The sequence below is a fragment of the Toxorhynchites rutilus genome, chromosome 1 (assembly GCF_029784135.1).
Source record: "Toxorhynchites rutilus septentrionalis strain SRP chromosome 1, ASM2978413v1, whole genome shotgun sequence".
In the NCBI taxonomy this organism is placed as follows: domain Eukaryota; kingdom Metazoa; phylum Arthropoda; class Insecta; order Diptera; family Culicidae; genus Toxorhynchites; species Toxorhynchites rutilus.
This window is the reverse complement of record NC_073744.1, coordinates 113,596,468-113,720,528: the sequence shown is the minus strand read 5'-3', so window position 1 is coordinate 113,720,528 and position 124,061 is coordinate 113,596,468. Positions and strand designations below refer to the sequence as shown.

General features: G+C 39.8%; 2 protein-coding genes across 7 annotated transcripts; both read left to right on the top strand.

The window, feature by feature from the left end:
* The first annotated feature begins 620 nt into the window (after nucleotides 1-620).
* On the top strand, nucleotides 621-2,351 carry LOC129761346 (uncharacterized). Its single transcript, XM_055759063.1, has one exon. It carries the CDS (start codon nucleotides 621-623, stop codon nucleotides 2,349-2,351), a length of 1,731 nt encoding a protein of 576 aa, XP_055615038.1.
* A 53,408-nt stretch (nucleotides 2,352-55,759) lies between these two features.
* LOC129773821 (protein singed) lies at nucleotides 55,760-121,219 on the top strand. 6 transcript variants are annotated; one of them, XM_055777481.1, is made up of 8 exons: nucleotides 55,760-56,354; nucleotides 84,312-84,597; nucleotides 108,412-108,453; nucleotides 109,115-109,371; nucleotides 109,446-109,609; nucleotides 114,735-115,086; nucleotides 119,341-119,716; nucleotides 119,783-121,219. In XM_055777481.1, exons 2-8 carry the CDS (start codon nucleotides 84,396-84,398, stop codon nucleotides 119,986-119,988), a joined length of 1,599 nt encoding a protein of 532 aa, XP_055633456.1. In that variant the 5' UTR covers nucleotides 55,760-56,354; nucleotides 84,312-84,395; the 3' UTR covers nucleotides 119,989-121,219. The 6 variants fall into 6 exon arrangements, with proteins under 6 accessions (XP_055633456.1, XP_055633451.1, XP_055633469.1 ...); XM_055777476.1 differs by having other exon boundaries at nucleotides 55,762-56,358; XM_055777493.1 differs by having other exon boundaries at nucleotides 55,763-56,358; nucleotides 119,362-119,716.
* Nucleotides 121,220-124,061: the final 2,842 nt, after the last annotated feature.

Genomic DNA, 124,061 nt, shown 5'->3' with positions numbered 1-124,061 from the left:
GCAATCGAATATTTCGACTCTTGAGTTGAGTTGCTTAAATCACCCCTAAACTCACACTATCGATCCTTGAAACGTAGCTCAAGTGGTTAAACAATCAATAAAAGAAAGGGCATTAGTGTGTTCCATTTATTCGTATTTTTTTCATTTGAATGTAAACATGAACGGTTCAAGATGATTGGATTAGAAGTTATTTTGTTTTTTATTTCAGGTCATCGCAAAAAAAACAAATTAAATTGGATTTTTTTTAATCATCGAAAAAGTAACAATTAGTTTGCCTTCAGGAACGGATTCTGAAGTGCCTGGCCAGCTACCCACTCAGCATTCGCCTTATTATCATCTAATCGTGTGATATCACCGCACATTACAAACACGTATCGCATCCATCAAGCGCACGAATGTTGATGCTATTTGCATAATATCTCATAAACAATATATGTATGTACTTTCATATTTTCACCCAGACAGTAGAACCAGATGGGAAAGATAGGACACTCTCAGCTCAGACCTCCAGCGGTGATTTGAAGTAATTTAGTCGAATTCTAGTCTCGCCGTTACCGCAGTACTGGCTGAATGCGTGCTTCAGCTCACATTCTGTCGCTACAGCTAAATTGACTTAAAGTATGAAGCAGCAAGTGGGGGCGATTATTTTTGGCTTAATAGTAGTGAATGTCTTTTCGTGGGAGTGTACCAAACCAGGACGGTTTCCTGATCCCGAGGATTCCGAAGGTTGCGATAATTACGTGACGTGCATTCCCAACTCTGGAGGTTCCTTCGAGCTGCGAACAGACCAGTGCAATCCCGGAAGTCTGTTTAGTGCTAAATATCAACGCTGTATTGTTGGTGATTCGTGTGATGAATTGGAAGATTTTTATTCGATCGAATATGACTGCAGCGAATGTGGAAAATTTGTGAATGTGCATTCACACGACTGTCGGCAGTTTGTGAACTGTTTGAAGACGAAAGATCCGGGAGTTTTTGTTGCGATCAAACAAAGCTGTCCAAAAGCGCAAGTTTTTTCGTCGAAAAGTTTGTCGTGCGTGAATGAAAGTGAATACCAATGTCCTCCGGTAGCTCTCAAATTTTTATCAGACTTTGTCTGTCTTGACGTTGGGAAATATCCAGATGAATCTGTGCCGAACTGTAAGGGATATAGGCTATGCTCGAAGCTGAGAAATGGAACGCTTGTTTCGAATAATTATCTCTGCGAAAATAGTTTTGTTTTTTCGGAAGTCGAGAAGAAATGTGTGTCTCATGTCGACTACGACTGTCCAGATGATAGTAACTACAGTTTCGTGTGTCCTGGAATCGGACAGTATCCGGATGCAGTATCCAAGACGTGCGAAACGTTTCATAATTGCGTTGAGAATTCCAAAGGCCAACTCGAGTCAACTTTGTCTACCTGCCTCGAGGGAGATATTTTCTCAGCAATTGCGTCAAAATGCGTTAGTAAATTGGAGTATGTATGTCCCCGCGCATTAACCGAACTGAAATTGCTCGATCAGTACGCTGAGGATGGACCCATCAATGTTCGACCACTGTCAAGTGATTTGGAAATTTCCTTGTGTGTTGAATCGGGCAGGTTTTCGAATGATGAGGATGAGCGCTGTGAAACTTACAATTTATGCTCCCGCGATGCGCAAGACAACTGGTTCAAGGTGATCGTGCGATGTCCTTCTGGAACCCTATTCTCATCCGAGAAGAAACGTTGCGTAGATAATGAAGCATTCGTTTGTTCAACGATGACGACCGAATTGCTGCTTCCATCGACCTCTGATTTGCCAACAGTAGAACTTAACACATACGAATGTGTCGAAGGTGGTGCGATCGCCAATGCTGACGATAATACCTGTAAGACATACTACTTATGCTCACTGAATTCGGAGAATATTCTAACCCAAGCATTATTCATTTGCCCCCACGAGTCACTATTTTCTACACTTTTGAATAAATGCGTCAAAGACGACGGCACATTTCAATGCCATGGAACCACGCAATTAGCCGCACTAGACAACAGTGACGTGTCGGGAGATGGAATTGACACAACAGTTATAATTCAATCAACAGTGGTCGATTCAGGCCAAATTGAAGTGCCTTCTCTTACCAAATCAGACACTCCTTCAGACAGCCAAGTAACAATCCTCACAACGACGATTCCGGCATCGTCATATACGTACCCTTGCACCGCCACCGGCCGATTCGCCGACATCAATTCAGAGGACTGCGGATCATACTTCCTCTGTAAGGAAGACAAATCTGGTTCCATTGTTTCCGTGCATCTGAATTGCCCCAGCGGAATGGTATTTTCCAGAAACAACAATAAATGTATTATATCAGACAAGTATTTATGTTGAAGTGTTTTTGGTAAAGTGAAGAGAGAGAAAGACGATACGAATAAAAGTGTTGAAAACCAATTTGAAGATCTTTTCATTTTTGTCACACCAAGCATCTGCAAATTAATATTTAGTCTAAGGGAATAAAACTCACCATAGCATGGCAGCGGTGAAAGTGAGTGGTTTTCATTTCGAACACTTGATCGCTGATTTGGAAAATTGTGTGTGTGGAAATAATGAGGGAAAAGGCACAGTCCACAAAGCATACATACTTTTTATTTGCTTCTATTTTAATGTTACAGTTGATGTCCTCATAAATCATGTCGCTTTTTAATTGGCGAATGGTACTTTTATGTTTGACTAAGAAGTTTCCATAAATCTGTCAGGAGGTTAACGCTCAAATAGTTTTATGCTGAGTAAAGTGCGCTACACATACAACGTCACCGTCGCCGTCCCGTCAACTATTCTCTGGAACTTATTTTGCCGACGTCAATGTTGCCGGTTATTGTGTATGTGAATGCTACCATATGATTTTAATGAGCGAATATTTGACATTTCATTCCTTCACGTTGACTTCACGATGACTGGACGGTGTATGTGTAGCGCACTTAAAGCTTTAAACAATTAAGTATAATGTTATATTCAAATAAATGCCGAAATTTGTCAAAAAATGTTTTTTTGGTTCTTTTCAAGTCATTAACCACTTAGGTTGTCTGATCAAAAATCCACTTACTAACAACGATATCTTGTATTTTCGCAAGCACTCAGATTGCAGTGGAACGCTCTGGGTGTAAACACATTGGCCATTTTAGCAAAGAATTAGACTACTTTATGAAAAGGGCCAACATTTTTTCCATCATTTATTACATTTATTTTAGCTCAAAAAAATTAATACTTATATAATTCAAAGGGTGCAGTGTAGGAAATTGTTTGATTTTTCATAAAAAAATCCAAATTTTTTATTTTGAAAAATCACGCTGAAAAAATTTTTTTTTAAAACCTCAAATTCATTTTTCTCGAAAACTTCAGCTCCTGAGCTGTCTTTTACTGTAAAAACTACAGCAAGAAACCGAAATAAACTCTAGCAAACCTCGCTAGTTGCGAGTATGTACTGCATAGAGTAACCTCCAAACATAAGGATTGTGATGGCGATCGATTCGGATATTTTTTTACATTGACAAAATATTATTACCACTTCGTCGGCCCAAGCTACGTGAACTACGCATGTAAATTTCTATTCAGTTTCATCGTTTTTGTTTTTCTTAAAAGGGGTTGAAGACAGCAATGAGCTGTTACTGTCAGAAGATCAGATAATTTTAGGCGTCACGCCTAAGTAGTTGAAACGACCTCTCCAGCGTTTAATGCTCTTATACGAAGTGAGTTCGGTCTTCTTTGTGCAGTCTTGTTCTTGCCCAAATACTTTTTTGATTCAGCATCATGCAGCATCACTCCATCTAGCCTAACAGATGTTGAGTCGCCAAATTTGTGTTTCGCCGGTCATAATAATTTCGATTTGTGGTAAAGTAAGAGTGCCCCCTCTCAGATCACATTGGCTACCTTTCCTCGAAGACAGTTCTAATTTTTTTTAATCTTGCGAGCGAGAGGCGAGAGCTGTCATCAGTGAAAAGATTTTTCTTGCAGTTAACACGTTGACCCATAGAACTATAGAACAATTTAACATGAATTACGATAAGTTTCTAAATCGTAGGTCATCTTTATCTCTCAATCAGTTCAAATTACCCATTACCACCCCGTTACGACCAACCTGCCCCTTGTGTGTATCTTGTTCTACGCAGAAGATACTGTTCGTTTAAGTTCTTCAAATCACTCATACTGCTTGTAAGCTGCATCTACTATTTGTCCGATCACTACTCATAAGTTACTGATAGGGTTTTGATTGAACACAACAATAAAGTTGTAATAGCCAGTCTAATGAATGAAGATAGTTATTGTATTCTACACTATATACTTCGATCTAACCGACTTCTTACATATCTCTGGAATCTCAGGAAAAATGAGTGGTTCTATAGTTGTGAAACGCAGTGTATAAGTATATAAGCTCATGAACATTCGCTTTAGAACAAAAATACCTTCCACAACGAAAAGATGGCCTAATACGTTTGAAAATTCTATAGAGTCGCTATAAAACCGTGGCACTCAACGTGTTAAAATAAATTGATTTGTTTGTTTTTTTTATTATTCAAAATCTGAGCAATCCAATTACATACAATTAGCAACTATCCTCCCTCTCCGTCTAAAACTGTCCACATAGTATATAGATAGGCTTTTGATACTTTGAAATTATTGTAACAACTCGTTACTAACAAGTTTAAATTCGTTTCTCTAAAGGTGTTGATTTTACCCCAAAAGAGTGTCAATCTCATCAATCTCTCATTTATTTCATTTATAAACTTAAATTTCTGTATTTTAACCAAATTCAAATTCTACCCAAAATATGATCAACAGATACTGTAAATTGGTTCATGAATAGCTGAAGAGAGGTTCTGTAACGATTTGAAGTCGAAGAAACATGGAAGGTCTTGGAAATTTGTGGAAATACTTAGGGTGTCGGTTTGACCATGATTTCCCGTATTATGTTTAAAACTATCGTTAAAAAGTTATCTGGTAATCGAACATACTGTGGCAAAGGTGACTCTTTATGATAGCCACTTTATTTAAATATATTAGGATAAGAAAGTTTCCGAAATCCCTCTACACTGCGATGAAATGAAAGTAAATGGTAAATAAATACTTTCTACTGTATCAAATGCGGTGCACCGCGCGGCCATATATTTTTTTGGCAACACAATTCTCCTACCTACTACATACTACTACGATTAATGCAAAAAAAAAACCAAGGCGATCAGAGCGGAACAACCTGGCCTGGGTATCGTGTTTTATTGAAGATTTTCTCCATTTATTTACCGTGCCAGCCACTTTACCGTAGGTATATCTAAATATTTATAAAGCCTTTATTGGAGATGAGGAAAAACGGAAGAACTGGCCGTTCGCCAGCAGCGACGCTCGGTAACACAATTGGATCCAATTGTGAAGCAACGATGCGCAAGTGGGCAACGCTTATTTTACCTACTCTCCTAGCTCAGCTGAGCAACGCGTCAATGGTTGAGCCGCTTTATTTTTGTGATATTGGCGAAACGCTGCCACTATCAAACGATAGAGTAATTGCTTGATGCAGTGGTTGACTTGCACGTGTATGCCTGGAATTATCATTAATTAATCGAAAATCTGGGATTATTACTATACAATTGTATTTTTCAAATAATACTTTCGGATTTCATAGAAAATAGTTATTATTATCTAGTGTAGTAGCAAGTTGGTTTTTTCTTCGATCTAAGACTTCATGACGTTTGAATTACAGCAAGGTGAATCAAGACTATAGAGCAATTCTATGCCAAATCAGCCGAAAAACAGAAAATTTTGATACAACCCACTTCGATTTTTTCAGAACTTGATACTTATGATGGAAACTACCTAAAATCACAATTTTCATTATGGTATCACCTATCTAAATTACGACTTATATTTTAAAAATCATTGGTCTATCTCTCCCTTGGTCTCGCAACTCAAAATCCAGATGTCTGATTAAAAAATGATGTAAAGATGCGATTCAACATGAAACACTATATATATAATAATATAACGTTTTATCCTAAGACATGTCTTCTTATCTGACATCCCTGTTCATATCGATAGAAAGTGACAGTAGTCTCTCCAGTCTTTCACATAAAACCTCAATGACACAATGACACTTGTATACTGAAATAGGATATTTTGCTTGACTCGACAGTGACTGGGGCCGAGAGGAGCCGAGACCAATTGTTCATCTCGTCATATAGAATATCGCCCATAATCTGCATATAAGCGTTCGATGTTTGCATTTTGCTACATTCTGCAATCTGAACGTAAGGCTAACTGGTTGATTAGATTTCAGTTTTTTTCATCATTTGCGTCTCACGAGTAGCTGAAAAACACATTTATGATAGAAAGTAATTGTTACTATTGATGAACTGTGAAATATATCGATGATGTAAAACAGAAACCTTAAATCAATTTGGAATAAAAGGAGAAGTTATCGTTGTACTTGTCTGTATATTTGGAATATTAAACTGAATCCTTACCAGGAATTTGTCTACCTTGGCTCGTTGATAACAACCAACAACAACAACAACAACTGTGTAGTCACATACGGGCACGAAGCATGGACTATGATCGAAGAGGGCGTGCAAGCACTAGTTTTCGAATGCAGGGTACTCAGAATAACGTAAGGCGGTGTACAAGAAAACGGAGTTTGGAGAAAGTGGATGAACCACGAACTGACATAACCAGAGCTGCAATTTGTCATTGTCACTGCATATATTTGGGCTACTATGACGACCATTGCAACATTACCACCAAACGACGTGCAACAAAATATAAACCGACAAAACAAATTCCTCACTCTTCGATACTAAATAGTTTGTCAGAGTGTGTTGACGACCAATGCATGTTGTAAGTCAGTGCCATATGATCGTCAAGACGGGAAATACTATGCCACTTGATGTAATGAAAGTTTACACGTTTACCAGGGTACATTTGTTTACGTTGGGCTACCTGAATACCATTCTTACACGTTATCGCGTGTTCGACATAGTATTTACTTCAGTAAATACCGGGAACAACAACCGGAACGAAAATCGAACCTTTGCTCGATGAGAATAAAATACAGTCTCCGACAATCATCAATTCGATGCTGACAATTTTACCGCCTACTTGGTCGGTCAAAACGTAAAGACGAAGCTCAGTAACAAGCAAATTGTTGCATCGTACTCCGTCAGTCACCATTTGACCAACATTTTTGTCAGTAGGATGCGACTAATGTGGCTCGTCAGTTGTCAGTGACATTGATGAAAAAATGCAGCTCTGGACATAACTCTACGGCGAACTCAGCTTGAGCTTGGGTAACATGTACACTTCGCAGTTGCTCTCCGTTTTTATTTATTTTGGCTTAACGTCCTTACAACATGGCTTAAGCCAAAATTCTTCTCCAACTAACCCGATTCGTGGCTACATCTCTCCATCTCTCCATCTCACCATGTCCTGTTCTATTTGGTCTAACCACCTTACTCGCTGCGTTCCTCGTCGTCTCGTATCAGCCGGGTTCCCGATGAACTCCATTTTGGCAGAATAGTTGTCCAACATTCTTGCAACATGTCCTGCCCATCGTATCCTTCCAGCTTCGATCACTTTCTGAATACTGGGTTTGCCGGTTAGTTGCGTGAGCTCGTGGTTCATTCTTCGCCTCCATACACCGTCCTCCAAATACTCGCAGGTCATCTTCATGTACTGTCCATTTTTTGTACAGGAATCATTTCGCACGATTCATAAGGCTATTTTTACGGATTGATATGTTTTAAAGGTTTATAAAATCCACCTTCTATGGTGTCAATGCTCCACTCATTTGAGCTAACTTTTAATCAATCACCAGATGATTATTTGGAACGTATTCAAACCTTTTCTAGATTATAGCACTTACAAATATTGTGAACATCATGTTTGCACACCATTTGTATTTTTATATCTTAATCATGTAATTAATGCGTCTCGATGATCTCAATTCAAATCTACCATGGTTTGTTCGATGCGCTGATATTTGTTTGTTCACATGATCATTACGGCAACCGCTTGGCGCGCTGCATTTAGCATTAACAAAAAACATTTGAAATCCTCGTTTTCTTGTACTCTACCTTTGGGTAATTTTTCGGTTTTCAAGAAACTCAAATTTTAACGTCTGCGGCACTAATAAATGAAGCCCGATAGAGCTAATATTTTGCATTGGGTATTTTACCGCGTAAATCAACATTCCGCACGAAGTTCCATATAAAAAATCGGAATGACCATCATTGGCACCCTAAACCATACGTTTTGCCTCATGTACTCATGTAGTCCTAGAGTGTCGATTTCTGACGAAAAAAAATTTTTTTTTCGTGATGACAGTAGATCTCGACGCAATTTTAAGAAATTTAGCATCGATTTTTTTTTAGAAAACGCCATTTTCATGTACGATTTTCAAAAAAACTCAAACTTTGACCGCAATGCGCCACTCTCCCTTGAGTTCGATTGAACTAAAATTTTGCATTGGGTGTTTTTTCGAGGTGGTTTTTGGATTGTATTATATATTGAAGCAAACTAATTTTTTTGTAGAAGTTTTTTAATTATTGAAAGGACACCAAATTTAATTGTTATATCGTATTCGCATTAACTAGTATAGCCATAAGTTCTATCAGTGATATCGCGACTGCTCTCAGCAGTGAAATTTGAAGAAGAGTGCAACGATGAAGTTCGGTCTGTACGAGAAGCGTGTGGCAACTGACGCAATATTTAAGTGCGAGAAGACGGCAAAACAGATCTACGAGCTACGCAAACCGTCTTCCATCAATGAACGATTCGTGTTCCGTACACTACAACAGTACAAAGAAGCAGCTGATGTGGAAGATATAGCCAGAGAGGGGCGTCCGAGGTCAGTATGGCTGCTCAATGTTATCTATGTTGTCCATGAACGCGTTCGACTGAGTTCGTGAGTCATTTATTGACGCCCAGGTTGAAGCAAATATAATTGAGCAATGCTAAAAACTCCTAGAACGGTTCAAAAACGTGACTGTAACAAACCTACCAGACTTGATCTCCGCAAATGATTGGCCATTTTGCAATGAGGTAGCCCAGGTCTCAATTCACCGGATTGTTCACTTTGGGCTAAGTTGGGGGAGCGTGCCTATGTACGTTCTCATTGGAATGATGAATCGCTGAAGAATTTGATTGATCGGGAAGCGTGCAGTGATTGATGATTGGCCCTAGCGTTTTTGCATCTGCGTGAAGAAGAGATAAAGGGTGTGTCACATTAAATTGCATCACGGAAAAAACGCTGTAGAAATTTAATTTTTAGGAATTATATCTTCAGCTTATTATAATAATCTTATAATAAGATAAGAGTGTATAGATCACGTTGGCCATGCTTCACTGTCAATTTATCGTAAATTTGGAAAAATGTCGTCGAACGAAAAAGAGCGTCGTGAATTAATCCTGTGCACTCATTTCGAGAATCCGGAGCTGTCACATCGGGACATCGGTAAGATGCTGGGAATCGTCCAATCCACGGTCAGCAGAGTACTAAAACGATACTTCGAGAACCTAACCATCGACCGGAAGGTGAAGAACGACAAAAATGGATGCTCCGTCAGTGATAAAGATCACAAGCGCGTAGTTAAGCAGTTTAGACGTGATCCGAGAAGTTCGGTCCGGGATGTCGCCAATAAGCTGAATTTGTCAAGTTCATTCATCCAGCGGACCAAGCAGCGGGAGGGCCTGCGTACATACAAGGTTCAGAAGGCTCCTAACCGCGACGAAAGGCAAAACATGGTGGGGAAGACGCGAGCCCGGAAGCTGTACACCGAAATGCTGACGAAGCCGCATTGCCTGGTAATGGACGACGAAACCTACGTCGAAGCGGACTTTCGTCAGCTGCCGGGCCTGTTGTTCTTCTCCGCAGAGGACAAATTCAGCGTTCCGGAGGAGATTCGCAAGCAGAAACTATCCAAGTTTGCCAAAAAGTACATGGTGTGGCAAGCGATCTGCTCATGCGGAAAGCGGAGCGCCCCCTTCGTGATGACCGGCACAGTAAACGGGCAGGTTTACCTTAAGAAGTGCCTACAGAAGCGCTTACTACCACTATTGAAGCAGCACGAGGGCCCGACCATCTTCTGGCCGGATCACGCTTCGTGCCACTATTCAAAGGACGTGTTGGAGTGCTACGAAGCCAACGGGGTCACCTTCGTGCCAAAGGAAATGAACCCGCCCAACGCGCCGGAGCTTCGCCTAATAGAGAAATATGGGGCGATTATGAAGCAGGCCCTCCGGAAGAACCCAAAAGTTGTCAAATCGGAGGCGGACTTCAAGAGAAAATGGATTTCTGTTCAAAAAAAAAACTACAACCTGACGTTGTACAGAACCTTATGGACGGGGTAAAGAGGAAGGTGCGAGCATACGGGCTTGGGCTCGAAGTATGAATAAAAAGAAAATGCCAAAAGATGTTTAATAGTTTTTATTTTACTGTCTAAAATTTTCAAAAGGATCGGTCTACTGGGCGAATTTCTACAGCGTTTTTTCCGTAATGCAATTTGATGTGACATATCCTTTAGTCGAATAGTTTTGCCGAAAATGTTTATGCTGGATACTTTTACACCTTCAATAAAAGTTTTAGGTTTTTATCCCATTTTTTTCTCGAGTTATGCATTTTATGGTATAGAATTGAATACTTTCTCATTTGAAAATTAGAAAGTGAGTCAAAGAGAGTTCAAGTTAAACAGGAATATTTTACATTTCATTATTAACAATGCTGGGAAAAAATTGGATTCCATGTCTAAAGTTTGTGGTAGCCAGACGTGATTGTTGCGACTCCGGATATTCGATTGGTCTCGTTGGCTACAAAACCGGACAAGTGTTTTTTTTTCTCCTTCTTTCGTTTGACATTTTTTTCTCACGTCGCGCGTGGTTGTCACCGAGGAACATTAGACAGTGTACAAACCGGGAAATCATTTCAGCAGAGCTGGAAAAGTGATTGGTTTCTGCTGTATCATCGCCATTGTGGGCATTATATCGCGCGTGTACACACCAATACCAGTGTGATTGCGCATACCGTGGATAGTGTGGTGAAGTGCCGTTGGCCGACTCATAATCGCAGCTATTCTTTGCGCGTGATCATCCGATTGAGGAGGAGCCGCCATCCTCGTCGCACTTACAACTCATTCGCATACAGTGCGATTCAACGACCACCGGCGACTGTGTATGGTAGTGTACGACACACATTCAATTTTGCCGAGCGCGATCAACCGATTGCGAAGCAAGCATCGGTTGCCAGTTTATCTGCACTGGTGTACAATTGGGTGAATAAAAATTAATATATTTAATTCTTTTTTTCTATTTTATTTTTTTTTATTATTATTTTTAAATACATTAGATTATAAGTACAAATTGTAGAATGTCAGAAGGGGGGTCTCCAAATATGGAGATCTCTGACGATGACTCCCCAATGTTAGTAAAAAATAACAAAAAAGGAACAGCGAAAACACTTAAACGCGTTACTTTAACAGGAGATGCTTCGTCCGGGGACGAGTCAGCTAACACCACCAAGCCCCCCTCTAAAAAGTCTGCCACTCACTCCTCTCCATCCCCTAGCACTTCCGCCCTTCCTTCGATACCACCTCCCCTCCCTGTTGTCACCGATCCCACCCAATCCACGTCATCTCCTTCTCATGTTATCACCGATCCCCCTCAATCTACGTCATCTCCTTCTCATGTTCCCACCGATCCCACTCAATCCACGTCATCTCCTTCTCATGTTATCACCTCTCCACGTGTCAAGGTCTATCCGGAAGATGCACTTGGAACTGCTCCATGGGTTGTTTTCCTCAGGCCTAAGCCAAACGGAAAAGCGTTTAATGTTATTCAGATCATGAAAGATCTGACAAGATACTCCTCCGTGAAAGAAATTTCAAAAGTTAGACCGACCAAACTGCGTGTTGTCGTGGATAATTGGAAAGAAGCAAACGATATTGTCGTCGACCAGAGATTTACCTTAGAGTATCGTGTCTACGTGCCTTCCCATGACGTAGAAATCTCGGAAGTGATAACCGAAACGGGTCTGACGAGCGAATCAATTATAAAAGGAGATGGTAGATTTAAAAAACTACCTTTGATGAAAATCAAAATCTTAGAATGCCGACAACTCGGCAAAGTCTCCCAGGAAGGGGAAAACTCTAAATTTACGCCGTCCGACTCGTTTCGAGTAACTTTTGCTGGTTCCGCTCTCCCTGACTACGTTATGGTGGACAAATTGAGGCTGCCAGTGCGACTCTTCGTGCCAAAGCCCATGACTTGTCAAAAATGCAAGTCAGTTGGTCACACTTCAGCTTATTGTGCCAACAAGGAGCGCTGTGCCACTTGCGAAGAGCAACATGTGGGTAAATCTTGCAGTGCGACTGAGCAAAAGTGTCCATATTGCAGAGGAATTCCACATGTGCTCTCGACTTGTGAAACTTACAAGAGTCACTGGGAGAAACAGAAACGCTCTTTAAAGGAACGCTCGAAGCGTACTTTTGCGGAAATTTTAAAGGGCGCTTCTCCACCGGCCGAACAACAACAAGAACAACCAATCTCCACACACAATGTCTTCTCCACGTTGCCAGTTGACGAAGTAGAAGCGGACACAGCTGACGAGGGCACACCGTTCATTTTCCAAGGGAATCCCCGGCGCAAAAATGTGTCCACATCCCAAACTTCAACGACAAGTTCCATCGGTGATACCCCCTGTTAGCATGCCTAAAATATCGAGTGCAGGACAAGCAAAATCAGGTTCCTCCTGGCTTCCGTGAGAATAGTTCACCTTCGAACGACCCAGCACTCGAGGGGACATCAAAAACCCCAACTGTCCCTGTTTCGCCGTCAAGCTCAACTTCCCAATCGGGATTTATAAAGTTGTCTGACTTTTTGGATCAAATCTTCACGTGTTTTAATGTTTCCGACTGCATCAGTACCCTTGTCATCTCAATGCTTCCAGTATTAAAGACAATTTTACAGCAATTGATGCAAACATGGCCCCTCCTTGCAATGATTATCTCTCTTGATGTCTAATTTAAATAGAGAGGTCGGAGATATCACTGTTTTACAGTGGAATTGTCGTAGTCTTATCCCTAAATTGGATACATTCAAATTTTTAATTCATAAGTTCAATTGTGATGTTTTTGCTCTGTCCGAAACTTGGCTTTCTTCGCGAGATGATCTCTCTTTCCACGATTTTAATATTATACGCTTGGACCGTGATGACAGATACGGAGGGGTGCAATAAGTGCCATTCATTTTTTCGAATTGACCTTCCACCTATTGGAGGGATCGAAGCTGTTGCTTGTCATGCAAACATTAAAGGCAAAGACCTCTGTATTGTCAGCTTGTATTGGCCTCCGAGAGCTGCGGTTAACCGCAAACAACTTGATGACATGTGCTCACTCCTTCCTGAGCCACGATTGATCTTGGGAGACTTCAACTCTCACGGAACTGCCTGGGGGGAACAGTACGACGACAATCGTTCATTGTTGATATATGACCTTTGTAACAGCTTCAATATGACCGTTTTGAACAGTGGGGAAACAACACGTGTACCTCTAAACCTCCTGCTAACCCAAGTGCTCTTGACCTCTCGCTTTGCTCGAATTCACTATCGTTAGATTGCAAGTGGAATGTAATTCAGGAACCCAACGGTAGTGATCATTTGCCAATCAAAATTTCCATCACCACTGGGTCGAGTTCTTCTGAATCTATAAACATGGCATATGACCTCACAAGACACATTGACTGGAAAAAATATGCGGACGCGATTACTCTAGCCATCAATTCCAGAGATGGTTTACCTCCATTGGAGGAGTATAACTTCCTTTCTCGTTTGATATATGACAGCGCGGTTCGCGCTCAAACGAAACCCATCCCAGGTTCCACTATTCGTCGAAGGCCTCCCAATCCATGGTGGGATAGCCAATGTTCCAAGCTTTATCAGGATAAATCAAATGCATTTAAAGCCTTTCGGAAACGTGGAACCCCTGAAAATTTTCAAACGTATTTAGCCCTTGAGTTCAAAAATTTGATCAAAGGGAAAAAACGTGCTTATTGGCGAAATTTCGTGAGAGGTTTGTCACGAGAAACGTCAATGAAAAAATTATGGAAAGTGGCTCGAAACATGAGAAATCGCTCTTCAACGAATGAAAGCGAGGAATATTCACATCGATGGATTTTGAATTTTGCACGGAAGGTTTGTCCCGATTCCGTTCCCGTACAAAAAATTGTTCGAGATATTTCACAAGATAGGTGCGATCTTGATTCCGAGTTTTCGATGGTAGAATTCTCTCTTGCTCTCCTTTCATGTAACAACTCTGCTCCGGGATCGGATAGAATTAAGTTCAACTTGCTGAAAACCTCCCTGATGTGGCGAAACATCGCTTGTTGAATTTATTCAATCGGTTCCTGGAGCATAATATTGTTCCAGATGTTTGGAGACAAGTACGAGTTATAGCTATTCAAAAATCCGGAAAACCCGCGTCCGACTTCAATTCGTACCGCACAATAGCAATGCTGTCTTGTATACGGAAATTGTTGGAGAAAATGATCTTGTTTCGCCTTGATCGATGGGTTGAAACGAATGGCCTACTCTCAGATACACAATATGGGTTTCGCAGGGGCAAGGGGACGAATGATTGTCTTGCGTTGCTTTCTTCAGAAGTTGAAATGGCTTACGCCGAAAAAATAAATGGCTTCAGTATTCTTGGACATAAAGGGGGCCTTTGATTCTGTTTCAATAGAGGTTTTGTCAGACAAATTACACTCTCGGGGTCTGCCGCCTCTATTGAATAATATGTTATATAACTTGCTTTGTGAGAAACATTTGAACTTTTCTCACGGAGATTCGGCAGTAAGTCGGTTCTCTTACCGACCCCAGGGCTCATGGGGCCTCCCCCAGGGCTCATGTTTAAGCCCTCTTTTGTACAACTTCTATGTAAGCGACATCGACAATTGCCTTACACAAAATTGCAGCCTAAGACAACTTGCAGATGACGGAGTGGTGTCTGTCGTAGGATCTAACGAATCCGACCTGCAAGGACCCTTACAAGATACTTTGAACAATTTTTCAACCTGGGCCATTGGGCTTGGGATCGAATTCTCCACGGAGAAAACAGAGATGGTGGTTTTTTCTAGGAAGCATAGACCAGCAAAACCAAAGCTTCAACTTATGGGTAAACCGATCACTCATGCTATGTCATTCAAGTATCTTGGGGTCTGGTTCGACTCCAAATGTACTTGGGGGGCCCATATTAGGTATCTGAGTAAAAAATGCCAACAAAGAATAAACTTTCTCCGTACAATTACCGGCACCTGGTGGGGAGCCCATCCCGAAGATCTTATAATGTTGTATCGAACAACTATTCTCTCAGTGATGGAGTATGGCAGTTTCTGTTTTCAATCAGCTGCCAAAACACACCTCATTAAACTCGAGCGAATTCAGTATCTTTGTCTCCGTATCGCGTTGGGATGTATGCCCTCAACGCATACCATGAGTCTCGAGGTTTTGGCAGCCCTACTCCCACTAAAAGATCGCTTCAATTTATTATCTCTTCGGTTCTTCATCCGGTGTAAGGTTATAAAAACATTGGTGATCGGAAATTTTGAGCAGCTGATCGAGCTAAATTTTCACTCCGGATTCATGAGTTCATATCATGAATTCATCTCCATGCAGGTTGATCCTTCTTCGTATATTCCCAACCGTGTTTGTTTCCCTGACTACATCAATTCCTCTGTGCATTTTGATCTGTCCATGAAGCAAGATATCCATGGATATTCAGATTACCAACGATCGAGGATCGCTCCAACGATCTTCGATGAAAAGTATGGGGGCATCAATTGTGATAATATGTACTTTACTGATGGGTCCACTATAAACGAGTCCACAGGATTTGGAGTGTTCAACGAATTTTTTAGCACCTCACACAGTCTTCAGAATCCATGCTCAGTGTATATTGCTGAATTGGCAGCAATTCATTGGGCGCTGGACAGCGTCGCCTCACGACCTGTTGAACACTATTACATTGTAACGGATAGTCTTAGCTCTGTCGAAGCTATCCGTTCAGTGAGGCCGGAAAAACACTCGCCGTACTTCCTTGAGAGAATACGAGAAATTTTGAGTGCTTTATCCAGACGCTGTTATGTCATTACCTTTGTCTGGGTCCCTTCACATTGCTCAATTCCGGGTAATGAGAGGGCTGACTCATTAGCAAAGGTAGGTGCGATTGAGGGTAACATTTATCAGCGTCAAATCGCCTTCAATGAATTTTATTCTTCAGTCCGTAAAAATACCATCGCTAATTGGCCACGCAAATGGAATGAAGATGAATTGGGCCGGTGGTTTCACTCGATTATCCCTAAGGTTAGCCTCAAACCGTGGTTCAAAAGTCTGGACTTGAGTCGGGACTTTATTCGCACCTTCTCCCGACTCATGTCCAATCACTGTTCGTTAGATGCGCTACTCTTTCGTTTCAATCTTGCCAGTAGCAATCTCTGTGTTTGTGGCCAAGGTTACCACGACATCGAGCACGTTGTTTGGTCGTGCGAGGTGTATCTTGTTGCCAGATCGAATTTAGAAAACTCCCTTCGGACCCGAGGTAGACAGCCCAATGTACCGGTGAGAGATGTGTTGGCTCGGTTAGACCTCGATTACATGCCCCTAATATATGTTTTCCTTAAAACTATCGATCTTCGTGTATGATTGTCCGTACACCCTTATCCTCTCCTTTTTTTATCCTTCGCGAGCGACTGTTTCCCTTCTTATGTATATACATAATAGATATAATAATAGATTTAAGAATTGAGTATGATGAGCGTGAGTGTGAATGCGAGTGTGAACATTGTACAATATCCTTATATCCCCTCCTTTTCCAAAAGAAACTATGTCACCCTTCTAATCTCGAGTCGATCGCGAGTAATCGGTTTCCTACTTTATTAACCCTAGATTTAAGGAAACATGTCGATATATACTAATAAAAGTATAGCTAAGAGTTCGGCTCCTTTAAACCTATGTAACTGAGCCTGTGAAAATAAAGGGAAAAAATCATTGCGGCCTGCGAGTATGATGAAGAATCTAATTCGACCCGTACCATCCCTATACCTGGCCACCACTGCCCTAGAGTATACCAATGTGAATTGGGAGAACATTCATTGACAGAATGGATCCCCATCTCAACGAGAATAGAATTTGATGCATTGATATAACTCTCTACTCTTGGCCATGGATCAATTTCAAAAGTCCTGTAAACTAAATTCATGATGGTAAATTCATAACCCATAGAGTGTAGCAGTCTTTTTTTGTAAAATACCAAGTCTATCGCTCGAACCACGCTCGAAGATGCATATGCACGCGATTATGTCTATCACACACGTGTTTACCGGCGATAATCTGTTGTGTGAGGCTGGGTTAAAAAAAAAGAAGAGTTAATTTTTTTCCACAACTGTGTTAATTAGCTAATCGATAAGCTGCGCGCTTTGACTACGCTTTGGTGTACGGTAATTTTTTTTCTCGCGCAAATATAAATGGGCGTTGGATGGAAGTGTCTGTTATGCACAACCGCAGTTTTCGAATTTTTATGTGCTCCTAGCAAACGGTGATTAATTACAATTGAAAGCGACTGGAACAGGTTTTATGGCTGATAACCGTTGTTGGTACTGTGCGTCCCGGACTGCAACCCATTCTGCCTAGACCCTGGGACCTGGATTTTGGAAGATTTGAACCGGGTACCATTTCGTAGCTCAAATAATCCAATTCCAGCCATCATTTTCGCCGATGAATGTGAAGTTTATTTTATTAGGATATTAACGGCTTGAATGCTATGATTTTCAAACGAATATGCAAGGATAGGGTGGCATCGACAGAGAGCTGCACACTATAAAGCATTTCTGATTCAGGCAGAATCAGCGAGCAGAACAATTCGTTAACAATCTCTATATTCCCCGAGGATCACTGTTTGAGATGCAACAGGAAGCAAAATATAGTTGTTCTACTCGTCGTCATATGCCTGTTCAATTTGTAGATAATAAGTGGTCATTTAGGAAAATTTTTTTCAATAGAAATTAATAGATTGAGTCGAAATGAATCGAAAGATGTTCTGTTATTTCATGAAGTACTTTCATACGATTTCACAGTTTTTCTTTCAAAAGCTTGATTTCGAGAGGTAATTCGACACTGATGAATTACAACTGTCACGAAACTTTTTTTTTAAACATTACTGATGCTACCAACTGTTTCACATTCCCATCTTTTTTTCTTCTTCTAATTTTGGCTAGACATAAACGCACTCAACGAGAGCGGTGATAGTGATCAAAAACGAAAATGATAATAAGATTAATAAATTCGTTCCAAATGAACGATTCACTTACAGATTCATTTTTTACCTACATAAAGTGGTAACGCCACAGATCCTCCACGAAATGACTCACACACGCATCTATATAACCATAGGTCTTCGACTTGCTTCATGGGCGATTATAATGGACGGAATAAATAGACTGATGCTTCATTGCTAGAGAGTAACGGCATGATTAACTTATATTCCAGCGTTCGATTATCGTTTTGTCTTTGACGATCGTTTGCTGCACCACCGAGACGCGGAGTAAAATCGGTAAAAATAACACTACAGTTCAGAAAAATTCCATCGAGGTTTTAAGAAAAGTTTAAATTTTAGGGTCAAATAGGCAGTTCTCCTGAATGTGAACTGATAAACACATATAATTTGAGGTTATATGGGTTATCCTTTTTGTTGTGCAGACCGTACAATTAAATGTAGAATATACGTTGTGTCAAATTGGCATTTTGGCTCAGAATAGTTTGCCATTCATCATTGGATGATTTAACCAGGACATCGTCTACAAATTATTACGATGTATTAAGAAAGTCAGAGTGTGATCAGTCTGAGACACCATGGACGCTCTGCGAGAACGATTCGGTGAACAGTTCGTTCCTCATTTCAGACTAGTAAATTGACCTATTCTTCAAACCTCGAAATATTTTTCTTCAAGACTACATAAAGTCCCTAAAATAAAGTTTACATGACTAGGGTTGATGAATTGTAGGCAAAAATTGACAAAATGTCGAAGCTAAGTATATATGTAAAAAATGGTTTCTTTGTATGATTACTTGTTCAACTTGTATTTCTCTTCTTAGGAGCTCAAAAAGGAATAACCAATACCGGAATACCATCAAAAATCAGATTGAAATCAAATTATATTAGGCTGTCAAAAAAGTCCTGCGGTATATCCGCGAGGTGTCGTTGTATGCGCGTAGTTCTAGTTGTATTCATTGTATCGAGTCATACTATAGCTTGTTGGAAAGGTATTTTTGCGGTCCTTGACAGTGTTTTGTTTGGTTAAGTCGTTCGTGAGTTATAGTGTCGCAAATATGGAGAAAAACAAAGAGAAAATCCGACATATTTTACAGTACTACTATTACAAAGGCAAAAATGCATCTCAAGCTGCCAATAAATTTTGTGCAGTTTATGGACCCGATACAGTTTCCATTTCCACCGCACAACGATGGTTTCAACGTTTTCGTTCTGGTGTAGAGGGCGTCGAAGATGCGCCACGCTTCGGAAGGCCTGTCGCCGAAAATTGCGACAAAATCGCTGAATTAAACGAGAAAGACCGGCATAGTAGCAGCCGTAGCATCGGCCAAGAGCTGGGGATAAGTCATCAAACCGTTAACCATTTGAAGAAGCTTGGATTCACAAAGAAGCTCGATGTATGGGTGCCACACACGTTGACGCAAAAAACATCTTTGACCGTATCGACGCATGTGAATCGCTGCTGAATCGCAACAAAATCGACCCGTTTCTGAAGCGGATGGTGACTGGCGATGAAAAGTGGGTCACTTCCGACAACGTGAAGCGCAAACGGTCGTGGTCGAAGCCCGCTGGAGCGGCTCAGACGGTGGCCAAGCCCTCATTAACGGCCAGGAAGGTTCTGCTGTGTGTTTGGTGGGATTGTCAAGGAATAATCTATTATGAGCTGCTTCCCTATGACCAAACGCTCAATTCGGACCTGTACTGCCAACAACTGGACCGCTTGAAGGTAGCACTCATGAAGAAGAGGCCATCTTTGATAAACAGAGACCGCATTGTCTTCCATCAGGACAACGCCAGGCCACACACTTCTTTGGTGACGCGCCAGAAGCTCCGGGAGCTCGGATGGGAGGTTCTTTTGCATCCGCCGTATAGTCCGAACCTTGCACCAAGTGACTACCACCTGTTTTTGTCCATGGCGAACGAGCTAGGTAGTCAGAAGTTAGCCACAAAAGAGGCCTGTGAAAATTGGCTATCCGAGTTTTTTGCCAATAAGGAAGCGAGCTTCTATAACAGGGGTATTATGAAGTTGGCATCTCGTTGGGAACAAGTCATCGAACAAAACGGCGCATATTTGACTTAAAACAGATGATTGTGACTAATTTTATGAACAAATGAAAATTCAAAAAAAATACCGCAGGACTTTTTTGACAGCCTAATATCTTTGGGAATCATGTTTCCTGAAGCTTTGATAGAGTTTCTTGCAAGTCAATATACTGTTTTTCTACCTAATTGGCCAAATATTTTATAAAAAAGTGTATTTCAATGTTTTTTACTAAAATTAAAACAGATCGAAAAGTACAACTTTTTTTGCGATTCGGGTATAATGGACATGTAGTGGGGATAATATAGACAGGTTTGTAATGTATGAAGCGTAGAGGTTTATCGATCGCGAGAGGAATAATTTTATTCGACCAAGGTCTGAACTCATCACGCATGTCCGTTAAATGATGAAAAAATCGAATTAAACCACCTAGAAGTGATATCGTGCTTTTCAGCAGTGTAAACGGGCAGAACCTCAACTATTTTGCTTTTGGTTCCAGTCAGCTTCAAAACAGTCCACATTTGGCGATTTGATTTCCATTTATAGACGCAGGGCATTCCTTAGGAATAGATTAAACAGAATTTCCACAGTTCATCTCACTCCCACTGGGAACTGTCCGTTTTACCCCACCAGTACAATTATAATAATAATTCAAATTTTTCAACTCAAAAATGAATTTACTTTTCCGTACATACCTAATATCGCTTCTTTTTTAACTCACAAACCGAAATATAACTATCAACGAATTGAAATTTGATATAAAACCACTCAAAATGCTTAACGGATTTTCGGTTTTTGTTTCCCTTTTCCACTTTTTATCAGTATTCATTGCCATAGGGTGGCTTAAATATTATAGAATAACATGTAGAAGTTGTTCGCATTAACAGAAATCGGAAATTCAAAATGTATCTATACAAATCAACCACCTGTCCATATTACCCCCACTGTCCGTATTACCCGCGGTTCGGCTACTGTTTCGCGAAATTAATTGGATTTTTGTATACAATAAAGCCTTTTTTTCACTTGATTACAATAAAATTGATTTACATATTCATTTACATATTCATGGTAAAAAACTAAAAATATATTCACTACTTAAATACAAATTTCAATGAAGATTTCTGCATAAATGATCATTTGTTCATCCATTCATAGTAGATTCTTCCCTTTTCTAGCACTTAGCATGAAAACAGCAAACAAAATAGTTAAAACAACTATAAAAACTGAAAAATTTACGATGCTTGTTTTTTACGTAATTTGCTAACAAAAACATTTTATCAATGATTTTGACAGTGGCTTTTTTAAAAATAGGCTGAATCGATACATGTAAATGAGGTTAAAATAGAGCCTGTACCACAAATGTCAGAGTTTTCATTATTCACTTATTTCAAACATTAACCCATATTATGTCGAACGTTCGAAAAATAGCACAGTAGCTTTGATAATTTTTCAAGGCTTTGGAAAGCAACCATATGGTAAGGTTTTAGCATTAAATGATAGCTTAGCCTATAAGCTACTACTTACTATCACTTACATTCAGTTTTATATAACTTTATTGCGCAATAAATTTGGTTTAAAGCAACTTTGTGGGAAAGTACATAACCTAACAAAGAACAAAGCCCTATAAAATTCAAAAATATGTAACCTTTTCTACAGTATTATTTCAATAATAGATAACACATTGTGATTTAGGAACGAAGCTTTAGACTGTACCTCTTACAGGAACAAAAATGAAGGTTTTGGCCAATGTTTTTGTTTGGCGATTTTTCGATTTTTTGTCATTTTCGGAAAACAGAAGAACAGAAAAAAATATCTCTTGAATATTGGGGCGTCTGTAACACCAATGTCAAAATTACACCAATGTATATTGATAAAAAAATAATTTTAACAGCTTTATCGTCAATGGGTTAAAGTTCAGTAAATTTCTGAGGGCACATATCAATGTTTTTAGATTTTCATCAGTGCTCAGAAAAAAATCAATTAGGTTGGAAAATCCTTGTGAACTTTTCAGACATCTTCCAAAGGATAAAAACAAAACATTATGTGAATTTTCTCATGTTCTCAGTCATTATTTGAAAAACAAATGAATAAATCGTACGAAATGAACCCTCAAAAAGGATGCAATGGTCGCCGGAAGCTGTATCCGAACACTAATGTACGTTCATTGAGCGATGCGTTTGATAACCATTTGGGTAATGCACAAACAGAAGTAAAATATTCGGATGCAGAAGATCGGGAAGCCATATCATGCATGCAAAAATCGAAAAACATGAAAAGCTACCGCTGACATTGATTTTATTTCCATCATCACAATTTCACGCGCACTCTCATTCGTAAATTGGAGTCAAAAGAGTATAATTGAATTGCATGCAGCATCTTGGATAACAGGTGAACTGATGAATCGCAATGTTTCGATCTGTGAACGTCGCAATAACATTTGGATACAGTAGTAATAGTGAATCAGTAATACTATTGAAATGGTTTGAGACTCTGTTTTGTAGAAAAGGGCAGCAATCGAGAATGAAATTGTAACAAATTTATCCGATGATGAGTAGACTCAATCACTGAAGTATGAGATTGAAATCAGTTATACTAGTACTTGGCTTTATAGACGAAATAATACAGTCGATTAATATCAATTGTAGACTAGATTGTTTTTCACCCATCACTTTTGCTGAGTTAAGAGATATTTGTTTTTCATTGCAAAAATCGGCTGGTATCGATAATGTCAACGCAAAAGTGATACAAGATTGCTTTCATGTCATTGGACACGATCTACTGGACCTAATTAATGAATCTTTACTAACTGGGCACGTGCCAACGGTTTGGAAGGGATCCCTTGTGATTCCGATCCCCAAAGTTAATGGGACGGATAAAGCCGAAGAGTACCGCCCTATTAACATGTTGCACACATTAGAAAAAATACTAGAACTTGTTGTGAAAGTCCAGCTGATGCATTTTGTAGATAACAACAATTTGCTAATACCGGAACAGTCGGGATATCGAGAGAGACACTCTTGTGAAACCGCTCTGAATCTGGTGTTAGCAAAATGGAAAGAGAATATCGAAGCGAAAGAGACTATATTTGCGGTATTTCTGGATCTTAAACGCGCTTTTGAAACAATTTCTAGGCCCTTATTGTTACAAACATTGGAGCGCAATGGAATTGTAGGAATGTCGTACAAATGGTTCGAAAGCTATTTGTGCGACAGAACTCAAAAGACTCGTTTTAATGATTCTATTTCCGATCCCATCGGCAACTCACTCGGGGTGCCGCAGGGAAGTGTCTTAGGGCCCATTTTGTTTATTTTATATATAAATGATCTGCGACGGGTTTTACGATATTGTGATATTAATTTGTTCGCGGATGATACTGTCCTGTTCATCGCAGCTAAGGATATAAAAGAAACCGAAGATCACATAAACGAAGATTTGCGTTCTCTGGCTCAGTGGCTTAAATTTAAACAATTGAAATTAAATGTTGGCAAAACAAAATACATGCTGATTTCTTCAGTGAACTCCAGTATTGACGTAAATTTTGAAATAGATGGTGAGACATTAGAACGCGTGAATGAAATCAAATACCTAGGAGTTATCATTGATGACAATTTAACCTTCAAGTCTCACATTAATAATGTCATCAAGAAGATTGCCAAGAAATACGGCGTTTTGTGTCGTTTGAAAAAAGAACTGACGGTGAACAGTAAAATTAAATTGTATAAATCATTGATCTCACCGCACATAGACTTTTGCTCGTCGATCCTATTCCTTGCAAACAATACACAATTAACGAGATTGCAGCGTTTACAAAATAAGATTATGCGTTTGATTTTAAGATGTAGTAGATACACTTCCTCTAATTTGATGTTGGACGCGCTACAGTGGCTATCTGTGAAGCAAAGAATTTATTACTTGACAATGGTGTTCGTCTTCAAAATTTTAAACGGTATGCTGCCTCGATACTTGTGTGATCGAATTGAAAGAGGAAGTGATGTTCATAGATACAATACTAGAAACGCGGATGATGCAAGAACACCTAACTTTATATTCAGTAGGTCGCAGAACTCGTTGTTATACAAAGGAATACATTTTTTCAATTCGATGCCCAGAGAAATAAAACGTGCGGCAACAATGGCAGAGTTTAAGAGAATGTGTACTTCCCACGTAAAATCTGTTTTGTAAACAGGTTCTCGTAATTTTTTGTCAAATGATTTATTTATGTTTAATATCAATTGAAATTAGAAAAATATTTACAGGTATCTCAAACTGCCATGTTCGTACTGATGATGATGATGTTTTTTTGTTGTTAAATTTGTATTGTTAAATTTGTTAAAATTGTAGATTATTATTAAAAAAAAAAAAAAAAAAAAAAAAAAAAAAAAAAATTTTTTTTTTGGGTTCTCAAATGGTTCTCAAATGGTTTTGGGTTCTCAAATGGTTTTTTTGGGTTCTCGAATTTGGTTCTCAAATGGGGATCAACATAGGGTAGGAGCCTGCCTGTTGGTCTCAAATGTTCCTATCTCACGCCTCCACGAAGATCATATGACGACATTTTTAGATCGGGCGTGAACTGGAAACACACACCTGGTCTTGGCTCCGAGAACGGGTGTCGAAAGTGGCTAAGTGAGGGGGTGCGAGCGAGTCAGAGCGCTATATCTCTCCCGGGGAAGGCCTCCCGGGTCATGGAGGCCTTGCCAACCCGCTGTCTCCCGGGCAAAGGAGATACACCCAGAAAATGGAGCTACGTTCACGAAGAGTAATTAGAATGCGATCACCCGAGGAGGGTCCCCGAACTGGAGCTGGTCCTGGAACGGGCGTAAGAGCGAGCGGCCAGCGGCTGGAGGGCGATGTGCAAGAGCGGGCCACCAGCCGGGTTCAACCCGAAGAGCTACCGCCACACGGAAACAGCAGCCATCGACATCACCAACGAAACGCTGCGCCTACGAGGCGTGTTGCGACTGTCAGACGACAGTCGTCCACACTTGTGGGTACCACTAGGCGCCGGATCATGTGGACACACGAAATGAATGAATTCGTGATCCGCGCCTATTACATCTGCACTGCTTTGGAGACGGACATGAGCGGTCGCCCTCGAATACTAACAATGTTCGAGGAAGCGTATCCAGAGTTCGTCGGGAGGCTTGATCAGAACGCGATGAACGCGAGGCGTAGAGCGATAGTACGCAACAACATGCTCTCCCAAACGCAAATCGACGAGATCAAGCAGCAGGTGCAGAGAGAAATAAGCTCCAGGAACAACAGAGCAAGCGATGTGTCGAGACGAAGTTCAGTACGGCTGAGCAATTCATTCGCGAGTGGGGCACGCGAATCAGCACCAGTGGAGGCCACAGTACTACAATCCCCTGAGCCGGAAGACCCACAGCCAGATCAACAACTACTACGCGATCTGGTCTTCCACTACGACGAGGCGATCTCACAGTTCCGCGACACAGACCCATTGTCGCGCCCCAGGATCCCGAAGTTGCAGTATTCCCGCAGGCTGACAAGTGCAGTAAAGCTCATGAACGAGCACGTTCTTCCGCTGCACTTGGTTGATGCTGAGAACATGGAGGAGCTGCAACTGAAAGTTTACTGTGCTGCTGTGGCGACCGCCAAAAGTTTAGGATACCGTATTAGGCCAAGAGGCGGACTGCTCCAACATCTCCGTGAAAGGCGTGAGCCTCCATGGCGAAGGAGATTGGAGCAACGGATCCTAAACAAGCGCGCCGCAATTGGAAGACTGATGGCGTACAAAAGAGGCAGCAGATCGGCGAAATTATGTCGCCAAGTTGCTGTGATCGTGCGGCCTACTGAACTTCGCCAGCTGGGAGCTCACCAGCTGACGGAAAAACTCGACACACTGGTACAGCAATTGAGCGTCCTAACTAAACGGCTGAAACGTTACTCTGACTCTGCAAAGCGCCAGGAACAAAATCGGATGTTCAGAGATAACGAAAAAGCGTTCTACGACCACATTAGCGACGAGAAGCCCGACTACCGCGAAGGTTTGCCAGATATTAGCGATGTGACGAACTTCTGGGCTGGTATTTGGGAGACCCCAGTACAACATCGCGACGGGCAAATGTGGTTAAGACGGGAGGAGGAGAGTTGTGGTGAAATTGGAGAGATGCCAGCTATCATCGTCGAAGAGAACGATGTCCGCGAAGCCTCGCGGTACCTGAGGAACTGGGCAGCACCGGGCCCCGATGGTGTTCAGAACTTCTGGCACAAGAAGCTGACCGTCGCACATCAAAAGATAGCTGAGTGCTTCAACAAGGTGCTACGTGACCCACACAACCTCCCTGAATTCGCCACCCGTGGCGTCACATTCCTCCTCCCGAAAGACAGCAACACATTGAACCCATCAAAGTACAGGCCGATAACGTGCCTATCGAGTCTGTACAAGATATTAAGCAGCATCATAACCGCCAAAGTTTCTGCCCACTGCGAACAACACCATATCATCGCAGAAGAGCAGAAAGGATGCAGAAAAAATACGCATGGCTGCAAAGACCAGGCCATCATCGACGCAACCATAGTCGGCCAGGCGGTTTATAATCAGCGGAACCTAAGCATGGCCTATATCGATTACAGGAAGGCTTATGACTCCATACCTCACTCGTTTCTCGTCCGGGTATTGGAGCTCTACAAAATTGATCCCGTCGTCGTTAGGTTCCTGCAGCATGCGATGAGGCAGTGGAGCACGTCTCTGCACCTTAGTGATGGGGAAAATGTGTTGCAGTCTAGAACGCTGCAGATAAAGAGGGGGATATTCCAAGGCGACTCTTTCAGCCCGCTTTGGTTTTGTCTGGCACTGAACCCCCTCAGTAGGACGCTCAATAGAAACGGTCATGGCTATAAAATAAGGTATGGCGACGGCGCCCACGAAGAAGTGACCCATACCTTCTACATGGATGATCTCAAGGTCTACGCTGATTCACGTCAGCGTCTAGGTGTAGCTATCCGGGTTGTCGAAGACATAAGCAGGGACATCTGCATGGAGTTCGGCCTTGACAAGTGCCGCTGTGTCCATCTGCTGAAAGGGCAGCTTACCGAATCCGGAGGTTACGAGGTCTATGACGGCGAGTTCATAAGAGACATGGTTCGTGGCGAATCCTATAAATATCTTGGATTCCGACAGCTCACCGGGATTCGCCACTCCGACATCAAGACGGAGCTGCGCGACAAGTTCTTGAGTCGAGTGAACTGTGTCCTGAGGACTTTCCTCAACGCGGGGAACAAGGTACGCGCGATCAACACATTCGCGGTTCCCCTGCTGACCTTCAGTTTTGGTGTAGTCAAATGGAGCAAAACTGACCTAGAGGACCTTGAGAGGAGGATGAGGAAAGCATTCAAAGAGGCCGGAATGCACCATCCTCAATCGGCACTGGAGAGAGTTTCACTACCACGCAAAGAAGGGGGACTTGGAATCGTCGACATTTCTGCACTGTGTGTTGCCCAGGTACGACAACTGCGCGAGTACTTCGCAGAACGCGCCAACCAAAACGCGCTATACCGGGCTGTCTGCGCCGCCGACAGAGGATACAGCGCTCTGCACTTGGCGCAAGCGGAGTACCAACTCAACTGCAATCTGCAGACAGTGGAGGAGAAGATTGCAGCTTGGAAGCAGAAGGCAGTGCATGGTGCCCACCCCCATCAACTGGACCGGCCACACGTCGACAAGGCCGCATCTAATCTGTGGCTAACGCGTGGTGAACTCTCTTCAGTAGTAGAAGCCGACATGATAGCCATCCAGGACAGGATAATGCCGACGAGAAACTGCAGGCGGTACGTCTGGCATCAAGACGTTGATGACATTTGCCGGATGTGCCATCAACCAGGTGAAAACATAGAGCACATTATGGGAGGCTGTCCCGTTTTGGCCAACGCAGCCTACACCGAGCGCCACAACAACGTGGCCCGTATTGTTCATCGACAACTGGCGCTCCAATGTGCTCTACTGGAAGACAACGTACCAAACTACCGGTACCTGCCTGCACCTGTCCTGGAAAATGACCGTTTCAAGCTGTACTGGGATCGCACTGTTCTGACCGACCTCTCGATCCACCACAACCGCCCAGATATAATGGTTTACGACAAGAGCGACCGCAAAGTCACCATCATCGATGTCGCTATTCCACTGAACCAGAATCTGGAGGAGACCCACGGTCGCAAAATCTGCAAGTACCGACCATTGGCCGTGGAGCTCAAGGAACTGTGGGGGCTAAGGGAGGTCCCAAGAATTGTTCCAGTCGTTCTCTCTGGAACTGGAATTATCCCGAAGACACTTCTGGAAGCGCTAAAGGTGTTGAACATCGAGAAGGAATTGGCCGGCATCCAAAAGTCGGTCATCCTTAGCACCTGCGCGATTGTCCGACAATTCCTCGGTCAGGACTAAAACAGCACGAGCATGCAGATACGTGCATTCCGCAGAGCCTAGTCCCCCTTTGGCATTCAGAAGCCCGGGGGCAGGTGAAAATTCTGGCTAGGTTCGCCTAGTTAAGAAGTGAGATAAGTCTGCCAAAAAAAAAAAAAATTGTTTTGCGCTCTATTGTGTGCAACATGTTAATAGGGCGGTACTCTTCGGCTTTATCCGTCCCATTAACTTTGGGGATCGGAATCACAAGGGATCCCTTCCAAACCGTTGGCACGTGCCCAGTTAGTAAAGATTCATTAATTAGGTCCAGTAGATCGTGTCCAATGACATGAAAGCAATCTTGTATCACTTTTGCGTTGACATTATCGATACCAGCCGATTTTTGCAATGAAAAACAAATATCTCTTAACTCAGCAAAAGTGATGGGTGAAAAACAATCTAGTCTACAATTGATATTAATCGGCTGTATTATTTCGTCTATAAAGCCAAGTACTAGTATAACTGATTTCAATCTCATACTTCAGTGATTGAGTCTACTCATCATCGGATAAATTTGTTACAATTTCATTCTCGATTGCTGCCCTTTTCTACAAAACAGAGTCTCAAACCATTTCAATAGTATTACTGATTCACTATTACTACTGTATCCAAATGTTATTGCGACGTTCACAGATCGAAACATTGCGATTCATCAGTTCACCTGTTATCCAAGATGTATACCTGCCTGCACCTGTCCTGGAAAATGACCGTTTCAAGCTGTACTGGGATCGCACTGTTCTGACCGACCTCTCGATCCACCACAACCGCCCAGATATAATGGTTTACGACAAGAGCGACCGCAAAGTCACCATCATCGATGTCGCTATTCCACTGAACCAGAATCTGGAGGAGACCCACGGTCGCAAAATCTGCAAGTACCGACCATTGGCCGTGGAGCTCAAGGAACTGTGGGGGCTAAGGGAGGTCCCAAGAATTGTTCCAGTCGTTCTCTCTGGAACTGGAATTATCCCGAAGACACTTCTGGAAGCGCTAAAGGTGTTGAACATCGAGAAGGAATTGGCCGGCATCCAAAAGTCGGTCATCCTTAGCACCTGCGCGATTGTCCGACAATTCCTCGGTCAGGACTAAAACAGCACGAGCATGCAGATACGTGCATTCCGCAGAGCCTAGTCCCCCTTTGGCATTCAGAAGCCCGGGGGCAGGTGAAAATTCTGGCTAGGTTCGCCTAGTTAAGAAGTGAGATAAGTCTAAAAAAAAAAAAAAAAAAAAAAACAACTACTACGCGATCTGGTCTTCCATTACGACGAGGCGATCTCACAGTTCCGCGACACAGACCCATTGTCGCGCCCCAGGATCCCGAAGTTGCAGCATTCCCGCAGGCTGACAAGTGCAGTAAAGCTCATGAACGAGCACGTTCTTCCGCTGCACTTGGTCGATGCTGAGAACATGGAGGAGCTGCAACTGAAAGTTTACTGTGCTGCTGTGGCGACCGCCAAAAGTTTAGGATACCGTATTAGGCCAAGAGGCGGACTGCTCCAACATCTCCGTGAAAGGCGTGAGCCTCCATGGCGAAGGAGATTGGAGCAACGGATCCTAAACAAGCGCGCCGCAATTGGAAGACTGATGGCGTACAAAAGAGGAAGCAGATCGGCGAAATTATGTCGCCAAGTTGCTGTGATCGTGCGGCCTACTGAACTTCGCCAGCTGGGAGCTCACCAGCTGACGGAAAAACTCGACACACTGGTACAGCAATTGAGCGTCCTAACTAAACGGCTGAAACGTTACTCTGACTCTGCAAAGCGCCAGGAACAAAATCGGATGTTCAGAGATAACGAAAAAGCGTTCTACGACCACATTAGCGACGAGAAGCCCGACTACCGCGAAGGTTTGCCAGATATTAGCGATGTGACGAACTTCTGGGCTGGTATTTGGGAGACCCCAGTACAACATCGCGACGGGCAAATGTGGTTAAGACGGGAGGAGGAGAGTTGTGGTGAAATTGGAGAGATGCCAGCTATCATCGTCGAAGAGAACGATGTCCGCGAAGCCTCGCGGTACCTGAGGAACTGGGCAGCACCGGGCCCCGATGGTGTTCAGAACTTCTGGCACAAGAAGCTGACCGTCGCACATCAAAAGATAGCTGAGTGCTTCAACAAGGTGCTACGTGACCCACACAACCTCCCTGAATTCGCCACCCGTGGCGTCACATTCCTCCTCCCGAAAGACAGCAACACATTGAACCCATCAAAGTACAGGCCGATAACGTGCCTATCGAGTCTGTACAAGATATTAAGCAGCATCATAACCGCCAAAGTTTCTGCCCACTGCGAACAACACCATATCATCGCAGAAGAGCAGAAAGGATGCAGAAAAAATACGCATGGCTGCAAAGACCAGGCCATCATCGACGCAACCATAGTCGGCCAGGCGGTTTATAATCAGCGGGACCTAAGCATGGCCTATATCGATTACAGGAAGGCTTATGACTCCATACCTCACTCGTTTCTCGTCCGGGTATTGGAGCTCTACAAAATTGATCCCGTCGTCGTTAGGTTCCTGCAGCATGCGATGAGGCAGTGGAGCACGTCTCTGCACCTTAGTGATGGGGAAAATGTGTTGCAGTCTAGAACGCTGCAGATAAAGAGGGGGATATTCCAAGGCGACTCTTTCAGCCCGCTTTGGTTTTGTCTGGCACTGAACCCCCTCAGTAGGACGCTCAATAGAAACGGTCATGGCTATAAAATAAGGTATGGCGACGGCGCCCACGAAGAAGTGACCCATACCTTTTACATGGACGATCTCAAGGTCTACGCTGATTCACGTCAGCGTCTAGGTGTAGCTATCCGGGTTGTCGAAGACATAAGCAGGGACATCTGTATGGAGTTCGGCCTCGACAAGTGTCGCTGTGTCCACCTGCTGAAAGGACAACTTACCGAATCCGGAGGCTACGAGGTCTATGACGGCGAGTTTATAAGAGACATGGTTCGTGGCGAATCCTATAAATATCTTGGATTCCGACAGCTCACCGGGATTCGCCACTCCGACATCAAGACGGAGCTGCGAGACAAGTTCTTGAGTCGAGTGAACTGTGTCCTGAGGACTTTCCTCAACGCGGGGAACAAGGTACGCGCGATCAACACATTCGCGGTTCCCCTGCTGACCTTCAGTTTTGGTGTAGTCAAATGGAGCAAAACTGACCTAGAGGACCTTGAGAGGAGGATGAGGAAAGCATTTAAAGAGGCCGGAATGCACCATCCTCAATCGGCACTGGAGAGAGTTTCACTACCACGCAAAGAAGGGGGACTTGGAATCGTCGACATTTCTGCACTGTGTGTTGCCCAGGTACGACAACTGCGCGAGTACTTCGCAGAACGCGCCAACCAAAACGCGCTATACCGGGCTGTCTGCGCCGCCGACAGAGGATACAGCGCTCTGCACTTGGCGCAAGCGGAGTACCAACTCAACTGCAATCTGCAGACAGTGGAGGAGAAGATTGCAGCTTGGAAGCAGAAGGCAGTGCATGGTGCCCACCCCCATCAACTGGACCGGCCACACGTCGACAAGGCCGCATCTAATCTGTGGCTAACGCGTGGTGAACTCTCTTCAGTAGTAGAAGCCGACATGATAGCCATCCAGGACAGGATAATGCCGACGAGAAACTGCAGGCGGTACGTCTGGCATCAAGACGTTGATGACATTTGCCGGATGTGCCATCAACCAGGTGAAAACATAGAGCACATTATGGGAGGCTGTCCCGTTTTGGCCAACGCAGCCTACACCGAGCGCCACAACAACGTGGCCCGTATTGTTCATCGACAACTGGCGCTCCAATGTGCTCTACTGGAAGACAACGTACCAAACTACCGGTACCTGCCTGCACCTGTCCTGGAAAATGACCGTTTCAAGCTGTACTGGGATCGCACTGTTCTGACCGACCTCTCGATCCACCACAACCGCCCAGATATAATGGTTTACGACAAGAGCGACCGCAAAGTCACCATCATCGATGTCGCTATTCCACTGAACCAGAATCTGGAGGAGACCCACGGTCGCAAAATCTGCAAGTACCGACCATTGGCCGTGGAGCTCAAGGAACTGTGGGGGCTAAGGGAGGTCCCAAGAATTGTTCCAGTCGTTCTCTCTGGAACTGGAATTATCCCGAAGACACTTCTGGAAGCGCTAAAGGTGTTGAACATCGAGAAGGAATTGGCCGGCATCCAAAAATCGGTCATCCTTAGCACCTGCGCGATTGTCCGACAATTCCTCGGTCAGGACTAAAACAGCACGAGCATGCAGATACGTGCATTCCGCAGAGCCTAGTCCCCCTTTGGCATTCAGAAGCCCGGGGGCAGGTGAAAATTCTGGCTAGGTTCGCCTAGTTAAGAAGTGAGATAAGTCTGCCAAAAAAAAAAAAAAAAAAAAAAAAAAAAAAAATTAGCGTTGTCTACGAAAGTTTGAGCCTCGCGCGCGTTTGGTGGGTCTGGACAAATGTTAATAATGAACACTGGCAGAAAACTGACACATAATGAAATTTTTATATAGGGTCTGGAGTGGAAACTGGAATTGGGATAGCTCATTCGGAATTGTCGTAAACTATCTTTCATCAGATGGTTATATCGATTATTTCTGATTGTAGCAGATCTCTTTCATGTTCTAAGTAGAAACTTTTAGATATTGGGTTCAATTCCCAATCAGTCAAGGATCTTCCCGGGTTGGAAATTTTCTTGACATGCCTCAGAAAAAACATTGGGCCTGAAGTTGAGACTATGACTATGGCAATGTCAATATGGATAGGAACATTGTTTGTTTTTTCGCAGTTTGTGCCTATTTTTACTGTTCTATTAATAGATATTTATGCCTGCAACAGATCCAGTTCGCTTCGTTTTTTTTATAATACTGGTCTCTTGATATTTTTAAACTTAATTATTATCTATAAGATAAATCGTCCTGCTCAAACCTTTGTAGGGGTATGAGGTGGGCCATCATCATCATCATCATCATCATAGATGAGTATTACTAAGTTTATCGTTGGGTAGGTATTTAATAGGACTTTAGTAGCATTCAATGCAGAAAAAAGGTGTCAGACTTGATTGAAAATTCAACATGCCAGTATTTATCCTTTTTTTAATATAATTTTGAGGTTTATTCATTTCATCCGAAATATACTCGTGTACTCCTGTACCCGCGCAATTGAATGGAAAAACTGCAGATAATATATTTTCTTCAATTTTATTTAGTTTTGATAGTCATCTATTTTAGCCTCCTCAAAACAGTGTAATTACTGATAATCCAATACAAATCACAAAATTCGAATTTTCTCCTATTATTAACTAAAGGTGAGCAACTGAATATAATTCATGATAGTATAAAGGACTATGGAATAACATAAAAACGTATTATGGGCGTACCCCTGTCTGGAAAGATGAAAAATAAATAATTTTCTTGATTTTTTTTTCGAATGCTAGAAATAATGTGAAGTACATGCTATCTGAACATAGGTACCTTGATGGTGGTATCGGTTCTGAAGCAACGGGGTGTCGCGGAACGAATTCCAATGAATATTTTGAAACTTTAAGACAATATCTAAAGCGTTACATAGTGGTTTTTGAAAATTCAAAAAATTGTCAAAATGACGGACATTTTTTTGTTAAAAATGTGTTATTTTTCAGAAAAAAAATCGCTATTTTGGAAGCTCATAATAAAATCGATTAAATTAGTTATAAAAAAAAAAAAGGATATGTAACGCTTCAGGTAATTCATTTTTACTCGTTGAAAATGGAAATCAGCCAAATCGGTCGAGTAGATCCTGAGATATCGATACAACCAGCTAAAAAAAAGGTGGTATCGAGAAAAACGCGTTTGATGTTTCGTAAAGCAAAGCTACATCCCTTGAGGTAACCCCATAGTTTTTGTTGTAACTTTTGAACGAGATGAAATATCGAAAAATCCTTTTAACACAACATTTCTGAGGGTATAAGCTTCCCAAAAATGCAAAAAGAAAAATTCGATTTTTTCGATTTTTCCAGACCGGGGTCCCCTCCTAATCGATTGAAGTTTCATTGGTGTAACAATCAGAACATGGCATAACTGTATGCTCGAGGCAAACGAAAAAGGGCCACGATTTTATGAAATAAGGTAAAGGTTGATAACTAATTTTGATGCGAACGGATTTGGACGATTAGCATACCAATCGAATCGGAAATTCCCTAAGATTCGTTTGATATGGAAATAATTTAATTTGATTAAAAATTGGAAGCATCCCTATTTTCCCAAACATTTGTTCTGTCCATTTGTGTGCGTTCCTAACCGTGTTATCAATAACGAGCAACTTATGCAGCTACAAGAAACAACAAAGGAGGGGGTAAACGAAAAGACAACATTCGCGACGTAAACTCCACCCTTACACAGTAAGTACACTGTCGGTAGGGTAGCAGTATTACATGTCCTCTGAGGAATATTTTCACTTCCTGTTTAGTGGTCATCGAAACAACATCGTTGCCAGCTAGTGTCGAGTGGGAATGAATTATCTTTCTTTTGCGATGCACGGAAGTTGGCTATAAGTGCGATACCACAAAGAAACTCTAAACAACATGAAGCAGAACACTTAATACTTGCAAATATTGTTATTTTTGTTGATTTGGCTTGCCAAAGATATATTGAGGTGGTTGAGGAAGGTGGAATAACGGTGGGTACTGGTGGAACAAATATTTAATCGCATCTTACAATGAATACTCAGTGCAATGACATGCATTAACATGATGAAACAAATTGCGACATCTAACCACCTTCAGGCGAATGGACTCTGTGTGGCACCATGAGCTATAATAATAACTTTGCCGATATCGCCTATTATGCCTCACAGTAATATCCCACCTTGTATGCATATACTTGATGCACATACACACGCACGGTACCCATATCCAGTCAACGTTGCCAATGTTCCAGATTAAACTGGATTCTTTCAGTTTTTTTTCTCGATCCAGTTATCCAGTTGAACCCTAAAATCTTCCAGTTTTTTGGAATATCGTCCAGTTTTATCCAGTTTTTCATATGCGTGCCCTAGTTTTATTCATTTTATGTAAAATAAATTTACAATGATAAATATTATCTGTCCCTCTCTCTTCCTATCCCTTATGTAATTTTATTTTCTGACATTTATTATTCGCATTCTGACATTGGGCTCGCAGCAAACAATCTTTGTGATTGTGGCGATGGCTACCACGACATCGAGCATGTTGTCTGGTCGTGTATCCGGTTCCATGCTGCTCGCTCTCAGCTCTCTAGAGCACTGAGAGCACAAGGCAGACAATCGGATATCCCCGTCCGGGATATCTTAGGTAGCCGGGATCCTGATATTCTGCTTCATCTATACCTGTTCCTCAGAAACGCCGATGTCAACGTTTAATGATGTTTCCTTCGTTGTGTCCCTGTTTCATATCCCTCCTATCCGATCGATAAACTTTTACTTAGTCGCGGCAATACATACACACACTCTTTACAGATGCACGGGCCGAAGGTTGTGCAGTCCACTGATCATTCAACAAGAGCCAAAGGTTGTACCGCTCATGACAACTCTACACGAGCTGATGATTGCGCCGGCTAGTGACCATTCTATCCTGGATTCCTCGAGTCGAGAAAGACGCACCACGCTAGATATGGGGTACAGACTAGGGGGGCGTTGCTGATTAATGGTCAGCTGCATCCCAATAGGAAGTATCCCGTGTCGGGCACACGTACAGAGCATCGAAGAATGCAACATACCAATTATGAGAACACTTGTAATACTAACCTCGAGCCAACCGCGAGTAATCGGTTACATATTACTAACATAGTTGTAAGCAAACATTGTCGAAATATTGAACTCCCGGCCCCGTTAGGCTGACGCCATATGAGCCTTAATAAAAATATATATATATTGGATAAAAAAAAATATTATTCGACCTTGGATCGATCTCTCTAGTTTGTAATTCGGTTCTTTCCATTTTGTTCAATCCGTCGGTGTTTTGTCGAAAATTCCAAAATGAAGAGCTATCCCGAATGATGGAAACTTATCAAACTACTTTAAAAACAGGGTATCACTCAATTTTTAATTTTATTTAACAGCCTACCCAAGAATCAATGTGCTACACTGTGTTTCAATTTATATAAATATCGGATGTTCCAAACCATTCTGAAGTTCAGACCAATTGATCTACCATTCCATTCGCGACTGGTACAATGTTCATAGAAAGGAAACTTACCCAAAATAGTTCATAGAGTCCGCGTGCTATGCTGGCTCTGAGTTTATATAAACATCAGAAATTATAGATCCTAAAAACATTCTGAAGTTCAGAAGGTCATAGAGTAAATGGTTTCCATTGACTTTAATTGATATGAGTATAAAACCCAAGTACCCTTGCTTCCGTTTACAACAAATGGATATTAATTTCTCATAGTCACTCGAAGGAATTTTAGTTCTACATATAATTGATTTAATTAATGCAAACAAACTCCCCTAAATAGCTAATGCATACTTTGCATAAAATGCATGTGAACCATAATGTATATTTTGCAAGAAAGCATACTATGCATATTTTTTCAAATGTACTTTCTCGAGCTAGAGGAAATATTCAGGGGCCCCTCATCTTGATCTTGAGTATTGAAATAACATTATGAGAAGTTGTTTATGGTATTTTTTTTTGGTATTTTACCTCGTATCTCATGCTTATCCGTACCTTTTTGAGGTATCGAACTATACGCAGTTTTGCTACGCTCTTCTTTCAGCGATTTTATGGATTTTTTTAAGCGATAAATACGAAACTCTTCAAGTTTTGTCCAAATAAAACTATTTCTCAAATATTGTTTCACAGTAATTACAGTTACAGTTTTATGAGCTACATATAAATACTACACAAAGCATAAAAAAATCTATTTCTCAAGCATTGAAATGGGTAACAAAAAATTTAGTTAAATCATAGCCGGTCTTCTTAAGACAAAAAGGTTTCACAGGATCCAGTTTTCTTCCAGTTTTTTTAAGAGCAATCTTCCAGTTTTTCCAAAAATATTATTGGCAACCCTGTATCCAGTTGTACAGCAACAAGCATCGCCCCTTCGGCATACCAACAGTGACAAAGCAGTGACTCGGCTTCGCAGAGCGCGTTGAGTGATTCCTCGGTAATAGAGGTCGCACATTTTGGCGATCCCGCCAAACTGCTGAACTTTCAGCAGAAATTTTGAATATCCTTTTTCTTTACTGACCCACGCCGCAAGAAAGTCGGAATTGTAAACATGATCCGGAAAGTGATAAGAGTGGCCCAAGGTATATATATGTATATACTAAAGGTGTGACCGTGTCAATAAGTGCGCGAGGAGAAACGGTATAAATATACAGAGGACTGTGGAAAAGGATTTGCAAAACGCGGTAAGAATATTTCCATCACCAACCGCCACCGAAGGTCAATTTGTTCTCTTGAGCTAAAACATAAAATAAGATAGAGTATATTACAAACCTAGCTTTAACTGTAAAAGACTTACATTTCAACTTTTCAATGCTCTTATTGCCACCAAAAAAATTCCACACAAAAAAAAAAGAAAATATTGCAAAATATTGCTGATTGAACGGCTAGAACTTCCCAAGGAAGAGGGTAACAAATGACATGCAATGAGGAGTGCATACCACTATGTGTTTGCTGCGCATAAACGTTTTTATTTACGCTATTGGCATCATTGTTTGTGTTTCGGTGACTGCTGCAAATTATAGTTTCCATTGCTGTTTTAGGGGACGTTGTTTCCGTTGCTGTTGGGATTGTGGGAGTTGTGCTGGTGCGTATGTGAAAGAGCCATAACCGGCGGGCTTGTGTCGCATTTCATTGAACTTGCCTTGAGCTTTTGAGGTTTGTTTCAATGAATGTGAACAAAGAATATATTGCGCAACGGCAAGTATATCTTGTGTGTTTGGAAATGATAATTGACTTGATGGGCCGTTGACTGAGTGAATATAGTCCCAGTTATTCCACAAAACCGGAACTGTGATAACTCAATTTGTTCATTTCAGCTTTGTAGTTTTGGTTTTAACTCAAACCATATCCATAAAGCTAGTTATTAAAACGGAATGTAAACGGAAAAAATCTTCGATTTGTGAAGTGGTCGTTTTAAAAATATAAAATATATTGTATAGCATAGGCCCAATAATAAAAATACAAAGTCACAATCATTCGAACTCTCGAGTGCAAGTGAATATCTTCTAGAGACAATATGTATTCAGACCGCTGGGAGTTCTCCAGAGTTTGAAGTGAAAGCCGCTTTGTTGTTGAATTCATTATGTGTGCTTGTGGATTTTCTGATTGGAAAGTTTTGAAAAAAATGATAAGGATAAGAGAATGAAACAAATGGTAATGATAAGAGTGCGGATTGGGACGACACTGCTGTTTAAGAACGGAAGTTAAAACATCTGCGGATCGGGACGACCGTATGAAAAAATGATAATGATAAGAGTGCGGATCTGGACGACCGTGCTATGCAAAAATGGAAGTGGAAATATTTGCGGATCGGGACGACCGTATGAAAAAAAATGATAATAAGAGTGCGGATCGGGACGACCGTGCTGTTTAAAAATGGAAGTTAAAACATTTGCGGATCGGGACGACCGTATGAAAAATGATAAGAATAAGAGTACGGATCGGGACGACCGTACTGTGTAAAAATGGAAGTGAAAATATTTGCGGATCGGGACGACCGTATGAAAAAAAAAGATAATAAGAGTGTGGATCGGGACGACCGTGCTGTGTGAAAATAAAAGTAAAATTTTAAGTGGGATGAGCGCACAGAACAAGTACGGCTCGAGACGACCGTATGGAGAACAGAATTTAATTTGATATTTTGTTAGTTTAACCTCATAAATAAGCTTCTTCTTCTTCTTCAATGGCACTAACGTTCCTAGAGGAACTTCGCCGTCTCAACGTAGTATTACTTGCGTCATTTTTATTAGTACTTAGTTGAGATTTCTATGCCAAATAACACGCCTTGAATGCATTCTGAGTGGCAAGCTCTAGAATACGCGTGATCACAGTGCAAGTCGGAGGAAATTTCTTTGACGAAAAATTCCCCCGACCAGATCGGGAATCGAACCCGAACACCCGGCATGTTAGTTATGACGCTAACCACTCGGCCACGGGAGCACTCATAAATAAGCTTATACATCCCAAAGGTGGTTGAAATATTTTATTAAAACATTATCCACAACATATCATCTCACAGCAGATCTTATATTGGGATATATTTGTTGTTCTCATTCGGCAGCGGGCCGGGATGGTGACTGGATGATGCAGGTGGCTGCATTTTTCTAAATCGACAGCGGATCGAATCGACCATGCATGGTTTTGTTTATAGCGGACTGCGTAAAATTTTGTCGGTAGCGGCTCGGGATGGCCGCGTAGGATTCTGCCGATAGCGACTCGGAATGACTACGCAGGATTCGATTGATAGCGGCTCGGAATGAGTGCGCGCAATTTTGTCGATAGCGGATCGGGATGATTGCACAGAATCTTGTTGACAATGGTTACAGACCAGTCGCGCTTTTGAAAACAGATAGCTAGCCAAATCATTCGCTAAAGATTTGAGCGGCAGCTTTTTCGACGTAGAATTACGTCTTTCAGGAAGGGTGCCAAATCAGAAATCAGGTCACGTTATTAACTATTTTCACTGTGAACGAATTCTCATGATTTACATACCAATCGAATCGGAAATTCTCTAAGATTTGTTTGATATGCTAAACATTACAATTCGTTAATCTCTAAACGGTTTAAATTCATGAAAACTGGAAGAACTTCCTTTTGACGTAGGACTACGTCTTTCATTTCTATACCGGGGTGTAAAATCAAAGTTTCGAAAACGAAAGCGTTACGCCGGACACCGAGATTTTGGGCGTTAATAGCTCTTAAACAACTGAACGAAATTGTATGATACACACTTCATTCGAAAGATAAAATGTCTACGCGTTATATACTTGTTACTTTTTCATCCAAAAACTTGTTTCAATAGCCTTAAATAGCTTTCAAAACAGGCTATTGAAATCACCAATCGGTATATAAGCAAGCGCCGCCCGTAAACCCACTCAGTTATAATTGAACAGCGATTGGAGCATGTTATCGCTGTTGTGGTGAAGCTCTTCGTTTATCATGAAAGCGCGGATGAACGGTGTTACCAAGAGCCTGTTTGTGCACCTTAGGCCAGAAGAGAATCCATCAGGAGGAGAGTGATGCCAGAAACGGTTCCCCGGGAAGAGATCGGAGCAGCCGCCACACACACACATACACGCGCGGAACTCTTCGTTTGGGTGCCATTCAGCATCGAGAAAATTCCGGAAAGATTCGTTGCTGAAAAATAATCTGCCAGTTCCCCTGGGAACTGAAAAATTAATTCATGCGAAAGAGTTTATTTTACTTGCATACTTAAGCGATATTCTGGTGGTGAAACGCATTCATTTTTGGTGAAGATATCGACAAGACAACATCGTAATTGAACGAGGTGAACGTGCTGGACGAGCTGGACGGCGAGAGATCGAGGAATTCGTTACCTAGCCTGATCTGACCTGAAAGACAAGCAGTTTGTTTGGAACTATGAGGGAGGGCAGAAAAGCCTAGCCATCAGAAAGAGAAGAGAATGTGATCAAGAGAGTATCAGCAAAGATATCGTTGCTGAAAAATAATTGCCAGTTCCCCTGGGAATTGAAAAATACATTCATGCGAGAGAGTTTTTTTTTAATGTTTTCTAACATATAACGCAGCGACCAAATCTGAACATTATTCTTCCCCATCAGTAGGATATTTTCGTTTCCAATATTGGATGCGCGCGCAACGAAAAATGTTTCACATCGCGAAAAACATAATTCTCAATCGATTATTGCTCAGTCGCCGAAAGTTTCAAACTCAGAGAGTTCATTCGCCTCTAGTTTGCCTTCCAAATTGCCATCGTAAACCACACCTTCTTTCGATTCAGTCACGGACAAAAAGCATACTTAAGCGATATTCTGGTGGTGAAACGCACCATTCTTTGTGTGGACACCGACTGGACAACATCGTTGCTGGACGAGCTGTGGACGGCGAGGGATCGAGTGCCTTTCTCAAGGCAATGAGGGTGGAGGTGTAATGCAGGAGTTAGAGTAGAGTTCCAAGGGCCTTTCTCAAGGCTAGAGACGAATGAACTGAAAAGTTTAAAGTCTCTATAATACAAAACCATTCTATCCATGAAACGCATTCATTTTTCGTGAGGACATCGACAAGACAACATCGTTACTGAACGAGTTGAACGAGCTGGACGAGCTGGATGGTGAGGGATCAAGGGATTCATTACCTGGCCTGACCTAACCTGAAACGCATTCAGTTTGTTTGGGACTGTGACGGAGCGCAGAAAAGCCGATCCATCAGAAAAAGAGAAGACGACCGAGAGAATACCAGCATCGAAAATTGGTTCCGCTTGAGACATCGGAGCAACCGCCACACACACACACACACACGCGCGCAACTCTTTACGTTTGCTGATTATCGAGAAGAATCCGGAAAGAAGTGATCGTTGCTGCAAAATAATCTGCCAGTTCCCCTTAGAATTGAAAATTACATTCAAGCGAAAGAGTTTATTTTAACGTTTTCTGTCCATATAATACTGCGACCAAATACATTTGGTTTTGTGATTTTTCAATCGAGTGCAATTAACAGGTGGTTATCGAGTTAGCATTACCCACTGGTGATGGACTTCGGGAAGAATCCGGTAAGATACCGCTGCTGCAAAATAATTTGCCAGTTTCCCTTGGCATTGAAAATAACATGCAAGCGAAAGAGTTTATTTTAATGTTTTCTAACCACATAACACAGCGACCAAATACATTTGGTTCTGTGATTTTTCAATCAAGTGTAGTTAGCAGGGAAGCTTCTGAAGATTATTCTTCCCCATCAGTAGGATATTTTCGTATCCAATATTGGATGCATAAAACCTTGTACCTCCAACGTAACGCTCTCGTTTTCGAAGTCCCCCAAATATTCATTTATTCATTCATTCAGAATGGATTCAGATTCAACAACACTAAATCAACTATAGTCCTACGTCACCATTGCGGTTTACCATAGATATAACCCACTCCCTGTTTTTTCCCATACATTTGCTCTGCCGATTTATGTGCTAACCCTACCCGTATTTCGAATGCTTATAACTCGAACATTTCTCAACAGATCGGAAAGATGTTTGCATCGATTGATAGGAAATATTTCTGCGAGTCTATCACAATTAATAAAATATTATTTTTCATGAGACGAACAATTTAATAACTGTAAAATGTCAAGCGTTATCTAAACGCCCTAACTGCCAAATTTTGATTGGCTCGATTTACGGTTTCCCCAACACAGACTTCAAAATCAATGTACCTGTGGAAATCCGCTTTGCAAATATACATACTAGTCGGGGGTATTTTTGTTTCCACCGAGCTGTATTACCCTAACACGGACTTCAAAATCAATGTGCCTGGGGGAATCCGCTTTGCAATTACATGCAAGTCGGGGGTAATTTTTGGTCTCTTGTACTCGCTTGTCGTTGTGCAGACCGGAATATGTTTCCCTAAAACATACTTTTAAAGTGAGGAGCCTGGGAAATTCGTCATTTCAGATACTAGAGGTGAATGAACTTTAGCGGTTCGAGAACTGCGTAAACATAAGATGTGCAATAATTTCAGAGGGAAATGTAAAATACAATGATCTTTTGACACTTTTCCGTTCAAATATTTTGTTAGTCCTAGGCACCATATCAAACGTAAAAGGACGTTCATCAAATTTATTTGTAACGAAGAACATAATCTTTTATAAAAATTTCGATGCATTCTAAAATAATATTCGAAGTGGTAAACAGGTGGATTGATTAGTATAGTTGCGTAGTTCTACATCGAAAATATGCGGTCGTGTCCTAGATGCTACCCCTTACATTTTTTTTACAAACAGCAGGTTAAAACGGCTCACGACGGATCTTATCGGATATTCAATGTGAAAACGATGAAAGGTTAGCCGAATGATCATTTCGTTATTCTACGTTTTACATTGCACTTCTTCTATATTTTTGGGATGAGGGAGGATGTGTGGTACCATGAGCTATAATAATAACTTTGCCGATATCGCCTATTATGCCTCACAGTAATATCCCACCTTGTATGCATATACTTGATGCGCATACACACGCACGGTACCCATATCCAGTCGTACAGCAACAAGCATCGCCCCTTCGGCATATCAACAGTGACGAAGCAGTGATTCGGCTTCGCAGAGCGCGTTGGGTGATTCCTCGGTAATAGAGGTCGCACAGACTCCCAGAGTTTAAAGCCTCTTTAATTTAACACAATTACAATCTGACCACTTCGTGCATTGTTCTCGTAAAGGCAAGAGAAAATCGCTGCTCCTAGAACTGCTTTTACAAAGCCAAGGGTCTAATAAAGAGTGATTTATGAAATTTCTTTGCATTTATGAATAACTAGCTAACCCGGCAAACTTCGTCCCGCCCATTTACTTGATTAATTCTCGAGTAATGCAGAAATTTGTGTTTTATTTGTATGGCAGCCACCCCTCAGAGAGGGGGGAGGGGTATCTAACCACCATAGAAACATTCATTGCACCCTAAAGTTTCCATATGCCTAATTTGGTTTAATTTGCTTGATTAATTCTCGGGTAATGCAAAAATTTGTGTTTCATTTGTACGGCAGCCCCCTCTAAGAGAGGGGGAAGGAGTATCTTAACACCATAGAAACATTTATTGCACCCTAAAACTTTCACATGCCAACTTTGGTTTCGTTTGCTTGGTTAATTTCCGAGTAATGCAGAAATTTGTGTTTCATTTGTATGGCAGCCCCCCCTTAGAGAGGGGGGAGGGGTCTCAAAATATCACGAAAACCTTCCCCGGCCCCAAAAACCCCTACATACCAATTTTCATGTCGATCGGTTCAGTAGTTTCCGAGTCTATAAGAATCAGACAGACAGACAGACATCACTCCATTTTTATATATATAGATAGATAGATAGATAGATATCGGAAATGATAAACAAGCAAATTGAATAAAACGAATGCATAGTCCTACGTCCTAAGCGACCGTGCCGGACACATTCTATTTGCAAAATTTCTGCCTCAAAAACAAATTTTATTATAAAAACTAGACTATCAATAATATAATTAATTAATATAAAATTAATTAGACTATTAATTATAGCTATACATTTTTTGTAAAATTCACGAAAAAATAAACTTTTACTTAAGCTGTCCGTCTTTACTACCCTTCCCCTACTACAGGTGAGCTATATTTTTTGTATCGTACATGAAAATTACTGATACGTGCAGAATCACGGCATTTTGTTCATAAAATCTAACAAATTGATAAATTTTGTTGATTCAAATCCGTTTTTTTTTCTCACAAAAACGAACTCGAGGGAAAAAACTAACTTAAAAGTTATAACTGTTGCCGTGTTTTAATTCGAAAGTTGTACGCAAATTTTGCTCATCAAAAATGTCGAACAAATAGATGCTCGTCTTAGGAATCAATTAACATAAAGTTACATGAAAGGGGCTGTCCACATACCACGTGGACAACTTTAGGGCGGTAGGGGTTACGAAAGTGTCCATGCTTGTCCACGGTGAGTGGGGAGGGGGTTGAGATAATTTCCACGTGGACACGTAAGATGATTTTTTTTCTGTATCTGTAAGTTTCTCGTTTCTAATTGATTCGACCAATTCAGCAGTTGTTTGTACTGTATGAAGAGGCTCTGAGAATGATGGTAGGACATCCATACATACAATCTCTGAAATCTATATTCTGTTCTGCGATCGATTATTTTCCATTGTTAGTGAACGATCATTCATTCCACCAGGATGAAAATATCACTACATACTGTTAGTATTGTAATATAAATAATGCTAGACATTGTTTTCTTAGTTGTGGGTTTCTATCCAGCTTCCGTTTGCCGTTCTTATTGCAAATCGTTTTTAAAATTTTGAATGAAAATATTCTGGGAAAAATGACAGAAACCATTAGCTACTCTCAAAGGCGATCTTTTCTCGAAGAAAGTAATGTTCTGTGTCTGGTAGTATTGGAAAGGAATTCTGTGTTATATGCTTCCATAAAACAATCAGACGATGAATTAAAATTAATAAAGCTCGCAACTGGACGAATCGAGGCCAGGGATCCGTTCAGTATTAATCTATATGAGGGGCGTCGTGTTAGACCAGAGTAACGTATGACCTCGCGTCTTTTTGAAATTCCGGCAAACAATTTTGAATTTTGGCTGGCATGCGCTATTTCACTCACCGGATATAGAACCTTCAGATTATTACTTATTCAGACCACTGCCCAATTCTTTTAAGCGCAAGAACTGCGACTCCTTGGATAGTATAAAAACACAATGTTAGTTTTTTAACGAAAGATTGTGGAACAAACCGGTAGAAAATATATATTTAAGTTTTTCCTTAAAACCGACGCGAGTTTCGGACCAGCCAAAAAAATTGCACAGGAATATCATTGGTACACTACCCAGCCTAGTTTTGTGTTCTCTAGAGGCGGTGTGTATCATTGTTGATAATACGATAGCAAATACCAATTCCAAACTTATTTCAATGGAATGATGAATCTGCGGATCAGCTAAGTGAAGCTAAGGCCTTGAAATTGGCAACTGATTGACGACTTTGAGATTGAGCGACAACTTGGGTGTTGAACGATCCAAAATTACATCACACTACGAAACCTTTTCATAACTTTAACAGCGTGATGACATCATTATCCTGACTTCTCGAGCCAGCAATGTTGTTGGGAAATTGAATTCCTTGCAGAGAATGTGCGTGATGCAGCTTGTTTGAGAGCTACAATGTAGAACGGCTCGACAAACATGTGGGGGAAGCTATCGAATACACTTACTGTAGCATTTTTAGATTATCGATCAGTGTGAGTTAAAAGAAAGTGTGCTTTGCGATCTTGGAATGCTGGTAAAACGACAGCTTCACGCAAGTAAGCTGTAAATTCAAAACGAAATGTCTGAAAAACTTGAGATGCAGGATTGCCAGAAACAGTTATAGCGTTTTTTACACACAAAAGCTAGCCGAAGACAACATAAATGGAATTCAGATGAAACTGAAGAGCGATACAAAACATTTCCCGGGTAATGTTGAAAAAGTGAAAGAATAAAGAACAAATCGCTACTATAGCGTTGAGAACCACTGACATAACCCTAAAAAATGCTGATTGCGGACCCCCTCTCTCCCTAACATAACGCAAGACATACCCATAAAACATTACAAGTAACATAACCTTGACCCGTGACTACTTCATTTTCTGGACTACATAATATCTTTATTCATTGAACATCATCATATCTTGTTCGAAGATATTCAAATTCAACATACAACAAATATCTTAAAGTAATCCTACGTCAACTATTCAGTCATGGTTCGAAAAAAACCCATAAATTTTCTTGTTTTCCAAAAACAAACAGATTCTTAATATTATACCACCGTGGCCCGTGGGGTCAAGAATTGAAGTCTTTTTTTTTTGTTCTTCCAGGTCTGGATACATTCAGCTCGCGCAGTCCGAAGACATCGGTCGCAAATTTGTTCGCGTCTATTATAAAGTGGAGATTATACCGTTATCAGTTCGTGGCTGGTGAAGTTATTTCGCCCTAACGGGGTTCTCTTTATTGCGCGAGTGAGGAGAGCAGCAATCACTACCAGCGTGAGGAAGAAGTCCTCCACGGCGGACGCGGTGCGTGTGCCGCATCATCGCTGTGTGTGCTTTAGCATCGTCATCGATTCCATCATCGTGTTGTGGTGCGATATACCGTTGCATCTGTGCCGAGCGATTGCCACGCGGTTCGATTGAGACACCGCTTCATTTCATTCGCATTGGTGTGCGATTTAGGTATAATATATATTAGGTTTAGAAATACAAAAAAAATAAGAATTATATTATTTTATATCTGCCGTAATGGCAGAAGGTCAAGTTGACATGGAGATTGAAACTACTGTTTCCTCCTCACTAGCTACAACGGGGGCTGGGAAGTCGCTTAAACGCGTTCCCCCCTCAGAAGATGTCTCTTCAGAGAAAGAGGTAATCTACCTTAACAAGCCCCCCTCAAGAAAATTGGCAAACTTTTCCTCTTCGCCCCCTCAATCTCCCGCTCCCGCTTTCGCTCTACTACCGAACTTGCCTCCCAGCCCTACTGATACCGCTCCCGTTCAACAATCGACCTCGTCCTCCCCCTCAGTTGTTTCCTCTCCTCGTGTCAAGGTCTATCCAGACGATGCACTTGGAGCTGGTCCATGGGTTGTTTTTTTCCGGCCTAAACCAAAAGGAAAGGCAATTAATGTCATTCAGGTTTCGAAAGATCTGGCAAGATTATATTCCTCCGTGGTCGAAATCTCTAAGGTTAGACCGAACAAACTGCGTGTTGTCGTGAGTGATCGGAAACACGCGAATGCAATTGTGATCGACGAGAGATTCTCCCTAGAGTATCGCGTCTACGTGCCCTCCCATGACGTAGAAATCTCGGGGGTGGTAACTGAAACTGGTCTGACGTGCGAAATGATAAAAGAAGGAGTTGGTAAATTTAAAAGACTCCCGTTGGTGGGTGTTAAAATTTTGGACAGCCGCCAACTAGGAAAAGTATCCCAAGAAGAGGGAAAAACTAAATTCACGCCGTCAGATTCGTTTCGAGTAACTTTTGCTGGTTCCGCTCTACCTGACTACGTCATGGTGGGCAAATTGAGATTGCCTGTGCGACTCTTCGTGCCAAAGCCCATGACTTGCCAAAAATGCAAGTCAGTTGGTCACACTTCAGATTATTGTGCCAACAAGGAGCGCTGTGCCACTTGCGGAGAGCAACATGAGGGGAAATCCTGCAGTGCGACTGAGCATAAATGTCCATATTGCGGGGGATCCCCACACGAGCTCTCAGTTTGTGAAACTTACAAGAGTCGCTGGGAGAAACAGAAGCGCTCTTTGAAGGAACGCTCGAAACGCACTTTTGCGGATATTTTAAAGGGCGCTTCTCCACTGGCCCAACAACAACAACCAATCAACACACAAAATGTCTTCGCCACGTTGCCCGTTGACGAAATAGAAGCGGACACAGCTAACGGGGGCACACCGTTCATTTTCCAAGGGAATCCCCGGCGCAAAAATGTGACCACTCCCAAAGTTCAAGGACAAGCCCCTCCGGTGATACCCCCTGTTAGCATGCCTAAAAAATCGAGTGCAGCGGACAAGCAAAATCAGGTTCCTCCTGGTTTCCGTGGGAATAATTCACCTTCGAATGGCCCAGCACTCGAGGGGACATCAAAAACCCCAACTGTCCCTGTTTTTCCGTCCAGTTCAACTTCCCAATCGGGATTTATAAAGTTGTCTGACCTTTTGGACCAAATCTTCAAGTGTTTTAATGTTTCCGACTCCATCAGAACCATTGTCATTTCAATGCTTCCAGTATTAAAGACAATTTTGCAACAATTGATGCAAACATGGCCCCTCCTTGCAATGATTATCTCTCTTGATGTCTAATTTAAATAGAGAGGTCGGAGATATCACTGTTTTACAGTGGAATTGTCGTAGTCTTATCCCTAAATTGGATACATTCAAATTTTTAATTCATAAGTTCAATTGTGATGTTTTTGCTCTGTCCGAAACTTGGCTTTCTTCGCGAGATGATCTCTCTTTCCACAATTTTAATATCATACGCTTGGACCGTGATGACAGATACGGAGGGGTGCTATTGGGTATCAATAAGTGCCACTCATTTTTTCGAATTGACCTTCCACCTATTGGAGGGATCGAAGCTGTTGCTTGTCATGCAAACATCAGAGGCAAAGACCTCTGTATTGTCAGCTTGTATTGGCCTCCGAGAGCTGCGGTTAGCCGCAATCAACTTGTTGACATGTGCTCACTCCTTCCTGAGCCACGATTGATCTTGGGAGACTTCAACTCTCACGGAACTGCCTGGGGGGAACAGTACGACGACAATCGTTCATTGTTGATATATGACCTTTGTAACAGCTTCAATATGACCGTTTTGAACACTGGGGAAACAACACGTGTACCTAAACCTCCTGCTAACCCAAGTGCTCTTGACCTCTCGCTTTGCTCGAATTCACTATCGTTAGATTGCAAGTGGAATGTAATCCAGGACCCCAACGGCAGTGACCACTTGCCAATCAAAATTTCCATCACCATTGGTTCGAATTCTTCTGAATCTATAAACATGGCATATGACCTCACAAGACACATTGACTGGAAAAAATATTCGGACGCAATTGCTCTAGCCATCAATTCCAGAGATGGTTTGCCTCCATTGGAGGAGTATAACTTCATTTCTCGTTTGATCTATGACAGCGCGGTTCGCGCTCAAACGAAACCCATCCCAGGCTCCACTTTTCGTCAAAGGCCTCCCAATCCATGGTGGGATAGCCAATGTTCCAAGCTTTATCAGGATAAATCGAACGCATTTAAAGCTTTTCGGAAACGTGGAACCATTGAGAATTTTCAAACGTATTTGGACCTTGAAAATCAATTCAAAAACTTGATCAAAGGGAAAAAACGTGCTTATTGGCGAAATTTCGTGGGAGGTTTGTCACGAGAAACGTCAATGAAAAAATTATGGAAAGTGGCTCGAAACATGAGAAATCGCTCTTCAACGAATGAAAGCGAAGAATATTCACATCGATGGATTTTTAATTTTGCACGGAAGGTTTGTCCCGATTCCGCTCCCGTGCAGAAAATTGTTCGAGATATACCACAAGATAGGTGCGATCTTGATTCTGAGTTTTCGATGGTAGAATTCTCTCTTGCTCTCCTTTCATGTAACAATTCTGCTCCAGGAACGGATAGAATTAAGTTCAACTTGTTAAAAAACCTCCCTGATGTGGCGAAACATCGCTTGTTGAATTTATTCAATCGGTTTCTGGAGCATAATATTGTTCCAGATGATTGGAGACAAGTGCGAATTATAGCTATTCAAAAACCCGGAAAACCCGCGTCCGACTTCAATTCGTACCGCCCAATAGCAATGCTGTCTTGTATACGGAAATTGTTGGAGAAAATGATCTTGTTTCGCCTTGATCATTGGGTTGAAACGAATGGCTTACTCTCAGATACACAATATGGGTTCCGCAGGGGCAAGGGGACGAATGATTGTCTTGCGTTGCTTTCTTCAGAAATTCAAATGGCTTACGCCGAAAAAAAACAAATGGCTTCAGTATTCTTGGACATAAAGGGGGCCTTTGATTCTGTTTCAATAGAGGTTTTGTCAGACAAATTACACTCTCGGGGTCTGCCGCCTCTGTTGAATAATATGTTATATAACTTGCTTTGTGAGAAACAGTTGAATTTTTCTCACGGGGATTCGACAGTAAATCGGGTCTCCTACATGGGCCTCCCCCAGGGCTCATGTTTAAGCCCCCTTTTGTACAACTTCTATGTAAGCGACATCGACAATTGTCTTACACAAAATTGCAGCCTAAGACAACTTGCAGATGACGGAGTGGTGTCTGTCGTAGGATCAAACGAATCCGACCTGCAAGGACCCTTACAAGATACTTTGAACATTTTTTCAACCTGGGCCATTGGGCTAGGGATCGAATTCTCCACGGAGAAAACAGAGATGGTGGTTTTTTCTAGGAAGCATAGACCTGCAAAACCAAAGCTTCAACTTTTGGGTAAACCGATCACTCATGCTATGTCATTCAAGTATCTTGGGGTCTGGTTCGACTCCAAATGTACTTGGGGGGCCCATATTAGGTATCTGAGTAAAAAATGCCAACAAAGAATAAACTTTCTCCGTACAATTACCGGCACCTGGTGGGGAGCCCATCCCGAAGATCTTATAATGTTGTATCGAACAACTATTCTCTCAGTGATGGAGTATGGCAGTTTCTGTTTTCAATCAGCTGCCAAAACACACTTAATTAAACTCGAGCGAATTCAGTATCTTTGTCTCCGTATTGCGTTGGGATGTATGCCCTCAACGCATACCATGAGTCTCGAGGTTTTGGCAGGCGTACTCCCACTAAAAGATCGCTTCAATTTATTATCTCTTCGGTTCCTCATCCGGTGTAAGGTTATGAACCCATTGGTGATCGGAAATTTTGAGCAGCTTATCGAGCTAAATTTTCATTCAGGATTCATGAGCTCATATCATGAATTCATCTCCATGCAGGTTGATCCTTCTTCATATACTCCCAACCGTGTTTGTTTTCCTGACTACATCAATTCCTCTGTACATTTTGATCTGTTCATGAAGGAGAAAATCCATGGAATTCCAGATTATCATCGATCGGGGATCATTCCTACGATCTTCAATGCAAAGTATGGGCGTGTCAATTGTGATAATATGTACTTTACTGATGGTTCCTCTATGAATGAGTCCACAGGATTTGGAGTGTTCAACGAAATTTTTAGCACCTCCCACAGTCTTCAGAATCCTTGCTCTGTGTATATTGCTGAATTGGCAGCAATACATTGGGCGCTGGACAGCGTCGCCTCACGACCTGTTGAACACTATTACATTGTAACGGATAGTCTTAGCTCTGTCGAAGCTATCCGTTCAGTGAGGCCGGAAAAGCACTCGCCGTACTTCCTTGAGAGAATACGAGAAATTTTGAGTGCTTTATCCAGACGCTGTTATGTCATTACCTTTGTCTGGGTCCCTTCACATTGCTCAATTCCGGGTAACGAGAGGGCTGACTCATTGGCAAAGGTAGGTGCAATTGAAGGCGATATTTATCAGCGTCAAATCGCTTTCAATGAATTTTATTCTTTAGTCCGTAAAAATACCATCGCTAACTGGCAACGTAAATGGAACGAAGATGAATTGGGCCGGTGGTTTCACTCGATTATCCCTAAGGTTAGCCTCAAACCATGGTTCAAAAGTCTGGACTTAAGTCGGGACTTTATTCGCACCTTCTCTCGACTCATGTCCAATCACTGTTCGTTAGACGCGCTACTCTTTCGTTTTAATCTTACCGATGGCAATATCTGTGCTTGTGGCCAAGGTTACCACGACATCGAACACGTTGTTTGGTCGTGCGAGGAGTATCTTGTTGCCAGATCGAATTTAGAAAACTCTCTTCGGGCTAGAGGAAGGCAGCCCAATGTGCCGGTGAGAGATGTGTTAGCTGGTTTAGACCTTGATTACATGTCCCAAATATATGTCTTCCTAAAAGCTATCAATCTTCGTGTGTGATTGTCCTTATATCCTTATATTCTCCTTTTCCTTTCCCTTCGCGAGAAATCAAATCCCTTCTTACTAACAATAGAATAAGGTGAAATGTAAATACATGTTAGATATAAGATAGGCTTAAGAATTGAGTATGATGAATGTGAGTGCGAATGTGAGTGTGAACATTGTCAACATATCCTTATATCCCATCCTTTTCCTGAAACAAAATGTCACCCTTCTAAACTCGAGCAAGCCGCGAGTAATCGGTTCTCTACTTCATTAACATTAGAATTAATAAAAAATGTTTATATATACTTGTAACTATACAAATAGGAGTTTGGCTCCTTTAAACTTATGTAACTGAGCCTGTAAAAATAAACGATTTAATAAAAAAAAAAAAAAAAGGTCTGGATACCTCGGGTACTTTTTGAAAATCAGAAGCACTGTCCATCAATGTTTCGATGACGAAACTATTGTTTTTGAACGTTGTTGACAAGGATTGCGGTGCTGGATTTTAACACTCCTATACTCGCGCATAGGTTTCTTTGTAGAACAAAGTTTTTTTCCTATCTCTTGAAAAAAAAATGCAGCGCCTTTTTTCTAAGTTGCGTTAGGGTCACGATGAAAAAAAAAACGGTTTTTATGCTCTAACTTTTATATTTCGTGATTTGTGATTTTCGTGATTTTCGCAGATATGTTATTTCTTGTTTTTGAGTGAATTAAAATTGAAATCATGAGTTTTTGGGTGAAACACCATCAATAACTTTGAACAGGATTAAGATATTGACAAATTCTGCATCGCAAAATATTGGTATTGATAAGCTCTAAAACTCGTACGCATACAGTTTTGATGTAGAATTTGAAATATAAAAGTTAGAATAAAAAAACCGTTTTGTTGATGGTTACCCTAATGCAATTTAGTTAAAAAAAACACTTTGTGGCAGATATTTAATCTCTAGACGAAAACTGTCTTCGACAATATTGTTACATATGATTGAGCGCTCATTTTTATGTTATCAAAAATAGGGTGACCAAAATTGTCGATGAAATGAAAAAAATATAAATTTCTTATCTTTATAGATAGAGATAAACATAGTTCGACAATTTTGTAGCCCCAATTATTTTAAATAACTCTGTAGAAGCTTTTTTCTATCTTTTAATATAGTCGATTTAGCGCTTTTTTCCTAAGTTGCATTAGGGTGACCATGAAAAAGCGTGATGGTTTTTAATCCAAAAACTCATGATTTCAATTTAGATTCACTCAAACACGAAAAATAACATAGTTTTCTAAATCACACATAATGAAATATGCCCTTTCAAATGCCGTCATTAAACTTTGTTTATGTTTGCCCCAGAAAGAATGACAAGCAATTGAAGAGAGTATTTTTTTGGGAAGAAATATCAATAACTTTGAGTGAAGTTGAGATATTGACATGTACTTCACGTTTGTATTAGTAAGTTCTAAAAGTCTTTCGAAGACAGTTTGTATGTAGAATTTGAAATATAAAAGTTAGAGTATAAAAACTGTTTTTTTTTCATAAAGACCCTAACGCAGCTTGGAAAAAGGCGCTATATTGGTTATTTCAAGAGACTCCATGAAATGTAAAAAATATGTTTGTTTCGACCATGCCGTTTTGATATTTTCTGATTTTTACTCCAATGAAACCACAATCGATTAATACGTTTTTATGTTATTTTATAGCTCTTTATACTTCCATTAATTATATTCAGTTGCATACTTTTAATTTATAAGAAAAAAATTTGTCGAATTTTGTTATTTGTGTTGGAGTTTAAAAAAAACTCTGTTTCGAGGAGGCTGAATTAGATGATTTAGATGATTAAACTAAATGCAGACGGAAAAAACATATTTTCCTGAGTTTTTTCCATCAATTGCACCCTCTTCATCAAATGAATACCAATGAAGCCTAAAAATACACAATAGCAATATTACAGAGAAGCTCAACTTTCGGTCTGTCACACCGTGCGCGACTATACGAGCTATGATTTTGCACGCGAGTACAGGAGGGTTAAATAAGCCGTATCAGATTGCTGTTGAGATACGTTGTTAAATTATATTTTTCTAAATGATCTTAATTTCATGTCATGGACACTCAGAACTTCGCTCTAATCGATACTTAGAATCCTTGGGTTTGTTTTACACGATAGGTTTGAATAAATTATGTGAATTTATGACTATAAGAATGTGATCTATTCCAGCGTGACGTGACAGCGTTTTGACATTGTACGATACACTGTATAAAAGGAACGGCACTGAACATTCAGAAAGATTGGCTAGAAAGAATATTTGACAATGGGTGCAGTGGTTATTACATAATGTCGAATCATAGCCACAAATCATTGTTGGCATTTCTGATTACGTCCATTCTGTTGACGTGGACCCGGAAATGGACCTCAAAGAAAATAAACTATTATTCGTTCGATTTTAAAACTCGCACTCATCGGCTTCACTTAGCGTAACCTGCGAAACAAAATAATAAAAATGATAATGGCCAGCGCAACATTAGTTGATTCTTGCAATGTCGTCTTTTCTCCTATTGTACTTTTTCTTACATCTTCGTTCAAGAGATGGTAGTATTGGTTGGCATGTCAGCATTGCACATCTCCATTTTCACTGCCATCATTTTGAGCACAATGCTGAGCAACCGCTGCGCTCGATATTACTCTCGCATTTGGTTTACTTCAAGTAGACACATTGGGTTTCGCTCCCGGAGCACCGTTTGCTCTCCGTGACAACATAAATATTTTCTTTTGCTGTCGCTCTCTCGCTCTCATTTCTCCAGCCGCTCTCGATGATTAACCATGTTAAATATATCTACAATTTTTAAACATCAAACAATCATATTTTTGCCGTAGCGGCGTTACAACATTTACTGTAGAGTGAGACTCCATACCAGCTCTGTCCCTTGGGTTCTGTGTACCGTTTTTCTCTGTATTGTGATTTACCGGGTCCTTTGTCGTCGATGTTAGGTGAACGAACGTAGAATTTAGTGAGTCCATTGTCACCGAACGAATTCCAAAGAAAAGAACAAAATTGTACCCCGTAACTTAAGATAACACGCTCGTGAAAGTTAACAAAATTTTACCAGTGCTAAACACGGATCGAAAATAAAGTTTTTGAAGTGTGAATCTCAATAGTACGGCTGGCTGGCGCTGAAGATTGCTTTCGTCGTCACTTGCAGCAGCAGAAATCGTGCTATTTGAACGGATAAAATTACTGTTGGAGAACGCACCGCGAAGAAACGGAATATTTGCGCGAATAACTGCACAAAGGCGAAAGAGCCCATAGAGGGAAAAAAAGTGATCAACATCATTCCATCCATTCCGTGGCGGAAGAAGACTCGGACAATTTGCTGAGCCTGCAAGAGCATAGTGTAGTAACTCTGAAGTTGCTATAGAAACAGCGAGACGAATTAAGTAGGTAAGCATAGGAAGAAGATGAAAGCAGCACTAGTGAAGTGTGTTGTACTGCATTGAATTTGCACAAGTATGAGAGTTCGATATTGTTACATATTTGGCTCATAAGAGGCGCAATTAGTGGAGAAAATGTGAGCCTATCACCCAGACGACGCCATATCACACGTTTCATGTTTTTTTCTGTATGAAATATTAAGATAAGAGAAAAGATGTGAGATCGACTGAAAAGTGTGAAAAATGTTCACTGGGGCAGAAAGTTCACACCTTCAAGATTGTTCATACCGTATACAAAAAAGATCAATTCATCAGACTGATCAGATACTCTAACAGTAATTCTATAAAATTTTGACTGTAAGAAACACGACAAAAGTATTTAAGTGAATAAAATTATCGGCGAAAAGCATTTGTCTGAAGTAGAAGCTACTTACCAGCAAAAATAAAAATTATCAATCGTATATGATACAATCTAGTCGAAAAGTCTCAAATAGTCAGTTTTTTTAAGATTCCACATCTTTGCCCTTTTTTCTATATCGTATTTGTAAAGCTTCTTCTTGAAGTTGATATCAAAATCATTAACAAAAATGTTTTGTGAAAAGTATTTCGTTCTTTTTATACTAAGCATACTTATTAAAGAAATATCTCCGATAGTGAAAGCACTGGAATAGAATTTAAACTTTTAAAGATGTCATCTTCCAGTTCTCACTAACTTGAATTGTTCTAACGTTACTTCAAAAGAGTTTAGAGACGTTTCTCGGTACCAATGCCCATATGGCGTGGAAGCGTGTCCTCACCAACACTGTGAGCGTGACAGTATGTACCGGGGGCAGCTACAGAACGAACTCCAGCCGCCGTCGCCGCCATAGTCGAGTTCGTCCTGGATGTTGTCACGATTTCCGTGTATAACCAACGTAGTAGGCGCAGACAGCACCAAGCAAAACTTCATTCACTTTTTGTGTTCCGTGAGGTGTGGCCGGGTTTCTGTGTGTTGTCAGAAGTATTGTGCAAAATTTGCATCCTTTTTACACAAATTTCAATTATCAAACGATTATTTGATTCGTCTTGTGCATCGCGAAATAAGTACCGCGGAGTGCATAGCGTGTAACTGAGCTAAGAAAAATAGCACGCAAAAAGGCAAGAAACATATCTTCATCAGAGCGCCCCCTGCAAAGAAAACTCCTATTGGAACGCATATGAAGTTTCTGCATGCGTTTTGTGCTGTTCTCTAAGACGAAGAAGTTGTACTTTTGGAAAGCCGGTTATCACGTGAGTCTTCCATCCAGGCCTCCTGGATTTTTCGTTTACGATCGATAATAATCACCGCCAATCAGTGCGTGCAGTCTGATGAGAAAAGAAGTAAAGCATTGCGAGAGGTGTAAGAGAAACCTGAATCATGCCCGTGTTGCACAAGGCATGGCGAAAATGATGAAGCTACAGTTATTCCGGCTAGTGATGTCAGATGTTTTGAATTTAATCGTTCCTTAACTAGTCGAATGTTTTTCAACTGCTTGTTATTCGATAAGTTAGTTGGCTCAAAATAATCAATTAATCCCCATACTGAGAATAATCACTAGTTACAAAAATATTACTAATTTGCTGGAATTTTCGCAGTTATAATTGTTTTTATTTTTTCAATATTTGAGTTACTAGTGGTGCTGCAGTTGCTGTTTGGATTACCAACGTATTTGTAACATTTCTTCATCGGGCGTAAACTTGAAAAACAGGCTAAGCAACGCGTACCAAATTACCCGAAACAATGTTTACTCATATTAAAATAGAAACACAATGAATTATCTATAATTGGGCATAGATCATGACACGTATGGACGAGTGCTGGAAAAGTAAACATCGGATGGGATAAGTGTTCAGTTGTTGAGGCCTTTGATATTCTGCGTTGCTTCTAATGTAACAAATTCGGGCACAAGTACACAGATTGTCAAAATGAGGAGAAATGCTCAAGATGTAATGAACAACATAAGACATCTGATTTTTAAGTGTGTAAATCGTTTAAAAATCAATAACAAAAATTAAAATTGGACATAAATCATCCTGCATATAGTACACTGTGTAGTATATCGGAGGCTGTTGGAAAAGTAAAAAAACGATATTTTTCCAGTAAATAGCAACCCAAGGAGAGACAATGTAATATGAAGTTAGAAGTAATGTACTTACATATAGTTGAACTTTCTACAAATTACGTTGCAATGCGACATCTTGTAGGAAATTCCCGTCCACGACTAGTTTTTCTTTCTGAAACTCATATTGTCGATGAGAATTCATTTGATCAATATAACATCCCGGGATACAAATTTGCTTTTTGTCTGTCACACTCCAGACAAACTGGAGGAGTTGCTATTTACGCAAAAAATTTCATTAAATTTAACATTCGGTTAAACGAATCAGTGGAAAATAATTGATTCTTGGCAATTTCAGTTGAAAGGGGTATGCAGATGGGAAATTTTGGAATTTTAAATCGCTCCCCCAGTTCTAGTGACCAGCGATTTTCAGAAATTTTGGAAAACCGGTGGAAGAGTTTTTTTTTGATTCTAATAAATTAAATATAATTGCTAATCATTTCAATATCGATTGCCCCACGTGCAGAATTCTAAGCGATTGAAGCAATTATCTGTTTTTTTTCAACTTGAAACAAATTGTATCAGAAGTCACGAGAATTTAAAAAAAACAGTAGAATGATCTCGTTTTCTCCAATTTTAACATAGTTCATTTTTTGGTAGAGGGCAAATTAAAAATAATGGACCATGAGACAATTTTTGTTTTGTGTATCAATACCTTAGTTATTGACAAACAAATCGATTTGGATTATTCGAACAGCTGTAACTCTTTGTTGCTCTTGCGTCTCCAGCGTGAAAGAGATAAACAGTACGTAAAAATCCGTAAAACTCATTCAGAGAACGATTGGAAATGTACAGCTCCGCACGGAACAGGTATTCACATGCCTTAAAAAAAGACTAGAAGTGAATATTTTCAGAGGAAAATCGATCAGCATCAAAATAACAGCAAGGAGTTATGGAAAGTTTTGAAAGGCTTATTTAACACTAAAAATAGTTTACCGTGGTCCATAACTTTCGATGGTTCAGAAGAACATTCAGAACAAATAATAGCAGATAAATTTGACAGTTTTTCTGTGAACAGTGTTCAACGGATTAATCAGAGTATTGAATTGGCCAGTGAGCCTCACGAAATAATACAGGCGATGAATACCAATTGTAGACTTGAATGTTTTCTACCCATCACTTTTGCAGAGTTCAAAGATATTTGGTTTTCTGTACAGAAATCGGCTGGTATCGAACGTTCGTGGATTCAATCGCAGAATTCGCTATTGATTGATCTTCTAATTGGTTTTTTACATTTTCCTTTTATTATAATTTTCCTATTATTTCTTCTCAAATTTGTAATTACAATATAAATTTATTTTGAGACATGGACCATTCATTCAACGAGCACCAGGTGAAACCTGGTTGTTTAAAGTGCTATAATCTAAGGGTTTCCATACTACTTGACCGGAAAACGTTTAATGTAACGTATTCCCATCAGCTGGCATCAGCATCAGTATTTCCAAACTCGCATTTCGAAGCACCAGCAATGATAAGCGAAAGAAATCTTTGGGTTAGTGAAATGAATCACCATTAGATATCTCCAGAGCCGATATCCATCCGGAGCAATACATTATTTGTGTGGATTAGGATTTGGACTTTTGTAGGAAGTATTCGATTAATCGAACGATTACCAGACATCACTAATTCTGTCGTAGATTTCTATTTGATGCTTTTTTTCTCCTAGTCACAGCAACTGGCGACAGATAAAATCAATATTTGTCTCATTTTCGTTTCTAGTTTTTTCCAAGCTCTTATCGTTTCTTATGGTACAAGAAAAGTGGAAAGATATCACTTATTGTGGACATGCTTTGATAAAATGAAGGCAAATCAAAAAACAATCAAACATTCTTTTGATTATGTGTCCCTTCGAGGAAACCTACTTGGAAATGAGTGCTTCCAAAGGTCTATTTCACCGGTATTTATGTAGCACGCACACATTTGGTACACATGTGGCGGAGCCCCAGTTATTTTGGAAACGTATATTTTATAAACACACCCTCCTTTTTGTCATGGTATTCATCTAACGTACACCCTCTATCCATATTTCGTTTTGTTCTGATTCTAGCCCTCGATAGGGAATCGGAGTGCGCAGTATCATCGATCGGACAATACGAGAAAGGGCAAGGTCCTTTCGTTGGGGTGCAGACACTGTTTCGTCATATACATGTGTTTGGCAGCTCACTCCAGAAGAGAGGGTTCGTTGTACACAGCGACTGTGTCGCCCGGCTTTTCTTTCTACTTGCAATGAAGTCTGGTTTAGTTTTATATTGAAATCGTGATACTTCTTAATCTAATTCTTGTTTTCAACTTGTCTTGAGGTTCATGTTGCAACTGTATTTTGACAAGTTTTTCAGCTCTATATCCGGAGTAGCACAACTATTACAATAAGGAAGCATACTAATACTACATACTAGCATACTAATTGAAAAAATCTGTGGAACTTTCCTTAAAAAAATGTCAGAGTTCCAAATTAATTCCATGCGGTGCACACACGTGAAACGCATGGTATGAACCATCAACCGAAGGAACAGGAACGAAAGGAAACAGTCCGATTGCATTACTTTGCGTCTGTTGCTGCTGTATGATTATTATTCAAAAGTTCGCGTCTGGGTTCTACGGGCTCAGAACAACGATAAAGCATCAGAAAACGGCAGACTATCCGTGTAGTCTGGTGTATATTGACATCGGGCCAAGGTTTTTTTTACTGTGAAAAGGAAGTTGAGCGATAGGAAATCCCCGCCCCATACCCAACAACCCATTTTAACACCCTAAGACTACTCGCGATGGATTATTATCGGGGTCGAAAGCAGAACGTAAAATGGTTCGTGCGCTTCCTTAGACCAACTTGGATTAGTCATCATCGGGTGCCCTTTTTATGTTCCTGCTCGTTAAGAAGAGACTGGTGGTGCGGACACCACTCACAGATACATTAAACATATTCAGACAGGGCTGAGTGTGGCAGCTTGTCAACAATTTGGAAAGGCACATGTGAGGCTGCTGGCTGGCTGTTCACTTTTGGCCCTTTCGCCGTGTGTTATTTTTGTTTTTCGTTTGGGCAGAATTTTGTTTTTATTTGTCTTCCCTAAATTTCAACAGTTGTTAAGTTGTTGTCAGTTTGTCCGCAGACCATGTTTGATGATAAATATGTAACAGAAGATTATAAAATTAAAACTAAGTCTTTTAGGAACATATAGAGAGACGAAATTTTTGTCTAACAAAGTTTTTCACCGATTGTCGAAGAGACATGGAGTCTCTGGTGGAATTCGACTCTTTTTATTGGCTACTAGCTGACCCGTCAAACTTCGTTCCGCCCGAAATTTATTTTTTTGTCTTTATTCAAGAGACTTTCAGCCGTAGGCTGGTTGGTCTCTATGGTCCAAAATTTATTTTTCGTTATCACATTCAGGTTTTTTTTATTAAACGGATCATGGTTCATGGATCCAATCGCAGAACTGTTCCTTTTATTATAAAATTCCTAGTACTTCTACCAAAACTTGTCATTATAATATCAGATTATTTTCAGACACAATTCTCGTTCAAGATTTTTCAACCACTTGCAAATAACATGTTTATACGGTACATGGAATAAATGTTTGATACAGAAATTATGATGGAATAAAGACAGCCCTAAATCGGGCAATTCCTTTCTCGAGTTTTACTCCTATCAACACATTCGGGGATCCATTTTTATTTATATAGATAGAAAAAGATATAGGAGTGCGTTTCATCACACTATCAACCCTTCTCTCCTACAGAGAGAGGGGAGGAGTGTCTATCTACCATAGGAACGTTTCGTGCCCCTAGAACCTCCACATGCCGAATTCGGCACCATTTGTTTGATTAGTTTTCGAGTCATGCAGAAATTTGTGTTTCATTTGTATGGCAGCTCCCCCTTAAAGAGGGGGGGTGGAGTGTCTAACCACCGTAAAAACATTTATTGCACCCTAAAACCTCCATATGCCAAATTTGGTTTCATATTCTTGCTTAATTCTCGAGTAATGCAGAAATTTGTGTTTCATTTGTATGGCAGCCTCCCCTAAGAGAGGGGGGGAGGAGTATCTAACCACCATAGAAACATTTATTGCATCCTAAAACCTCCAAATGCCAAATTTTATTTCGTTTGCTTGATTAATTCTCGAGTAATGCAGAAATTTGTAGAGAAGAAAAGTTCTTGAATTTGGGTAGCTTTGGATTGCATATTTTACACTGTAAAGGGTGTGTCACATCAAATTGCATCACGGAAAAAACGCTGTAGAAATTCAATTTTTAAGAATTATATCTTCAGCTTTCGCTTATAATCAGATAAGAGTCAATTTTATCGCTTATAATCAGATGCTTCACTGTCAATTTTTCGTAAATTTGGAAAAATGTCGTCGAACGAAAAAGAGCATCGTGAATTAATCCTGCGCACTCATTCCGAGAATCCGGAGTTGTCACATCGGGACATCGGTAAGATGCTGGGAATCGTCCAATCCACGGTCAGCAGAGTACTAAAACGATACTTCGAGAACCTAACCATCGACCGGAAGGTGAAGAACGGCAAAAATGGATGCTCCGTCAGTGAAAAAGATCACAAGCGCGTAGTTAAACAGTTTAGATGTGATCCGAGAAGTTCGGTCCGGGATGTCGCCAATAAGCTGAATTTGTCAAGTTCATTCGTCCAGCGGACCAAGCAGCGGGAGGGCCTGCGTACATACAAGGTTAAGAAGGCTCCTAACCGCGACGAAAGGCAAAACATGGTGGGGAAGACGCGAGCCCAGAAGCTGTACACCGAAATGCTGACGAAGCCGCATTGCCTGGTAATGGACGACGAAACCTACGTCAAAGCGGACTTTCGTCAGCTGCCGGGCCTATTGTTCTTCTCCGCAGAGGACAAATTCAGCGTTCCGGAGGAGATTCGCAAGCAGAAACTATCCAAGTTTGCCAAAAAGTACATGGTGTGGCAAGCGATCTGCTCTTGCGGAAAGCGGAGCGCCCCCTTCGTGATGACCGGCACGGTAGACGGGCAGGTTTACCTTAAGGAGTGCCTACAGAAGCGCTTACTACCACTATTGAAGCAGCACGAGGGCCCGACCATCTTCTGGCCGGATCTCGCTTCGTGCCACTATTCAAAGGACGTGTTGGAGTGGTACGAAGCCAACGGGGTCACCTTCGTGCCAAAGGAAATAAACGCGCCGGAGTTTCGCCCAATAGAGAAATATTGGGCGATTATGAAGCAGGCCCTCCGGAAGAACCCAAAAGTTGTCAAATCGGAGGCGGACTTCAAGAGAAAATGGATTTCTGTTCAAAAAAAACTACAACCTGACGTTGTACAGAACCTTATGGACGGGGTAAAGAGGAAGGTGCGAGCATACGGGCTTGGGCTCGAAGTATGAATAAAAAGAAAATGCCAAAAGTTGTTTAGTAGTTTTTATTTTACTATCTAAACTTTTCAAAAGGATCGGCCTACTGGGCGAATTTCTACAGCGTTTTTTCCGTGATGCAATTTGATGTGACACACCCTTTATATCAAAGAATTGATGGATTCAAAAAAACTCGCCAAAATTTTACGACAGACAAATCTTGAAGTTTCAACTGGGATGCGAAGCACTGATTTAAAGCTTATGAAGCGTTGATATATCCTTGATATCTCCGTCATTGATTTCGATGAAACAATTGACCGGAAAACGATTCGAGAAGCTTTTGACTATTGATAATTTATTATTTGATGGATTTTGATCGTATCAGTGGAGCTCCAGGAGAATTAACATTGAAACAATATTGTTAGCAACAAAAGCAACAGGTTTGCTCACTATGATCCGGAAAATGAGCGGCTGGAACATTTTTGGAAAGAACAGGTCTACGGAACTTTTTACCAAAAACGGTCTTATGTCTCTCGTATAGAAACCCCAACGTTGAGAGGGCTTTTCCGTTAATACCGAATGTTTTTATAGAAGCACTAGCTGAACTTATTTTTATTTATTTATTTTATCACATTCACGTTTCTTTACTAAGCGCAAGTTCATGGGTCCAATCGCAGAGCTGTTCATTGATTGATCTTCTAGTCTACAATTTAAATTACCTTTCACAATAAAATTCCTAGTACTTCTACCATTACTTGACATTATTATAATCTGATATTATTTTCAGACGCAATTCTCGTTCATGATTTTTCAACCACTTGCAAATAACATGTTTCTCCGTTAGTTCTCGAGTTATACAGGCATTTGTGTTTCATTCGTATGGCAGCCCCCCTTCTAGAGAGGGGGAGGAGTGTCGATTCACCATATAAACGTTTCGTACTTTCTAAAATCTCCACATGCCGAATTTGACTCGATTTGCTTGATTAGTTTTCGAATTATGCAGAAATTTGTATTTCATTTGTATGGCAGTCTTCCATTAGAGAGGGGAGGAGAGTGTCGAACCACCATAAACATGTTTATCGATCCTTAAAACCTCTATATGCCCAGTTTAATTCCATTTGCTTGATTAGTGCTCGAGTTATTCAGCCACCCCTCCCTGCACCCCTCACTTCCTTTAGAGAGGGGGAGAAGTTTCCAACCACCATTGAAGCATTTATTGCCCCTTAAAACCTCCATATGGCAGATTTGGTTCCAATTGTTTGATTAGTTCTCGAGTTATGCAAGAATTTGCGTTTCATTCGTATGACAGCCCACCTTTAGAGAGGTGGGAGGAGTTTTGAATCACCTTAGAAACATTTCTTGCCTCCTAAAACATTCACTTGCCAAAGTTGGCTCTATTTGATTGATTAGTTCTTGAGTTATGCAGAAATTTATGCATAACTTCAAATCCATTTTATATATATCGAGATGTGAAGAAACGGTTGTGCTATGCGACAAGTTTAAGATGCTATGCTTCACTTTGAAAGAATATTGTAAATAAAAATAGAAAAGTTTAGCTGTCTTTGGTTTGCAACAAGTAGATTCAACGAATTCGAAATTCTCATTCTCTTTATCTAGAAGACAAGTAAAGTGGGAAAGGAGAAGCTTTTGCGTCAACGGAATCAAAGTTAATGAAACGGCTACGGGAGAGAATCTCAGGATGTGAAGCGAAGAAAATTTTGGAAAACGCACAGAAGGGAGTCGAGAGATTGCAAGAAAAAGTATTTCGTGAAAATCGTAACAGTTTTTTGACATTAATCCTAATCAAAGTTAAAATGACGCATTCTGTGCTAGTGTTCTTCAAGATAATTTCCAACTGTATTAATAAATCCATTTTTTTAAATCTTTTACGACACTTCTCAGTCGTCGTTTAATTCGATTAAAAATCACAAACTATGAATTTATTGGAATATATCGACAGGCGTTCTTAAATTTAATTGTTTAAGCTAACTAAATGTTTTAGGAACTACAGATAAAGTGCTAGTAGGGAATTTGATTACTAGTCTACATCTGGAATTTTCCTGAAAAATTACTGAAAAATCAGGGAATATCAGGGAATTATTTTTCGGGTTTTGAGTCGACACCCTGATTTATTTTGCAATATTTCTACCTCAAAAACAATTTTTATTATTAAAAGAGACTTAGACTATCGATTCGTGTTGGGGCAGGTATAAATTTTTTTTGTGAAATGCACGAAAAAAAACAACTTTTACTTAAGATGTGAATCTTTACCGCTTTTCGCCCTTGCGATGTTTAAGTATAGAGAAATTACTTTGTTTCCAACAATTTCCAACCCAATGACAAGCAATAAATATTAGTTGATCCGTTGTTGATAGGTCTTTCCTGGAAGAACAACGAATGGTTATGGATAATATGAATCATGCGTAATTTATTTGTTGCACCGCAGAACAAATTCCGTTCGGCTGGCTCGACATTGAGACGAATTTACTCGAGTTCCGCGAATCATTGCTCAAACATTTTATTCGAGCTATCAACAAAATTCAATTCATTAGATTTACCCATATGTTTTCTTGATTTTCTTGTTTTATTTTTCATCGTTCCTTCGGCACGAAATGTTGTGCTATACTGGGAAAAAGAGAAGAAGATGTAGTACCAGTTTATTTTCGGAATGTGGAAGTTATTGGCCCAGGAATACCATAGCACAAAATGAAGGTCATTCAACGGTTTCCTGCTTTCTACAGGGGAACGGGATAAAGCAGTTCTAACAATGTCGTGAAAGGCAATCATTTTAATGTTTACAATTTTCTCGATTATTTACTCTATAAACTCCAGGATTAAAAATATTACACGACATGAGTTTACTTCAATTACCTGAATTTTTCTCATTTCTTCCTCATCTGAAACTTGTCGAATTCGAAGCGAGAAGTGGTAAATTATGCTTTTCTTTTCCCACTCGAACAGCTGTTCCCAGTACTCGGACTCCCCCAAAAATCATTCTAATAGATTCATCATTGGATCAAATTCTCTAATTAATTATGATGTTATTGCATTATCGAGGCTAATTGCTAATTATCTTGTTTACGGAGCGGTGAAAAAAAATTAGAGCATTCGTGAAAATTAAATCATTTTTAAGTTCAATCCAAACAAATGAAACTCGTTCATCGATAGATATCGGCTAGGTTTCCAGATTGTGGAGCTTATTATTATTCTTCAGTTTCGCCAAAACTTTGTTGTGCCGTTCTTTTTATGGTACAATAAGTGCCTACCGAATAGCTTTCGACTATTCTGCTTCAGATGGCGGATTGAATAATATTCAGCTTTAAGCCGCTCTAAGCGAACGAATTTCCTCTGTGCTTCGGTTCAATGCCGGCTGGGCTGGTGTGTTGTGTGCATTATGCAGACCTGCGGTGTATGACTGGAAAGATCATTGAACTGCGGAGAGAGAGTAGAGATTGTGATTATTTTTAATTTGGAATGGATTTATTTGTATGTATTTATTCCTGGTCTTGTGAGACGCTCGGTGAGCTTCTTTTCCTTCAGTTTGGTGGTTCGTGCAGTGTTGTTAGTGCACATACAGAAACTACCATGAAATTAATTATTCGGAAGTAAGAGCGAGCGGCGGCGAGGGCAAAATTAGAGCTCTGGAAAAGAATTAAAAGAAATCGGTACCGCATAAATTTAGTTGGGGTTAGCCTCGCTTCAGCAGTGTTCTCAACTGCTGGAAATATTTCGAAGCAGCGAGAGTCTGTTATTTGTTGTCTCGAAATGTCAGCCGTTGGAATTGGATTTTATGAACTAATTGTTACTGTCGAAGCGATGAAATGTGAAATTCACAATTATAAAATTGAAGAACTTAGCTGTTCTACCCAGAAACCGCAAGGTATTCAGTTTATAAATTCATGTTTGGGTCAAGTTCGTTGAAAATTGACATAAACAAGCAAAGCATTCAGCTTGAATATGTTGAACGTTGACATTATTTATACAATAGCTTTGCTGTTTGCAATGTGTATTCTGAAATGTAAGAATTCCGACGAAGTGTGGGTTAACCCCTTATCCTATCCTACCCTTAGAAAAATCCTCGGTCGAAAACTACTAAATACATTTGGTAATGCAAAATTAGTAGAATGTACAAATTTTTTGTACATATTGTCAACAAACCCGCATCCCTACCAGAGTTTAGTATATTTTACTCGATAACATTAGTAAGCTTGGATATTGTCATATCTGAAAATTGGTGAGAAAAGCGCGTATTAACCATTTTCATTGTTCCCATAAGGCAATACGGAGGTATAATAAGGATATAATTCTGATACGTGCATTTTCGGCGAGAAAATGTAGCCGATATTGGGCTTCCGAATTATGGTTCTGCTTGACATATGTGTTTATTAGTACGGTCGAAAATGACTATAGATTGGTAGTATTTACCAAAAAATTCGTTATATTTACTAATTATTTCTCTCAGTGTAGAATATCGAGTCCTGCTCATGTTGACATTTGCACATATAGACGGTGTTGACACATACACATCTGCACTGGAAAGTGTCACCGCGGATAACGCAATAAATGATTAAAAAAGAGATGCAAACACAAAAAAAAGGTATTTCAGCATGATAATTATGTTTTATCAATACAGGAATCATTGAACTGTCCATCTGTAAGGTCGAGTACACCAGAAGTCAAATAATGTGAAAACCATGACTCTCTTATTCGTATCAAAGTTTTGTTTGCGAATGATTTACGTATGAAAATATAGGAAGGGCACTCAACCTACATATGCTTCTTCGTATCATGTATATATTTCAAAATTAGCTTGACGTGAGCAAATTGTTATACAGGTCGGACTCGATTATCCAGGATTCGATTATCCGGAATTTTAGACTCGATTATTCGGAGTATTTTATTTTTGATTTTCGGAATTTTTGAATAATTTGTATAATAAATCCATATTGAATAGCTAATATGGGTATCAAATGAAAGGACTTGACTAGTAGAATGCAAATATTTATGAAAAATGCAAATCCGATATGGCGACCACTACAAAATGGCGGATTTCCTATTTTCTCAGAATCCCATCAATATGGGTATCAAATGAAAGGGCTTGACTAGTAGAACACAGTTATTTATGAAAAATGCAAATCTAAGATGGCGGCCACTACAAAATAACGGATTACATGTATCTGGAGCGTTCTGGAGTCTGAATTCAGTGTTTGATGTGTCATAATAATGTGTCATAATAATCTACACCACAAGAGTATTTTACTATTGCTTCCTTCTGTAGAAGCATTGTACCACTGCGACCATTAGTTAAACTTGATCGTCAGATCAACAAACAGAAAACAGAAAATGAACGATGGTTACAATCAATGACAACAAAAAAATTATACCAACTCAGAGATGACTTCCTGAGAAACAAGTATTTTCTCATATTTCAGTTAAGACATAGTTTGTAGTTAAAACAAATATCAAATTTTATGAACAGCGTCAGACTCAAATCCAAAATCAATGTGTCGTCATGCTATACAGTTTGACTCCAGGAGATTACAGTCGAACCCCGATTATCCGCGTAACAGTCGGGAAAGCTCACCGCGAAGAACGAAAATCACGGATAACGCAATAAAGGACTAAAAATGAGGTGCAAACACAAGAAAGAAAGATGTTTCAATATGAATACTATGTTTTATCACTACAGGAGTCATTAAACTATCCATCTACAAGATCGTGTACACCAGTGGCCAAATAATGTAAAAACCATGACAAAAAATGAGCATGAGCCTACCACTCACTGACAATTGGCCTATAGATTTACTATAGAACTCGCTGTCATGAGAAATCCGCACCGTGGATCATCCGGATAATCGGGGTTCTACTGTATTCCAATAATCGATGAAACACCTATTCTATCATGCCGGTTGTAGGGCCACTGAAGTTTTTTCATTCTCTCAATGCTGCATCATATATCTCTGTCTTTTCCTGTCTTTGTTTCGTTCAGTGGCTGAATAATAATTCCGGTGCAAAACAAATTTGATATTCTTCCCTCGTATCACATCCTTTTTGGTGACGAATGGATGACGATGAATGCACAATCATAGCGATCGTGATCATTCGTCAATGTGAGAAGTGAAAATGCTAATTAGCCTTGTTGTAAATCAGCATGGTAGATCTCGTCGTGGAGAAAAAAGAAGTTGTTTCCATGTTTTATCCATGCATGTAGGATTGAAATATTGAAATAACTACATCTGATCATTGTCAGTATGTTACGAGTTGAAAATTTTGTCAACCATTTCAAAGCAGGTGATTACCGATGGTTATCATTTACAGTTGTACGAACACGTTTAAAGATATTCACTCATTTGATCACAATTTCAAATACAATAGTTTACTGTGTGGACAAACCAAAACCATTAAACATTCTGGTCAGGACGTTCAAGACATATTTCGGATATTTCACCAACAATAAGAAAACAGACAGATGAGTTTACAAGTATCCCGGTTGGGGTACTTCCAACTTCATTTTAAATCATTTGAAAATATAGACTCCTTGAAAACAAAGTCCATCTCATTCGAAAAGCAGTCCTGTTTTGCGTATATATTCAGTTTCAATTATCCAAACGAGTCACAAGGCATGCCATTCTCACACTATTATATACAATACACCCAAAAGAAAAAATAGAGGAGCAAGCTTGAACATCAAATTTTTTTAGTGATTCTTTATAGACTTCGACTTAATGATGAATGAGTATCTGTTGATGAAATATATATCATCATAGATTCGTAATAAAATATTGAACTCCGGCCCCGTCAGGCTAACGCCATATGAGCCTTGATAAAAATATATATTTTGGAAAAAAAAATAGATTGGTAATCTCTTAGTTACATATTTTTACTTTGAGGTGTGTATGTGTAATGTACAAAAATATAGGGGAATAAAAAACGACTTTCTTTTTTATCTGATGTTTTGCAGACTGTGATAACATGTTCATAACTAGGTCAATATCGAGTCCAAATAGTCCAATCTCTCAGCTTCCATTTGCTTCATGGAACGTTACAGTAAGACCTTTTAGTATAAAGATATCTTCGATTTAATGAAAAATAACTCTTTCGCCTTTGATCATCAATGTTTCAAGAAGTAATGATCGCATGGAGATTCGAAAGACAGTTTTGGAAGCCTCTGATATTATTAATAATTGCATTCTAGCATAAATCTTCGGGGAGTTTTATTCGCCTATCGCGTGACTTTGTTTTGGAGAATTAGTGTACGTTGCATTTGTTTTTTTGCTTGTAAGGAGAAAAACACACGGATGCACAATAATCAAAATATGGAGCACATTCAATGCATTTTCCATAGCCTTTATTTATCAGACTCAACTACAATTACAATAGAATCTATTTGCTACATGATTGAATCTGATAATTTTATTACAACAGAAGCTAATAAGAGATTAATTTGTCGGGACTAGGATCTAGGAATAGGATGAAGTCAGCGAGATTGTTTGGTGAGATAAGAATTATAGAAGAGATGCCAACAGTGATATCAACTCTTTTGAAGCATAGATGAATTGGGGAACATTAGGTTGATATCGCTAAGATGTCTCTAACTGATAAGTCACATTGTCAGTGCCCAGAATTCGGATAGTTGAGCCCTGGCAAAATGAAAATACGTACAAAACCAAAGCACATGCTCGATGATATGATAGCCATCACCACAAGAGCAGGTATTACAACGGTTTCAAAAAGATATATATGTGCATTTAATCATGACAATTAGTCACCAGCTTCAAAACTGAATCCCAACGATTCTTTGAACCATGTGTTTGTCGGATGGTTCCTAAGGAATAATTGAATGCAACCAGCGACCGATGTTATCTCAGTATGGTTAGAATTTAGCAATTCTGTAAGATTTTTCGACGAAAATACTATTTGTAGCAACAGAACATATAAAGACGGAAAGGCAGACGAGACTTACTTGAAGATGCATAGTGAAGGTTGTCCTTTTTAGGAAACATCACAACATAATAAAACTTGCCTCTGAATTCAGTTGAACAAATTGTACAAAATAAGTAATTACCAATGAATTTATAACCGAATGACAAATCTGTATGAATATTCTGTGAGATAAAGAATTTCGACACTCATCGTGCGGGTCAATTGCATGCATTTTCAGGATATGAGCCTAGTTGCGAATTTGAAGCAAAAGATACCGTAATCGTGGACCATGGCGTTGTTTCTTACAAACTTCTTAATTCTTCTGGATTGCCACCCCATCATGTCTCGGTTATTATATTTAGGATTTTGGGTCTTTATTGGCATTTTTGTTTCAGATTTGCAATATGTGTCCCCCAGGTGTACTTAGAGTCGGAATTGATACCAAGTTTTTCCTTCAATGTTTTGTAGTTCAATTTTACTTCCAAAGATCAGAAGTCAATTTATTCTCTCATTCTGATCTGACTGAATCCTCGATACATCACAACCAACCAGATATGGTTTCGAAAAATTATCAACCATGCTATTCCACTATACAATATTTTAAAGGATGTCAACGGGTGAAACATTTCGAGATCTGACCATAAGCCGTGGACAATATTAGAAATATTTTTTCTTTGGATGAGGGCCTTCTGGGAGTATTTCTGTACTCTGGCACTTGGTTTCAAAAAGTTTATTTGTCACCATTATAAACCTGTTGATTTTAAATTGACCATAAATTTTCAATCGAGGAGGTGCCGGTTTTACGCACAGTTATCTAAATTGTTACGTAGCCTCTTTTATATTCTAATTTTCAAAATTCCGTTACGTAACGTTTCTGTTACGTGTCAATTTAGATAATTCATTTTACATGCTAAAAAATATCTTTCGGATCGGAATGAACCAAAGCCGGATGTGGAATGCAAAGCTATTTTACACGACCACGCTATCCACATGGCTATTGATGCTTCAGTAATGGTTCAGCAAATACGTGATAATATTGCACCTGGTTATAAAATGAAGTTGGGAAGCGTTTTCTAAGAGTAAAAAAGGAGCGCACGAAGGAGAACAATATCTATCTCGGTCTGGGCCGTGTATGTGGCAAAGTATGCGGAAGGCTTATTTGTCTTTTGTTTCGCTCGCTCGTATTAATCTTATATTGCTGTATCATGTATATTATATAAATGCTTACCAGTATTTGTGAGTCATGACATTTTCTGTTATGTTATGTCTCATTTAATGTCTAAATTGGGATGACAAAACATAAGCTAAAAATCAATTTTGGGTGCAGCCGCCAAGAACATAATAATCACTATATCGGCATGCAAAAAATACCCTCATCCTCGCGTTAATCACCGATACTCGATCAGCTACCTTCCTTGCAACAAACTAACAAGAAAAACAAGACAAACCCCCGAAAAGCGTCAACCCTCGACGGACATGAGATACCTGATTCGATATATAGTGACTCAAACCCGTAGTCGTACTCCACCATGCAAGATCTCTTTTCCCTTCTTTCGAAAATCGAAAACAAGCTTTCGGAACATTCTATTTAGGTTAAGTCATAGTGTCATATGAGAGTTAAAAGGTTTGCTATCTGTTTTCAGAATAATGGTTTCTATTTCTCTAAAAATTGCGAATGTATGTGCTAATGTATGAAAATTGACTCAAACTCATAATCGTACCCTGGTTGAAATCTCTGCTCGATTTCGAAGGCGTTAGCCAATTTCCGAATTCCATAATTAGTATGGTATCCCTTGTTCATTGCGACTATCTTTAGCTGTCTTTGGCCTTATCTACGAGTTTGTTTTTTTTTGGTGTATTCGGAAGGAATATTTATCAATTATTCCATGAAGTGGTTTTTAAAGTAGTTATTTTTAGAAATTTAATGGTTTCTAAATTTCCTACACAGATAACTTCCTCAGTTATTTTTACTGGGATTGATGTCGGAAGATTGTGGAAGAATATCAACAACTTTCCATTGTTTACCCACCGTGAACTCAAACCAACTAATTTAGACAGTTACCAGGTATGCTTTGAAGGTCCCCGCTTTAGTATTAGTAAATAGCGTGCAATTTTGGCAGAACTTCTTTCAGTTCATTTTGTCTTCGAGTTAAATTTTGTGAAAAAAAGATTCAGAAAAACGGGTTATATCAACAAAATTCATGAATTTGTCAAAGTAAAAAAAAGCCCAACCTCATTTCCAACAGAATGCGAAGACGAATTCGACTATCTTTAGTTGAATATGACTTTTCCGAGCCCTGATCCTCATACATCACTCCAAATGAGCTGAAAAGTATCATAAAATCTGATATCCACCCATACTGGTACAGCATTTACTCAAGTGAGAGGCGAGTTTGTGTATAACATCTCGAGCCTCGATTATCCGCGAGAGCGTGTCCCATAGTAATTCTAGAGGTCTTCCAGAAATTTGTCAGCGTGTGGTAGGTTCTATTTTTTGTTTTAGTCATGGCTTTCACATTACCTGAACTCTAATGTACACGACCTTACAGATGGATAGTTTTTTGGTTTTCCCGTTTGTGAGTAATAACATATCAAATGTTTCGGATAATTTTTCGAAACACTCCCTAAACATGACGAGGAGTGTCAAAGGGTGAAGTATAGTCAAAAAATAATGTTAAAAGGAAACTACAGTGAATTGAAATAGGCTTTCCTTTTTAAAAAAAAAACAGGTCAAAAGATTTTAAAAATTGATCCAAAATTTTCCAAACATAGCGCTGCTAGAGTTTACATGGTCCAATTCCAATGATTGCGATCTACTCCGTCCGTCTTCGCATATAACGATCATAATTCCGCAATGTTCTCTAACGATACCCTAGAGCACACCTCACTTTCAATTACAGCTCAAGCGAAAAATAGAACGATACCGTTTCAATTGGGTCTCTTGCGGCATAGCCCTGATGTGCAAGTAAGCAACATTTCGTAACGGTGGTCAAGAACTTAATGATCAAGTAAATATAACCAATTCGCTTGACACAAATAGAAATCGATGCCGGGTGATGTGTTTTGTATATTAACATGCGCAAAATACTGCACAGAGCCACAGAGGTGGATGGAATCGAAGTTTTTCTATGAGTTTGCAAAAGCTGAAACGTTGATTCATAGGTATATATTGTGTGCACATTGTGTGCACATTATCCTAACAAAGAGCTCAAATCTATGCTAGAATTTATCTACAACCAGCCAATCGCGTTGATTTAACGATGATCGATTTACTGTTCGATGGGCTTGGTACTGATGGAATGAAGATTTGATTGGATTTTACTGAGGCATAGACTTAATTTCCTATCACCTTGAAGTAAATTAAGGACAGCTGATTTTATGTTGCGGGGTTAAATTGTTGATCTACTTGATTATGCAATAAGGCAGGCGTACATTTGCTGGACAAATTGTCATGATCGTTCAATGAATGCGATTAGTGACCGAGGGTATCAATCATTTGAGTTTTTGTGAACCCACGTCGTTTCTGTTCGACGGCTAATTAATTATGGAACTGGCAATCGTATTAAGAAAAATGTGAGGCTATACTAAAGCGAGAACCAAAACCAGAAATCCATATCTTGATGTACGAAGGCAGAAGGCAACATGGAGATAATTTGAGATCCCGTTGGCCTATTTTCGCTTGCGCTGTGTTCAGCTACAGATATGTAGAGTCTGCTAGATAAAAGTAGTGTTGTTGATCAAACCAAACACGTAGAAGAATCAACGCTGGAAATCAATAACGAAATAATTAGTTATCCAATGAATAGTAAACACTTCGCCGCTACAGATGTCTTGTTTTCATTTGTTTTCTACAACATTAACTTTCTTCGTGGGCTGATAAACACGATTGCATGATTCTTCACCTCTCTCTCCTGGCTTGCTTGCGTGTGATGAAGCCTAATGAGATTAGGCTGCGCAGACAGACGTGAAGCCTAAATAAAACAAGAAACAAGCAAAACTCCAGCGATTCCTCTCTCGACAAAGTTGTCGATATTGTGTTGGAGTTGATTCGAAAACCCAATTTCGATGAACTTTCTATTCTTTCGCGATGCATTTTCTTTCCAACGTTAGTCAATGGGCAAATTTTTATGGTTCCTGTCACGGTGAAAGATGATACGCAAATTAGTCTAACTGTAGTTTTAAATGCGCCCATTATCTGCTAACATTGGGAGACGACGTGCGAATTATCACAGTTCGACGAACCAGGTTTTGGAAAGGCGTTTTTGGTGCAGATTAACTGTGGGTGACACTACTGCGGTTAATCATGCTGTCATGTTCACAGGTTATCTCGTGGCCGTTATGTCTGGCTTGCGGGACTTTAATTTCATGGCTTACGGCGAGTTATCTATCCAACACTAGATGCTTTCATTAAAAAGCTGAAACACAACTCCTCAAAGTCAACAGATAGAAGAGGAGAAAACACTGTAGCAATTCGTGTGCAAAAAAAATTAAAGTAAGTGCAGCTTTTGTGATTGGATTGGACTTCAAATGTGAATGCACTGGATCAGTCTGGGAACTTCGAGCAAGAGAAGTTTTCTTTTTGGTACAAGTGTGAACAGTTTCAAACTGAAGTCTTGCCGGACAGATTTACCGTAACAGTCAGACTAGATCATCTAATCTTTGAAATCATGTCGGTTAATGTTCTCTGACAAAATGGTTATGGTGTCGTATGTTGAGGAAAATTTACAACTATATTGAATTTTCCAACAGCATGGATGGCCGGTTCGGATTGGAAGTATTAAATCCATGCAGCAAACCATAACGGTTGACCGATGTAAACTTTTGCCTTGTTGTTCAGTAACCTACAAATTTATTAAATATCAATTTAGTAAACTATCTTTTTGGCAACAAACATGAAAATTTATCTTTTTTAACATTTTTACAAATTTATTATTAATATTTTTTAATTTATTATTCTGCACCCCTTAAACTCTTAGGCCAGGCGCAAATTGAGACGCGTATAGCGCGTGTAACTTACCGCGATATAGCGCCTGTTTTTGTGGCTAATGAAAACAGATAGAACGGCGCAAATTGGCCAGATGACGCGAGATTGTGGAGCGCTCGTGAGACACGACTCGCGTGACGCTGTGGCTGAACCACAGTTTCTCGTGCTGGTCGTATCGGTTGTGGTAGTTGTGTTGGTGAACGATCATATAGTGCGTTGAGTTTGGCACTGTGTGGTCGTACCGGTCGGGTGATTGTGTTAGTAAATAAATATATCGCGCAAATCTGTGTGAATCAAACATTGTATGCGAGTGGCACGTTATTTACACCAAACTGTGACTGAATATGCGCTCCACCACGCTACGTTTGTGGCACGTATGAGTCGTGTTGGTAGTCTCGTGTTCGTTTACGAGCGCTATACGCTTCTCAATTTGCGCCTTGCCTTACGAAAGAGTTTCTCGTACAGTAGTTACACATTTCCTTTTTAATCGATTTCAAATAGGCACGCCATCCATCTTGCTTGAAACTTGTTCATGTGTAGATGCTCATGAAAGACGTTTCCCACATGTTTCCATTCTAGATGTTTATGTCATTTTTGGTGTTGACATCTCTTATGGACTTCTAGCGTGTGTATCATTCAAAACAATTTCACAGACACGCTTGAACTTATCAACTTCCAAATGGACAGTCTCATACGATGGTGCAGACTCACAGAAGAGTTGATTCATATCTCGCTTTATATCAGTTGCGGTTTGATTGGTCTTCCACATATAAATGCAGTAGAACTCCGAGTATCGGCGGAAGCGAGTTCCATAGTAATTCTATATATCTTCCTGAAATTTGTCAGTGAGAGGTAGGCACTTGCTATTTTGTATTGGTCATGAATTTCATGAATTTTCAAAAACATCTATTGCTATTGCTGTATCAGTTGTATAAAATATATGGTTGCGTATATTCTATATGGGTCTTCCTAAAGGCTTGTCCGTGCCTGGTCTATTCTCGGTGCGTCAGTACCTGGGTCTTCCATTGATTCGTTTTTAAGTTCATTCGCCTGGTTTCCGTTTTCGATGTCCTGATCAGTGCTTAGTCTGTGCCTAGTGGGACCGATGTCGGTAGTTTCTCCTCGTCGTTGCTGTGTCTCAGTTATCTTTAAGCTGCCCATAGACGTTCAATATTATGGCGCAATATTTCAATATTTATCTATATTTTTGATCAGTCCATGGGCCGGTTTAGCTTCCAGAGATGTTGAATGTTTCGGGGTTTCCTTTTTTTCATTTTATATCGTCCTATATCGACCACTAGCGAAGTGGTCTGCCTTTTCATTCTCGGGAATACCGAAGAAGACCCGAATTCACGTGAAGGTGGTATCCGAACGGGCATCCCAGAATATTTGTTGTATCCAGGGTACCTCGACTTCTCCTATTCCAGCGTGGCGACAGCGCTGGCTGAGTCGGATAACAATGGCAATGGGGTGGTTTGATTGGTATGTAGCGGCGATACACGCGGCAGCCGCCCCCAGCGGTGTCTAAGCTCGGTTGTATGTTCTGGAGATGTCGTTGCCAAACCATCCTTACCTCATTCAGAGCATGACTCAGGGTGACCAGATATGTGTTGGTCCCGTAGCCTGGCCGGAATGCGTGTTGTCGGAAGTCCAGTAGGTTGTTTCCGGAAGGATGCTGACTCAGCCGTTCACCATTCTCCCTATGACCTTGGATGCAACAGGTTAGTGATATCAGGCGGAATTCTTCTGATGAGTGTCCGGTTTTGTCTGTTTTTTTTTTCAAGTTGGACAACCAGGCTCCAAGATCATTCTTGAAGGTAGTGCTCAGTACAGGTCCTGTTGAAGAATTATATCGGTATCGTTTCATCTGCTGCAGGACGTTTCGCGAGGAGCGGGAAACGTTCGGTCTCGCTGATTTTTCCTTGACGACGGAATGTGAAGAGTTTCTATTCGTATAGATTGAGGTGCTGGTTGGGATCTTGATCTGTGCATGATCTTATATCTTGAGGCATGGGATCTTATATCGATGTATAGCGTCTACCGTGATTGTGTTTCGTTTGGTGAATTCTGTGGGGTAGCCTTCCAGTGCTGATATGGATTGGAAGTAGTGTCTCTGACCTTTCGCGACTGCGAGTGGGTCAGAAACAGTACCATTCACTCGCCGTACCATTTACCCGTCGCCATATCTCGGGCGAGGTGTTGGATTGGATAAGCGCTACGTATTTTGTTCCTGCATTCATTTCGAGCCGCGCGATAGGCATTCCTTGTTCTCGTTTCGTGCGGGTGTCCAACGGGTATCCGCGGCTAGTCGAGTCCTCTTTTCTCGATTTTATTGCGCAGAGCGTAGATCAACTCGTTCTGTACGCTGGGGATCCGTGAATTCGGCAAATAAATTGAGATTACTGTCACCGGAGTGGGATAGTTGATTCTTACTGCGATTGCTGGAAGTTCTATGTTTAGATTCACTACGGTGAACTGGAATAACTGAAGAACCTCTACTGCGACGAAATGGTAGAAGTTCGCGTGTGTTCTCAGTATTCAAATGTATTGGCCGTCCAGGAATCCATTCAGTTCTGTGTCGGTGGTTCGGAAGAAACGTCCGGGTTCCGATGGGAGTCCCTCGTCGGCCTGTAACTTCCGCGCCAAAAACAGCTCTTACAACATTAAATGTTGTAACAATGAGTACAATAATACCTTTGACACAGTTGTCAAAAGGATATTGTACCCATTTTATGGCTGTTGATTACAAACAAATGACGCTCATGAAGTTTATGGTAAAGGACATCCTGATTTATGTTGTGCGGAAGTGAAGGGTATTCTATGCTATCAATGAAAACATCAAACACAAACAGTCTCTGAAGGTTACCTCGTCTATGAGTTAAATTTTCTAAGGCAATGAGCAAGCCAACTTGAAGATTCCTTAACACTTTGCGGACCGCTCACGAGATTTCTCGTGTTTCGCGTCCCACCCGTTGCGGACCGCTCACGAGATTTTTCTTTTTCGCGTTCCTTCTTTATGGACTTGTGTGAAATTAGCGGATAAAAGTTTTTGTTGCGTGAAAGTTTCTGTTCAACGTCTTGCTGGATTAAATGAATTATTTCAGTTGAAATAAATTGATTGTTCATCAAGTAACAACTTTCAAAGTCACTTTCAAAGCTCATTAGATAGAGAATTGAATCATTCATCTTTCCACACAATTATTTTTTTTCTTGACCGTAACAGAGAAAAGTTATAGACTGAAACGCGAGCATGGGTCAATATAGGAAAATATACAGAATTTTGTAAATCAAAAAAAGTTGTTCGAATAGAGTTATCGAAGTTATTTGATAGAGAAATCTTTTACCTATCTTCCATCCACAATGGGGAAAATTAATTAATTTAAAGTGATTTTTAAAAAGTTATTCGAAAGGACCCAAAACACATTTTTGAGATAATACTCATTGGATAGAGAATACTTTTTATCCATTTTAAGCCATTTTAAGCCAAATTTTGGAAAAGAGTCTGAGAAAAGTTATGGGCCAAAATGTATACAAGTTGTAGGAGGGAAATTAAAAATTTAACGAAAATGGAAATAGAACTTTTTCACAAACGAAAAAAAATTGAACAGAGTGCGAAGTCGAAATTTTTAGGCGATATTTGAAATGCTTTCAAATCGTGAAATATCAACGCATGAAGATGGGGAATATTTTACAGAGAAATTTGTATTTCGATGTATGAAGATGTAGTGGACAAAAATATCGGGAAGAAATGGGAAATCGATTTCTTTCTGCTTTTTCAAAGATAGCAAATCCAGTTAACGTTATCTACTGTCTTTCATTTGATTTCTATAACATTTCTGTAAGACCATACAGTACTGAGATATTATTGTATGAACGAAAAATTTCGAAATCGTATTTGATAATAAATAGTTCAATAAATAATCATCGAAAAACAGTTTTGAAAACTTTAATAAATTCTATACACCCAGGATTTTGTTATAATTTGTCGCGGTACACCACAGTAGATATACTGTGAGTATTTTCTCAAATTTTCATTTCCAAGCCTATTGAGAACGGGAAAAAAAAAGAAAAACTCATTTTTTCACTATAGCTCTTATAGTAAACCATATAGGAGAATTATCTTATTATCTGAACAAATCATACATATCTATAACATGCGTAGGAAAACATTTAAATACGAATTATAGTAGTACTGAATCTCTAAATCCTAAAATTTCTAGATTTTTTTAGTACTTCAATTTTTTAGGAATTTATTTTTTCATTATATTCCTCGATATATCATAGTAAGATGCACTTTTTAGTAGTACGTTTTTCACCATAGATCCTAAGGTGAATCACATAGGGATTCGAAAAATAGACAAAATTTCTATACAATAGAAATTTTTATTTCTCTTTACTTTTTATGTACTTCCTTACCCAGCAAGACCCTTTCCCCCGTACAACTCGTGAACGTTTTGGCCAATAACTTTTCTTAGACCCTTTTCCGATCAATGAAAATTTGGCTAAAGATAAATAAAAATATTCTTTATCGAATGAGTACTATCTCGAGACTGTATTTCCGGTCCTTCCAAATATTTTTTTTTCAATTTTCTTTAAAACAATTAATTTCTCCCATACAACTTCGCCTATAACTTTTTTCAGACCCTTTTCCGATTAATAAAATTGTGGCTGGAAGATAGGTAAAATATCTGTCTATAGAATAACTTCGATAACTCTATTCGAACAACTTTTTTTTTATTTTCAAAATTCTGTATATTTTCCTATATTGACTCATGCTCACGTTTCAATCTATAACTTTTTTCTGTAACGATCAAGAAAAAAAATGAACTATGTGGAAAGATGAATGATTCAATTCTCTATCTAATGAGCAAAAATTTGAAGGTTGTTACTTTATGAACAATCAATTTATTTCAACTGAAATAGATCATTATTCATTAAATCCAGCAAGACGTTGAACAGAAACTTGCACGCAACAAAAATCCGCAACATTTTATCCGCTAACTTAACACATAGAGGCGAATGAACCGCAAACTTTCAAACCTCTTAAAAACTTGCAAGCAAAGCAAGTAACTTCACACAAGTCAAAACGTACGGTTCCGGGCGTATGTCTTACATATTTCTTCCCGGTCCTTAAAGTGTTAAGAACGTATACACCGCTGAAGCCACTTGTATTGCGTCAGACAAAAGCCAACGGCCGCGAAGTTTTTTGCAATCAACCGTGTCCCCTAGATCGCGAATAGCTTCTCACGTTCCAGAACTTCTGAAAAGATGAAATATTTGAAACCTGTTCGGGATTGTAAGCTCCATCCTTGCTTAGCGCACCACAGAAGAATCTTATCCACATCAGCGTGAAGTGCCTAGCAGTCTAGATTATGTAACTTTGTAGTGTTTCAGATCGTCAACGATTCCAGTCCAATGTAGAAATCATTCAGCAAATGGAAGCCTATCGATTTGACAAACGACCTAAGGCCAGATAGGTAACCGTTTCATTGAGCCATTCGGTGATCCAGTCAGGACCGGATGCTTTTCCACCTGGGGTGGGAAAGATGGACACTAACTGAAAAGTTATATTTTGAAATTCAAGTTGATGTAGGAATGAAAGATTTGGACAACGTTTTAGAAACCGCTAAGCCAGGCGTTTTCAGTTGTTTCAGTGGATTCATTGGACGAATTCTTTAGTCCGTTTTTTTGCGTTTTCAGTTTGGTTTTTTTTTCGAAAGCAAATTTTTTCACTTTTGTCAAGGGCTTCCCATAGAATCTTATTAGTTATTGTTCCTACTGCTGACTGAAAACTGTTGGAAATGGTTAAATCGACGGTGAAAACTTGGATTTTTTAAAGCGCCGTATATGTGTTGTTCTTGGAATGTTGGAATTAAACGCAGTTGTGTTCACGAAGGACCCTTCCTCAGAGCCCCTTCCATCCATAACTTCCGGTTATTCTTGGAAACGTAGTTAGTGGACATCAGTTAAAAAACAGCCATTCCATGCCAAACCGATATAGTGGTTCTCAGATCTTCGTAAAAATTGGTAGTTTTGGTCCTTATCACCAAATATTACGCCTTTATTTTTTAAATTTTTCATTAGGTTATCCATTCCCAATTTAGGATGGTCCGAAAAATCACCTCAAAAACGGAAAACACTACTTTGATTTTTGGAAATGTTATGTAAAAAACCCCTTTCAAGCAAAAATATAACAAAATATAGCGTCTTTTGTCACAAACCATGAAAACAGTAACAAAATACAATCAAAATTATGAAAACAAGATCCTTTTTTTTCGCAGGTGTGACATTTTTAAATAAGTGTTCATTGGCTTCATTTGATATACAGATCAGCTGAATCGGTCCAGTAGTTCAAAAGTTATGAATTTATAAAAAGTAATTTTTAGAAAAAAGAAGAAAAAGTTGATTTTTCGGACCACCCTAAAATAGAAATGGTCACGCTAATGAAAAAATACGGGTCTACTATATTGCGATAAGGAACAAAACTACCAATTTTTACGAACATTTGAGAACCACCATATCGGTTTGACACGGAATGGCTAAAAAGAAGGAGGAGATAATCAAATTGTTTTCAGAACAAAATGTTCGTCTTTCCCTCTATTCGATGGAGTTTTTTTTAATATCTTTTTGGAGTAAAAATTACTTACCATTGATTCGATAAAATGGAAGGAAAGTGGTGATAGTAAAACACTGACGTTACGAAAAACACCTAAAAATTACTTGTAACAATAAAAATTATATCGCACTGTTCTTTGCAGAACACTTTTATGTTTTTATTCACAATTTTGACAGAAGACCAGCTAGTTGTACACAATGAATGTCAAAAGTATTGATATACTGTATTGTAAGTTTGTACACCTTTCAAATTTAAAATAAAAATTTATCGATCATACATAAGTGTCCATCTTAACGCTCTGCCCGTTTACTTCGACTTTCCTCTAATTGATTGAATTACGGAAATAAATGTTTCAACGATACAATCTTTGAAACACAGTTCAGTGAAACATTAATCAAAACATCTTAATCGAAATGAAAGATGGCGAAGAAATTTGAAAGCATGGCTGGAAGTAAGTGGATGGAAGGTTAGGCTTTCCCACCGCTATTAAAATCTAGATGAATGACCTTTTAATTGTAGGTGCGAAAAGAGGAACTGATTGGGCGTTTTTCTTCGCAGCATTGTGAACAATCGCTTGACCGCAAATCAGACAGTGGCACTTAGTTTTTGCATTTATTTTATTGCAGTTCATTTACCGTGCCTGTATAAAGTGTGGAGGTACACTACTATACTGGGCTATATTCATAACCATGAATGTCAGAAGCAAATGTCCGCCTTAATGTAGAATTGCACTTAGTTAATGGCAAGAGAGCTAATTGAAAATTGCATCACAATTATATTTGATTTGAAACCTCTTTTAGTTATGTTTATCCGTTAACAGTTGCATCTTCGGGCGAATGTTTCCATCAGACATGCCACACACACAGTATAAGAGAATCCAGGACTATCACACAAGTAGCGATTGCGATTATCACCATGCTTCACTTCACTTGACACACTAATAATCAATTTCTGTTTCTTCACGTATATTCCTTACAGAAAACAACTTCTGGAACACCGCCATCGGCAAGAAGACGACCGTAGAAGATATTTGCATCAGCAGCAGCAAACAGCGGCGCCAATATGAATGGCTCAAGTTACGAGATCAACACTAACGGTGATATTTTGTCACAAAACCAGCAGAAAGGTTGGTGGACCATTGGGCTTATAAATGGACAGTTTAAGTATATGACGGCCGAAACGTTCGGCTATAAACTGAATGCTAACGGAGCTAGTCTGAAGAAGAAGCAGCTGTGGACACTGGAGCCATCCAACACCGGTGAAAGTAAGTACCTGCAATTGATAAACAAAATTAGATAACCGTCAGTGGCTGACTTGAGAATGAGAATTCGGTATATCGTTTTTCGTTTTTCGAATTTATCAATAAGTTTGAAAGTCGAGAGCGCGTGAGAAACAATTTTAGGTTCGTATTAGTTGTTTTTTACATTTGTTAGATTTTGTGAAATGAAATGATAAATTTTAAGATTCAAAATTTATGATTCTGTTCAATTTTGTGATATATTATACACTCGACAATAAAATTGAAAGAACAGAGAGTGAAGTCCAAATTTTTAAGTGATTGCGAAATGATGTGGCTTTGTGAAAAATCAAATCTTCATTTTGTTTATTTTTTTGAAGATAACATTATTTTGAAGCTTAAATTTTTAAGTTTTGGATTATTTCACAAACATATTTTTATCTGGGTGTGTGTGGATGTAGTGGACAAAAATATAGGGTAGAAATAAAAAATCGATTTCTTTCTGTTTTTCCAAACTATTTGTAGACTAGCGCAATTTTTTTTGCTACCCAACTCAATAGCGAACCCAATTAACCTTATGAAATAGCTTACATTTGATTGCTAGTATTTCCTGTAAGATTTCTCCATGTTTCTGTTCGAATGAAAAATTACCACTTCGTCTTTGAGGTAGTTTTGAAAACTCCAATAAATTCTGTGCAAGGCTTATTTGTTGCTTTGTCGAGAAAATGATTATTTCAATTATTTGCATCAATTTTGAAAAAGTGCCGAAAACACGTTTTTTCTATAGCCTTTTAGAATTCTGTAATTTTGCAAATATTGCAGTAAGTTCTAATGTTAGCAGGAAAATTTTAGCCAAGTGTATCCCCTAAACTGTGCTCCCGTGGCCGAGTGATTAGCGTCAAACCTAACATGCCGGGGGTTCGGGTTCGATTCCCGTTCTGGTCGGGGAAATTTTTCTTCAAAGAAATTTCCTCTGACTTGCACTGTGGTCACGCGTATTCTAGAGCTTGCCACTCAGAATGCATTCAAGGCGTGTTATTTGGCATAGAAATCTCAACTAAGTACTAATGAAAATGACGCAAGTAATACTACGTTGAGACGGCGGAGTTCCTCTAGGAACGTTAGTGCCATATAAGAAAAAGAAGATCCCCTAAACTCCTGTGAACGTTTCATCGGCCGTTTTTAGCCGATCGATCAAAGTATGGAGTAAATGAACACCTCATCGCAAACTGTACCAAAACTACAAAATGCTATGCGTACCCTCGGAACGAACGATTCGTATCTTTCATTTTCATGAGTTTTGGGATCACTCCTTGCAATCGTCGTACCCACAAACGCATTTGAACGGAGATAACTATTTTTTTGCAATTATATCACTTTTGACGTAGGACTACGTCTTTCATTTCTATGCCGGGGTGTAAAATCAAAGTTTCGAAAACGAAGGCGTTACGCCGGAGACCGAGATTTTGAGTGTTAATAGCTCCCCTAAACAACTGAACGAAATGTTATGATAAACACTTCATTCGAAAGATAAAATGTCTACGCGTTCTATACTTGTTACTTTCTGATCCAAAAACTTGTTTCAATAGTCTTAAATTTGCTCACAGGCTATTGAAATCACCAATCGGTATATAAGCGAGCGCCGCTCGGAAATCCACTCAGTTATAATTGAACAGCGATTGGAGCATGTTGTCGCTGTTGTGGTGAAGCTCTTCGTTTATCATGAAAGCGCGGATGAACGGTGTTACCAAGAGCCTGTTTGTGCATCTTAGGCCAGAAGGGAATCCATCAGGAGGAGAGTGATGCCACAAACGGTTCCCCAAGAAGATCTCGAAGCAGCCGCTACACACACACACACACATACACGCGCGGAATTCTTTCCGTTTGGATGCCATTCAGCATCGAGAAAGATCCGGAAAATAATCTGCCAGTTCCTCTGGGAATTTAAAAATACATTCATGTGAAAGAGTTTATTTGATTGTTTTCTATCCATGTAACACTGTGACCAAATATGTTTCAATCAAGTGCTATTAACAGACGGTTATCGAGTTAGCATAAACCACTGGTGGGCTTCCAGTATCGAGGAAAATGTGGAAATATCCAATCGTTACTGAAAATAATCTGCCAGTTCCTCTGGGAATTTAAAATTACATTCATGTGAAAGAGTTTATTTTAATGTTTTTTATCCATGTAACACTGTGACCAAATACATTTGGTTTTGTGATTGTTCAATCAATCGCAATTAACAGGATAGCTTCTGAAGATTATTCTACCCCATCAGTAGGATATTTCCGTATCCAATATTGGATGCATAAAACCTTGTGCCTCCAACGTAACGCTCTCGTTTTCGAAGTTCTCCAAATATTCATTCATTCAGAATGAATTCAGATTCAACTTCAAACAAATGATCTCTAAATCAACGATAGTCCTACGTCACCCTTGCGGTTATACCATAGATATAACCCACTTCCTGTTTTTAACTAGGCAAATCTAGCTAGAATTTTTATCTGATCCCAGGCTTCTTAATGCCAAAGGAGAACTCGCTCTGCGGGACGCACGTATCTGCATGCTTGTGGTTTTTAGTCCTGATCGAGGAATTGTCGGACAATCGCGCAGGTGCTAAGGATGATCGACTTTTGGATGCCGGACAATTCCTTCTCGATGTTCAGCTCGTTTAGCGCTTCCAGAAGCGTCTTTGGAATAGTTCCAGTTCCAGAAAGAACGACTGGACCTATTTGATGATTCTCTTCCAGATTTTAGTTCAGTGGAATAGCGACATCGATGAAGGTGACTTGTCGGTCGCTCTTAAGGTATACCATAATATCTGGATGGTTGTGGTGGATCAAGGCTGGTCATATCTATTACTTCTATTACTTTTATTACTGAAGAGAGCTCATCACGTGTAAGCTAGAAATTAGATGTGGCCTTGTTGACGTGTGGCCGCTCCAGTTGATGGGGGTGAACACCATGCACCTCCTTCTGCTTTCAAGCTGCAATCTTCTTCTCTACTGTCTGCAGATTGTAGTTAAGTTTGTACTCCGCTTGCGCCAACTGCAGAGCGCTGTCTCAGCGGTGCACACAGCCCGGTATAGTTGTCGTACACACAGTGCGGCAATATCGACGATTCCAAGTCCCATATTTTCGCCGATCTGCTGCCTCTTTTGTACGCCATCAGCCTTCCAATTGCGGCGCGCTTGTTTCGCACCGTTGCTCCAATCTCCTTTGCCTCTTGGGCTAACACGGTATCGTAAACTTTGAGGGGTCGGCACAGCAACACAGTAAACTTTCAGTTTCAGCTCCTCCATGTTTTCAGCATCAACCAAGTGGTGCGGAAGAACGTGCTCGTTTATGAACTTTACTGCACTTGTCAGTCTGCGGGAATGCTACAACTTCAGGATCCTGGAGCGCGACAAAGTGTCCGTGTCGCGAAACTGTGAGAACGCTTCGTCGTAATGTAAAATCAGATCGCCGTAGTGGCCTCCACTGGTACTGAACATCGTCTCGACACATTGCTTGCTTTCTCGAACATTGTTAGTGTATGATAATCACTTCACACGAAAGACAAATTGTCCAAGATGCTTGTGCATTTTTGACCCGGAAACTTTGAAAAGCTTTAAAATTACTTTGAAAACAGGCTATTGAAATTACACTAATCTGTATATAAGCCGGTGCCCGGTCGGAAATCCATTTAGTAGTGGTTACAAAAGACCGGTAAAAAGGTTTCGCTTCCCTAAACACTATGCTCTTCTCTCCCAATTCCATTGCTTTTCTGCCACCAGACTTATCGGTGACTTCAGCGAAAAATGAAGTATCGATCATAATTCGATATAGATTTAGGAATGATGTCATTGGCTATGGATTCGATAGTAGAGAATACGAAATGTATCATATAGAGTAGAGAATATTTTACCGAGAAGGAATCGATTCGTCTTTTGAACGTTAATAATTCTTATTTCGGTTCAATAAAGTAGTATGATAGTCACTTTATTCGAATGATAAAATATCTAAGAGTTATATATTCGTTACTTATTGATTGTTGATCTGAAATTGAATAATCACAGGAGAACCGCGCTATAGAGGCGACTTCTCTGCGAACATCTTACTAACCTTCTTTCCTTCCTCTGGTTACTATAAGAACATGGTCAGGGAATTCAAAAAATATCAGGAAAAATCAGGGAATATCAGGGATTTTCGTCACTAATCTGGAAAAATGCAATTCTGTAGATTAGAATTTTTATTATTGCAGTAATTAAACAGTTAATGGTACCAAAACAATTGCATTTGACTAGTTTGACTATCACTTACTTAAAGGGTGTTTTTTTTTAATTTTTAGGAATTATATTTTCAGCTTTCGCTTATAATCAGATAAGAGTGTATAGATCACGTTGGCCATGCTTCACTGTCAATTTTTCGTAAATTTGGAAAAATGTCGTCAAACGAAAAAGAGCGTCGTGAATTAATCCTGTGCACTCATTTCGAGAATCCGGAGTTGTCACATCGGGACATCGGTAAGATGCTGGGAATCGTCCAATCCACGGTCAGCAGAATACTAAAACGATACTTCGAGAACCTAAACATCGACCGGAAGGTGAAGAACGGCAAAAATGGATGCTCCGTCAGTGAAAAAGATCACAAGCGCGTAGTTAAGCAGTTTAGACGTGATCCGAGAAGTTCGGTCCGGGATGTCGCCAATAAGCTGAATTTGTCAAGTTCATTCGTCCAGCGGACCAAGCAGCAGGAGGGCCTGCGTACATACAAGGTTCAGAAGGCTCCTAACCGCGACGAAAGGCAAAACATGGTGGGGAAGACGCGAGCCCGGAAGCTGTACACCGAAATGCTGACGAAGCCGCATTGCCTGGTAATGGACGACGAAACCTACTTCAAAGCGGACTTTCGTCAGCTGCCGGGCCTATTGTTCTTCTCCGCAGAGGACAAATTCAGCGTTCCGGAGGAGATTCGCAAGCAGAAACTATCCAAGTTTGCCAAAAAGTACATGGTGTGGCAAGCGATCTGCTCTTGCGGAAAGCGGAGCGCCCCCTTAGTGATGACCGGCACGGTAAACGGGCAGGTTTACCTTAAGGAGTGCCTACAGAAGCGCTTACTACCACTATTGAAGCAGCACGAGGGCCCGACCATCTTCTGGCCGGATCTCGCTTCGTGCCACTATTCAAAGGACGTGTTGGAGTGGTACGAAGCCAACGGGGTCACCTTCGTGCCAAAGGAAATGAACCCGCCCAACGCGCCGGAGCTTCGCCCAATAGAGAAATATTGGGCGATTATGAAGCAGGCCCTCCGGAAGAACCCAAAAGTTGTCAAATCGGAGGCGGACTTCAAGAGAAAATGGATTTCTGTTAGAAAAAAACTACAACCTGACGTTGTACAGAACCTTATGGACGGGATAAAGAGGAAGGTGCGAGCATACGGGCTTGGGCTCGAAGTATGAATAAAAAGAAAATGCCAAAAGTTGTTTAATAGTTTTTATTTTACTGTCTAAAATTTTCAAAAGAATCGGTCTACTGGGCGAATTTCTACAGCGTTTTTTCCGTGATGCAATTTGATGTGACACACCCTTTATGCAATCAGTGCCTGCAGTTCAACTTCAACAAATTCCCTTTTATTTTCCCTTCGAAAACTATCGATAAATTCATACTTCAAAACCATGTTATCAAAGTTCTTGTGGAGATACAGAGATTCCGTGGTTTCCGGAAAGAGTTATGTGTCTCAAATCACTCCGCACTGCTTAACCCTTTAGTCGCCCCGTCACCCAGATATGGGTGACACTTTCCTCGTTCAAATTTAATAGGATTTTCAAAAGGAGTTTGACAGCATAGACACCTAAATGTAACTATAGGATATGTAGAAAAATAATAAAATCATAATCATATTATTATAATGTTTATACTATACTTTTTATCGATTTTTAGTACAGAAGGTTTGTACTGGAGTTTTTTGCGAAACCCGAAAAAGATGACTTTGGCATGTGCTATTGTTGTCAGTTCGTCTTCAAATAGAAAGAAATTTCACTAGATCATGTAAAAGTTGTCTACGAACTATGTTTGGTCTTCATCTAATAAATCATCCGCAATTTGGACCTCGCGAAAAGCTCAAAACAGCGCATTGAGCGACGAACGTGTTAAAAAGACATGGTTGTAATGTTTCATGACAGCCAGAAAGCTAAGGAAGTCTAACTAAGTGTATTCTAAATCTGACCTCAATGAAACATTGCATAAAACAAGCTATACATTGTCGTTGATTTCGACGAATCTTTTAACAAGAATTTAAAGAAGTTGCATATGGATCTATGTAACAGATTTTGGGATGAAGAACAGAAGGAGATGGCCAATCGTTGCGTGACGTCAAAATTCTTGGGAGTTTTCAAGTATCAGATGAACTTGCAGCTTTTATAGGAGACCTGGAAAATATATCTTTGAATGAACTTCCTCTGGTGTCGATAAAAGGCACTAACTTGAATTGATCATTTTACGCGACTTTCGAAATAGAGAAGAAAAAGTCTTGAATTTGGGGACTTTCGGATTGTATATTTTATAGAGTGCATACAAGAATGGTTGGGCTCAGAAAATTTGACAAATGCTGCAATTTGATGCACGGGTTTGAACGCTTATGAAGCGTTAATGTATCCTACGATGAAAGCCGTATCTTCTCTTGATCCTTTCATTTTTGATTACTATCAACAAATGGCTAGAAAACGATTCGACTTACACTGAAACAATATTGCTTGCAACAAAAGCAACAAGTTTGGAATAATAGAGCAATTGCAAATGAAATCGAAAAATGACAAAACATGAGTATTTTTGATGCGAATGAAAATTTGTATTTCGCTTGGGTTGGAGAAAAAATGAGTTTTCCACAGCATTTGGGAATTTTTTGACTCAAGTGACTTTTGAAAAGGGCCTGTCGATTTTAGTAAGAGAAATCTTTGATAATTTATATCTAATATATTATGAGTCCTACCGAAATAGTGTCTTAGAAAGAGTTATAAAGTATTGATGTCCAAACATGAAAAAAATGGTACTTTATTTACAAGAAAAACATTAATTTGCAATATCTAAAATACATATTTTTTAACATAATGATGTATGTATTTGAAAAAGTTGTTGCAAATTGTAAGCAAATTCATAAAATTTCATGAACATATATAACGGTATAACGGTATAACACGACAAACACATTAAAAGAGCCTATTTACTATAAAAAAGACAACAAATTATAAAGATTTTTTTAAATATCTCGAGAATGGATGATTTTTTTTTAGAAGGAGATTGATAAGAAGCTTTTTTGTTTTAAATAACATCAGAATTTATAATTTGTGGCTAAAAATGATTGTTAACACACAAAATTTCGAAGGTTCGAAAATGCATAAAAATTCGATGTTCCACAAAGTTCGTCAAAAATAGTTTTACCATATTGTATTAGTTTTTTAAATTTTCTACATGACTTCTATTTTATATGAAAAAATTAAAAAATACATATATAAATTGAAAAAAAAATTGAAAAAGACAACAAATTATAAATATTTATTTAAATATCTCGAGAATGGCTGCATTTAGAAGTAGATTGGTAAAGAGGTTTTTTCTTTATTTTAAATCACATCAGGATTCATAATTTGTGGCTAAAAATAATAGTCAACATACAAAAATTCGATGTTCCACAAAGTTCGTCAAAAAATAGTTTTACCATCTTGTACCCATTTTTTAAATTTTCTACATGACTTCTATTATATATGAAAAAATTAAATAAATAAATAAGAAATATGTATTTTAGATACTGCAATTAACGTTTTTTTTTTGTAAAAAATAAAATGTACTATTTTTTTTCTCAGTGTATATTTTTCTCGCGTTTGGACATCAATATACTATAACTCTTTCTGAGATACTATTTCAGTACGACTCATAGTTTTTGAGATATACATTATCAAAGATTTCTCTTACTAAAATCAATTTGCCAAAGCTTTTGATACGGTACCGCACAATCTCATCATTGGCAAACTGAATCACATAGGATTCCCAGTATGGGTCATGGAATGGCTGTACTCGTACTTATCCGGTCGCGAGGCCTTTGCGGTGGTGAATTCCGTGCGTTCCAGGACATTTAACATTCCATCTGGTGTGCCTCAAGGATGTTTTGAGCTCACTGATATTCATCGTTTACGTCAATGACCTGTATGAGCTGCTTTCTTCATCAAAACTGAGTTTCGCCGATGATTTGAAATTCTTCCAATTGATAACATCTATCAGCGATTGCGAGGCCGTACAAGAAGATATAAATCGCCTGGTAATCGGTGCGGCGACAACGGCATGCGCGTAAACAACAAGAAGTGCAAATCAATATCCTTTACTCGCTGCAAAGTTGTTATTGGTCGTCATTATCACATGGGACTGGATCCTCTGGAACGCGTGAATTCTATTTGTGATCTAGGAGTAACTATCGATTCTAAGCTGAAATTCAACGAACATATATGTATAGTAACCGCCAAAGCATACACTGTACTCGGTTTTATCCGTCGTCATGCCTTTGGTTTCACCGATGTGTATTGCCTCAAGACGCTGTACTGCTCACTAGTTCGAAGTATTTTGGAATATGCTTCTCCAGTTTGGTCTCCGTTCCAAGTTACGCAAATCCTTGCGATCGAGCGAATCCAGAGAAATTTCATGCGGTTTGCCCTGCGTCAGCTCCCATGGAATGATCCAATCAATCTTCCCAGCTATCCTGATCGCTGCATGTTGATCGATTTAGAAACCCTCTCTGCTAGGCGCAAAAAACAACAGCGACTCTTCATCTTCGACCTTATAACCGACAACGTGGATTGCCCCGAATTTCTACAGATTTCTACAGATTCCGTGGAATTTTCCTCCTCGTCGTTTCCGGAATTCTCCATTATTCATAATTCCTTTCCACCGAACAATTTATGGCTTTAATAACTGTTTTAATCTATGTTTGCGATCGTTCAACAATGTTTGTGATGAGTTTGATTTTACTGTGTCCAAAAATGTGTTTAGTTCTAGAATAAGATGTTTAGACTAATTAGTTTATAATTATACAGTCTGTAAGATGGTGAAATAAATAAATAAATAATGATTAAAATCGATACGATCTTTTCAAAAGTTACACTTGAGTCAAAAAATGCCCAAAATGCTGTGGAAAACTCATATTTCCTCCAACCCAAACGGAAAACAAACTTTCATTCGAATCAAAAATACAAGTTTTGAAAATCTACATTTTTAGTTCAATTTCATTTGGAATTGCACAATATGTTCACGGAACTTTTTACCATAGTAAAAATGGTCTTCAGACTCTCGTGTGGAAACCCCAACGATGAGAGGGCTTTCCTATTAACATCAAATGTTTTTATGAAAACAAGCGTAAGGAAATGGTTATACTATGCGACAAGGTTGTCAATAAAAATGTCAAGCTAGTTTTATCTAGAAGACAATTAAAGCCCGAAGAAAGAAGCTTTTGTGTCAAATGAATCAAAGTTAATGAAACGGCTACGAGAAAAAGTGAAATCTCCCCAGGCGAAACGAGAAAAAAATTGGAAAACACAAAGAAGGAAGCCGAAAGATTGCAAGAACAAATAATTTCGTTTAAATCATTCAGGGAAATTGATCCGAATCAAAATGAAAATGACGTGTATTAGTGTATTGTGTTTTGTATTAGTGTTTAGGGATCCTTCAAGTTAACTTTAAACCGTGTTAATAAATCTAAGTTCATAAATTTTATTGTTTTAGCTAATCAAATGTTTTTAGAATTACAGCTACAGAATTAGTAGAAAATTTGACTAGTCTACATCTGGAAATTTTCTCAAAAATCACTGGAAAATCAGGGAAAATCAGGGAATTTTTTTCGGGGTTTGAGTCGACACCCTGTTTAAAAACTATGCAATGTGCTTTTGGGTCAAATTCGTCACCGATTTTATTAAACACACGAAGACACGAGTCGAACGGACTGTTGTAGCCATAGTTGGTCCTGTGACGGGAAAGTGCCAAAAGACACGAACTCCGAAAATGTCGAGGTGGAACATAGAACGAGATTTGTTCCAGAAGTTCGGAGCAGTCAACATTGTCTCGTAGCAAGTAAAAAGCGAATAAGCGCTGCATATCGACCCGCCTGCTGGATAGGGTCTCCAAGTCGATCAACTGGCAACGGTCGGAAGGAAGATCGATAGGATCATTCCATGGCAGTTGACGTAGTGCAAACCGTATAGCTTCCTCTGCTTTCAATACTACTTATATGCGATGTATAATATGGGCACCAGACAGTAGCAGCATACTCCAGGATACTGCGCTCCAAAGAACAGTAGATCGTCTTCAATGCGTGTATATCGGTGAAATTTTGGGCGCGGAGTGTAGAGCTTTGGCGGTCGAGATTCTTACGTGTTCGTTGAATCTGAATTTGGTTTCAATGGTTACTCCCAGATCGCAGATGAATTTGACCCGGTCAAGTGAGTTCGCTTCCATAAAGTATTCGTGATAAGCAAGGTTGTAACGGCGACTGAAGGAGATAATCTTGAACTTCCTACTGTTGACATGCATGCCGTTATCGCCACACCATGTCAGAACTGTGTTTATATCTTCTTGCAAGGCGACATAATCCAGGGGCGAGGTGATGCTCCGATAAAATTTCAGATCGTCGGCAAATGAAAGCTTAGATGAAGAGAGCAGTGAAGACAGGCCATTGACAAAGAGGTTGAAGATCAGAGGGCCAAGGACGCTACCCTGAGGTATTCCAGACGTGATACTGAATAGTCCAGATTTTGTAGAATTAACCAACACGTACGCGGAACGATCAAGTACAACCATAGCCACTCCATAAACCAATCGAGAAAACCCGTGTGCTTTATTTTGTTGATGACATGAATATGCGGAACAGTGTCGAATACCTTCAAAAAATCAATGTACACCGAATCTACTTGACGCCTGAGCTTCACGAGATAGAGCTGTGACGTAACACATCAGGTTAGTTAGTCGTGGTACTCCGATGTTTCATGAAGCCATGTCGGCTATCGGAGATGATCGAAGATGACGCGTTGTACAATATCTTGTGTACTAACTTTTCGAAGACCTTGCTCAAACAACTAAGTATTGATATTTCACGATAATTGCTTACATAAATGCAGTTTCCAGATTTATGGATTGGAACAATAGAGGCACGTTTCCATACAGTAGGGAATGATCAGTCGCGCAGAGAACGGTTGTATATAAGTGCAATGGACGCCCTCAAGGTGGAAGAGCAGTTCTTGAGATGCAAGGGAGGTATTCCGTCTGCACTCGATGCTTTCTTGGTGTCAAGTTTCTCAAATTCTTAAATTTCATCTTCAGAGGTGAACTGAAGAACTCAAAATATGATGTCATACGATGGTATGTGAGCAAAACCGTTGCGACGACAAACGGGCGATACTTTGCTGATCACACTCTCGGAGAATGTAGCGAAAAGTTCCGCTGCTTCTGCATTCGAACTTGCATCTGATTCTCCGTATTTTACATGGATGGAATACGGGTGGATGATCTCCGGGTTTTCACAAAGTCCCAGAAGAGTTGAGGATTTCGTTTTATATTTGACTGTACCATGGAAATATATAGTTTTCGTATGTTATTCAGTTTGTTCTTTGTGCAATATCGCGTCAATCACAAAAGCAACTGCGAAGTGTAATTATCAAAATTTATCCACGAAAGAAGGACTTAATCTTGTTTAGCATATTGAAAGAAACAGCACGAATGAGATTCGAAAAACCTGTATTCGGCACCTTCCTTACTATTAACACTCCTATAGGGGGTCTCCGTAGCCACATTGGTTGCGCGTTCGCTTAGTAAGCGATCGATCGTGAGTTCAAAACTCAGGACCCTCATTGACCATCTTTGTGTTGTTACTGAATAACTACGTCCACGCAACAATCATCAGCGATGGAGATCGATCCACGGTCGAAATAAGATCGATTCATCCATACAACTGCTCTGCTCTGCAAGACACATCGGGCTGCTGTTCTATAAATAACTCAACAATGATCAATCAACTGTCTCCGCTGTCCGGTGATCCAACTGGATAATGGAAGAACAGAAAGAATACTCTTACGCCTAAATGGCTACTGTGTGAATGTACCATATGTAATGGTATAGAAGGAATACTGGCGAACGGCAACTGTGTAAAGTACTAATTATAGATATGATAACCATGTGACATGTACACGATTAAAATTCGGCTCTGTTACAGCTAAAATGCTAATGAGCCTTAAATAAATAAATGGGATAAAAAAAACACTCCTATACTCGCGCATTGGTCTGTCGGACCGAGAAATCAATAATTCGTTCATTTCTCAGAAAATATCAACACTACGACTTTGCGATTCTCTCTAGCTTCGTTATTCGTCGTTCGTCATCGTTTAGCGTTTCGCATGTGTTGGTACAAAGAAGACGTGTGCCACTTTTTTAACACTTTCTGTCTGACACACCGACGCGAGTATAGGAGTAACTTTTTTGGACAAGTGCCTCTTTTATATTCTAGAATATTGTTGAATGAAATGTATAAAATAATGTTAGAGGCGCAGAATATTGATTGAATATAATGCATACGATCATTACCAGGCAATTCTTATTTTATTTCATTGCCTTTTCTAACTGGATTGAACGGATCCATATATTGACTATTCGTCGTTAGATTCATACGTTCAAAAGCAAAATATGAATGTTTTATTTATTCGCTAAATATAATGGTCATACATATACACACTTGTGAAAGAATTTCACTTGTTGAAGAATAGTAAACAGTAAACTATAAACAAATCGGTAGCTTATGATAATTTTTAATAGTTATAGTTTCGGGGATATTTTTTTTTATAATGGACAATAACGTCAAGAAAACAAGAAAAATAAAAAGAAATTCCTAGAAATCCTTTCATATCATCTTTTTATGCCCCATCTAAAAAAGGCATTAATTCTTAGTTTACCATGAAAACAGAGACAAAGTATATTAGAAATATGCAAACTTTCTATTCCAGAACCTTTATCATCTGGTAATTATCTAGAAGGTCGTTATGCATTCTTCTCTTCGATAAAATACTCTAAAAACACGCAACAACCGCATGAAATGTAAAAAATATGTTTGTTTCGAGCATGCAGTTATGCTATGTTCTGATTCTTACTCCAATGAAACCAAAATCGATTAATACGTTTTTATGCTATTTTATAGCTCTTTATACTTCCATAAATTATATGCAGTTGCTTACTTTTAATTAATAACAGTGAGAAATTCGAATTTCGTTATTTGTGTTGGAGTATCGAAAATTACTCTATTTTGATGAGGCTGAATTAGATGACTATTAAAACATAATAAAGACGAAGAAAACATATTTTTTGGAGTTTTTCCATTCAATCGTACCCTCTCCTTCAAAAAAATGCCAATGAAGCCTGAAAAATACACAATGTCAACATTACAGAGAAGTTCAATTTTCGGTCTGTGACACCGTGCGCGAGTATACGTGTTATGATTTTGCACGCGAGTACAGGAGGGTTAATAATTTCAGATGATTATCGCGTAAGTCAAGAAGATCTTCATCGCTTGCAGTGGATTTTATTTTTAAATGAGTTTCAGATCCATATTTAGGAAAAATGAAACGACCAGAGATCCGAAAATGGCAACATGATGGATTTCATTGAGCGTTGGCCGTTGGCCGGTTGCTCGTTGAGCGTTGAGCATTGACCGGTGACGTTGGCGTTGCGTTCGTTTCCGTTCTTGTTTCCATTTTCGATTTCTATGCTCTTTTATTACCCCCATTTTGCTCTAATACGATCTTCGTTTCTAACACTTTTTTTGTCTAACTCCACTTCACTAACTTTTTTTCGGTCAATAAACCGAAATCCACCGTATTCTTTTCCAAAGCGGCATCGGAATACGATATGACTTTTGCTGTTAAAGCCCTTCCATCCAATATCCATATCGCAGGGGTTTTCTATCATTACAGGTCATTTAGAGCCAGCATCATTGGATCGGAAGTAATAACAAGATTATATTCGTTTTCCGCTCATCGGGAGTAGATTCATAAAACATAGTTATAGCGAATTCTGGGTTAGTTCCAAAATGACTCGCAAAAGGTGGAGGGGATGAATTTGCGATTAAATATTTCTCTCCTCTTCAGAGACTGAACATACTTCCCGGGCGGAAGATGCTATGTTGATGGCGTTCACATTTCTGGGTCACCAAATCTCCGGAGGATCCCTGGATTCCTTAAGTCCTTGTCGGAGGGAACGTTGTTTATGGTTTGATGCTTTCAGATGTGGTGATGCAGATTCGATTCTAACGTAAAAAAAAATTGAGGAGGTGTAAAGCGTGAGGTACTCAGCTTGGTGACTTCATCTTCAAATTTCGATGGAAATCGATTTCCAATTGTATACTGGCTTTGCGGCGACGAATGAATGAATGTGTCCTCTATCACTGGATTCGACATTTCTGGAATTGGTAATAAAACTGGAGATAATGTAGATGTGATTGCTCGGGATTCCTAAATGGATTGATTAGATCGGCATTTTGATCGTAGTGTAACAAGCTGTGATATCTTCGTTGGCACTTGGAATACGATCTTGATGATGGGCAGTCAAGCACACGATGCCCACCTCTCAGGCAGTTAAAACAAATATTCTTTTGCTTCACCGTTGTGTTACGTTCACTTGCTGTCATGTGGCTGAAGTCTGGACACTTGAAGTTAGAATGGCTTCTTTCACAAAACTCGCAACGTAAATTGATGGATGTCGTAACTGCGTTAACTTTTTGGCTGTTCCGGTTATCACGGGGAAATTGTCTCACGGTCGATCGTATTTGCTCGTTCTCTACACAGCTGGCTGCTATCTGGCATCTCTCCAGGACTGAGACAAGTTGATAAGTTGGAAGTTCACCTCGTTCCACTGTGCTGGTCATGATTGCATAGGAGACGTAATCGACAACACCATTAGTGTTGGGAAAACGCATTTTTGTTGTTTTTTGGCCTACAAGCATAGCCATGCAAATTTCCAATGAAATGATCTGTCCAGTTGAAGGATATTATCGGCAAAAAGAGGGCCTAGGTGATTTTGCGGATTATAACATATTTTTTCCATTTGGAAAACGCTTGCGTCTATTTATGCGGAAAATCAATCGTTTCAATGAATATTTGTCCGCATAGCTGGACGTAATCACCATGTTGCTCTGTTTGTAGCGTTAGTATTTACAATTCCGATAATAGTCAAAACGTCTCCGTCGGTAGTTTCAGTTGTTATCGGATGAAATCAAAAAGGTTTGGAAGAAATTTAGTGAAATGTCTGGAAAAGGTGCTCTTGATTTGTTGCGAGTCTATGATAGTACTTTTTCCTGAAGAATACTCTGGGATATGATAAGAACAGCAGGTTCGTGTTCTTTTTTCAATTAATTGAATCTGTAAAGACAATCTGCAATGTTGGTAATTTTAGCAACATGATTTACCGATATCACGATCAATCGCATAAAGATGGTGGAGTGACTTACTCCAACGATATGAGTAAATGGTGTATATGTGGAATAATTCAATGTTGAATCCGAGAAGTTATAATGCTAAGAACCAATATTATTTTAATTTTACTACTAATCTGATTGTTTAATTATTTACTTGAAGATTCAAATGCAGAAATTTAGGTAATTATACGATTAAAAAACAGAAGTGCTTCTCTTTGTTCATTGTGTACAGAAAATAGTAATTATATGAGCAGCGTTTCAATGGTTTCTTATATTCTTCTATTAGGAAACACTAAGTAATAAGACACTATCGTGACAGACATGTTTGGACTCTACAAAGAATGTGATTCAAATGTAGATTTAGCTTATAGCACGTAATACTGACAATTGTTGATTTTCGAACGATGTATGAAAGCTGTATGGAACTACGTCTGTTATGCGGACAAACAGTGATTTTTCGGAAACATTTTTTCAAAATTGCTTAAACGTTTTCGAACAAAAAATGTTAGTTTGCATGTTGAGCGAAAAAGTCGATTTGTTCATTTTGTCGTTTACGTCTCCTATACAAACATAGGCAGTGTGGTCTCCCAATGCTTCCTTGTTTCCTCATTAAGAGCTTGTGTCAGCAGATGAATCACCATATGCTCTGATTTTTCGGCTAAATCTTGTCCCAACAACTTTAGATTTTCGACGTGACCCGATACATCTTCTACTAAAGCTCTCAACTCGCTATGACTTTCTTTGGACAAATGCTAACAAATGCTAACAAACGCCATCGATGTGAATGATAATTATTTTTCTTTTGTCTTCAAATCTTTCCTCCTGGATTCTTCAAGCCTGCTCATAGTCGGCATCGCTAGTAGTTCTGGCATCTATTAAACCTGCAGCATCTCCTATCGGCGCCTTCTCCAGGTGTTACAATTTTATTCGCGGTGATTCGTTGGATCGATCCACAACATCACGAAACATCACTTTGAACTTTTCCCACTAGGTGTAACTACCATCAAACGTCGGTATGGCACGTGGAAGCGGCTGGTGGATGACGAACGGTTGCTGATTGAGATTTGCTGGTGTTGGTACTGCAGCAAAGAAATTCTCTAAACAGTCCTCGAGGAAGACACAAAGTTCGTCGTGTAACGCCTCAAATTCAAAATACTCATTATCCTGTTCCTCACATTTCTCTGGGACAACACGGTTCATAATTTGTTGATGATCATTTTATTCCTTATAAGTTGCTTCTAATTTTCTTCGATGCACGTTCGCTCGCGGTAGATTAATCTCAGATTGCTGAATGAAATTTCGCAATCTTGTGAACTTGGCTTTCGATACATCTCGCAGGTCTGATTTACAACACACGTGCTGGACTTTTTGGTTGATGTTCGCTCTAGAGACATTTTCACTTCACCTTATTCACCAATATTTTGCTTCGAGCTTCACAAATTTGATCGATGTCGATAACCTTTTTTAATAGTTCTTTTTTAGTTCCCAATCACACAATCACATTTTGCCTCGATAAGCGATCGCTTCGTTTTTTCTTCCCCCGCAAGCGCGTATGCGGTGGATCCGGTTCGAAGGACCAATGTTAATTTCAATAGTTCGTGAGCTTAGGCTCTGGTCGGATGGAGCACCGTTTCGCTGAGGGAAACGAGCCCCTGGACGCTTGAACTTGCAAAGTTCTCAGCGGAAACACTCTCGGGAATCTGGGCAAACGGCAGAAAAACACTATGCGACAGGATTCAAGCATAAACACATTCAATGTTCTTTATTTCATCTATTTTCGAATTCAAACTTCACTGCACAATATTGTGGCGAAAAAACACGTTCAAACAGGTTCACTTTCTGCTTCACTCTCGTTGTCAAATTATTCTCTTTCGCTGTTTGCAGCTTCGTGGTTGGAAGAATACTGCCCTGCTCCTCGCTGCTGCGCCGCTATGCTTGCTGACAGGAGAATCACAACAGGTGGAGGGGTTGAATTTGCGACGCAATATTTCTCTCCTTTTCAGGGACTGAACAGAATACTTGCGATGAATAATGAAACATATCGCCGATCCAAATAATTTCACAGATATTCGTTCTCAGATTACCTAAAAGTAATCTCTGCCGCACATTGTGACACAGGAGAGTTTCGGGTTTTTGTTTCGTCAAGTGTCTACAGTTAGCGTAAACATTATAATGGTTCTTGCCTCTCCTTACTAACAACTATCCCTCCCATGATTATCGCTAGGGAACCACACTATAGAGACGACCCTTCTGGCTTTCGGGCGGCGAATATCATACTAACATTCCTTCCCTTCCTCTGGTGACTGTAAGAACGTGGTCGGCGTCGTTATTGACTGTTTAAAGCTCGAATCATCGAAGCTTGCACAAGGAGAATGGTTTGCTACTCCCAAGCGCCATTCAGTGTGTTCTTTGTGCAATTTCGCTGGTTCAGGTCAATCACGGAGAGCAACTACGAATTGTACAGTCAACCCAAGCTCAAGGTCAAGCTCTGGGTTAGTTCCAAACCGACTCTGTAATAAAAAAAACGTTTTCGGATTCACGAATGAGGCGGTTTGTAAGTGTGCGTTATATAGTCTGATTTGTTTATATTCGCAATGACAAATATACAGTGTCGACGTCTGGTGGCGATATTAGTGCTTGGGAGGTAAATTATTCTCTATCAGTATAAAATTATAAAACTTTGAATAAAAGTTTTAACTTCATGTTGTTTGTTTAGCTAACACATGTAGTCCTGACACTTAACCATTTGTCGATACATTTTCTGATTGTTCCACAAATAATTAGCATTATAATATAAAATCATCATCAGACACAGTTTTCGTTTAATATGTTTTCACAATTCTGAAAAAAAAACTTATACCATCACATAGAATTCGATACGTAAAAGTAAATTTTCATTTATAATTATTATTTTAAAGCATGTTTATTCCACCAGAAAATACATAATTATTTTCGCCTTCCAATGAAAGCACACGAAGCTTGATGCTGTCTACGCGAATATACTCTTTAAAATCAGAATCCGAATTGGATTAGGGTAAATGATCTTGGTTTGTCCGATTTGGGGTGTTTTTAAGCAACTTGTAAATGCAAATTGATTTTTCTTCGTGAAAATCATACATAATCGATACGAGTCTGGGTTTGTTGAAAAGCCCAAAGTCTCTAGTTACTAATATTACCATAAGGTGTTGAAATTATTAAATTTTTTATGTTTTTTAACGATTTTCCTTGAAGAGGAATTATGGTCATGGTTTGATCACCTCTGATCATGGTTTGTCCAAAAAATGATCATGGTTTGTACAGTTTTAGAAATTACCATTTTTGAATGAAAACATTCGAATTCTCAAGTAGATGCTGCATTTATCATTGCTTGAGTTTACTGTCATCATATTGATCCATTCATAATTTAGGCTTTCTTCAGAATATTGCATTTTCTTGGGCATTTTAAAAGTGTTACCCTCAACACACTCAACACAGAGAAACTTTATTTCTGCTATGCGCGAAGGACACAATAAACAAACTACAGCGCGCCAAGCAGTTGCCATAGAAATCATGTGGACAAAATAACATTATTGAGTTGGACAACCCATGATCAGAATTGAGTTCATCAAAAGGCGTTAATTTAATGTTTTAGCTATGTAAATCTGATACAAATGGTGCAAGCATGATTTTTACAATATTTTTAAGTGTTATAATCCAGAAAAAGTCTGAATGCGTGCCAAATGATCATCTGGTGATCGATTAAAAGTTAGCTCGAATGAGGGGCACATTGACACAAATAGAAGGTGTATTTTATAATCCTTTAAAACATGTGATTCCGTAAAAATATACTATAAAACTACTGTAAATCATGAAAAATACAATTTTATTTATATGTTTTGAAACATTCGAATACCTTATTTGACACAGGAGCGCTGAATAGAGCATTCAAAAAAGTGAGCAAACCATGATCATATTTTCGACTGGACAAACCAAAATCATTTACCTATCGATTCCACTAATACAAAAGTAAAAACAGCAGGTTTTCCGTTTTCATAGCCTTCAATTTTAGATTTTCCAAAACAATACTGGGAACTTGACAGTTCAGTATACAGTAGAACCCCGATTCTCCGCGGAATAGTCGGGCTAGGTCACCGCGTATAACGGAAATCGCGGATAACACAATGAAGGGTTAAAAATGAGGTGTAAACACGAAAAAATTGATGTTTTAGCATGAAAACTATGTTTCATCAATATAGGAGACATTCAACTATCCATCTGTAAGGTCGTGTACAGTAATGTTCAAATAATGTGAAAGTCATGACCAAAATCACTCAAAAGCGCAAGACCCTATCACTCAATGACAAATTTCGGGAAGGTCTATAGAATTACTAGGGAACTCGCTTTTAATCGCGGTTAATCGAGGTTCTACTGTAGTTGCATTGATGAATCCGAGTGTGAACCCAACAGCTTTCGGGTTGAACCTAGTGCGAAACTAGGTTAAAACTGAGTGAATAAAAAACCGTTTTGACAGCTATTAAAACTATTAAGCTATTAAAGAGTTACCTTTCAATACCGCAGTCGCCATAAAAATATAGCCTTCTCTTACCATTAATCGATTTCATTCCCAATTGGATGACGTTGAACTGCTCCACTCCACTACACGGTACTGCCCCGGTAGTTATGTAACAGGATGGATTTATTTTGACAATTGCAAATTAAGAGCATCATGATTTGAATCAGTCCTATTAATTAACGTCGACTGCAAAACACAAAATCCGAAATGAGTTTAAAAACATGGTGAAGTGATTCTGCCGGACACAAGAGTCACCAAGGAAACTTGTTCAACGAATTGTGATCGGATGTGATAACCAGCTTTATTTTCGTCGGGCATTGCTCCTTTGAACTACTATTCGTTCCGGTCAATGGCACATGAATTGGCTGAGCAACACTACATTAATTATGACGAAGAAAAAAATCGCCGATTCATAATTTGCTTGAAAGTGTTTATCCATTTTTTGTCTGAAAAATGAGAAAAAGTTTATAGTATGATAAGGCGCTTGTGTTTTACCATTCGTTTCATATTAACATGAAGTTTCATTTTCGATATTCGCATTTCGAAGCTTTCCACTTGGAGTTTGTTATACGGATTCGATGCAGCGCTGACAAGAAATAAACAAGTCGTACAAAATTTGTTACATTTAGTCATATGGTAGATATGATTATCCATTTCATGGTTTGGAAAATATGTCCCTGTTTCCTGATAACTGGCACACTTGAATATCAATACCATCTTGTGATTCGTTTAGTCTCAGATATGGCATTTTGTTATATAAATCGTTGAACAACCGAACGATTCGTATGACTTGTGATGGATTGGAATTTTTGATAAACAGGAAGTATATGAATACTTCTAAAATTTATTCATTTAATTTTAGAAGTATTCATATACTTCCTGTTAACAATGATAAAACTAGTCCAATTAACAATGATAAAACTAGTCCAAGTTCCAGAAAATTGAGTATACACGGCCCATACTCTAGTTCTATTGCAGATTAAAGATTGTAAGTCGTCACATATGTAAACACTCAAGTCGCTTTATCATGCTACTGCAGAAGATTCGCCTCGAGTGCTTTCTTAGCGATCGAGATGAAACACTAACCCCGATCGGGCACTCTGCACTACATCTCTCTTACTACTCGCGGCTGCACCATCCCTAACTCCAATCCCGGCTCAAGACTCTTGTTTCTAGTTGCTTCTTCTTTCGTTGCTCGAGATAATTGCAATGAGCATGACGCTTGTTCATGTGGTGAAATTATGATTTCTCGATTTTCTCAAGTGTCGATGATGTGTTGTTCCGGATGAAAGTGCCTCCTCTCACTCGGTTTCAAACACTCTCGACGGGGCTGTGGCTGTGAAGAGATGGAGGATGGATGGAGAAGTAGAAAAGTTCCCTCGTTTTTTCGTTAATTGCGCCGCTTTCGAAACTGTGTGATTGAAGAGCAATAAACACGAATTAAAACACTTAGTTCATCCAGTCCAATGGTATTGCTTAATTAATTGTTTGTCCATCCAAAATCTGACGTTGGAAATTGTACCGCTTTTGATTTCAACGAAAAGAAATTGTATATCATAATCAGCGCAAGTAAAGAACGGTGATTTATATTTTATACCATTTTATCACTGTCATAAAGATGCCGTTGAAATGAAGATAAACAGTGACAAAAGGCTTAACAAGTTAGGCTTAGCATTATTCAGAACCATCATCATAAGTTGCGCCAATCCCGCGGGCAATTAGCGGTGAGCCTAATTTACATCGCGCCATCGCCGTCGTGCTAATGGTGATTCCGCTTATCCGAATGTGAGTCATTGAACCGGTTTTTGTTCTGCTCGAGAAATATCAATTTGCAGTAGAAATTACCATGTGTAACTCGCTGATTGGTTAGTTTCTTTTCAGCTGACTCAGCGCCGCCATCAACCACTTTTTTGCGAGTCACGAATTTCCCATGGTGGCTCCGCATTTCGAGAATTTTGTTAGCGCACAAGCAATGAAGGGCAGGTAGTATAACTAACAGGGCATTACAGTTTCAGATATTATTCCTGGTATTGCTTTTCACTGTTTTGAGCTGTAACTTCAATATGTTGATTTACTGAGCTGCAAAAAACTGAGCTATTAGCTTCAATCTGAAATTGTTGTTGAAGTAAAAAAAAACAAATCACAGAACTATTCATTTCGTGTTTTTGGAATGGAAATACACAAATATTTTGTTTTATTGTTTGGGCCGTGCCATATTTTTTGACGTAGGACTACGTCTTACATTAAGGGTGCCAATTCAGAAAACAGATCACGGTTTTTATGAAATAAAGTCAACGTTAATTACTATTTTTGCTGCGAACGGATTTTAACGATAATCATCCCTGAAGACAGTTCTTTGTTTTTTCAATCTTGAATGCAAATAATTGATTGATATTTTTTGCATATTTAAATTTGTAGTCCTTACTCGTTCAGTATTGAAATCGTTTCAATATATCCACAAAAATTTCATCATTGCAGTAGAAAATCCATATTAAAAAAAAATATTTGTAGAAAACTTTTATTCTCTATTAAAGAATATTGACTCTAAACGGAAAGTTTGATCATCGCTCATTATTTTCATGTAAAGATGTGTTTATTTCCCTCTAAAGTGTAATCCTTTATTTGCTTCATGCATACATGCAGGTTTTTCCAGTTTCGTATTCGCAAATAATGAGCTGAAAATCCGGCTATCCGGCTTCGAAGCTAGCCGGGCCAAACTACTATCCGTTTCATCACTAGTACAAGTGCTACTTTGTTTGTCACTCTTCATTTATCAACGGTGGCAAAGAGGGGGTGTTCGTAGTCACATTGGTTGCGTCTTCGCTTACTAAGCAATCGATCGTAAGTTCAAAACTCAGGGCCCTCAATTGAGCATCTTTGTGTTGTTATAGAATAACTACGTCCATGCAACACACATCAGCGATGGATGATCGATTCACGGTCGCAGTCCTGGCCTCTTCATCCATACAAGTGATGCTTGAAACTGCTCTGCTCTGCAAGAAACATGCACGGTCTAACTGGATAATGGAACAACAGAAAGAATAGTCTAAGCTCCAAGCAGAGCCTAAATGAATAAACAAATGGGATAAACAAAAATAGTGGCAAACATTTTCAATCATCGAACATGGAAAAAAATCGACAAAAGTATTCAACGTAACGTAACCATGTACTTGATAGATTTGACGAACAGATCGAACAAAAAAAAATTGTAAGCTACCAAGAACTTTATATTTGCTCGTCGTGTTTCGTGTCAAATATTAAATTTCATCTGACAAAAAGCGTCAAATACTTGTCTTCGACCAAATAGTGTACTTTTACCCTCAGACACCATGTTTTGTCCGTCTTGCCATTTTACATTTATTTGAATTTGCGTAATGTGACACTCTTAAATGTTTTCCTTTTTCAAAATACTTAATTTGTTTAGTATTACGAGGTGTGGTAATTTATTTACAACAATCAAGCGTGGACGTTTTCGATGCCCCTACCCTCTCTAAAGTTGTCCACTTGGTATGTGCTCCTAAGCTCCTAAATAGCATCATTTTCCCCTAATCTGATATTCTATGCTGTCATCATTAGACTATGTCTTGTTCCTATAACCATTTCCTTATACATATACTCTTCATCGAGATTAAGTTATATCATTCAGCATGTTATTTCCTATATTTCGTTCGTAAAAACTTATTTTCAATGTACGTATCACTGTACTTCCTATCTATCATCAATCATCAATCAATCATAAATAAACAAATACACATCATACAGTCCTCACATAAACAATTCATCCACAATGTCTCTTCTCATCTATCTGTTCGTTGTAGAATGCTGGCAACCTGGTGCCAATCCAAAGTCAGACGATAAAGGTAATACATACTACATTTTTTTTTCTGTTTTCTTTTCGTTGACGTTTTGGTTTATTTCATCAAAAATAATATCACACCAGAAAGAAAGTCACCAATCGGAAAATTCGATGCTACCTGTGCGTTCACACAAAACTGGTTGGCTTATAATGCATACAATTCTCAATTTTAATTAAAACCATTGGTTATGACCGTGTTCCACTCCACAAGTTTTACGCGCAAAACTCCGATCGAGAGCTCAGAGCATTTTCACACGCACAGTAGCAGTCACCGCTACTTTCTCATTTCCCAAAGTGAATGCGGCGCAAAATCGGCAGAATAATCATTTATCAACATTTTTATACTCATTGTTTGACCGAAAAATGCTTTTTATTGGGCACAATATGGCTGATTTGGACAAGACTAGTGAAACAATAAAAAATATCGGAAGCATCAAGCTTCGATTGGCTTCTCACTTTAATAACAACAATGTTACAATGTCAAAGTAACTGTTAGTGAAATCGCTGAGAAGCACGCTTAAAATAACAATGTTCAGCAATTTTTAATGTTTGATCAATTAATTTTTGACTGATATTTATGAGTATAGTACATTTTGGAAACAATTGATGATAAATGCCTTGTAAATAAATGTAATAATGTGTAAATTTCCTCACTTCTGGCACAGGTGTTATTTATCTCAAGTCACACTTGGGTAGATATTTGTCGGTGGATACGTTTGGTAATGTACTGTGCGAGTCGGAGGATCGTGACGCCGGAAGCCGATTCCAGATCAGCATTGCCGATGACAACTCGGGCCGATGGGCTTTGAAAAACGAGCAGCGAGGTTACTTCCTTGGGGGAACGCCCGAAAAGCTAACTTGCACTGCCAAAGCACCCGGTAAAGGAGAATTCTGGAGCGTGCATCTCGCTGCTAGGCCACAGGTAAAAGCAAACCGAATAATAATAGCATTATTTTAAACACTTTCTAATGCGAGTTTCACTGTTTCGTAAATAAGGTTAATCTACGCTCCGTTGGCCGCAAGCGCTTCGCTCATCTATCGGAGTCACAAGATGAGATTCATGTCGATGCCAACATCCCATGGGGCGAAGATACGCTCTTCACGCTGGAGTTCCGCGCCGATGAAGAGGGACGATACGCACTGCACACATGTAACAATAAGTAAGTTTCTAATCATTATCGAATGCACGGGGAGACCCTTGGGGTGAAAGCAATTTTGTGGAAAAATTACACATCGCTATTGAACACAATCGATGCAGTGAGCACCGTTGACCAAATTATTTAATTTGTTACACCGTTACACCGCACATGTTACTCATGCATGGTTATGTTTGGTGTTTTATTTATTTACCTGCTGACCCGGCAAACTTCGTCCCGCCCAAAGTTAATTTATCGTTGTCATATTCACGTTTTCTTACTAAGCGCGCGTTCATGGGTCCCATCGCAAAACTGTTCATTGATTGATTTTCTAATTTACCCTTTAAAATTACCTTTTACTATAAAATTCCTAGTACTTCTACCAAAACTCGTCATTATAATATCAGATTATTTTCAGACACAATTCTCGTTCAAGATTTTTCAACCACTTGCATGTAACATGGGGGGGGGGGGGTTCAAGCCACTATAGAAATTTTGTCGACCCCTAAAACCTCTATATGCCAAGTTAGGTTCCGTTTACTTGATTAGTTCTTGAGTTATGCAGAAATTTATGCTTCATTTGTATGACAAGCAACGAGAGTGGTATTTGGACTGGTTTGTAGTATCGTTCCTTGAAAATCCTAATGAGGTCTCTCGGACAAATTGCTTCTGTTTTCGCTCGCCTGGTACGTTGCTCAAATGCGAGCTACGTATTCAACGATGCTGCGAAATAGTGTGCAGAAGAATGTCTTCAGAGGGTAAAGTGAGTTGTCTGCCCTCGAGCAGATCCAAGCACTGTGAGTGCTTTGACTGTTGTAGCCGAAACCTGATCATTGAACCGCAGCTTCGAGAGATTGTAACTCCCAGATCGCAAATCAAGTTAACTTGTTCCAACGGACTGCTACCGATACAATAATGATAGTTAATTACGTCCAGAATTCGTCAACATTGCTCTGAATATGACAAGGGGCCAGAGCAAATGAAATTATCCTAATTAATTATATTATGCTTTGAAGCAGACTGAGTTGACCCTACCCATGCTTTGCGATTGGAAATATATGAGTGAAACCATCCGGTTATATCCCATGTGTTTCAACTTTGCAATAAAGTAATCACATAGCACAACAGCAAATCTTTTGGGGAAGTCAAGGTTGATCAATCTGATTTCTCGGGGGATACATTGGATTGTTGTCGTTGGTTAACTCTGTATGGCAAAGCTTGGATCCTCGACATCGATTCGCGGATGAGCATAAAACAGATATTCCGCCCATTATTGACATGATGGGTGGATTTCGAATTGAGGATTGGGGCAATTCGAGCAGCTTTCCACATCGCAAGAAAGGTTTTCTCTGAGAACGATTGGTTGAACAGGCATGCGAATGGGACAGTCAACGAGGAGGTACATTTGGGGGTTTCCGTAGCCACAACGGTTGCGCATCTCCTTATCAAGTGGGTTCCATCCCATGACTCTCCGTGAATTGATCTCCTGATAGGACTTTTTAAGGATAGAGACGAATAAACTTCGTAGTTTAAAGCCTCTACAATAAAAAAAAATCAACCATGGGCACGGTGCTTGGTGAGCAATGGTAGCAATCCATCGACCCTTAGACACATTAACGTCTACGAGAGCTTTTCAACTTCATCGGTTAAGCATACGATTGTCGGGAAATTGATGTCATTCGACGGTACGCGCCAAGGCATCCTGAATACAATTGCGGGTTTTGTTCCACTGTAAACGCTTTGGAAGAAGTTGACAAATAGGTCAGTCGCCTCGGTGGTTATGTTCGAAATTATTCCATATTTGCCGGTTGAATCCTGTTGAATTCGCATAACGTGGCGCAAACAGCAGACAGGAGAGTCCATCGCCTTGTCGAAGTCCCCTGTGAGTCTCAAACGATTCCGATACATCGCATGAGTTCCGCACACCGTTCATCGAATTAGTTTTGTCAGTTTTCGTGAAAAGTCATGCTCGCCCATGATTAGACGACCAAATAGTTCAGGAATAAAAACGGGACACGTAAACCCAAAAAACTACCCAAAAAAAAAAGAAGAATTTTAATGAGTAAATAAAACCGAGGATAAAAACAATCAGTCAAACATTCTTAAATGTACCTGCTTCGTTCTTTACAAAGAAGCCACATTCAGATGCTGAAGAGAGATGCTCGAAAATTTTATCATAACATTTGCCACATTCCCAATCAAATTTCTGTTCGACAATCATCATTACGTTTATGTCTTGACTTTTCTGTTGTGTGAATATTGATCATCGTAGAAAAATATTTTAACTGATGCGCTCCTACCAATCAAACACAAAATATAATCAGCGAATTCCTTAAATTTCAAAAATTTGTTTTTCTTTTCGAAACAACACGACGATTTGCAACTGGTACGGATTATATCTTCCAACTTTGCTATCTCATTATTTATAATTTAATTAATTAATTATATGAACAGGAAGTTTTTTTACTAATGCCACTTTGAATATTTGGCGATTCCGGAATGGACCTTTCTATAATACTGTTATGTTTCTCCTAGACTAGTCTTCCATTTTTCAATGCACTCCAACGCAGTATCATAAAGATTTTCCACAGTTCAACCTCCTGTATTTCACTTGAATCAACTGGTCCTACGACAAAACTAAGTCCTTCATTACTTACCTGTCTGCTCGCTGTTCAGGTGTTCATCGTAGTGCTGCCTTCACCTTTCGTTCGTCAAGATATGCCTCCTTCCTCATTCCTGTACATTTCGGCCCGCGGCACAACGCCTTGGTGCGAGGTGTATAGTTTCTTGAAGAACTTCCGCCATTCTGGAGAACTATAAAGCAACTCCATCTCCTCAAACTCTTTCTCTTCCAGGCGGTGGTTTTTCTCGAAAGAAATGTGTTTGCCATCTTCACTTTAATCGGTATCATTCCACGTTTAACTAAGTCGCTCGTTTTGCAACATGGCTGCGCGTGCTGCATCTTCTTCTTCTTTCTTTGTTTTTAAGAGGCTTTAAACTTTGCAGTTCATTCGCCTCTAAAAACTGCATCTTTTTCGCTGTCGTATTTTGGGCACCCATCACGATGTTGCCGCATCTCTGGTAGATGGTACCATCGCACCATCGAACTATTCCTGCACACCTCCTGCAGCGCTACGATAATGAAATTGCGGGCTTTCAATATTTGCGAAAGAATTCGGCTACTCACAAGAAAGTTGAAGGACCTTCAGTTCCATGTTCCGAATATATAATTTATAGTCCGTGCTTTGAGCGTCGGTCTAGTTTGATTGTCCTGTCTCGAATTTCATTGTGAATTTTCCTGTGTGTCATTTTTCTGGCCAGTACCAACCTCCTTCGCCGCCGGAGGTCCATCGAGCGAAGTTTTGAGTTCCACGCCTTCACGAAAACAATGAACAGCCGCCCCTGACATGGGAAACAGACATTGTTTTGAGCCACACCTTCATGGTGAGCATGGTGAAGGGAACCCACTGTCAGCATATGACCAATATCACAACGGGGTTGGTTACTCGAGGAAGTGTAAGAGTTACTGGACAAGAAGCTAAGAACCCCACAAATGGGATCTATGTTATGCCTGCAGGTACACGAAGTACCGATGGTGCATTCATTTACATCATTTACTCATTTACCAACCAACCACTCAACCAACGTACCTATCATGTTCTGAAATACCAAACTTTCGTATACAAAGCGTGTGTCTTCCACCCAAAAAAACCGATAATGAAATGCGCTTCACAGAAATGGAACACGAAACTCAATGTCGTCTATGTCGAATTGTGTGGCACATTTGCACAACTCGATTGGATTTGAGTCGGACGGATCATAGAATGCAAAATTGCGTTCTAGAACCCGTTCGGGTAATTCTGACGATCGGATCTCTAATGTGGTTATTCTTGCAGAAATTTCGAGACTCGTGTGCAAGCAGTCGAGAGCTATATACAGAATATTGAATCCGTTCCAAATCGTCGCAAAGTTTTTCGAGAGAAAGCAAAAAGAGAGAGGTACTCTTAAAAGGCAACATAATAGTTTCATAAAGTGTTTTGAGCTTTTCGAAATATGCCGCAAATTGAACGATGAGAGTTGAGAATTATTTGGATATTCAGAGTGTACATTGAATCAAACCAGACTCAAAGGTACTTGAGGGTTGCTGGCCGGGTAATGTTTCTGGACAAAAATTAAATTGCAATTGGGCTGGGAATCGTTTTCGGGTTTCACTGCCAGTTCCTTTCCGAAGAAGATAAGTTATCTAAGGAATTTTGCAAATTTACAGCATGGACCTCTCACGGAAATTACACCGTCATCTACAAGTTGTCTTAGCGTGCATTGTAATTTTTTTTATATTTAAACAATAAGCATTGGAGCCGATCTGTAATTCTAATTTCCATGAAGATTGTCTGAAACGAATCCAAAAGAGGCCGAGTCGACAAGTAGTCTTGCACGTAGGTAGTTAAAATTTGTAGCTTGCCGAGTGTATCCATCAGAAATATAGGTCTATACGAATCTGGATCTCCTGGTGGCATCCCTGGTTTCAGCAACAGCAATATCTCCTGAATTTTCCATTTGTTGAGGCGTGCGGCTAACCACCTCGATGACTCTTGCTCCAGGAAGAGCCCCACCACAAAAAAAATCATTTTTTCGAGACACAACTTCCCGGGTATCGTTGGACGTCTGATCCTCGCCATCACTTTTCAGTACGAATTTTCCCAGAGCTTGACCACACAGCTCTTGATAGCAATTCGACTTGCCCTATTTTATACGGCTCTTATCGCACGTAAAACTAGCATACGCTCTCTCTCAGACTTCATCTGTTCTCGTTTTCTTGACACAACAAACATTCTGGCGCTAAGACTGCTAACGCGAAATTTTCGAGTATCTCATTTTATCAGAAAGCCGGACTCCGTATGTTCTTTGGCATCAAGCATTGCAAGCTCTAGCTAGAAATTTCAGTTTTGGTTCATGTCCGAGAGATCGTTGTCGTCGCGAAGTGCTTCTACGTATAGTTCCCTGCTGAAAGCCTTCGTTTTACCTGCGTTCTAAATTCATTGTAGGCCTCAGAACCACAAAATTCAAACTCACATAAAAATAACCCACATTGTTTGCAATTTTTGTGTTCATCAATACTAATCTATGCGACCAACATTCTATCTTCCAGATACCTCAACTCGAGTGGCAAATTGGAAACCAAATGTACCGATGATTGTCTCTTCAGCGCCGAATATCACAGCGGACATTTGGCTCTGCGCGATCGGCATGGACTGTATCTATCGCCGATTGGCTCGAAGGCTGTGTTGAAATCACGCTCGCAGACAGTTACCCGTGATGAGCTATTCTCCCTCGAGGATTCCCTTCCTCAGGCATCGTTTATCGCAGCACTTAACAACAAGTATGTTTCGGTGAAGCAAGGCGTCGATGTCACCGCCAATCAGGATGAAATCGGGGACAACGAAACATTCCAACTGGAATACGACTGGTCGGCACATCGTTGGGCACTGAGAACCACTCAGGTAAGGATTCTCTATTAGTAAACGTAACGATTTTAGTAAGTGGAAGTTTAGTGGAAGCAGACGAAAACTGTTTCCCCCCCCCCCACGTGTTTTCGTACTCCAGTAAGGCAAATATGTTGATGCCATGGTATCTTTGAAGAAAATTTATCATTTTTATTAGCTTTTTCGGCAGACAATCTGGAATGTAACAAATACCCGAACGACATTCACTGTAAAAAAAACTCAAATAAATACCCGAATACAACGTTTACCCGAATGCTACATTTGGTCAAATCCAACATTATCCCGAATGTAATGTTTACCCGAATGAAGAAGGAAAAATTCCGACAAATCAGGTTATGACTTTTGTCGAATATCCTGATAATAAATATGATTTAAGGGGGTATTCTAGTGTAGAGACACGAATTTCGGACGTTTTTTCGAACTCCGTAAAAATAAAACAAAGAATATTTTTACTATCCATTATATCATTATTCGTTTATCTATCTTTCAACAATAAAACAAAAATAGGACGGAAAAAAAATATTCATAATTAGAATAGTTACATGCTGGTGAAGTGAGGGTGTTCAAAAAAAAATTGTGCCATGGCGTACACGATTCCAGTCCTTCTGGTTATCTGAAACAAAAAAATCGAACAGATTCTGAATCAGTAAAGATGTCGCTATGGCATGAACCTCGGACAAGTCAAAAACATGGGTTTTAACAAAATGGCGGCCGTTTGAAAACAAAAATGCTGTTTAAAACGTTTTTTTTTGCGTTTACCGATTTTTTAAAAATAGTAAAATTAAAAAGTTATAATTTTTTATTGGTTCATGCGATAGAGAGATGCAGATTATTTTCATATAAATTTGACATAAATCGGTTCAGTAGAACTTGAGATATCGTGTACGCCAGTTAGAAAAAAACTAGTTCCGAGAGAAACGCGTTTGAAGTTCATTGTGATGGCCGTAACAGGTTAGATACCACATCACTAAGATGGCTCTAACTAGGTAAATAATAGGATTTTCGATAAGTCCTTTCTAGAGTATATTCTTGAATGCCTAAACTACAGAAATATGGTAAAAAAAAATTTCGATTTTTTCAGATTTCTAGACTAGAATACCCCCTTAAGACCCCTACTCTGAAAGATCGAAAAATCACGGATTTTCCTGATTTTTTTTTTCAGGATGTTGAACTTGAAGTTGAGTATTGACCCATTTTAGTGATTGGCTTTGATATATTTGAAGATGTATTTTATATTTTTTGAATGTCAATATGTGATTATTATGCTGTTGGTAGCTAGGTGCGTGGATGCTCTCTTTAAAATTGGTGGTACGTTTTTCTAAGAATTTAGTGAACCGATCTGGCTGTAATTGACATGTAAAGATTGTAAAAATGAATTATCTAAATGGTTACGCAGCGACTATTGAAAATTCGAAAAATTGCCAAAATGACGGTCATACGTCAAAAGTCACCGTCGAAAGCGGCGGTCTCTCGCAAGCAAACCTGTGTTCCGGATAGTTTAGAACCTAGCCCGATTGCGCGGATAGTTTGAAACATAGGAGACGATCCTTTAGTTAGGCCCGACCGAGCGTTAGCGAGTGTCGGACGGCATACGTTTGCCTGGCATTACGTAAACTGGTTCCCTAGTTTTTGTTTTTTAACAGATTTTAATATTAATTTTATAGCGACTACTTGAAATTGACACGTAGAAAAAAAACCTGTATTAGGTTACGTGATCCAAATGTCTGGATCAAAGTTTAAAATTAATAATCTAATTGAAATAAAAGTAAAACTATATATCTTCTTCATACTTTTGGAAAACGCCGCTTTTTTATTGCTTTTTTTTCGTTTTTGCTCTACCCACGCAATATACATCCTGTCTAAACCGGTATCGAACTCTTCTACATCAAATCACGAAAACTTTGTGTGCTATGAGTTACTTGGAGCTGAAACACGCAAATACTGAGGTCTTTTTCCTACTCCCAACCTTGTTGACCAACGCACAGTATCACCCGGCACCAGGAATAGGCCAATAAAAAAGCCTCCTATTTGGACACACACATTTTTAATCCACATTGCTGGGAAAACGTCGCCTTTCAGAAAGAGATGCGCTTTTTGTAATATGACTGTGGCTAGTAGCTTTGCTAGTCCTCTCTGGATCGACCAAATGTTGCTCCTAACCTTGGCAAAGATGAGGGGGGAAAGGGCCATTATCGGACGCTTACGGTAGGCCAGATCACGTAGAGCACCCAACTGAAAGGATGCATCTACTGATGTGATCCGGTGGTACCACCTCTTCTGGATTTGGCCGGGCAGAGATTGATAATTCTGCTCTTTCATACAGAATTTTCCCCTATATTGCCGCATTTTATTACACCCATCCCTTCGTTATTTACATATTGCGGGAGAGATTCCTTGGACCTGCTTTTATTGCCTAAGCGAGCTATCTAGGATTTCTTCCATCCTTCGTCATTTACACGGAGGTAAGCTCCTTGATACCTTAACTCTTATTGCCGTCGTTGATCAGTCGATCAATGCTGCTTATTAATTGTTTATTTCTCCGTTCGTTTACGATAGAGCGCGGTCTAACAACACGCTCTGAAATCGCGATTTTTGCGGTGACAATTACCTACTTCCAAGGTGCCTGATGCTACATTGAAATTCCGTTCAGTATTCGATATGCTTTTGTCAACGACCCACCAGTATATGTTACATTGATACGCTTCATTAAGGACGCTAGAATTTTTTTTCGAGATAACAGTAAATCTAGACGTTTCATGCAATTTACAGACATTCGGCATCGACTTTTTCAATACTCCGATTTCATGTATTTCATGTAAACTGAATTGCGAAAGTAATAAAGTCAAGCTCCTCATCAAAATATACTACTCCAAACTGTCCCTTCCCATAGAATGATTCCAATCCGTTACTTGCCAGGAATACAAGTATGAAACCGGATTTCTGCTTTTTTTTTAAATACGTTCCATCGCTATGTATACATTTTTCCCAACTCTCTTGTAATTTGTGGATGTCACGCCAAAAGTACTGGTCCACTTTTGGCGCAAATCATTCATCGAGCCATTTTCTTACATTTTCGTGCAAACTGAAGCAAATGCATGTCTCATCGATTCAAATAGATCGTCGGAAAGGACCAAGTCTGTTAAGCTTACTCTACCGTATGATGGAGCATTATTATGCCAAAAAATCATTTCATGTTGCTTTTTTGTTACTCTGGTCGTTTTTTAACCAAGAGCTCGATACAATATTGACACGAGGTTTGAGTAACTCATAGCAGATTCTGATCCCACCAAACATAGATTATTGCATTCTGTCCATAGTGATTTGGTCGTGCAACTGATGTTGATGGTTCCCCTGCTCTTACCTAAGGTTTTTGACGCTTAGGATTCTCGAAATAAATCCATTTTTTAATCGCCATTCACAATCCGATCTAATTTTCTGATCTTCTGGATCTTTGCCATAAATTACGATGGGCTGCTCCCAGCTATTGGACTTTTGTGCGAACCAAGCGTGATGCCATACAAATGAAACACAAATTTCTGCATAACTAGAGAACTAACTTAGCAAATCGAGCCAAATTTGGCAAGTGAAGGTTCTAGGGGACAAAAAAATGTTTCTATGGTGATTCAACACTCCTGCCTCCTCTCTAAGGGAGGGGCTACCATACAAAATAAACACAAATTTATGCGAGAGCTAATCAAGCAAATGGAACCTGATTTGGCATGTGAAAGTTTTAGGGGACAAGGAATGTGGTTTGATATTTCTCCCCCCTCTCTAGGATGAGGGCGGCATAGCTCGAGAACTAATCAAGCAAATGGAATGTAATTTGGCATGTGGAGGCTTTAAGGAGCAAGAAATATTTCTATGGGAGTTCGACACTCCTCTAGGTACTTGGGATTTTGGGGGCGGGACGAAGTATGTCCGGTCAGCTAGTATTACAATAAATATATTTCTTGGATTGCTAAATTGAATCTTTCGTTAAAAAATGAAAGAATGACTTGAAAACAAGGGTTGATTGGAGGAGTGACACCCAATATATCCGCCCGGGTGTCATCCGGTCACGCTAGGCCACTGGATGAAACACAGCGTCAGATTTACATTTAATCAAGATGATTTCCTTAGGGAACGCCTGACGTAACCCGAAAGCGCTTGGAGATGGAGTCGCCAATTTTCACTGACATTTACCGGCCTGTCAGATAAGGCCTGTTAATCCAACGCCCTGTTAATCCAGTGGAAACATTCTATCCTAATCAGGAAACCTCTCGCTCTTCCCAGGACCGATACTGGTGCCTCTCGACCGGTGGTGGCATTCAAGCCACGGGAAATCGTCGCTCGGCGGATGCTTTGTTCGAGCTGGAATGGCACGGAGATGGGGCGGTATCGTTCCGCGCCAACAATGGAAAACTGTTGGCAACCAAGCGTTCAGGACATCTGTTTGCAACGGCTGAGCTAGTTGAGGATACCACTAAGTTTTACTTCTACTTGATCAATCGTCCGATTTTGGTGCTCAAGTGCGAGCAAGGATTCGTGGGATATCGTGCACCCGGAAGTAACAAGCTCGAATGCAACAAGGCTGTCTACGAAACAATTCTGGTCGAACGTGCGCAGAAAGGTGTTGTATACTTTAAAGGTAAGTTTTTAGGAAATATATGATTCTTAACCAAGATCTCTCATTCCTATCATTTTTCTGTTGTAGGTCAAAACGGCAAATACTGGAGAATCGACGGTGAAGGAATTGCTGCCGATTCTGACACTCCCGTCGATGGATTCTATATTGAATTGCGCGAACCGACACGTATTTGCCTGCGTTCGCATGATGGCCGATACCTTGGTGCCACCAAGAATGGCACATTCAAGTTGGTCGATACCGGTTACGATACCGCTACTCAGTGGGAATACTAAGAAGTCATAGGTCATAAACCACAGCTTACCGATTTAGGTACAGACGCACGTGAAGTTTTGAGCATAGCCAGTTACTCTTCTCATACTAGTACACCAAGTAAAATAAAAAAATCGGAAGAAGAAAAAACGCAGAACGTTACAAATGCAATCAACCTCTCTTTCTCTTTTAGAAGGACTTTGAAATTTTATTTGTAAATTTGATTTTACTGCGTTTCTTCAAAATCAAAGAATATTTTATAGAAGAAGCCAATAAAGAACAACTCAGAGGATGAAGTGTTCGATAGGACAAAAAAATATGATAAAAAGTAATACTGAATGATACTATCATTTCAAGACGACGCATCTTATGATGCATGCGTATATTTATTGCAATAATCATACATCAAAAACTAAATTAGTTGTAGTACTTAGTAATTATTGGAAAATAAGGCAACCTATCATTAATGAAAAAAAGTAAACGAACATACGGCGTAACTTAATAACGTTTTTTCTTCATGCTTCTATCCTTCTTGATAGATATGCAGAGTATGCCAAAAACAAACTAAGCGCACTACTTTCAAAAGTGACTCATTAAAATCACAAAATTTCTCACTGGTCTTGTTATATTTTTACGAACAAAATCATCCGATCATGAAACTGCTCTCACTCTCTTGCAAAAAAAAACATTTGAAAGCGTTTTCGTCGCACAACAACAACTTGACTAGCTCGGTAGCGTTTGAGTTCCTCATTGATAAACAAACACACAAACAAAAACCAGAACTGTCCCAATAAATCTGAAACTGCCAACAGCCACAAAATAGGTCATCAAATTCAATAGAAACAGTAAAAAGCACCAACAATCCTAAATAAGCTACCGCAATGAACAATTAATGGCGACACGCAACAAAAATTATCAATAATTTGTAAAATATTTATCTAGACTTTATTATTTTTTTCTGCGAACCATGAATATTTCGTTAACAGTGAGTGTAAATTATTTATTTAAAGTGATTATACATTTATCGAGTCTTGTGTTTAAACAATTCGTATCTAGATGCACAATGGAACATTGTGAGCCACGAATCGGGCAGTGACTAAACTAAACTAATCACAAGCGTACAGTACTTTTTATGGATTCAAACGCTAATTGAAATATTTTATGACGAATTTATAAGAAGGATACAATATACAAATATATGTCAAAGTATGTGTGTAATCAAATCGAATAAAAATAAATATCAATAAAATCAAATGTGTGTCTTTGATATGCTACCGGATTGCAGCAGCAAATTCATTTCGTTAATGACAATAGCAGACTACTCGATATTGCTTTTTCTAGTAGCCGGTCAGCGCAAATATTCTCGAACCACTTCTGTTCGGATGAGAAGATTAGACACACCTGGACATCACCTCAGCAAACAGAAACACAAATTGACCACATTTTGATCGATGGTTGGCACTTCTCAGATATCATCGATGTCAGAATCTATCGTGGCGCTAACATCGATTCAGACCACTACCTGGTCATGGTCAAACTGTGTTCTAAACTGTCAGTCACCAGCCCTCACCGCGATGCCACCTACGACGACTGTAGAAGCCGAACGTTTCTGCAACATACTTGCAGTAACTTGAAACTTCGCTACCGGTTGTAGACGAATTGTGAATGAACAACGTGGAGAGCGAAACGAATGGTTTGACGACGAGTGTCGAACACTCCTGAACGAGAAGGATGCAGCACGCGCTATGCTGCAACGAGCGACTCGACAAAACGTGAAACGATACAGAAAAAGCGTCGCCTGGAAGAGAAAGAGCGTGAGGAGATGGAGCTGCTTTATCGTTCTCGAGAATCGCGAAAGTTCTTTAAGAAATTAAACGCACCGCACAAGAGCTTTGTTTCGCGGGTCGAAATGCAGGAATAAAGAAGAAAATATCTTGACGAAAGGACACGTGGTGATCGAAAGATGAAGGCAGCATTACGATGAACATCCGAGCAACGTGCAGAGAGGAGACCAAGACGGTGTTTCAGTATGTGGTGGATACCCGCCTTATTGATACTTTGTATACGCACTATCAGCATAAAGCGCAATCCGATATCCGAGAACGGACTATTGCTGCTTATGCTGACGGCAGTGGAAAGTGTCACGTCGGCGCCCGTTGCATGCATAGTCAGTAAGCGAGAACTGGAAATGATTAAAATGAATGAAGAGCTCTAATTCAACCACGAAGTAGTGAGGAGGTCAATCGTAACGAAATATCACCTATCCCCCACCACGACAGAGGACCTTTCAAGTGTATTACACCTTTGTAGTGAACAACGACAACGTACCAACCCTATGATGAGCTCAACCAGCCATATTGCTCTCCAACTTGATGCGCAATCCGTCACAGTCACCATCACAGGATTTCTCACCTGTCGAGGCAGACACCGATTAGGAAGGGCTCTCCAACGTGACGCGAGCTTCGTCACAGATACTGTTGTGGGGTATGCACCGATAAGAAGGTCTCGTGGAGACGGTTTTTTTTTTGCTATGATGGCCTTGAAATATTCTAGCAGACCGATCGAACTTACCCCGGCTCGAAAGTTGTCCCTAAAACCGTTTGTGACGAGAACTGTTGGGAACCTCCAGTCGTTTGCACCAAACCAGGATTGTTTTGCCACCCGCTGCAGGATCGTGTTGCTAAGGGCGATCAGGTGGGTCTCCCCTCTACCTCTGGTTTTCGATAAGAAACTGGCAGTCCTGGCTACGATCGTCGAGTCTATGATTAGATCGAAAGGACGTTCTCCAATTATTATAAAGGGTGTGTCACATCAAATTGCATCACGGAAAAAACACTGTAGAAATTCGCCCAGTAGACCGATCCTTTTGAAAATTTTAGACAGTAAAATAAAAACTATTAAACAACTTTTGGCATTTTCTTTTTATTCATACTTCGAGCCCAAGCCCGTATGCTCGCACCTTCCTCTTTACCCCGTCCATAAGGTTCTGTACAACGTCAGGTTGTAGTTTTTTTTGAACAGAAATCCATTTTCTCTTGAAGTCCGCCTCCGATTTGACAACTTTTGGGTTCTTCCGGAGGGCCTGCTTCATAATCGCCCAATATTTCTCTATTGGACGAAGCTCCGGCGCGTTGGGCGGGTTCATTTCCTTTGGCACGAAGGTGATCCCGTTGACTTCGTACCACTCCAACACGTCCTTTGAATAGTGGCACGAAGCGAGATCCGGCCAGAAGATGGTCGGGCCCTCGTGCTGCTTCAATAGTGGTAGTAAGCGCTTCTGTAAGCACTCCTTAAGGTAAACCTGCCCGTTTACCGTGCCGGTAATCACGAAGGGGGCGCTCCGCTTTCCGCAAGAGCAGATCGCTTGCCACACCATGTACTTTTTGGCAAACTTGGATAGTTTCTGTTTGCGAATCTCCTCCGGAACGCTGAATTTGTCCTCTGCGGAGAAGAACAACAGGCCCGGCAGCTGACGAAAGTCCGCTTTGACGTAGGTTTCGTCGTCCATTACCAGGCAATGCGACTTCGTCAGCATTTCGGTGTACAGTTTCCGGGCTCGCGTCTTCTCCACCATGTTTTGCCTTTCGTCGCGGTTAGGAGCCTTCTGAACCTTGTATCTACGCAGGCCCTCTCGCTGCTTGGTCCGCTGGACGAATGAACTTGACAAATTCAGCTTATTGGCGACATCCCGGACCGAACTTCTCGGATCACGTCTAAACTGCTTAACTACGCGCTTGTGATCTTTTTCACTGACGGAGCATCCATTTTTGCCGTTCTTCACCTTCCGGTCGATGGTTAGGTTCTCGAAGTATCGTTTTAGTACTCTGCTGACCGTGGATTGGACGATTCCCAGCATCTTACCGATGTCCCGATGTGACAACTCCGGATTCTCGAAATGAGTGCACAGGATTAATTCACGACGCTCTTTTTCGTTTGACGACATTTTTCCAAATTTACGAAAAATTGACAGTGAAGCATGGCCAACGTGATCTATACACTCTTATCTGATTATAATCGAAAGCTGAAGATATAATTCCTAAAAATTAAATTTCTACAGCGTTTTTTCCGTGATGCAATTTGATGTGATACACCCTTT

Excerpts from the sequence above, each read along its gene's own strand:
- LOC129761346 (XM_055759063.1), top strand. The coding sequence starts at position 621 with ATGAAGCAGCAAGTGGGGGCGATTATTTTTGGCTTAATAGTAGTGAAT.
- LOC129773821 (XM_055777481.1), top strand. The coding sequence starts at position 84,396 with ATGAATGGCTCAAGTTACGAGATCAACACTAACGGTGATATTTTGTCA. Across the intron at positions 108,454-109,114 it reads TCCAAAGTCAGACGATAAAG|GTGTTATTTATCTCAAGTCA; the intron begins GTAATACATACT and ends CTTCTGGCACAG. Across the intron at positions 119,717-119,782 it reads AGGTGTTGTATACTTTAAAG|GTCAAAACGGCAAATACTGG; the intron begins GTAAGTTTTTAG and ends TTTCTGTTGTAG.